Below are 144,179 nucleotides of genomic sequence, written 5' to 3'. Positions count from 1 at the left end.
GCATGATGACCACATATTCCTTCGTGTACATCCTTCAGAATTAGCCTTCCTTCTTCGGGTGTGACGCACCTTTGTAACACCCCCGAAATACTGCGCTTGTATAACTCCCCTTTGACCACAGTAAAGGCTTTAGATCGTCTAATAACTCGCCTTGCTTCAACTGGATCATCGGGTATTTCTTTCCTTAGGATGTATGATATGTACGCTTGCATCCATGGAATTTGCACCATCATTACCAAGTCCTGTTCCTCTTCTTCTTCCAGTGCTGCTTTTATAGCCCCCGAGGGTTTCTCATCCTTCTCCTTCTTCTTTGGTTTCTTCGGCTTTGTAGATCTCTCGGCTATTTCCTCCCAAAACACACCTGGTGGAATCACGAGACATTGCGATCCGATATTTGCAAGAACATCGGCTTCGTCATTGCTTAACCTGCTGATGTGATTTACTTCGCATCCATCAAACAACTTCTCTAGCTCATTGTACACTTCCTTGTATGCTATCATACTATCATTGACTGCATCACATTGATTCATGACTTGCTGAGCCACCAGTTGTGAGTCGCCAAATATTTTTAGTCGAGTTGCACCACAAGCCTTCGCCATCTTCATCCCGTGTATAAGAGCTTCGTATTCTGCCTCATTGTTAGACGCGTTTGGGAACGTCATCCGTAAGACATATTTTAATTTGTCGCCTTCAGGTGATATTAGTATCACGCCTGCTCCAGCTCCTTCCAATCTCTTGGACCCGTCGAAGTTCATAGTCCAGGTTCTCGATAAATCCGGGGGTCCCGTATTTTGTAGCTCCATCCACTCTGCGATGAAGTCTGGTAAAATTTGCGACTTTATTGCTTTTCTTTTTTCGTACGTGATGTCCCGAGGGGAAAGTTCTATTCCCCAAAGGGAGACACGACCCGTAGCTTCTGGATTGTTTAATATATTGGATAAAGGCGCCTCATTGACCACTATTATCGGATGCGCCGAAAAATAGTGCCGCAGTTTTCTTGCGGTTGTAAACACTCCGTATGCTAGCTTCTGGTACTGTGGGTACCGCTGTTTTGATGGCGATAAAACTTCACTGATGAAATATACCGGCCTCTGTACTCCATGGAGTTTTCCTTCTTCTTCTCTTTCGACTACAAGTCTTTGTCTTGACCACCTGAGGCGTAGCTGCGATGTACAACAATAAAGGTTCCTTCTCCTTAGGCGCCACCAGGATTGGTGGTGTCGAGATTGTGCGCTTGAGATCCTCGAAAGCTCTGTCTGCCTCTTTGTTCCATTGAAACTTCTCTCCTTGCTTGATCAAAGCGTAAAACGGCAACGCCTTTTCTCCCAGCCTGGCGACGAATCTGCTTAAAGCTGCGACTCGCCCAGTTAATTGTTGTATTTCTTTCAACTTTGTTGGCTTCCTCATTGTTACAATAGCTTGAATTTTCTCTGGATTGGCTTGATCCTCTTGCTGAAACTAAGAACCCGAGAAGTTCTCCCGCAGGAACGCCAAAGGAGCACTTTGTCGGGTTCAGCTTGAGGCAAAACTTGTCGAGGTTGTCGAAAGTTTCCTTTAAGTCCTCGATCAATGTTGATCCCTCTTTTGTTGTTATGACGACATCGTCGATGTACACTTGTACGTTTTTCCCAATCTGTGTTGCAAGACACTTCTGCATCATCCGCTGATATGTTGCTCCCGCGTTTTTCAAACCAAAGGGCATTGTTTTGTAGCAAAACACGCCATAAGGTGTTATGAACGCTGTCTTGACCTCATCCTCTTCTTTTAGTCTGATCTGGTTATAACCAGAATATGCGTCCAGGAAGGAAAGACGTTCACATCCTGCCGTGGAGTCGATAATTTGATCGATCCTTGGGAGGGAAAAGTGATCCTTTGGACAATGTTTATTGAGACACGTGAAGTCGACGCACATGCGAAGGACTTTCGTGTTTTTCTTCGGGACCAGCACTGGGTTAGCTACCCACGTGGCCTCTGTATGTAGCTCTCTGATGAATCCAGCTTCTCTAAGTCGATTAATCTCTGACAGCATGGCTTTGCGGTTTGGCTCCGAAAAACGCCGCAAAGGTTGTTTAATTGGTCTCGCTATTGGATCCAAGCTTAGGTGGTGCTCGGCGAGTTCCCTGGGTACTCCTGGCATGTCAGCTGGACACCATGCGAAGATTTTCTAGTGCTCACGGAGGAACTCGACGAGCGCGCTTTCCTATGCGAAGTCCATGTCTGTTGCAATGGATGTCGTTTTCTTTGGATCTGTCGGGTGAATATGCACCTCCTTAGAATTCTTGGTAGTGTTAAAGGTTGGCTCCCTGAGTGGCCTTCCTACATCTGGCAACACATCATAATCAGTTGTTAGCTTTGACGCCATATATTCTGCCTGCATCCCGAAGGTTTCTGATAGTCGATGAAAATCATTGTCGCATTTATCAACTAACGCAAAACTGCCCTTGACTGTAATTGGTCCCTTAGGTCCAGGTAGCCTCCATAACAGGTACGTGTAATGTGGTACCGCCATAAACCTGGCATATGCTGGTCGTCCCAACAAGGCGTGGTATTGCGACGGGAAATCCACAACTTCGAACTCCAGCCTTTCTATTCTGTAATTTTCTCGGGTTCCAAACTGAACATCGAGATTGATCTTCCCCAGCGGATAACTCGGCTTCTCTGGCGTGATACCATGGAAATGTGTGTCCGTGGGTTTTAAGTTTGCCAGGGATATGTTCATCTTCCTTAGTGTATCTGCATACATAAGGTTTAGACTGCTGCCTCCATCTATGAATACTCGAGATACGTCGAACCCTGCGATTACTGCTGGTAAGATAAGTGCCGATCGCCTGGTCGAGGAACTTGCTGCGGGTGATCCGCTATTGTGAAGCCAATGTCCTGTCCCGACCAATTTAGGTACTCAATCGTTGGTGGAGGCATCTTCTCTGCCATGAACACTTGTCGCGAGATTACTTTCTGAGCCCTGTTAGACGGCCTAGCTTTCTGAATCATCGAGACCGCACCGTTGGAGTTGGGGTCGACATATGGAGGTGGGTGTGGTGCTGCCGCTATTCTGAGCTGGTGCCGATTTTCGTCCGTAATTGCGGGAGGAGGTGGCAGGTGGATCTCACTCCTAGGCCCTTGGGGATTTCTACTTGTTGCTTGAGCATTGGCTTGCCCTGCAAACCTCAACATTGCTTGAAAGTTTCGACAGTCCTTCTGCAGATGTCCTGACTGCCTCCTCCCATTATTGTCGAGATAGAAATGCATCTGACATGGACCATTCATCATATCTTCGGGAGATACATATGGTCTCTGGAACCTTGGTCCACTATTTTGCCTGTTATTTCGGGAATCATCTCTATTGTCGCCTCGCTGCTCGCTGCTCCTTTGATATTCATCTCTATTGTTTCCTCCAGTATTTCCTCGAAAACCAGCCGATATTTGGCCAGGAGCATCATAACTCGAATACTGCCGAGGAAAACGTCGCCTATTTTGAAAATTTCGACTACGGTCCTCCTCCGGTGACCTGTGCCGTTTATTGTGAACAGCATCTTCACCATCTGCCCACCTGTTTGCTATCTCCATTAATGCTGATACTGTCCTCGGGTTGGTTCTCCCCAAGTCTTCTACAAAATCTCCTCGTCGAATTCCTGCCACGAACGCGTCTATTGCTCTCTCGTCAGATATGTTCTCTGCCGAGTTTTTAATGATGTTCCACCTCTAGATGTATTTTCTCATTGATTCATCATGCTTTTGTCTACACGCCCTCAGCTCTTCTAGCGACGCCGGTTTTTTGCAGGTCGATCGGAAATTCTTGACGAAAACATCCTCAAAGCTTTCCCAACTGTCGATGGAACCCGGAGGAAGCTTCTTTATCCAAGATCTTGCGGCTCCGCTCAGGTGTACTTGAATGCTCTGCATGGCTGTTGCTCTGGTTCCGCCTATCAGCTTCACCGTCTCGAGATAATCGACTAGCCAATCCTCGGGATCCTGCAGGCCATCGAATTTTTTGAAATTATCGGGTAACTTAAACCCTGAAGGAACCCGAGTTTTTCGGACCCTCCTTGTAAAGCACGGTAACCCGCACATATCCTCTTCATCTATTTCTGGGGAATGCCGATGTTCCCTTCTATTTTGTCATGCTCTGTCCACCCGTGCTTGTGTTGCTGTGTCTCTTGCCCCGCTTGTTCTTTCGGGACCTGGTGCTACTGCAGTAGGTCGTGGACTATTTTGCCTTGCTGATCCTTCGGGAGGCGAATTTATAAACGCCGTTCCCATGGCTCCAACTCCTGCCATAGCCATATTGTACAGTGCTTCTCTTGGATCTCCGGGAGGTGGTTTGGATGCGAGGATGAATGCTTGCGTCGCCATGTACCCAGCTTCTGGTGTCTTAGGGATAATATTACCCCTCGTGTCTATCGACATAAAGGACATGTCGAGATTTTGAACCAGATTCTCCCTATCTGCCTCAGGTATATTGTGGAGTCGAGATCTTGCCCTATTGCGAGCTTCCCGGTGATTGCTTCCCGAAGTACCTGATTGTCGACTCAGCTCCGCTCTTCGCCTGCTCGATGCTGAAGCTGCTTCCTGCCTCCTGTCTAACTCGATCTTCTGTTTTTCAAGCTCTCGCCTAGTACGTGCAAGCCTATACTGATACGCTTGTAACTCCTCAGGTGTCGCTGTTATGGTCATTGGCTCTGTACCATTGATAGCTCTTTCGACTCGATCCCATACTGCCTGCGGAAATCGTACCATCTCTCGTGTCCCCGTGCCAATATATTTTGTTCCTAGACCTCGCGTGAGATCTGCAGGATCGACATACGGATTTCCCGCATCGTCGAAGTTCTCTGATGTCTCCTGTTCGCGACTTGTTTCTCCAATGGCGTAGATCTGATGATATTTTGGACTCTGAACTTTGTCGGGTTTGGTGACACCATCATAGAGATTGGTGAAGACCTTTCCAACAATGGTGGATTTGTCGATGAAGTTGAAGCTGTCTATGTTGCTCGAGTCATCGCTTATATCGGAGTCCGCGGATGACTCAAAGGACATGTCGCTGAAGATCTTGGCGAGTTTTTCGCTTGCCATAGTGCTGATGAAGCGTGACGGCAAAATCTCCTCGTCGCCTGACTCGATTGACGATGTTGAGCTTGAAAAATCGGAATCGACCGCTGATAATCCAGACGAGATCGGAATTTCGAGACGATACGCTCCTTCCTTCTCGACGCGAAAGTGGAACTTTCCGAACGTCATCTCCATGGGCTCCTCCAGATACGCATATGCATCCAAACGGGAGGGCGGGTGAGGAATAAAATCGACTAGACCAGTTTCGATCTGTTTACCTCTGTCTATCGCGTTGCTTGCAGTTGACGAAGTCGACGATCTTGAACGTGCCATCGAGATCAGCTCCTTGACACCTCTAATTCCCACGGACGGCGCCAATTGACAAGGGATTAACTTATCAATGCCTACGGATTGTAGACTAGGGTTTAGTTGGAAGTAGAGGGCAAGTAGATCTCGAAGGTTTCAGCCGAAAAGTGCTCGACGATTATGAAAACTAGGGTTACGTGAAACAATGAATCGATCGATCTCTTTGTCCCTCGACTCCCCCTTATATAGGAGGCGGAGCCGAGGGATTCGTAATACACAAGTTACAGAGTCCGGGAAAGTTTCTAACTCATCCTGTAAGATTACAAGTATGTTTTTCATAATACAACTCTAGCTTTCCTTAATACTATCTTGGGCTTCTGATCTTTATATTCTTCGAGTCGTGGGCCTTCAGTAAACCCCGGGTACCATCTTCGGCAGGCCCATTGGGGATGCCTATGTCAGCAGCCCAAGAATTATCCTCTACTCAAGATGAGCCGGATTCCGAAGAACAAGAAGAGAACCCTCAACCTCATGAGCAAGACCAGGATATTGATCAAGAATCATCCTCAACCCATGGTCAAGCTCAAGATGCCCCTAATGATCGAGAACTAGCAAGAGAAGAATTTATTGATCATGAAGGAACCATTCAGAAGATCAAGGCTGCTACAAGGGCAAGTGACATGAAAGTAGATCAAGTCCTTGGTAGCATCTCAAGAGGAGTGGTAACTCGTAGACACCATGCATTACTTATCACTTATTTTCAACATCATGCCTTTGTGTCTACTTTTGAGCCACTCAAGGTACACGAAGCCTTGGTTGATCCGGATTGGGTAATTGCCATGCAAGAAGAATTGGAATGTTTCACCCGCAATAAAGTATGGTCTCTAGTTGAGAGACCCAAAGATCATCGCATCAATGTGATTGGGACCAAATGGGTGTTCAAGAACAAGCAAGATGAAAATGGCATTGTCATAAGGAATAAGACAAGGTTAGTGGCGCAAGGGTTTGCCCAAATAGAGGGTATGGACTATGAGGACACCTTTGCGCCAGTTGCCCGTCTTGAAGCTATTCGTCTTTTGCTTGCATTTGCATCTTTTCATAATTTCAAGTTATATCAAATGGATGTGAAAAGTGCATTTTTGAATGGTCCCCTAAAAGAAACTGCATATGTGGCTTAACCCCCGGGTTTCAAAGATCCATGCCGTCCCAACCATGTGTATTTACTCCATAAGGTGCTCTATGGTCTCAAGCAAGCTCCACGTGCTTGGTATGAGTACCTTAGGGATTTCTTACTCAAGGATGGGTTTAGCATGGGTACGGTCGATTCCACCCTTTTCACCAAGCGGGATAAAGGGGGTGGCCTATTCTTGTGTCAAATATATGTTGATGATATTATATTTGGTGGAACTAACCCTAATCATAACAAAGATTTTGAGCTATTGATGACTAGGAAATTTGAGATGTCCATGATGGGGGAGTTGAAGTTCTTTTTAGGCTTCCAAGTGAGGCAACTTGCACAAGGCACCTTCATCTCTCAAGAAAAATATGTGAAGGACATGCTCGAGAAGTTTAACATGACCAAAGCAAGCCCAATGAAGACACCCATGCCCATAAAGGGGCAACTTGGCTCATGTGATGGTGAGAAGGATGTGGATATAAAGGTATACCGTTCCATGATAGGATCCTTGCTCTACCTTTGTGCTTCTAGGCCGGATATCATGTTAAGTGTCGGGATGTGTGCTCGTTTTCAATCTGCTCCTAAGGAGAGCCACTTGGTGGCGGTCAAACGGATTTTAAGATATCTTGTTCTCACTCCTACTCTCGGGCTGTGGTATGCAAAGGGGTTAACCTTTGAACTCATAGGCTATTCGGATTCCGATTGGGCTGGTGATAAGGTTGACCGGAAGTCTACCTCCGGGGCTTGCCAATTTATTGGCCGGTCATTGATGAGTTGGTCATCCAAGAAACAAAACTCCACTGCCCTATCCACCACCGAAGCCGAATACATATCTGCGGCATCTTGTTGCACTCAGTTGTTATGGATGAAGCAAACCTTGAAAGACTATGGTGTGTCTCTTGGTACGGTGCCTCTTCTATGTGACAACGAAAGTGCAATAAAGATCGCCAATAACCCAGTTCAACACTGTCGCACAAAACATATTGACATTCGCCATCACTTCCTACGTGACCATGTTGCATATGGGGACATTGAACTCACTCATGTGGGAACAACATACCAATTGGCGGATATTTTCACTAAGCCTTTGGATGAAGCCCGGTTTGTGAACTTGAGAGGAGAACTTGGTATTCTTGATCCTAAAAACTTAGATTGAACTTCTTGCACTATATTCTTATATTTAACTTGCTATCTAGCTTAGTTGTGCAGCACATATGGGGATAGTCATCTTACCATGTCTTGGTATGATGCATACCTATGTGTGCAACATTAATAGAACCAATGTCATAATATGGACCCAAGCATGTCTCTTCGAGGTCTCATGACATTTGTGCTTTAACATAGGGGGAGTAATCCCCCGCCCCTCATTAGCCTCAATTACAAAGTGCTTTCATTCTATGAGGCTACTTGATCTTATTGCAAAAACCATTCTAAAAGGATTTATGATTCTTGATATATTTCGATTCATGCCCATTGTTGCTATTTACATCTTGTTTGGATTTCACTCCAATGGGTATGCCTAGAAAGACTTGTGTTCCTACCCCATGTCTATGCTCCCCTTATCATATATCTATCTATCTAGATTGTACATGTCATCTTTTGAAGCTACAAAAATCCTTCCCATAAAATGAAATGCAAAAGGGGGCTGCAAAGCTGTCATCCGGTGCCTGGCCCGGTGCCGCCGGCCCTGCTACCGGCTGGCCCGGTGCCCCGCCCGGTCTGCCGGCCCGTGCGCCGGTCGACAGATGTTTTAGTGGGGACTGAGGGGATACCCCTTGGGTCTTCTTCCTCATTCTCCCCCTCAACCACAGCTACCATTGGCGCCGCCCCTACCTCTCCTCCACTCCATACGGCGTTTCCACCACTAGATTCTCCCCAAACTCCACTCCACCATAGATCGGGCTCCTTGGAGGATCTTCACCAAGGGATTTGGTCCCTCTCAAGCCCAGTTTGGAGTTCTTGGGATTTTGCCCTTCAAAGCCTCCCCTTGAAGCTTTTATCGCTCCTTTGAGCAAGGGAAGCAATGTCTTCGGGTAATTTCCTTCTCCACTTCTTTATGCCTTGGATTCCCCTACACATTGCACTTTTGTTGAGGGATTTGAGAATCTAGGGTTAGGGTTAGGGTTTCACTTAGTACCTCATGCCATTAGAATGTCATACACCTCAATCCATGGTTTTCACTCTACATTGCTATAATATGTGTACAAGTATCGAGTTTTTGCATGAATTTGTGTCAAAAATCTGAGGATTTCATAGTATTCATCATTGCCCGGCCTACGGCCCGGCGGACCGGCTGCCTGACTGGCTCGTCCAGTCTACAGCCCGGTGCTGCCGGCCGATGCGCCGACTCGCCCAGATTTTTGCGCAATCTCATCAAAACACTTGTATATATGTTATAATTTTGGCCTCTTTATTCCTGATGACATGTACACTTATCCCACTGCTATCTTGCTCTATTTTTCTCATTCATAGGTGTTGGGGGGATGACCCCCGGTATGCCAAAGGCATGCCGAACCGGATGGTTTGAGCCATCAAGGTACCGGTTTAAAAGTTATTCCGGATAACAAGAGTTGAGTTTATGCAAAGTGAATCATGCCGGTATCCTAGGAGGGGTATACCGGAACCGGCTAAGAAGGTACCGGAATACCGGTACAGGATACACTGTAGCATGTCGGCAAGACTGGTCAAAGATCCTCTCGAGAGCTAGAGGACAAGGATGAGCGAAGCACTTCAGCTTTAAACGAAGCCCTGACGTCTAAAGCAGATGATGACGTAAAAGGTACCGGAGGATGTCACCGCTCCTAATTAAAGACATACCGGCGTCACCGGTAGCCAAAGTGGCTTTGTAAAGTAGTTTGTCTAGTCAAAGATGCCATTAGGGTTTCCTAGGGTTTCTTCCCCTATAGGCCACCCTCTCCCCTATATAAGGAGAGGGATCACCCCCTTTCGCGGGTAACGGATGAAGTGATCTTGTTTCCAGAAACCTGTAACCTCTTATGATCAATGAATAGAGAGATCTGAAGGGAAAATAGTTCTTGTGTTCTTCTTCTTCTACCTCTGGCCAAGGCCAAGTTCTTGAGGAAAGCATCCGGAATCCATCCCTACCTTACCAAAAACCCTCCCCCGAATCCTCTAGCGCACATTCGGCCCCAACTCAAGCCATCCCATGGCATCTGTCTGTTCACCACGACGACAGTTGGCGCCCACCGTGGGGCAAGCAGCTGCGCTTGCTGGAGTTCATATTCGGGCGGGCCTCCTCACCATCTCCGGCGAGCGTGTCGTCACAGCGCTCGTCGACCGCGTCCTCGTGATGGACTTCGTCAACGACAACACTGGCTGCTTCGCCAACGGCGGTAAGTTCCCCAAGAACGGCAGCGTCATCGAGTTCGGCAGCCTCCGCATCTACTACGGCACCGTCCCCGAGCGCCAGTGCCTCTCGCCGGTGCTGGTGGCTCCGGACCCGCCAAGGTCTGCAGTTCGCAGCGGCCACGCTGCCGGCAGCGTGGAGGTGCTGGTCGTTGGTGCGGCTGGCGCTGGCAAGGAAGCTCCGGCGGAAGGCGCTGGACAGACAAGGTCTACGCGCACGGCCAAGCCACCGACCGAGCGCGACCAGGAGGTTGCGGGTGCATCTGCTGCGCCACCGAAGACTCCTCTCCAAGCGGCCATGAGCATGCTGGCGACGCCCATCGCGCAGAACGTCGATCTGGTAGCGGCTCAGGCGGAGCTGGAGGCGCAACGACAGAAGCTACTCTCCGGGGGCGCAGACATCATCCGGGCGCAGCGCGAGCTGAACCTAATCCTACGTGAGTATAACGCTGCCCATGGCTTTGCTTCTGTTAGCGCTCAGCCTGCTAGAGTTCCGGAGAACCGGCTTAGAGCTCGCAATCTAGATCATGATCTGCGTAAGGAGATTCTTACCGGAAAAAGCACCTCTGCATCTTTGAGCATCGTAGAAAAGCCTAAGTACAGTAGTCCGGATAAAACCATAAAAGCTGCTAGGGCTGCAGTAGAACTGTGTGACTCGCTAACCGGAGATGCTTTAGCAAAACAGCAAGATCGTGTTAGGGAGTTGCTTGACATGATACAGGAACAAAATGCTGAGCAGCTTGCTAAAATGAACAAAGCTGCGGCATCAAGATCTGTGCGTTCGGCAAAGAATGCCGGAAGCAAGTCCCATGGGCAGGCATCGTCCCCCCATCCGGACAGGAGAAAAGAAAAAGATGTGAATGCACAGCAAATGACTATGTATGACCCGGTACTTGCCGGAAAACAACAAGCCGGGCAACACGAGGCCGGTAGAAAAAGCCAAGGGGTAGTTCGTGGCTATGCCGGAAATGATTATGCCGGTATAGGTGAAGCCGGGCAAAATTATCGTGCAGCGAGAGCAGCTTATGATGAGGAGGAAATGCCTCCGCCAAGGTACCGGCAGGCAAGAGCCGCGGTACCGGAACGTTACGATGAAGCTGATTCAGGAGCTGAAAGAGTTGCAGCCTACCGGAACCCACTGGGGGAACGCGTAGGAGAAAGATGCCTGCCAGGCCGGGATGCGAGGCACAGGCTGGACAGGGTGTATTTATCTGAGATGATCGAGGCAGAAGGTCCTCCGGGTCCAAAATGCTTTGGTCCACGAATCATGAAAGAGGAACCACCGGTTCGCAACTTCCAGTTGCCCCGTGACACAAAAACATATGATGGCACCACTAAGCCGGAAGACTGGCTCGCGGATTATGTAACCGCGGTTTACGTTGCTGGCGGCGGTGGAACCGTAAGAGGTGGAGGAAACCGGCGTTGGGTCGTGAGAATCGTACCATCCTTCCTGGTAGGACCAACACGCATTTGGCTTAACAACTTGCCGGCAGGAAGCATAAATGGCTGGTTGGACTTTGAGGAAGCTTTTGTAAGTAACTTCAGCAGTACGTACCGGAGGCCAAACAGGCCACAACAGCTCGCCCTGTGCGTGCAACGCTCAAATGAAACAGACCGGGATTACCTGACCCGGTGGAACTCCACAAGGAACTCCTGTGAAGGGGTGATCGAGGCACAGGCCATTGCTTGGTTTTGCAATGGGTGCAGAAGAGGTTCACCACTGTGGCAAAAGCTGCAGAGAAACATGCCGGCAACTTTGGCAAAAATGATACGTGTGGCAGATAGCTATGCATTGGGAGACCCAATGCAACCGGCAGTTCAAGCGGAACCGGCTCAAACGAGCCAACCGCGCCAAGATCAATACCGGGACAACCGGCACAACAAAAGAAGGGAAGATTTTCCGGATCGGAGGTATGGTCCGCAGCAGGTAGCCGCGGTGCAGGATAATTCCGGCGCCGGCGGAAGCCAGAGGCAAAAAACCGGATCGCAGCCATGGGCGGGTCCTAAAAAACAATGGGTTGAAAAGAAACCGTGGCAAAATGATGAAAGGTACACCATGGAATCCGCTATGGATCAGCCATGCCGGTGGCACACACCGAATCCGGCAAGACCTGCTAACCATTTGACAAAAGATTGCACTTGGACAAAAAGATTGATGGAAAGAGGCATGATGAAAGATGCAAGGGATCAGGGTACCGGAAGACTACCACCACCACCCCCGCTTACCGGAGCAAATGCTCTACCGGTACAGCCTCAGCCAAACCGGCAGCAGCCGCAACAAGTTCACCAGGTGGCACAAGGTTTTAACCAAGCATCACCACCGGCACCTTTAGGCCGGAATGTCTACCAGGACCCGGACATGTGCTGTGTTGTGTTCGTAACTGAACCAACTGACAAGCAAAGCATGCATCACCGTTCCATGGAAGTGAACGCGGTGATGCCGGCAGTTCCAAAGTACATGCTGTGGTCAGATCAGGAAATTACCTGGTCATTCAAGGATCACCCCAAGATAATGCCAAATCTGGGTGGCTATGCTCTCGTTGTGGACCCAATCATGCATGGGCCAACGACTCGTGTCAAGTTCAGCAAAGTACTGATAGACAATGGGAGCAGCATAAATATCATGTACCGGCACACCATGCATACGCTTGGGATAACAGAAAACATGCTTCAGCCAACTCACACAACATTCCACGGAATCGTTCCGGGGTTGTCCTGTTCGCCCATGGGAAAAGTCCGGGTGGATGTATCGTTTGGAGGACGTGATAATTGTCGGGTTGAAAATCTTCTGTTTGAGGTGGTGGACCTAGACAGTCCTTACCATGCACTGCTGGGGAGACCGGCATTGGCTGCGTTCATGGCCTCAACTCATACGGCGTATCTCAAGATGAAGATGTCGGCACCTTGTGGACCCTTGACTGTGGTGGGAAACTACAAGATCTCCCTGGAAACCGCTTCCGCCGGATCAAATCTGGCAGAATCGCTGGTGATTGCAGAGGAAAAAAGAAGGATGCAAACTGCAGTTGCGCTGGCTCAGTCTTCACAATTGAGCTTAGCGGCAATGAGTGGCAACTTGGGCACACCGGCATTTAAGCCAACCAAGGAGACAAAGGACATCGTGCTGGATCCGGCATACCCTGAGCGTACCGTCCGTCTCGGTGCTGGCTTGGGTGAGGCATAGGAAAGCGCGCTCGTCAACTTCCTCCGTGAGAATCGGAATATCTTTGCCTGGTCTACTGATGACTTGGTAGGTGTTCCGAGGGAGTTGGCTGAGCACTCTCTAAACGTCCGGAAGGATGCGAGGCCTGTGAGACAACCCTTACGCCGGTTCGCTGAAGACAGGAGGAAAATCATTGGAGAAGAGGTAACGAAGTTACTAGTTGCCGGTTTCATTGTGGAGGTACTGCATACTGAGTGGCTAGCTAATCCGGTGCTGGTCGAGAAGAAAAAAGAGGAAGACCCAAAAGCTCCAAAGGTGTGGCGCATGTGCATTGACTATACCAACCTGAACAAGGCTTGCCCGAAAGATCCTTTCCCTTTACCCCGGATTGATCAAGTGATCGATTCTACTGCTGGCTGTGAGCTGTTGTCTTTCCTGGATGCTTATTCCGGTTTCCATCAAATTCCCCTGAAAAAGGAAGATCAAATAAAAACTGCGTTCATTACCCCGCACGGGGCTTATTGCTATGTCACTATGCCATTCGGTTTGCGCAACGCTGGTGCAACGTACCAGCGCTGTATGCAAAAGTGTTTGTTTGATCAAATTGGAAAAAGTGTGCAAGTCTATGTGGACGATGTCGTGATAAAAACTAAGGTAAAAGAAACCCTGATCAGCGATCTGGGGCAAACGTTTGATAATCTGAGAAGGTTCCGGATGAAACTCAATCCGGCAAAATGCACTTTCGGTGTTCCTGCCGGAAAACTGCTTGGTTTTCTCGTGTCAAGCCGCGGGATAGAGGTTAATCCGGTAAAAATCCGGGCCATCGAAAGAATGACTATACCGCGAGATCTCAAAGATGTGCAAAAGTTTACCGGAAGCTTGGCATCGCTAAGCCGGTTTATAAGCCGGTTGGGCGAAAAGGCTTTGCCGCTATATGCTCTGATGAAAAAATCCGATACCTTCGTTTGGACCCCGCAGGCAGACGCTGCGTTCAAAGAACTAAAGCAAATGCTAGCAACTGCACCGGTATTGGCTTCGCCTTTGGAAAGGGAACCCATGCTGTTGTACATAGCAGCAACGAACCGGGTCGTAAGTGTTGTGGTTGTGGTAGAAAGAGAAGAGGAAGGAAAAACCGTGCAAAGGCCGGTATACTACCTGAGCGAGGTGCTCTCCCTCTCAAAACAAAACTACCCCCACTTCCAAAAAATGACCTACGGCGTGTTCATGGCCGCCACAAAGCTCAAGCACTACTTTGAAGAGCACCCCATGAAGGTGGTGAGCGAGGCACCCATTTCAGATATCATGTGCAACAAAGACGCTAGCGGCAGGATTGCCAAATGGGCAATTCAGCTATCGCCGTATGTACCGGTATACGAGAGGAGAGATGCCATAAAATCACAAGCCTTGGCTGATTTTCTGGTCGATTGGGCGGAAATGCAATACAAAACGCCGGAACACAAAATAGAATACTGGAAGATGCACTTTGATGGATCCAAGCTCAAAGAGGGTCTAGGTGCCGGTGTAGTTCTTACTTCACCTAAGGGAGATCACTCCGGTATGTTCTACAAGTGCATTTCAGGGCATCAAACAATGTCGCTGAGTATGAGGCTCTAATTCATGGGCTCAAGGTCGCAAAAGAAATCGGTGCACACCGGATCATTTGCTACGGCGATTCAGATCTTGTGGTGCAACAATGTTCCGGAGATTGGGACGCAAAAGATGCCAACATGGCCTCATACCGGTTTCATGTGCAAAAGATTGCCGGATTCTTCGAGGGATGTGAGTTTCACCATGTGCCGCGGGCGGAAAATGAAGCCGCGGATACGCTCTCTAAATTGGGCTCCTCCAGGCAGGAAATCCCTCCCGGAATAGCCTTGGCACACCTAAGGGCGCCATCGATCAAACAAAGTCCGGAGTCTGAGTCAATCTTTGTACCGGAGTCACACGTTGTGCCAATGGACATTGAAGAAGGAAACCCGGGGACTGTTCCGGCAAACCCGGGGACTGCGAAGTCTAAGCCGGAAGAAGCTATGCTGGTGGACAATATGGAAGTAGACGTACCGGTGTTTCTGGTTCGGGAAGCACCAACTTGGGTTGAACTATTAAGGAATTCCTGATCAACGGCACCCTGCCGGTTGACGAAAATGAGTCAAGAAGGATCCAGAGGAGGTCCAAGGCTTATACCATCATCAACGGAGAGGTATACAAAAGAAGTGTTACCGGTGTCCTCCAAAGATGTGTGGAACCGGAAGAGGGAAAAGAGATGCTGGTGGAAATTCACCAAGGAGAATGTGGGCATCATGCCTCATCAAGGGCGCTGGTGGCAAAGGTGTTCCGGCACGGATTCTACTGGCCCACTGCACTGGAAAATGCTGAGGATATGGTACGAAAATGCAACGGGTGCCAGCGGTACGCCAAGCAAAACCATACCCCAGCATCCGGTTTAAAAACTATACCGTTAACTTGGCCATTCGCTGTTTGGTGCCTTGACATGGTTGGCCCATTCAAAACTGCGAGGGGAAGCATGACCCACATCCTAGTGATGGTGGATAAGTTCACCAAGTGGCTTGAGGTGAAACCTATCGCAAAATGTGATGGGCACACGGCGGTGAAGTTCTTGAAAGATGTTATTCTGCGGTATGGCTACCCGCATAGCATTATCACTGATAATGGCACAAACTTTGCTCAAGGTGAGTTCAAAAGATTCTGTGAGGATAACAATATCCGGCTGGATTTGTGCTCAGTAGCACACCCGCAAGGCAATGGCCAAGTGGAAAGAACCAATGCTTTGGTGCTTTCCAGTATCAAACCAAGGCTCATTGAACCACTTGAAAAAACACCGGGGTATTGGCTCGATGAGCTACCATCAGTGCTGTGGAGCATAAGAACGACTCCGAACCAGTCTACCGGATACACTCCATTCTTCATGGTTTATGGGGCGGAAGCCGTGATACCAACCGATAACATACATGATTCACCAAGGGTTCAACTCTATACCGAAGAAGAGGTAAAAGAGGCCCGCGAAAATGATGTGGACTTGCTAGAAGAAGCAAGGGAGCTGTCTTTGGCAAGAACAGCCATCTACCAGCAGAACCTCAGATGCTATCATAGCCGGAAGGTTAAACCGAGAGTGTTCCGGGAAGGGGACCTGGTGCTACGCTTAGTGCAGCGCGCTGAGGGGCGCCACAAACTCTCACCTCCATGGGAAGGACCTTTTATTGTGAGCAAGGCTCTACACAATGATGCCTATTACTTGATCGATGCACAGGAATCAAAGGAGGGAAAGGCGGACAGGTCAGGAGAAGAAACCAAACGCCCATGGAACATAGCTTTGCTGCGTCCTTTCTATTCCTGAAGATGTGCTGTAAGGAGTTCTTTTTTGTACCTTATTTGCTATGAATAAAAGATGCCGGCACCTCGAATGAATCTCGGGGACTGCCTCTACCGAAATTGCATGCAATATGTTTATTTTTTCCGTATACTGGTTTGTTTGCTCAAGGTTCGCTTTTCCGGTTTAGTAGTGTGTCAAACTTACCGGAGTCTTCGACTTTGCTGCTGTCCGAAACCCGGCTTCATGGCAAGCAAGATAAACCGGAAGGTTCTAAGCACGTGAAAACGGAAAAGAAACCGAAAGCAAACAGTCCGGAAGAAAGTTTATCTAACCCCGGTTATACCGGTTTTTTGGCAAAAGAATTCGAGTTTTTTCTCTAAGTTCAAGAAGGTGCTTGCTTGGCAAAAGAATCAAGCGTGCATCAGATTGGATGCGGGAATGAATCCGGAGTCTTTACCACTCAACTAATGCAACATGTTTTTTCAGTATACCGGTTTGCTTGTTGGACATCTCCTTTTTCCGGTATAGTAGCGTGCTAAACCTACCGGAGTCTTCGACTTTGCTGCTGTCCGAAACCCGGCTTCATGGCAAGCAAGATAAACCGGAAGGATCCAAGCACGTGAAACACGCAAAGAGAGGGTCAGAACGAACAATCCGGAAAATTTAACTAACCCCGGTTATACCGGTTTTTTGTGCAAGATTTCGAGTTATTTCTAAGTTCAAGAAAGTTCTTGCTTGGCAAAAGAACTTTGTGACTCATACGCCAAAACACCCAAAAGAGGTAGGCAGAGCCAAAGTAAAAGAACCAAGTGTGCATCGGATTGGATGCCGAAACAATTCCGGAATCTTCACAGTGCAAGATAAAAGCAAACAATGAGCAAAATGCTAAGATAGCGTACAAACTTAAACTTGATAGATTACCGGTATAGCTTACCGGCATAAAATGTTATAGCATGGCCAAAAGAGCGGCAGAGTATTATCTTACATCATGAACCCCGGCATACCGGGGTAGAATTTAATGAGCATTGTTTTAAGGCAGCAGGTGTGGCAAATACATAGCGAGAGGTTTAGACAACAGGAGGCTGCGCGCCGGCTTCAGGAGCTTCCGGAGGAACATCGCCTTGTTCCGGAGGAGCTTCGCCTTCTGCCGTTTCCTCATCCTCCTCGTCCTCAACGTCTTCTTCGTCGTCAGAGATTTCGTCTCTGACGCCGGGAGGAGGAGGGATAAAGGTGTGCGTGGGGGCGAACTCCACGATCCGGTAGGCGCGGTCCTGGCACTTGGCGGTCAAGACCGGATCCTTGTCTGTGGGCGCCTCGCCGCGAAGGCTGTGGAAAGCGTCCAGATCCAAGTCTTCGTACCAAGAGCAGGCGGTGCGTAGCGCCGTATCCGCTCCGGCACGGGCCGCTGAGCACTTCCACTCCCGGAACCTTCTTCCGGCATCCCTCAGGCGATCAGAGAGGAGCGTCAAGGTTGCCGGAACGGCTTCCCCAGGCCACAGCACCTTGAAAATTTGAATGGCTCTCTCCGGCAGCTCACCCAGATGCCGGTCCACAGCTCTCATGTGGGAGATCCGGGCGGCCATCGCCACAAGATGGTCGTAGGGGTCCCAGGGCGCATCCGGATTGCTGAGAGATTGCTCAACCCTGCGCTCCATTACCCTCTTTTGTGCAAAGGGCTGGGAGTCCGGGAAGAGCTCTGCAAGGAAAGAAAAAGAAGAAAGAAGGAACCGGTATAAGGACATACCGCCAGAAAGTGTAAGCTTTAAAAAAAAAGACTTACGGAGGGCCAGGGTATCGGCCTGAATGACCAACCGGTCATATTCACCCTGATCTGTGGTGAGGGTGGCGATCCGGTCGTGCGCCTCCTTCCGCGCTCGGCTCTCCTCTTCCAGCTCCGCCCGCAGCACCGCGCTGGAGTGGGTGAACTCATTCAGAGACTCATTCAGCTTGGCCTCAGCAGCGGCCTGGGCCTCCTTGAGCTCCTGCGCGTGCCGGAGTTCAGCTTGCATAAGGTTATCCTTCAGCTCAGCGGAGATTTTCTCCTGAGCGTCCAAGGCCTTGCGGTGCTCAACGGCGAGCTGCTCCTTTTCAGCTGTAATCCGGAAGAAGAAATGTTTAACAGAAAGAAACCGGTAGACTCAAGAGAGGCAAGACAAACAAAAAACAAAACGGTACCTTTGAGCGTGGCGAGCTGGGCAGTAAGAGCCTCGACGGTGGCTTCCGGAACAGCTGGCGTGCAAAGAGTTTATAAGTACTTAAAGAAAGAAGGAACCGGTAAAAAGAGGCCGGGTGCCCAAAAAACTAACCTTGGCACTTGCTGTGGGCTTCAGAAAGCTCCCGGTGCTCCCACAGAAGCTCCTCGAAGAGATGTTTCTGGGTATCCAGCGTGCTCTGTTCAAGATAAAAAGGTTCCGGTCAGAAGATGCCGGTATTGACACAAAGTTTCGCGCTAAGAACTGCGATCTCAACCCGAAACTCGGGGACTGGCTATGCCGGTTTCTTGTGTTTCTAACAAAGTTTCGCGCTAAGAACTGCGATCTCAACCCGAAACTCGGGGACTGGCTATGCCGGTTTTTTGTGTTTCTAACAAAGTTTCGCGCTAAGAACTGCGATCTCAACCCGAAACTCGGGGACTGGCTATGCCGGTTTCTTGTGTTTCTAGCAAAGTTTCGCGCTGAGAGCTGCGCTCTTAACCCGAAACTCGGGGACTGGGAAGATATATATAATCTCGAAAGAGTAAGAACCGGCATAGATTTAAAGAATTATGAAGTTTGTGCAACTTACCATCACGTTGTTGTTGGCGTCGTGCCACGCGGTGTCAAATTCTTTGACCGCGCGCCGCAGCCGGCCAAAGTGCTGTCCAGTGCTCCGGGGGCCGGCAGGATCGATCATCGGCAGCTTGTCCTTCCCCAGGCCGCGCGTCGCTGGGGACAGATCCGCTTGATTCCACTTCTCGGCGTAATCAGCAAGATGGCCCAGGTCGGCTCCTCCGCGGGTGAGCTCGGTGATCCGGCCCAGCTGAGCTGAAGCCGCTTCCCCGGCCACAAGGGCGGCCCGGCCGGCATGCAGTACGAGGGACCGCGAGCCGGAGGAGGGAGAGCTGGCAGCGGTGACCACCGCGGCAGGATCTTGCGCGGAGGACTTAGCGCCCTCCGGAGATGTAGGCTTGCCGACAGGGGCAGCCGGTGGAGGCGTTGGTGCGTCATTGGTAGGCGCAGGAGCATCCGATGCATCCTTTGCCGGAGAAGAGCTTGCCGGCGCGGAAGGGTCCGGCACGGACTTTGAGGGGGAGGAAGCAGACGTCTTCTTCTTCTTCTTCTTCTTCGGGACGGGAGGAACCTGAGGTTCCGCCCTCCCGGCATCTTCTGTGCTGGCGCCGATGTTGCTGGCGCCGGTGTCTTGGGCTTCTGGAGGGGAGACAAGGTCCTCCTCCGCGCGCCCCGCACTTGTGTCGCCTCCCCGAGAGGAGGCAGGAGATTTGCCGGCACCAGATGGTACCGGACTTGGTTGAGGAGGAGGTGAGGCCCTGGCGGCATCCTCAGAGCCTTCCGGCCTCATGGCGGTGGCGCTCTTGGAAACCTTGAGCGCAGGGCTGAAAAGATAAAGAAAAAAGGAGGTTCAGGAAAAAACTTCCGGAAAAAGAGAATCATGAAACAAAAGAAAAGTGGAAACGAAAACTTACCCGGAAGCAATCGGCATCTCCCGCTTCCGGTAACGCTTGGCGGTGACCTGTTTCCCGCCAATAACTTCCTTCCGGGAGCGTTTGGCAGGAGGAGCATTGCTCGTACCGGCTTCGGGTGCCGGCGCTTTCTTCTTCTGGCCCCTGGAGGAAAGTTTCTCCAGGAATTCCTGGCCAACCTCTGCTTCCAGCGGAGTGGCGTGCTCCACAACCTGTGGGTTGGTGCTGGCTGAGGGGAGATCTACAGAAAAACAGTGTATAAGGAAGCGAAAGAATAAAATACCTCGAGAACAGTGATCTCATCATCGGAACCGGAAGCTCCGGCAGAAAAGTTACCGGGGCGTGAAGTATGGGTCGTGCCCATCTTGTGCTTGTTCCCAACCACGTAAGGATCCGGATCCTCCACGTCCAAGGCACGCTTGCGGATAGGGCCTTGTAGCTCCTCCGCGGCAATGCGAGGAAAGCGCTCACAGGCCTGAAAAAAGAGAAGAAAGATGGTTAGCAACTTGTTAAAAGCTGCCGGAACAACAATCCGGATTGCTCAGTTCTTACTTCAGCAGTTGGGGGATTCAGGGAGCAGAGGGGAAGGAAGCCCCACTCCCAGTCCATCGGCATGTCGGTTTGGCAAATTTGCCTAGCCTTGAGGACTACGTCCTCTTTGCTTAATCGGCAGCTGGTGATCTTGGTCGGATCATGGCGGCCGCACATCTGGCTCATCTTGTGAGCCCGACGCTGGAGAGGGAGCACCCGGCGTGAGATGAACGCGCGGATGATATCATCGGAACAGATGTCCGTGTCATTCTTGAGCTTCTCCAGGAATCGAACAATCCGGTTGGTTTCGATATGATTGGTCCCTGGGTTGAACTTCCAGTTGGCCTTCGATGGCGTCCCCGGGAGGTAAGCCGGCAGATTGATGAAATCAGCGGCGCCCTTGTTCTTCACATAAAAGAAGGTCTCTTGCCATGCCCGGCATGACTCCAGACCGGAGAATTTGAAAAAGGGGCTCCCCTGGCGCGCGCTGATGATGCAAGAGCCGCACTGAACCGGAGGTTTAGGATTGGGGATGTTTTTTCCTTGGACCGAGTTGATCCGAAGGCCGAAGAAGCGAGCGAAAGCTTCTTTTGTAGGACGGAGACCTATGTAGGCCTCCATGAAAGAAACAAAACAGGAAAGATAAAAAATGGCATTGCCAGGAAGGTGATGGGGTTGGAGTTTGTAGAAGTCAAGGAACTCGCGGAAAAAATCAGAGGCCGGAAGGCCAAAACCGCGCTCAAAGTGAGCAGAGAAAACTACATACTCTCCGGGTTCAGGCGCGGGTTCCACCTCGCCGCGCGGAATCCGGCAAGATACTTGTTCCGGTATCCTCCGGGAGCGGTACAGCCAGTCAATTTCCGGCTGCTTTACGTCGGAACCTTTCCAGGCTCCGCGGGTGATCGCACCGGAAGCTTGGCTGGAGCTGCTTGCCTCCTGACCCCTTCCGGTTCCGGCCTCGGGAGCAGAAGAGGAGGCGTTCATCCGGTCAATCTCTGCTTCGAGCCTGTCAGAGGCCCCGCTGTGGTGGCTGCTGCCGGCAGATTCGGAAAGATATGCTCCGGAAGACATACTGGTCAAAAGATGCCCAAATCTACCGAAAAACAGTTTTCCCAAGATTTAGCCTTGCGCGAAGATCTACGAGTAAGAGAAAAACCAAAAGAAAAGGGAAGGTAAATCCCCCACCGGCCCAAGAACTGGAAGGCAAAAGGAAGAGAACGTAGAGGCAGTGAGGCTAACCTAAGGCGGCGGTGGATGTTGAGGACGACGGTCGCAGGAGATGCGGTGGGGTTACCGGCGGTTGAGATGAATGGCGATGAAGAGGAGAAGAGGTCGCCGAGAGACGCGCGGCGCGGCGACAGCGAAGGTGCTGCAGAGACCCTCTGCGGAGCGGAAGACGGAGGAGTCGCTGCGGAGGTTCATCGGAAGAGAAGAACTCGAGCGGCGAACGGCGGCGAGAGCGCAGCGGACAAGAGCTCTGGGCGCGTGAGAAGTGGTGAGTGCGGAGAAGAAGAAGGGAAGGAACCGCTCCCCCCTTAAATAGAGAGAAGAGGTCGTGGGCCGGCAACCGCTGGGCCACGACGGTTCACCTCGTGGGCCGCCGCGTGGCGCGATGGTACACGCGCGGAAAACAGAAAGCCACAGGGAGGCCACACGGATCCGGAACGGCAGCGAGGATCCGGTGTGCCGCCATAAGTGCTGGTGCAGAAGTCGAAGGGAAATGACCCCTGACACTGTCGCGCCAGGCACAGTGCGCTTGTCACTGACAGGCACTGTACCCGGGATATTCTCGACTTCGTCGAGGAAGGTCATAATGACAAACATACCGGAAAGGTTTGGTGTTAACATAAGTTCGGCAAGAACGCCGGAAGATTTGAACTGGTTACTGGAAGGATTAAACCGGTATCTTGGATGTATGGGAACCTGGCATGGTCCATTGGATAGGATCCACCGGACTATACCAGCTTCGGGGACTAGTGTTGGGGGGATGACCCCTGGTATGCCAAAGGCATGCCGAACCGGATGGTTTGAGCCATCAAGGTACCGGTTTAAAAGTTATTCCGGATAACAAGAGTTGAGTTTATGCAAAGTGAATCATGCCGGTATCCTAGGAGGGGTATACCGGAACCGGCTAAGAAGGTACCGGAATACCGGTACAGGATACACTGTAGCATGTCGGCAAGACTGGTCAAAGATCCTCTCGAGAGCTAGAGGACAAGGATGAGCGAAGCACTTCAGCTTTAAACGAAGCCCTGACGTCTAAAGCAGATGATGACGTAAAAGGTACCGGAGGATGTCACCGCTCCTGATTAAAGACATACCGGCGTCACCGGTAGCCAAAGTGGCTTTGTAAAGTAGTTTGTCTAGTCAAAGATGCCATTAGGGTTTCCTAGGGTTTCTTCCCCTGTAGGCCACCCTCTCCCCTATATAAGGAGAGGGATCACCCCCTTTCGCGGGTAACGGATGAAGTGATCTTGTTTCCAGAAACCTGTAACCTCTTATGATCAATGAATAGAGAGATCTGAAGGGAAAATAGTTCTTGTGTTCTTCTTCTTCTACCTCTGGCCAAGGCCAAGTTCTTGAGGAAAGCATCCGGAATCCATCCCTACCTTACCAAAAACCCTCCCCCGAATCCTCTAGCGCACATTCGGCCCCAACTCAAGCCATCCCATGGCATCTGTCTGTTCACCACGACGACAATAGGTGATTCGAGTGATGGCACCCGTGCGGTTGCCAAGAGGGGCAAGCTTGAGAGGGCCCCGGGGTGCCAAACTAGCACTCGTATGCCTAGCAAAGCAACTCAGAGCAGTGGTCCTGGCAGTTCTGCAGGAGGTAGGACCAAGACAACAGGGAAGAAGAGGAAAGACAAGGAGTCAGTCCCAGTTGATGATCTTGTGGAGACACTGCCAGCATTCAATGCTGGTACTGTACATATTGCTAGTTGGAGAAGACTCAGAGAAGAAAATCCATATCGTTTTGAGGAGAGAACCTACACCGGTGGTGATAGGGAATTCTGGACCAATACTCAGGCTGCCATCTGGGATGAGTTCTATAACTGTCCAGAGCACATGAGGAATGGCACCTTTGTGCAGCCCAAGGCCATCCTCAAGGAAGAGCTCATCATGTTCAATGCCACTCAGTACCGCTTTGTGGTTGATACTTTGCAGAAGATGGGGCTTCTTGATCTTGTGTGCTTGAAGCCTGGCACCTCTAAGGCTATTGGGGACTATTGCCCAAGCCTTATCCGTCAGTTCCACTGCACAGTCTTCTTCCATGATGACCCTGCTCGCACTATGACTTGGATGACTGGGAAGGAGCAGTATTCTTGCAACTACCTTGATTTCTGTCAAGCAATGGGATTTGGTGCTGGCCGTGCTCATGGTTTTCAGATCCACACTTAGGATCCATTCACTCATGTGGCCATTGCTTTCTGCTACCCTCCAGAACCTACACATGCTCCTCCACTCATCTCCGGGATGTACTACTCTTACCAGGTGCTTGCCAAGATATTCCGTGAGAGTCTAGTCAGTAAGTCTGGGGATTCAAGTGACTGCCGATCTTACCATCTTAACCTCATGCACTATTGTTGTCCTGAGAATGTTAGGAGGATTGATGGCTGTGACTTCCTTTACAATGAACTGAGACGCTCTGTGCGCCAACGCATGACTCCGAACTTTGCTCAGTACATCCAGCAGCTTATCGATGCCATTGTGCCATCTCCTTACAACAGAAAAGATCAAGTGATAAGGATGGAACCTTTCAAGATTCCACAACGGGGAACTAAACCTGAAATTCCTGAGATGATACCTTCTGAGCGCAGGTCCAAGGAAATGCATGACCCTGCATCTAGTTCCAGCTCCTCTATGCGCCCCAAGCGGGGTGCCTCTCGCTTCTTGGCAAGTCTGTGGCAAATGTGCAAGAACACCAATGATGTGGCTCATCAAAGCCTTGTCCTGAATCAAGAGACTAGGAGGCGCCAAAATGAATTCATGGCTGCAAGAAACCACTCTGTTCCTCCTCCTGGTCCTGAACTAGAGCCAGTGGTTGCTCCAACTTGGGAGATGCCTCCCATTGATGATACCATGCTCCAGAACTTTTACCTCTCCCTGTTTGCACATGGTGGATCTTCACATGGTGTTCCTCTTCCCAGGACTAGGTCTAGGACTGCTCCTGCTTCAGATGCTGCTGGTTCTGATGATGATGATGATGATGAAGACAATGAAGATTCCGATGAGGAGGATGATGACGATGGGTCCCCACCTGCTATGACAGAGTTCTATTGATGGGGACGATAGCATTTCTGCTCCTTCCTTCGCCTTTTTGGTGTTCCGATGCCAAAGGGGGAGAAGTGAGTAGAGTCTAGGATAACGGGGTTTCCTTGGGTTCGGGTTCCTCGGTTGTTGATGCACAAGCCATTGCTACTTTATTTGCTTTTTATTGGGCTTGTGCTACTTGTTTGTTTTCACTTTCGGAACCATTTGCTACTTTTAATAATTCGTGTATGGACAAGTTATTGTACGCTTAATCTCTATGCTAGGATGATTATGCTTAATGCTTATATCTTGATATTTACTTGTCTATACCATGCTTGCTTCCTAAAGATATTGGGGGAGCTTCTCATATTCTACAAATGGTGCACTTTGCATTCAAACGCAATTTCTCCAAGTGCATACATTATGGGGGAGCTGTCTTAATATCTTATATGGAATCAAGGTTTGAGCTTATCATAATATTTTATATGTGACTCTAGCTCGGTTTTATCATCGTATACCAAAAAGGGGGAGATTGTAAGGGTATTTTACCCTTATCCATTATTTTGGTAACAATGACGCCGTAGCTAGAGTAATCGGACTAATGCATGCCTACAAGATTATTCTCAGGTATTAGTCTAACTGGCATAATGGTGTATCAATGGAACAAGAAGGTACAGGGAGACCCCCCACTTCGATGAAAATGGGGAAAGGTTTTTTTCCCTCAGGCCGGCTGGCCCGGCGCCGACCGGCCCTGGCACCGGTGCCAGCCGGGCACTATCCAGGGGAGATTCCACCTTCGCCCGGCCTATGGTCCGGCAGCGCCGGCCGTGGCGCCGGCTGGCCCGGCGCCGACCGGCCCTGCACCGGTGCCAGCCGGCACTATCCAGGGGGTTTCCACCCTCGCCCGGTGCCGGCCCGGCACACGGCCCGGTTTCCGCCGGACGGTCCGGCGTGTGGCCCGGTGGCGCTGGCTGCTGCACCGGACGGTCCGGTCCCTGGCCCGGCGCACCGGCCTCCTCGACAAAAATCTGAGCTAGACAAGTGTTGATCGCCAAAACCCACCGGCGGGCAGCGGCCTGTCAACACGGTAGAGCCGGGAAGAGCCTAGAGCTGCGGCTGGCTGAGACCCCTCCGAGCGACGGCCCGCAATGCTCTTCTGGTCACACGCGGCGATGCGAAGTGCAAGGGCGTGCCACCTGACCTATACCTGGTCAGGAAGGTGATGGGGATGCCTCGCTTAGTTCCTGCATGGCATACACGTAAACATTAAATACGAGCCTCGATCGGCTCTCAGGTTATCCTGTGAATCGGCTCAAAGAGCCGATCCACCCATGATTCGTACGGGGTGCACGAATACTTGGTGATCCTGCTTGATCAAGATAAAGCTAATGAGATCTACGATGATTTAGGGTTTTCACCGCATAATCGGATCATCCTACTCCAGGTTGGGCCTCGCGGCCACGCACGGTGCTCATAAGCCGATCCTAAACAAGGCCAAAGAACCAACAATGATGTTGATCCGCGGAACATCCTGTTTAGGACTTGCGAACGCCACCCTACGTGCCACTGGATCCTCCCCCCCTTTGTAAGGCCTAACTATTGCAGATATTAAACTAATCCTTGCATAACAAGGAGCAATCGTAACGGATCAGATCTACTAGATGATGAACAAGCAGGGTGCCGCCCCCACGCCTGAGATAGGCGTGAGGGCGGCTAGACATGCAAGGGTTGCACTACGTAAGCATGTTATACGAAGAACTATGCTAACCCTAACACATCTATGATAACTACGTTGCCCGCCATCAAAGACGCTTCGCACGGGCAACGCATGAACAACGTGGAGCTTGTGCTGCCTAGATCGCAAGATGCGATCTAGGCAGCATGTCGCTACCCGATTGAAACCCTCGAGACGAAGGAGTTGGCGATGCGCCGAGATTGGTTTGTTTTTGGGGTGAACGTTGTGTTGTTGTTTATTCCATAAACCCTAGATACATATTTATAGTCCAGCGGACTTTCTAACGTGGGAATATCCCACCGTGCACAGGTAAAACTCTAACTTCTAACTTTAAGATACGATCTAATAAATTACAGATAAATAGGCAATCTAGCCCAACTTTGCATATAAGGCCGATCTTCGTATTTTCTCCATATATAACCTTCAAGCTTGTCTTGATCGTGGCCCACCTCCGCCTTGGTCAAATTCTGGTGATAACACATGCAACCCTGGGTTTGCAAATGACCTTTCCAAAATCATTATGCTTTTCCCGTCGGGTCATGTCGTGGCGAGCAGAACCATTGCGGTATTTTTCGTCATGATACCACTGTCTTCTTGGCTGCTCCGCATGATTTGACCGTTGTCTATGGGCACTGCCTCCTCGAAAACTGCCGTGGCATTGAATTTCACCATAGCCCCCTTTTACTTAACCGCTCTGAGCAGTTCGCCACTTCACCATCCTGCTCTGTTCTGGCCATCGGCACCCAAAAACCCCAATCTCCCACAGCCATGTCTTCCTCTTCTTCCTCTTCCTCGTCGGTCTTCCACGACTCCTCCTCCGAGCTCTCCTACGGGTCCTCCTCCTCCCGCGAGACGCCGCCGGACATCCGTGCCCCAGAAGCATGGGATCTGGAAGACCATGCCTCCTCGGTTTGGTCCGAAGACGACCAGTCCCTGACCAGCGGGGACGAAGATCTTCAGTTCCTCGCCGTCGGGGAACTGGAGTCGGAGAGCGAGGACGATCAGTTCCCCTGGGACGGCTGCCCCACCTCTGAAGAAGAGGAAGAGGAAGACGACGATGACGACGACGACTCCCTCGAGGGCTACCCGCCAGCGAAGCGCCTCCGCATGTGGTGGGACGACGACAGCAGCGACGATGAAGACGAAGATGAAGCTCCCGTAGAGGGCTATGGGAGCAGCGACGAGGAACCCATCGGCAGCAGTGCCGATGAGAGTTCCGAGGATGACGACGAAGGAAGCAATGGCCCGTAGATTAGGATCTACTAGTGTAGGCCTAGCAGTAGTAGATTGGTCAATAGACCCTTCTTTTGTTCTTCCTTCTTAAGAAATCGGCTCTTTCTTTGTAAGAAATCCCCTTATCAATGAAGAAAATCCCTTAATTAATTTCGCTCCCTTGCCGATTGTCGAATGGAGTCGTCGCACGTGAGCCGATAGCGTAACATCGGCTCATATCGCTGCCCGAAGCCAAGCTGTTGTATAAACTTATTTCGCTAAAGTCGATATCAGCGTATCGGCTCTGTTTTCTGAAGTCGATGCCCACGCATCGGCTGTACTTTCATCCTGGTTACCTCCATATGTCTTCTCAAGTCGATGTCTGTACATCGGCTGTGATTTATCTTATTATATTTTTTCTTACTGGCCGATTCTGAAATCGGCCCCCACATCTTACTGTCCATCATCCCACATGCTTGGGAAATATTTCTTGAGGTGCTGACCATTTACGCCCACCGGGGAATTTTTCGCCGCTCAACTCCTCCAGCATGTATGCATTACCCTTTAAGGCCTGGACAACTTTGTACGGACCGTGCCAATTAGGAGACCATTTGCCATACGCCTTATCCCTGGTTCCCAATGGCAACACAGCTTCCCACACAAGATCACCAACTTGGAACTCCTTTGGCCTAACCTTTTTGTTGTAAGCACGAGCCACCCTGGCTTTGTTCTCCTTAATCTTCTCCAACGACCAAAGCCTGAGTTCTGTTGCGTCCTCAATAGTGTCGCTCATCAAAGCTGCATATTCTTCAGCTGTCAGATCATTCTGAAACGTGACACGTCTTGATCCAGCCGTAATTTCCCAAGGCAATACGGCTTCCTGTCCATAGACAAGTTGGTACGGCGAAGTCTTTATGGCTCCATGGCATGACATGCGGTAGGCCCATAATGCTTCTGATAACTTCTCATGCCAATCCCGAGGGTTCTCGTCGATTTTTCTCTTGATCAACTTGATCAGACTCTGATTGGACGCCTCAGCCTGCCCGTTAGCTTGAGCATAGTACGGGGATGATCGGATCAATTTAATCCCTAAGTCATCACAGAACTTCCTGAATTCTTTAGAAGTAAAGACCGAACCTCCATCGGTCGTGATAGTTTGGGGAATCCCAAATCTATGAATGACGTGTTCTTTCACAAATTTGATCACATCTTCGATTTCACCTTTTTCATAGGGACGGCTTCCACCCACTTAGTGAAGTAATCTGTGATAACCAATATCCATTCATGTTTTTTACCTGACGCCGGATGGATTTTACCGATCATATCCATTCCCCACCCCCGAAACGGCCAAGGTTTGATGATTGGGTTCATCGCTGATGCTGGCACCATCTGAATCTTTCCAAACATCTGACACGCTTGGCACCCCTTATAATAATTGAAGCAATCTTCAAGCATAGTGGGCCAATAAAACCACGATCGCCCGATCAACCACTTCATCTTATGAGCCGATCGATGCGTTCCACAGCACCTTCATGTACCTCATGTAAAAGCCGATTAGATTCATCGGTCCTAGGCACTTGAGTAGCAACCCTTCCAATGTCCTGTAAAACATGTCGTCTCCTATAAGGACATACTTCATGGCTTTGTATCTTATCCGTTTGGGTGCCCCCCGAGCCGAATCTTTTAAATAATCGAAGATCTCGGCTCTCCAATCATTCTGTTCCAGAATTGTATCTGAACTTCCGATCCGTCGGCTATATCTCTGTAGCCCGATGCCATCCGTGCGAGATTGTTGGCATCGGTATTCCGGGATCTTGGGATCCAATTAAAGTTGATGTACCGAACCGTGTCAGCAACTCACGGCATTCCATCCAATAGGGCAAAAGCGATTCACTTTCGCAATTATAGTCATCCGTGAGCTGGTTAATCACCAACTTTGAGTCTCCAAAAAGCTCCACAGCGTCCGCTCCAGCCTTCCAACGGCAATTCCATTCCCTTGCGTATTGCCTCATATTCTGCTACGTTGTTGGTGCAAGGGGTAGATAATCTGATGGAGAAGGAGTATTACGCCCCCGAGGCGACACAACCAGAATGCCGCAGCCACAACCCCCGTCACAAACCGATCCATCAAAGAACATAGCCCATGCTCGTATAGATAGTGCTGCTATATTGGTACCGATCCGTTCAGCGATGAGATCGGCCAACGCTTGGCCCTTGATCGCCTTCGCCGGCTGGTACCGGAGATCAAATTCGACAGCGCCAACATCCACTTACCGAGTCGGCCTTTCAAAACAGGAGCCGACAACATGTGCTTGACAACGTCTGATTTGCGGATGACGGTGATTTCTGCCGTCGAAGGATGTGATGAAGCTTGGTGCAGGTAAAGAACAGGCAGAGGCAAAGTTTCTCGACCTCGGGATATCTTGTCTCCGCGTCCAAAGCATCCTTCTCGCTGAGGTAGAAAACGACTCTCTCAACGCCCTCGTAGAGTTGCACCACTACCGCAGCAATGGACGTGTCAGCCATCGACAGGTAGATGTAGAATGGCCCGTCTTGTCGGGCGGAACTAATACAGCGGTGTCGTCGGATATCGCTTAATTTCATCAAACGCCCGTTGCTGTTCTGCCCCAGTGAAACTCGTCGTCGATTTAGTCTTCACCAACGCCATGAACGGCTCGATTCGTCCCGATAAATTAGAGATGAACCGCCGGACGAAATTGATCTTGCCGATGAGGCGTTGGAGCTCCTTTTTCGTGGTGGGCGGCTGCATGGTACGCACCGCCTCCGACTTTTCAGGCCGATCTCAATTCCCCGCTCATGAACCAGAAAACCTAGGAATTGACCAGCCGTCACGCCAAAGGCGCACTTCTTCGGATTCATTCTCAGCCCGAATTTCCGAGTTCGGTCTAGGACGCGCCGTAAATCGTCCAAATGCCCCTCCATGGAGACCGATTTGACCACCACGTCGTCGATATAGACCTCCACCAACTTGCCGATCAGATCATGAAATATATAATTCATGGCTCGTTGGTATGTTGCACCAGCATTCTTCGGTCCAAAGGTCATGACCACGTACTCAAACAAGCCTACCGCCCCTGGTACTCTGAATGCGGTCTTGTGTATATCTTCCTGAGCCATGAAAATCTGGTTATAACCGGCGTTGCCATCCATGAAGCTCAACACCTTGTGGCCAGCAGCAGCGTTTATCAATGTTTACGCCACAGTGCATTGGATATTCGTCCTTTGGGGTGGCTCTGTTAAGATCTCGGAAATCGATGGCCACGCGCCATCGGCCATCCTTCTTCTCCACCGGAACGATATCGGAGATCCACTCAAAGATACCCGCATGGCTCCGATGAATCCAGCGGCCAACATTTTCTCGATCTCCTTCTTGACTTCTTCCAGGATCTCGGCCCTCATCCGACGTGCTCGCCGTTGGAACGGCCGAAATCCTTTCTTAAGGGGGAGCCGATGCTCAATGATGCTCTGTCCAACCCAGGCATCTCCGTGTAATCCCATGCAAAGCAATCTGGGTATTCCTTCAACAGGGCTATCATCTCGTCCCCTGAGCTGTGGATCTAACTTCTTGCTGATAAAAGTGGGTCGAGGCTTGTCCCCAGGACCGATGTCGACTTCTTCTAGCTCATCAGCTGATGTAAACCCGTACCCTAGCTTTCCGTCACCTGTGAGGTCGACGCCACATACCGGGAGAGCATGTGATACGGATACTACGGGCCGATCGCTAGCATCGGCTTCTACCTTGATCATCACCAAGATGTTTTGGCGGTGTCGGGGCCGATCGCATGGAGCAGCCTCCTCCTTATCTTTGCCACGAGAGCGGTTGCCCTCGCCTTTTTCTCCATCCAGGGGGTGTCCCAGTCCTATCATGTTGATGTTGAACGAGTGTCCTGGTTGGCACCTCCCAAGGCAAGTACCGTTAATCCTGTCAACGGTGCGTGACGGTGAATGAGGTACTCCTGGTGCCGCCGATGTGCACGACAACGGCAGACGGGGCTGGAGTGGCACTTCTCCTCGGTAGGTCCTGAGAGTTGGCTCTAATAGAGAGTGCTGATTCTTCATGACCTCCTTGACCAACCGAACGGCGACGTGCTCCAAAGTATTCACCAGGCTCTCGGAATGGAGACGCAACGAGTGAGCCACCATGCCACCAATCTCCCGGCGCACGGCCCGGTACGTTCCTCAGACGGGACAGATAGATCCACTTCATCGAGTGCGCCTTCTGGTGAGAACCCCTTCCGCCTGACGCCATGTGAACGAGTTCTGTGATATGAGCCGATGAGGTCGGCTTCGAGGGTGGCCTTGATCTCGTCATGTTTCTTCTTGAGCTCGGCAGCAGCTCCTCGTAGGTGACCGGCGTGCCGTCCGTCGCCATCTCGGATGTAGATGGCGATGTGGTTGATGTAGACGATTGTCCCACCGGCGTGCCGTAATGTGTTGATCGCCAAAACCCACCGGCGGGCAGCGGCTGTCAACACGGTAGAGCCGGGAAGAGCCTAGAGCTGCGGCTGGCCGAGACCCCTCCGAGCGACGGCCCGCAATGCTCTTCTCGGTCACACGCGGCGATGCGAAGTGCAAGGGCGTGCCACCTGACCTATACCTGGTCGGGAAGGTGATGGGGATGCCTCGCTTAGTTCCTCGCATGGCATACACGTAAACATTAAATACGAGCCTCGATCGGCTCTCAGGTTATCCTGTGAATCGGCTCAAAGAGCCGATCCACCCATGATTCGTACGGGGTTCACGAATACTTGGTGATCCTGCTTGATCAAGATAAAGCTAATGAGATCTACGACGATTTAGGGTTTTCACCGCATAATCGGATCATCCTACTCCAGGTTGGGCCTCGCGGCCACGCACGGTGCTCATAAGCCGATCCTAAACAAGGCCAAAGAACCAACAATGATGTTGATCCGCGGAACATCCTGTTTAGGACTTGCGAACGCCACCCTACGTGCCACTGGATCCTCCCCCCCTTTGTAAGGCCTAACTATTGCAGATATTAAACTAATCCTTGCATAACAAGGAGCAATCGTAACGGATCAGATCTACTAGATGATGAACAAGCGGTGCCGCCCCACGCCTGAGATAGGCGTGAGGGCGGCTAGACATGCAAGGGTTGCACTACGTAAGCATGTTATACGAAGAACTATGCTAACCCTAACACATCTATGATAACTACGTTGCCCGCCATCAAAGACGCTTCAGTACGGGCAACGCATGAACAACGTGGAGCTTGTGCTGCCTAGATCGCAAGATGCGATCTAGGCAGCATGTCGCTTACCTGATTGAAACCCTCGAGACGAAGGAGTTGGCGATGCGCCGAGATTGGTTTGTTTTTGGGGTGAACGTTGTGTTGTTGTTTATTCCATAAACCCTAGATACATATTTATAGTCCAGCGGACTTTCTAACGTGGGAATATCCCACCGTGCACAGGTAAAACTCTAACTTCTAACTTTAAGATACGATCTAATAAATTACAGATAAATAGGCAATCTAGCCCAACTTTGCATATAAGGCCGATCTTCGTATTTTCTCCATATATAACCTTCAAGCTTGTCTTGATCGTGGCCCACCTCCGCCTTGGTCAAATTCTGGTGATAACAACAAGTCACAACGGCTGGATTTCAAGTGGTCATATAAATACCCCTTCACCTAGCTCAGAACACTTAGGCACTACACTACAAACTGTTCTTGAGCTCTCTCTCTCATACTCCATTGTTAGAAACACCAAAAGACTCAGATCTCCCTCCTCCTCCACCCAAACTCGAATCCCCCCGGGGAAAAGCTAGACGAGGTCTTGATCTACAACTCCACCGAGCCAAATCTTGTTCCCATCTGTATTCTTCGAGATACTCGCTCTCTAGGGTTTCTTGGTGGGCAAAAGGGTCCGGAAGCATCCGGGCTGTGGATTTGCTCCTGACAAGATTGTGAAGGTTTGGAGGCTACCTTAAAGTCTACCACAAGTGAGTGAGCTATTCCTTCGTGGGATAGGCTCCAGAGAAGAAGGTGAGCCTTCGTGGCGTTGGGAACTCCTTCGTGGGACCCCACCTCTCCAAACGTGACGTACCTTCTTGCAAAGGAAGGGAACACGGGAATACATCTTCGTCTCCGCGTGCTTTCGGTTATTCCTAACCGAACTCTTTACTTGTGCTATCTTGCCTGTGAGAGCCTTCGTGCTTGAGTTACTTGTTTTATCATCTAGGTTGCCTCACCTAGTTTGCATTAGGCTCACACTTATATTCCGCAAAGCCTAATATTGCAAAGAAAGAATTAAAACTTGTAGAAACCTATTCACCCCCCTCTAGGTTTACCATCTCTGAACTTACAAGTGTTTCTTTAAAAATCTACGAAAAATAAGGTAGTTTTTTGCTTCCGAAATATAAAGTCGTACCAAAATTGACATTTAGCCAAAAACAATGTGGTGGTTTTATGCTAAGAGCATCTCAATCAGCGGCCCCAAATAGGCGCCGGCAGGTGCGCCGACACGTGTTTATGGGGGACGCCGGCATGGCTTCCTCCATTTGGGGAAGGCTTCCCCACACCGGCGACCCCAATACGGCGGCCCCAATAGACATTTTTGAACAAAAAAAATAAAACACACAAAATACGGCGAATTTCATTCGATTTCTAGAAAATACAGCGAATTTGTACAAAAGACGGCCCGTCGTCAGGCTCGGCAGACCGTGCGACCTTGTCATCGTGCTCCTGCTGGAAGACGCGGCGCCACTCGGGGCTCCTCGGATCCCACTCCGGGAGGCGGCGTTGCTCTGGCGTCATCTGCGCTCGCCGCTCCTCGATGAGTGAGCGCAACTCTGGTCCGTCCGGAGGAGGCGACAGCACCGCGTAGCCAGCGGGGGACATATGGCAGTCGTGCGGGAGACGGTACTCCATCCGCACAGGGACGTGGTGCCAGAGCACCTCTACCTCGTCCAGCGTGAACTGGTGCGAGCGCTCGCCGCTAGCGCCGCTGCCGCCGGCCTCGTACTTGTGCGACATGGATCGGAGACGGCGGTGGCGGTGGCTAGGGTTGGATTGTATTAGAGTCGGTGGTGGCTAGGGTTGTGGCGGAGGAGGGCGAGGCGACGGGGGTTTTAAAGTGGCCGCACCGGCCAGCATTGATGCCATGCGGGGAGTTGGGAACCGCCGCACCCATTGAACCATCGCATCGCCGTCTCGTCGATGCCTCGGGAACCGTTGCGCCATTGAAGACGACGACCAGAATTCTCCGCGCGGGTAGTTACTCCGGGATATTGAGTCGCTGACATGGCTGGCCCGCGGGCGTTTTCTTACGTGGCGCGAGGCAACGTCGCTCCCGTTCGGCACCGCTCACAAAGGGACCGGCACGGGGTTGCCGGCGGTTTTATTGGGCTCAAAACGGCGCCGACGCTTTATTGAACACGTCGATGCGAGCCCAATTTTACCGTCAGCCCCCAAATCGTCATCGGGAACTTCCCGGTGGAGATGCTCTAACAATTCTTCAGTTCGAGGTTCAACATGTGCATGGAAGGCTTACCATTACCAGCTAGCTCCGCAAATGCTATACACCGACTAGGTCCAGTTCGGGTGTTAGGTTGTTTTTTTTGAATTGTTTTACCTGTTCTTTTTTTTTCTGTTTCTTTTTCTTTTTTTAGAAATTGTTCAAATCTGAAAAGTTTTTGAATTTGAAAATCATTCAAATCTGAAAAATGTTGGAATTTGAAAATTGCTCAAATCTTAAAAATGTTCAGATTAAAAAAAATGAATTCTTTTTAAATTGTTCAAATCTAAGAATTGTTCAAATTTGTGATTTTTTCAAATCTAAGAAAAAGTTCAGATTTTCTTAAAATGATTTATTTTTTAAAAGTATTCAAATTTGAAGATTGTTCAAATCTGAAAATTATTCAAATTTGAAATTTGTTCAAATCTAAAAAATGGTCAAATTTAAAAATTATTCAAATCTGAAAAATGTTCAGATTTTTGAAAAATGATTTCTTTTTAAAAAATGTTCAAATCTGAAAATATTAAGATTTTTAAAAATTATTTCGTGTTAAAAACTGTTTTTTAGAAAAAGAAAAGAAACAAGAGAAAAAAAAAAGAAACGAAAAAGATAAAGTCTTACCAGATGTTGGGCCGCGCGCCCGCGCCCATCTAGTAACCCAGGGTGTGTGGCAACTCGCACGTACACTCACGGTCGCATGTACAGAAACAAACGGGCCAGGTTCAAAAGTATGCGGAAAGGTGCGCGTGGGCAGGACTGAAAAAAGAGCGACCTTTCTAAAGGGAAGTGGGCTTCCCATTGTTCGACGCGTGCACGAGATCAACACACATCCTAACCGAAGTACAGCACGCAACCACCACGCGCATGCGGCACGGCTGCATCCCAATCGATCGAGTGCCCCTTCGCGCGCGTACGGGCGCCTCCGCGCGAGTACGATCGAGTGACGTCCATAAATCTAGCGTGACAAAAATATCACGTACGCCCCTGCACCTGCAGCTTTTTTGTGTATAATAACGAGCGTAACATACGAGTACAGTTTCATATAAAATCCAACTACACCGAAGTACGGGTACAGTTAAATACAACACACGAGTACTGTTTCGTACAACACACGAGTACAATTCTATACAGAGGACGAGTACAGTTAAATAAAACACACGAGTACTGTTGCGTGCAACACGCGAGTACAGTCACATACGAGACACGAGTACAGAAGGACGAGTACAACTCAGTGAACACCCGAGTACAGTTCCGTATAAAGCACAAGTACAGTTACATACAGAGCACGAGTACAAGTACAACTGCACGAGTACAAGTATCAGCATAGTCACGCACACGAGCAAGTACAGGTACAGAATTATAATCGCGCACACGAGCAAGTACTGGTACAGAAGTACAGTCGCGCACACGAGCAAGTACAAGTACAGAAGTACATGTACAGTAGCGCGCACAAGTAAGTACAGTTACCGAGTAAAGGGAAAAGCTGCGTCAAACACACTAAAAACAGAAGTACTTATCAGTTGAAGCACGAGTACAGTTAGGTATACACCACGAGTACAATCATACTAGTATTGGAAGTACAAAAAAAAAGTATCCTAAAGCCTATCTATCAACATGGGATCTCGTTTTGAAGATCTCCACGCGAGGATCTCAAAAGTGAAAACGGATCGTAATTTGGACTTACGGTTCTCAAGATATTTCATTTTTAAAAAACGAATCTAGAAAATAAAGGGAAAAGCTGACCAACCTAGTCCCCCTCTGTCTTCTCTCTCCTCCCTCATCCTCACCATGCTTCCTCTTGCGACACGTGGCGAGTAGGGAGACCACTTCCAAGGGATTTTCTGGCACCACAGCGCGCCACTTGTCTGTCCACCGCCGAGGAGCTCGAGCGGGACCGTCAGGCCTCCGACGCCGCCCGCATCCGCGACTCCTACCGCTACCTCCACCATGGCCTCAAGTCGCCACGCGCATTTGAGCGGTGGGAATCGTGTTTCTACCGCGATCTGCAGGCGTCGAGATCCCGCAATCCGCTGCCCCACCTACAGCGAGGCGTCGTGTTCCACCGGTTCGCCGCCGAGCCGCCTCACCTACAACAAGGCGTGGAGCTCGAGCGCATCGCCCCCGATTCCGCGGTTCGACCCGGGCGACTACACGGAGGATGAGGACATTCCGATGCTCGCTGGCAAGCTCGAGCACGCCGCCCCCGCGCTGATGGCCAGCGATTTCGTCTCGACTCCATCCTGGGCACCGTCACGAAGCTGGTGGAGGAGCAAAGCCGCCACGACGCCGACAAGAAGGCGGAATGGCTCCGCGAACATGTCAACACCCGGATTTTTAAGTCCAGATGCCTATTATGTCATTCATCGCAATCCCAGGAATATTGTTGTTGCGAGGCATAATAGTCGAATATCATAGTCATCATTCATTACAAACCATATTGTCTTACAAATTCAGATCACATGATCCATATTACACAAATAGTTGATCTATTGATCAATGCACAAACCCAAGTTCATAGCGGAAGCGTAAATAGAAATGGACTCGCTAGTCCACAGGTCAACGTCTGACGTCAGAAGATTCCCTAGTTGTCGTAGACATCCTGGTTGCCGTCATCTTGGTAGTTCTGCTCCTCTTCATAGTCTGGCCATTTGAATAGCCAGGGACACAGCCGTGAGTACTTTAAAGTACTCGCAAACTAATACTAACATAAGTACTAACAGTTGTAGTAATGGGGTGCTAAGCTCTAGGTTTATTTGCATAAAGCCAGTTTTATTTCAGAAACACTTAGTAACCCAAAAACTCTTCACTTGCCTAATCCTGACTCAAGTGGGAACATTAGTGTCATTCCCACAATTCCCGTGGTGATTTCAATTCAATTCACCACTTCACCCACATTTTTCAAGATCTGATACCGGAAACTGTATGGCCCTTCCAACCGTCCGTAACCGTGGACGCGGCTATTTGAATAGGTTTACACTCTGCAGAGGTTGCACACTTGTGCCACAACATTTGATTACATCCGTCAGGAATAACCCTGAATCATCGTAACTCAGTACGCGGATCATCAACCATAACCTTTCACTTACATACCCTAGTATAGGCACCTCTCCCCATGAGCTTGGCCTCCCAGTGAAGACACACCGTCAGCCTGGGAACTGCACAGGGCTTGGGCCGGACATTCACCTCGTTTCACATCAATTTACTCGTGACGGAGGCAGCCTTGGCATAACCCCTATGATGCTTGTTCAGAGGGAACCCATACTAAAATACATAAACTTCCAGTTACGCCCTACCCATAATCAGGTATTGTGGGGGTACTCAAAAATTGGAAAGGTATCGCATTCAAACCACTATCAGTTTTTATCAAAAATCACCATCTTCTCTTGGTCATATTCACCTTCAAATATCTTTCAATAGAATGACTCATCATTCCAAGGTTTTTAAAATCCTTTGTCTCACAAAATCCCACCTAGCGTAGCCCGTTGCGGCTTTAGCACTAGCATCTAATCCTGAGGGATGCTAAATAACTCTTTAACTTAGTTAGGCTAAGTTTGATACTCTGGTACCATTCTAAACTTAGACCAAAGTTAACTATAAAAGTAAGCTTTAAAATTTAAAGTAAAAGATTTCAAGACTAAAACTTGGGATGAGATCCTTAAACATAACGTAAAGTGGAGTGATGCCTTGCTCATGAGAGCTTTGCACTTGCAAGAATATTAGCTTGCCTTGGTAGTGGTCAAAGTTCTCCTCTTCCTCCTCTTGGTAGCAATCTTCTTCCTCCGGGTATTCTCCAGTGTTTGCGTCTAAATTTGAATACGAGGTATAATCACTCAACTAGTTCAATGGCTATTCCAAACATCACATATATTCACACAAACTATTCTAAGCACACAATTAATACCATTAGGGTGCATTGGGGGTGTTGTTCGAGGAAAAATAATTTCCTCGCATTACATATGTAAACGATAGTTTCCATATAGTTTTTGAGAAATAATTTCCTCTCATTGAATTTTCTTTAAGATTTAAATTCTCAAATGATCACTCATGAAATCATGTTGACCTAAGTCAACCCTTCATCATCATCATTTGAAAAAATGATTTAAATGAGGTAGACCACCTCATACTATTTAATAATTCTCCAAATGATTTAATATCACCAAGTATTTCATTTGAGGTTAATTGACCAGTGGTCCAACCATCATATGAAATCACTTGGGACAAGATTTCAATGAAGTAAAAATACTCCATATGATTTACCTAATAGTTTTGGACAATATTACCTAAGTAAACTAGCCATATTGTCCACTAACTAAACTAGGGCATGATCACTCAAAGTGACCACCCCATATTTTTGCAGAAACAATTAGTGTAAGTGAAATGTGAGCTATGAGAGTTGGAATTAACTAAATATCATTTTTGGTTGATTTTTAAGATTTATTTGAATAGGAAAAAGTCCCTGCCTTCATCTTTTTGTCCAATTAATTCTACAACAGAACTTGAGGTGGGACCAGTGGCATATTGTAGAACTTTTCACTAGCTTTTCAAAAATATAAAATTGGCTAAATTTGGCCCAGCCAAACAGATTCTATTAATTTTCAAAGTCAGGGCCAGTATTGAAAATGAATTGAAATGATTTAAAACAGATTTGAATTAACGGGCTGGCGGGAAAATAAATGGGCCGGCCCAGCATAGCGTCCAGCGCGGCGGGCCGCCTGACGGGTGGGCTCCACCAGTCAGGGCCACTTCCCGCACCGAAACGGTACGCGCGAGGTGAGCCGTTGGATTAGAGGATGATCGTGCGGCGCACGATCATCGTCTTCTCCGGCGAGAACCCGCGCCTCTGGCGGCGGACCTAGGGGGTCGTGGGGCTAACCGTGGGTCCGGCGAGCGGCGGCGGTGTTCCGTTCGAGGTTGTCGATGAAGGGGAAGCAGATGGTAGCAGTGGCGTCGCTCGAGGAGGCTCTAGTCGACGGCGATTGCACCAGGGCTCCGCGGCTCCGATCGAGGTAGCTAAAGGGGTGAGGAGAGGCAGTGGAGGATGGGGAGCGAGGTGGTGTGCTCAATGGCGTCCAGGGAACGCTCTATTTATAGAGGCGAGGAGGTGCTACGGGGCAGGGTGAGGGTTGACATGCTCGCGGCGATTCCGGCGAGCGGTTGGGCTAGGCGAGGGTGTGGTCGTGTTCTCCTCGTCCAGGCGAAGCTAACGGTGGTGACAGCTGGGTCGGGTGGTGTCTGGAGAGCTCGCCTTGCTTCCATGTCTGGCGGCGGCCGTGGCGGGGTTTCGTCTCCGTCCCCGGCGGCGGCGAGCACGGGTCTGTGCTGCGCGCGTGTCTGGCGGCGTCGTGGTGTCACGCAGGTGCCCAACTTGTCGAGAGGTGGTCCAGGGCGTGCTCGAGGTGGTGGCGAGGCGCGTGGCCAGTGGCGCCCACGGCATGCACACGCGCGACGCGAGCGGCATCCTGGCGAGTTTTGGGCGCGCGTTCTCCGGCGAGTGGCAGCGTTTTCCTCGACCATGGCCGTTGCTAGGTGGTGTAGTAGAGCAAGGTGGTGTGTTTTGGCACCAGGGCCAGTGGTGGAGGGGAAGGAGAGGAGGGGAGGCTCGTCATGGCCGGCATGGGCCGGCATGGCCATGCCATGCAAGCTATGCTTGCCCTCCTAGGGTTTCTATGCAGGGGTGAGGTTGAGAGGGGACCAGGGGACCAAGTAGAGTAGGTTGGGGCAGGTTAGGGTAGTGTAGGACACTATTTGAAATAGTGTCAAATAGTTCCATATTTGAAATTTGCCAAATTTTGCCCAAATTTTGTTGAGCTCATATGGGTTCAAAATTTGAAAGTGGTTGATTTGGTTAAGTTGAAAATGACCAGAGAGAATGAGGTGTGGTGGTGGAATTTTTAAAAATCAAAGAATTGCAAAATTTGTTAAGTGGAGATTGTTCCCCATAACAAAAAGTTGCAACTTTGCATGAGCATAGCATTTTATCCAAAGTGAATTTGGCATGGTGGTCTTTACCAAAGTTGCTCACCTTGATGTGCTCTTGGATGACAAGCAAAGAATTGGGAAAGTTTAGTTTGAAAAACTGGAAATCCAGGGGCCCAAAGTGGTGATCAGATTGCAAATGGCAGAAATGGCCATCATCACATGTGATCCCATTTTGAGTTTGAAATTCATTTGATTTGTGTTTCTTTGCTTCCAAAAGTTGGAATAAGTGTTTAGTAACATAAGGCAACTAATGGTGAAAACCAAAAATGGTCTAGGGTAAAGATTTTCAAAAATGGCATAAGCCATAAGTGAGGGTTTTAGGGTTTTATTCCTATTTGATTTCTTTCTCTTTTTAATTTATTTGGTTTGTGATCTTCCCTTGATCACTTTAGGGTTTTAGGGTTTATCACACTAACACTCATCATGGCATAACACTCAAATGCACAAGTCCTATGCATGGCACTATATGCTATATAAAAAGTTTTTGTTGGTTTGAAATTTTGATCTCTGAAATCTTCTTCTCTCTTTTATTGAAATTTGGGATGTTACAGAACAGGCGGCACAAGACGGCTGCTACATCGAGCTCGACGACAGCGAGTGGTGAGCTGCGCGCAGCTTGCTCCGCCGCAGCAGCACGAAGCTCCTCCGTTGTTCATCTTCTGGTCTGTCGAAATGTAGCGAACAATGTGGCGCGCGAATGTTTGTTTTAAATTATGCAGTTCGGTTTGCAGGTTTCTGGTCAATGCCTTCGTTTTTAAATCCGTAATTCTGCTTTGGGTGACCTGGCTTTTGGGGTTTGGGGCTCGAGTGTGTCAGCGCAATTGATGCAGGCTCGCGGATGCGTGGAGCGTCGTGGTCTCGTTCCTGGCAGCGCAAGGCGGGAAGTGGGCCAGCTTGGGTGGGGGCGGAAGCACAGTGATGCTGGCGGCTGGCGTGCGGGGCGCGGCTGGTTGTGCTGCGGGAGTACATCAGCCGCGCGCCGGTTGTGCTGGAGAAGAACCTATACCGGTTCTGCAATCCGTACATGAGCGGCCGAGAACATATCTAGTGATACCACACCTTATTTGATACCATGATACCACTCTTTAAAATTTAAATTGTAAATGTCAAAAAATTCGAAACTAAAATTTTGGATGTTCACAACATGTGTGTTTACATACCTTGTAACTTTCATAACCAAATTCGAAATATCCTTAGAGAAACAAAAAAGAGAAATCTAGCATGAATAGTGTCACATAAAGACAAAAACTCAAAATGCCGCTATTCACACAACATTTGTCTTTTTTGTTTCTCTTTGTGTATTTTAAATTTGGATCTGAAAATTTTAGACAATGTAAACACACATCTTGTGAACAGCCACAAATTTATTATAAATTTTTTTGTCACTTACAAATTTAAATTTTCTGAAGTGGTATCATGGTATCATGTAAGGTGTGGTATCACTAGATATTTTCCCCGGCCTGATGGTGCTTGGAGTCTTCTTGAGATCGATGGACAATCCCCACCATCGGCCTGGTGGTGCTAGCTTGCTAGGGGGCAAGCAAACCTTGTATATCCCTTTACCCTACAAGTGAAGGATCGGTCCGAACATTGGACCTGGAATTTTCTAACAGGTTTGGAGGTCCAACACTAGGGCCAAACCGGACCGGACCGACTGCATCTTGAGAGATTGTGATGCCCCGGAACCGATATCATGAGGATCCCAGCGAACCCGCCGAAATCCGCACGATATCGATTCTGAGACGCCCTCCGACACGACGTGCGCGACGAATCACACACGTGATGCCAGAGGAATTAACACGAGCGGTAACAATACAACAGGATTACAATAGAGCCCACAAGAAACATATATTATAACAACGACTCCAAGAGTTAAGATACAAATATACAATACAAAGATCCGAATCATACAGGAGATCAAATACGTCCGAGTACGGACAAGATACAAATTGGACTAAGAGTCCTGAAGATAACCAGCGGCGTCCATAACCCTGCCCAGGCCAAGCCGGAAGGGTAACCTTGCTAACGTCGTCATTTCGTACCTGTCGAAGTCGGGCCATCGGTTGCCGACAAAAGTGGGAGGAGACAAAAAGAAAGAAAGGCAAGGGTAAGTACCATCGCACGTACTTGCGAGACAAGACCGGCTGTGCTCACCGGTGGGCGGTATAAACATCGCCCAGCTATATGTGGAGTTTAGCGGCAGCAAAACAACTAACTAATAGAGACACGCTACAACATGCGTCTAAACAGAGAAGGTGAGAGAGCGCATAAGCTAACAGTTCTATACTCTGCAGACATAACCCATCCGATGCATTCCCCCTCCGCAAAGGAAGAAGTACTAACAAGGGCACTCACACGGTTCACAAGTTTTATTAGGTATCGGTTGTAGTAGTGCTAAATTACTACGCAAGTTATTAACAAATTATTAGCAGCAACATAAATGTGTAAGTTGTTCTATGATCAAGCTATACAGCTCCAAATCGTCCATAACCGCGGACATGGCTTATCGATAAGATGTACACCCTGCAGGGGTTGCCCAAATGTAACCATACGCATGCTCGACCCGCTTACGACAGGCGATGTCTCACAACAAGACCGTTCCCAATTCAACAAGAAAGTCTAGGGGGGCCACCCAACTAAGCTACCCGGAACGAAGTTCAGCCGTACTCCGAGGCGGACTCAGGGTTTGCGCCGGCGGCTAGGCATGCAAACCACACGCTTCGCTAAACGTCCCGCAAGGTACAGTACAGAATATAAAACACCCGAAGGCAACAGTAAGTAAAGCATGACATACATGGCATAGGCAAATAAAACCAAGGTTGTGGCCCCCTTTTCAACAGACTTGAGAAAAGGTAATGGGTGAGGGGGGGTCCCGATAATCGTCCCCACACATGGGTAGAGCGCTCAATCTCGGAACAGATAACAAGAACTCGGGTCCTAGGGGACATTAGCGAGACAAAGATCCGATGCTTTCGCAAAGAGGCTCACAGATGCCACTGCTTAACAATTTTAGTTGTTAACAATTAAGTAGGGCATGATTATCTCCAACAACTGATGTAGCATGTGATAACCTCCCAACAACCCAACAGATAAAGAGATAACAACAGATCCCTAAATATGCGCTACAACTCGCAAAGGCTCAACCAACAAACAACGGCGATAAGTAGCGGATATTTAACACGGCTCATTTGGGTAACAGTGGAATAGGACACGTGACACAACAGAATCGCGACATATGGATAGCATGAGATCAACGAGACAGAAACTGTAAAATAGGTGAAGAGGTGGGCTCGCCTGTGAAGAGCTGTAGAAGAACTTGTCGGAGAACTCATCGTATCTCACATTAACACTTCGTGATACTATCCGAGAAGAAGCAAATGCTGGAACACACACAACGGATGCAAGTCTTACTACTACGGATAGAGAAGATCCAGCATGATCAAGATGGTATGCATGACATGGCAGATATGGTGCAATGCAATTATCCAAATTAAGCGGGATCAGAATCCCGGACAAACAATGTTAGGTTCGAGTTGCATTTCTACCGACAAAGTTAATGGTTGATTAGCATGGCACAACATGGCAGGGGTGCGCTACATCAAAATTAAACGGAGCGGGGAAACCTTAGTCATTGTCCGAAATACTCTGGTGTCATTTAGGGTAAGAACATGCACAACTATCAACGCGCGACATGATGCGAGATGCAAACATGCATATAGATGGCATATTCATGTTCAGTGCATTTTTCTAAGCAATTTTCATATATAACACTTTTTATTTGGAGTAACCAATTAAAAGTTATTCACATATTATGTTTTGTTAGTAATTAAAATAGAAAACATGTTTTATTTTAAATGGAAAGGGCTCAGATTTAATTTTCGAAAGGGGGAAGGACCCCGGGTTTGTTTGTAAAACATGCAGGGGGTTATCGTGGAAAACAACAGAGCTAGGGACTGCGGGTTAAAACGGAAAGAATTCCAGGGGCCTCGGTGCAAACTGGTTTTTAGATCTGGATCTGAGGTTGTTTCTCACCGAGATGAAGTTGAGCTGGAGTCTATGACGGGTGGGGCCAGGGCGCTGACGTGGCGACCAAGCGTGCGCGCGCGGAAGGTGTTCGACAGAAGGCGCCGCGCGCGTTCCAGGCGGCGGTGACCACAGGCGGCCGGCATGGTGGCGCGCGGGCGTTCCCGTGGGTTCCAGGAAGAGATCCTGGGGCATTCGATGCGCCTTGTCGTCGCTGACTAGAAGGAGGCGGCGACGTCGTCAGAAGCTCGCCGGAGAAGCGCTGCCGTCAATGTCCTGCGGCGGAGGAGGCAGATCAACACGGGCATGTCGAAACAGGGGGTGAGGGATAAGGGAGGAAGGCCTGGGAGGAAGGGGAGGTCACCAGGAACCCAAAGGAGGGGCCGAAGAAGGCAGGGGAGGCCGAGCGGCGACACCACCGTTGACGAGATGCACGCGGCCGGAGGTGGAGGAGATGACCTTGGCGACGATGTAGAGCACCCCCGGCTCGATTGAGGGTACCAGGAGAACGACGCAGACGAGGCGGTGCTGGCGGTGGCCTTAGTTTGGCGCGGGGCGGCCGGAATCGACGGGTCGTCGATGAACTGCGCGCGGTGGCTCACGGTGGTGTGCTGGGGTTTCTCCTCCGCTTCCTTTCGTGGAGAAGGGGAAAGGGAAAGGGAAGAGGGCGGAGTGGTTGGGAGGATAGGAGGAGCAGGTGGGTGCTGTGGTCCAGAAGGAGAAAGGCAAGGGAGGAAGCAGGTGAGGAGGAGCACACACGTGGTGCCGTCTCTCCCTGCGGTCGCTGTCGAGGAAGGAAAGGGGAAGAGAAGAAGGCCGAAGCGAAGGGGTATCAGGGCTGCACCGGGGGGAGATAGAAGAGAGCTGCGGCTGGATGCTGATGGGCCAGGAGAAAAGAGGAGGCCCAGGAAAAGAGGGGTTAGGGTTTTGGTTTTTCTCTTTTTCTGTTTTTTTTAAACATTTGAAAATAGTTTTATTTGTTTGGTAGTTTTGGAAGTTAGGGTTTTGGTTAAAAGAAAGAGAAGAGGAGGTTTTATTAATAAACCCATTGAGAGAGAAAAACAAAATAGCTAGGGTTTGTAAAAATAATTTTATTTAGTATAACATGGATGATATGATGCATGATGTCATGATGATGCACAAAATAAAAAGAACAAGCAAATCTATTAGGGGTCCTACCCTGGGCCGTTACAGAGATGGAGGCACTTGACCCGTAAAAGTTCAGCACGAGGAACATACGGTATTAGTTGAGCATAGATCACCTAATTGGTAGTCCTCTTTCACAAAATACAATCGGTGTAGAAAATATAATACGAAGTACCAAAATATAGTACAAGAGCATGTTTGGATTTTGGAATTTCTGATTTCCATTTTCTTCACGGTGAACAGCAGAAGCTCTCCTTATAGTAGTAGAAACAAACTGCAGGGATGCTTGAGAAACTAGAAAGAATCTGGGAGGATCAAAGAAACACGGATCTAAACAGCTAATAGGTTAGTTGACGAGGAGATCAATGCCAAGAAAGCCAACCTGAAGAGGGCTGCAGCAAGAAGCAATGGCTTTGGTCAACGTCCTAGCTTGGGAGCAGAATGAGCAGCTCGGTGTTCGATCCGTCTTAGGCAAAGAAGGAATCGAGCCATGCGACCCAGTTGTGGAGTTGCAGCCTGCAGGTCAATGAGCCATCTTACAAAACCAGATTAATTAACACATAGTTGACTGAAGCAAAGTTTATTTGCACCGCGTACTGCGAAGCATACAGCGACACAGCGTGTACAGCGTCCTTGGACGTCTTCTGATCCATCCAGCAGTGCCGTGCCACTTGAAGTTGTTTTCTTGTGATAGATGTTGAAAAACGCTTTCTTTACATCTGCACTCTTTGCTCTCTTGCGGACGAAACAGCCAACCAGAACATTGTCAACTGTCCATTCTTTACTTTTGCATTGTCAAATTCCATATTGCAATCATACCATATCATAGCATTCAATAAGATCCAACCGGCAATGCATACCGGTCAGTCATTTTGTGGAGGTCTGCAGTGAATTGGAAATATTTAAGGGGTACTTACCCGGTTTTCCAATTGTGAAGGGTTGAGGGCTACACACACTCACTCACACGTTTTTGCCCTCTTCGACTTTCAGAAAGAGATCGTCCATCTGGCAAAGAGAAAACTACATTCAGACCTCAAACTTGAAAGGTGAATAGATCACAACTTGTAATCTTGTGGTTCTTTTTGTTAGGTGTACATACTTTCATTTTATTATAATAAAATCTCATTACTTTCCTAGACTGTTTTCCTTATAAATATCAGGGGAAGCTGCCGTCCTATCACAGTGAAGTTTGATGAACTTGTTGTTACTGGTGTTCGATTCGAAGTAAGGTTTGAATGGAAATATTCAACCGCACGCATTTAAATGGATTATGAGTCGACAGAGGGCATCATGTTGTGTTAGACTGTATATTTCCTGTATATGTAACCTATATGTACCCTTTGGTACTCATATATAATGAGATAGGCCACGCCCAGAGCGTTGAGCCAGTTCCACCCAAACATCATGTGTCCCTCATTTAACATGGTATCAGACTAGGTTAAAAGTTCCTACCCTAGTCGCCGTCCCACCCCTCTCTGGCCGCCGCCGCTGCTTCCTTCGGCCGCCGCCATGACTGCGCCGGGTGCTGCCTCGGCCTCCTCCTCTGCACTACCCGCCACCACCACCCCCGCCTCGACGCCCCCCTTCGTCCCACCGTCCCTGGCGTTGCTGCTCGCCTCGGGTGCCATGAGTCAGATAGCGCCGTCCGCTGTGTCGTCGCGCCCTCTGCACCTCGGGTCGACGGCGTTCTCCGATGGGTTCTTTCCGCCTCCGCTGCCCACGTTCGCGCCCTTGGCCCCCCTGGTGACGTTCGCTGCGTCCTCGCCATCTGCGCCGCCGGCCCCGCCGACCAACATCTCTGGTCCGCCGATCCCCTCGCTGGCCGGGTTCACCGCGGCGCCTTACGAAGCCCCGGTCCTGCCGTTCCCCCAGTCCGTCTCCGACGTCCCGGCGCCCACCGATGGTGCTGCCGTCCCGGGCTCGTACCAGCTAGCGGACCTCATCACCGTGCGCCTCACACAGGACAACTACCTGTACTCGCGCGCCCAGATCCTGCCGCTCCTCCGCAGCCGACACCTAGATGGTTTCGTTGATGGGAGCTTCCCCTGCCCGCCGCGCTTGGTCGCGGCGTTCACTGCTGATGGTACGAGGGTGGCTGCGCCGAACCCCCTCTACCGCGCATAGGTTGCCCAGGACCAGGCCATCGTCTCCGCGCTACAGTCTTCTCTCACGGAGAGTGTTGCCGGCCTGATATTGTTTGCTGTGTCCTCCTTCGACATCTGGAGCACGTTCGAGCATAGCTACTCGCAGCAGTCAACTGCTCGCGGTACGGCCCTTCGTCGTCAACTTGGCGACTGCAAAAAGCTCAACACCTCTGCGCACGACTTCTTCCACAAGGTCAAGACGCTCTCGGACACGCTGACGTCCATAGGGCAGCCGCTCCGTGATGAGGAGTTCATGGAGTATGTCCTCCACGGCCTTGACAGTGAGTATGACAACCTGGTGGAGCACGTGAACGGTCGTGATACCCCGATCGCGCCCCGCGACCTCTACTCCCGCCTCATGTACACGGAGGCACGCGTCGAGGAGCGCCGCACGACTCACCACGTCCACGACCCCGCTGCCAACGCGGCCTACCGCGGCGCCCCTGGCGGCGGCCGTGCACACGCGCCCTTCCCGTCCCCTGGTCCGCCCCCTGGCCCGGCTGCTGGAGGCGGCGGCCAGTGGTAGCCGCATCCGTCGCCACCGCCGGCCACCAGCGGCCGTCCGCGTCCCACCTGCCAGCTGTGCGGCATTCTCGGTCACGTCGCTTCCAGGTGCCACCGTCGCTTCAAACGCCACTTCCTCGGCATCGGCAACGACGGGCGTGGCAACGAGAAGCAGGCCGCTATCGCTGACAGCTACCCCGGCCACACCCCCTCCTACTCAGTTGATCCCACCTGGTACTTCGACACCGGTGCGACGGATCAGCTGACTAGCGAGATGGGCAAGCTCAACTCGCAGGAGCCCTACCGTGGGCATGACAAAGTCCGCACCGCTGATGGTTCAGGTATGCCCATCACTCACGTTGGCCAGGCATCTCTCCTCTCTAGCTCCTTCTGTAGACTCCACCTTCGTAATGTCCTCTGTGTCCCATCAGTTACTCGCAATTTACTATATGTTCGTAAGTTTACTTATGATAACAATGTTTTTTGTGAGTTTCATCCGTTTTATCTTCTCATTAAGGACCGAGTTACGCGGGAGGTTCTGCTTAGAGGTCGGGTCCACCAGGGCATGTATGCGCTGGAAGCGCCGCCGGCCCCGGAGGTCTTCAGTGGTGTGCGCGTGTCGTCTGCTCATTGGCATGCGCTCCTTGGTCATCTTGCATCCCCTATAGTGAGCCATGTTCTTCGTCATCATGAGCTCACTACGTCATCTAGTAATAAAAATCTAGCAGTATGTGATGCTTGTCAGCAGGGAAAAAGTCATCAGCAACCTTTTGTTTCGTCCACTCGTGTAGTCAATAATCCGCTTGAACTTGTTTATTCGGATGTATGGGGCCCTGCCCAAACCTCTGTCAGTGGTCATAATCATTATGTCAGTTTCATCGATGCTTACAGTCGCTTTACGTGGCTCTATTTACTTAAGAGTAAAGCTGATGTGTTTAATGTTTTCTTGCAATTTCAACTGCATGTCGAGCGTCTTCTCAAGCATAAGATTATTTATGTTCAGTCGGATTGGGCGGCGAATATCTCAATCTCAACACCTTCTTTAATAAACTTGGGATCTCGCATCGTGTCTCCTGTCCACATACACATCAGCAAAACGGTGTTGTTGAGCGCAAACACTGTCATATCGTTGAAACTGGTCTCACATTACTTGCTCATGCCACTGTGCCTTTTCGTTTTTGGAGCGATGCTTTTTCCACTTCCTGTTTCTTGATTAATAGAACACCCACTAGAGTTCTAAACATGAAGACACCTCTTGAACTTTTGTTTAAGAAAATTCCCGACTACACGTTCTTCAAAGTTTTTGGTTGTGCTTGTTGGCCTCATCTAAGGCCCTACAATAACCGTAAGCTTGAGTTTCGTTTTAAAAAATGTGTCTTCCTTGGGTATAGTGCTCTCCACAAAGGCTACAAGTGCCTACACGTTCCTAGTAATCGTGTCTATATTTCTCGCGACGTTGTTTTTATGAGAATCTATTTCCTTTTTCGAATATGCATTCGTCTCCCTCTGTGCCACCCACAAATTCCACTCATGTTCGTCCTGGCCAATTTGATGATGCTGCATATTCGCCTGTGTTATTGCCTAACCACGGTGCAGGTACCGGTCGTGGCGCTCGTCTACAGCTCTTGGATGCTCCTGTCGACGCCGACGTCGAGTGCCCAACTTCACCACCCGCTCTTAGATTCAAGAATTCGTGGCCTGAGCTTCATTCATTGATTTATTCGGGTGCATTCCTTTCGCACCCCGGTTATGAAATTCCGTACTCATTAAGTGCTGGCCCCCTTCATCGTCAGATTTAGGTTCACCGCTAGCATAGCATTCTCAAATGCAGATTGCTCCCCGCTTGAGCTACCATACTTTGTTGGATTTACGATAGACCCCCCCTATCATAGTTGTCATTTGGCATCTCATCTACTTAATTTAATGACATTCCATATCTCAGGAAGGAAAAAAAGCGAATTGAATTTCAGTAAAGTCTTTTTTTCTGCTTTATCCTTCTCTCAATCAAAGAAAGGGAATGCAGATGTTCTGTCGCCCCAGCCTCAGTCTTTAGTAGGGTATTTATTCTTAGTTGGAGCCCCTTGATAGGGGTTGGGGTGTTATTTATCCATTTTTACTTTTTTTATGCTAATGTTGGTGACTGGAGATAACTTTCTTCAATTATTCCTGGGATGGGAGGGAGTAGCGGCTTCCGTTGTCTCCTTTTCGATTCCCGACTCTTAACATTTTATCAAATTCGACGTGCACTAGCCGTTTCCAGTCCAGTAAGAGTTCTCTTAACGCCCTTGTGGTTAGTAGATTCCCGCGGATGGTAGGTCATGTGTGCCACTTACCGCTTCAATTCTGGGCAAATTATCTATGTTACAGTCTATTAAAAAAAGGACTTCTAATAAGAAATTATTCTGCTGGCTCGCCTATAAATAGAAGCTTCGGCGCACTCTCTATTTTGCGGGACAAGACCAACACCTCCTCTTCTGTGTCTACTTCTCCATTCTAATTTCTGACTGGTTCACGCCGCGCCCCGAGACATCCACCTCGATGCCACCGGCCACCAGGCCGTCCTCGCCTCCGCCTGCTGGGCCGCCCTGTGCATCTCCCGCGCGGTCTCCATCGCCCGCGGATGGGCCGCCCGAGCCTGAATCGCCGCTCGCCTCCTCTCCTGCTGGGCCGGAGCCGCCCTGTGCGTCGCCCTGGGTGTCGCCTGCGCGCTCCCCCACCGCTGGGTCGCCCTCGCCTGAGCCGACATCCGCGTCGCCCGCGAGCTCCGCCGCTAGTGAGCCGCCCGAGTCTGGGCCGCCGTCTCCGTATGTGTCTTCGCCGCCGTCTGCTTTGAACGATGCGCCTGCACCGCCACCTCCTGCCACCTTTGCTGTAGGGATTCGTAGCATAGAAAACAAAAAATTTCCTACCGCAAGAACGAATAACAAGCCAAGATCTAATCTAGTAGATGGTAGCAACGAGGTGAAGATCAACATACCCTCGAAGATCGCTAAGTGTTAACGAGATAAATCTCGTGGTGGATGTAGTCGATCACTTGCCGCTTTCAAAAGCGCGTAGAAGATCTTGACGGTGCCACAATCGGGCAGCACCTCCGCACTCGGTCACACATACGGTGTTGATGATGACGTCCTTCTCCCCGTTCCAGCGGGCAGCGGATGTAGTAGATCCTCCTCGGAATCCTGCCAGCACGACGGCGTGGTGGCGGTGGTGGTGGAGATCTCCGGCAGGGCTTCGCCGTAAGCGCTGCGGGAGAAGAAGGAGGAGGGAGTAGCTAGGGTTTGGGAGAGGGGGGTGCTTGGGCGCCGGCCTTGGTGCCCTTTGGTGGTGCGGCTCAATAGGTGTACAGCCCCCTCCCTCTCCCCCTCTTTATATAGGTGGAACCCCCTAGGGTTTGCCCAAAATCCGAATAAGAGTCCAACTCAAAACCTTCCATATGGGTGAAACCTAGGGGAAGTGGGATTGCTCCCTTTCCTTCCCCTATGGCCGGCCAAGGTGGTGGAGTCCACCATGGACTCCACCTTCCCCTTTGGTCGGCTGGCTAGGGTTGGTGGAGTCCATCCGGGACTCCACCTTCCATGGTGATTTCTCCCGGAAGGTTCTAGAATATTCTAGCGCCTTCCATAAATGCACCGGATCATTTCCAAACTTGGAAAGTGACTTCCTATATATGAATCTTATTCTCCGGACCATTCCGGAACTCCTCGTGATGTCCTGGATCCCATCCAAGACTCCGAACAACATTCGAACTCCATTCCATATTCCATATCTACTTATAACGACATCAAAACTTAAGTGTGTCACCCTACGGTTCGAGAACTATGCGGACATGATCGAGACTCCTCTCCGATCAATAACTAATAGCGGGACCTGGAGATCCATAATAGCTCCCACATATTCAACGATGACTTCGTGATCGAAAGAACCATTCACATAAAATAACAATTTCCTTTGTCTCGCGATATTTTACTTATCCGAAGTTTGATCGTCGGTATCTACATACCTAGTTCAACCTCGTTACCGATAAGTACTCTTTACTCGTGCCGTGATATGATATCCATTGTGAACCAGTCACATGCTTGCAAGCTAATTGGATGTCATTCCACCGAGAGGGCCCAGAGTATATCTATCCGTCATTTGGATGGACAAATCCCACTATTGATCCATGTGCCTCAACCCTATACTTTCCGAACACTTAATGCCACCTTTATAACAACCCATTTACGTAGTAGTGTTTGGTGTCATCAAAGCATCCATCCGGTGTAGGTGATTAACATGATCTCATGGTCGAAGGATTAAGTTACTATGCATATTAAAACTAGAAGCATAAAGAACTAAATGACTTGATCATATGCTACGCTTACTATGGGTGTATGTCCATCACATCATTCACCTAATGATATGACCTTGTTATTAATAACATCCAATGTTCATGATCATGAAACTATGATCATCTATTAATCAACAAGCTAGTTTAACAAGAGGCTTACTAGGGACTCTTTTATGTTTACATAACACACATGTATTAATGTTTCCGGTCAATACAATTATAGCATGGGATGCAAACATTTATCATAAATACAAAGATATAATAATAACCACTTTATTATTGCCTCTTGGGCATATCTCCAACAGTCTCCCACTTGCACTAGAGTCAATAATCTAGTTTACATTTGTAAAGATATAACACCTTGGCCTTCTGGTGCTTATCATGTTTGCTTATGGAAGAGGTTTCAGTCAACGAATCTGACATTCTCAGAAACGTATGTATTTTGCAATTCATTTGCGTCTCTACGCATTACTCAGTTTTTCAAAATGAGTCGGCATCAATCGTATATGTTTGATCTTCTGGTGGAACCTTAATTCTGCGGTCTGAAATATGTTATCAATATTGTCACATACAATATAGCTTCATAGTTCTGACACTACCGGAACTACACCAAGTTCTCAAAGAACTCCTCGACTCAAACACCCTTGGTCATTGTCAAAACAATGATATACTCGGCCTTCGTTTGTAGAATCCGTCACAAAATTTAGAACTTATCTAAATCTAGCATAGACTTCGTCTAGCCCATTGTGCTACCTTTTAATGAATACTTAGCCTAATTGAGATTGAAATTTATTTTTATATGTGACCAAACTAATATCGGTGCAACACCTTACAACGATTTGTTTGTCATTACCCCATATAAAACTATATATTTATATCCTTGGCTCTGACAAAGCACTCAGGGATATTCTTTCTGTTGTCCAATGATCATCATATAAATCATTCTGATATATGCTCGTAACACTTTAGAGCATAGGACATCTGATTGTGTACATATTATTCACGATCTAAAATCACTCATGTGTTTTTACTCATTAAGTGTCAAATACACTCAAGTCTTGTTAAACTTCCACATGGAAAAGAACACCTTCTTGACGTTTTCATATTGAACTACTTCAATATTCATTCTATGTACTTTGACTTAAACTTATTATGCGCTTCAATCTATCTTCATAGATCTTGACGCTAAATATGTTTTTAGTCCATATCCTTTCATTGAAGTTGATTTTCAATGAAACCTTCTAATCATATCAAGTACATGATTACATTATTTATAATCAATGATATGTCATCTACATAAAGTATTATAAATATGTCTCAGCGCTCCCACTTAATTTCTTGCAAATGCAAGCATCTTCATCGTTTCTGATGAAATCAAAAACTCTTTGATTATTTCATCCGGTGAAGATTCCAACTCCGTGATACTTACTTCATCTAGTGAAGTTTGTATACCTTTCTAGTATTCTACGGACTAGCAAAACTCTCAGCTGTATCTTGTATACACCTTTAATACACACTTCTGTTAAGGAATGTATTTTTCCATCCTACTAACATATCTCATAAAAGAAATATGTAGCGATTACTAGAACAATCCGTATAGACTATAAGCATCGCTGCTGAAGATCTAATCTTATCGCAGTCAACTCTTTGAACTTTGTCGTAAACAATCTTTTGACAAGTCGACCTTCTTCAAGGATATTATATCCAAGTCTATTAATTTTATAGATCTATTTACTTTCAAAAATTATTTATTCCTTCAAAAGGTTTACCAAGCTCCAAGCTTGATTTTAGATACTATCTTGGATTTCATGGCTCCTAGCCATTTTAACGGAGTCAGGGCCCATCATAGCTTCTTTGTATGCAGTTGGTTTATCATTGTTCAAAATCAATCCTTTGTTCACAAATCATTTATTTGATCACAAAGTAAACCATACCTACAAGGTTCAATAGGTACTTCGATCTTCATGACTATAATACTTTGTAGACATGGGAGCCATGATCGTCGTGGCCGCTTCCGGAATCACTTCCGATGCTGCGCTACTCTGATCATCATGCTAAGGTTTATCAACCTTATCAAGTTCCATTCTCCTCCCACTCAAATACTTCGCTAGAAACAATTTCTTGGAAATAAGCAAGTAACATCGACAAACACTTTTGTCTTTGACTTCATAGTGGAAAGAATTCCCAAATTGTTCTCTGGGATAACCAACAAAGACATTCATCCGATTTTGGTTATAAACTCATTTACTTATGCTATGCATACCAAAATTTAAGAAAGGACTATTAGGGTTTATACCCATGCCATAACTCATATGGTGTTATTTCAACGGATTATGATGGCGCTCTATTTAGTGTAAACAGCGGTAGTCTCTAAAGCATAATCTACAAAAATATAATGGCATCATTTTATTTTATATCATCATTAATCCAACAAGGTTTGGATACGTCTCTCGAATACTCCATTATAACTATGGTGTTCCAAGAAACGTGAGTTGTGGAACAATTTCGTAACTCTCTTAGATGTTCGCTAAAACTCGTAATTCAAATATTTCCACCATGATCCAATCATAGATATTTGACTTTTCTATTACGATGATTTCCACTTCATGCTGAAATTTATTTGAATCTATTCAAATGTTTCAAACTTCTTCCTTATCGAATAAGTATATCCATATATATACACTCAATTCATTGTTGGAAGTTTTCATGAAGTAGAAGAATGTTCCGCACACAACTATGCCCAATGAAGCACATACATCATCATGTATGTTTCCACTAAGTTAGTTGCCCGTTCAACTCTTGGCCGATGAACGGTATTTCAGTCATTTTCTTTAGAAAAGATTTGCAAGTGCCAAACGATTCAAAAATCAAATGACTTCAAAAATCCATTTGCATGGAGTTTCTTCATGCGTTCCTTTCTAACATGACCTAAATGGCGGTTCCACAAATAAGTGGAATTCAAATCATTTGCCTTATGGCATTTTAGCTTTAGTGTTATGCATGTGTGTTTCACCATTAAGATTTATAATAACTTATCCATCGTACATGGAGTAAGGTCATAATTTGAACAACTCATTGTTTTCATTTGACTAGAGCAAAATAACAATTATTAAGTTCTTTATTATAAATCTGAAGGGCTAGGTAGAATGCCAACGACGAACATAATAACACTATATTTTGTTTCAGACGTGCATTATTACCACATTCCTTATCAGTCACTTAGGCCATTGTATTCTTGTATTGCGTTGTGTTGTATGACATCTCATACCAACCAATATGGTACAAATACCCAAGAACTTCATTGTGTGACCAATCAAAGAATACATTCATAACATGTATATCATCTATATACACCTAAACTAGACTTTCTAGTCTTTTCTTTCTTTCTGCCAAAATACTTTTTGTAGTTTCTCTTTCGTCTTTTCTCATATTTTAGAAAACACTTCAACATCAATAACTTCTAGGCTTGTTGGTCAAATACCAGTAACCTTGAGGTTCGCACTTTGAAGTCAATCATCACATGACAAGTGTTCCGGATTTCACTATTAGTAACTTTTTAATGTGATGAATAATTTCACTCATAATTTTACCCATCAAATCATGACAACTTCATGATGAAGCTACTATGGCTTACATCGATATGCGAATAATGTTAGTGCCCAACTAGTTGGAGGATCGGGACGCCTAGCGTCTTCAACCTTCGTACATTCCCATAAAACTTATGAGTTTATGTAGTCTCACTAAATAATATTCTATTATCTCGTAATAAGGTCTTAGATATCACATATATCTCACACCTTGCTTATTTCTGAAAACAAACTTTTCAGCTCCTTACTTTTCAAACGGATTTGAACATCAAGTTTTATGGAGACAAGATAATTTTAGATACTAATTAAAACCATTGCTTTTCGAATCAGCAATTTGAGGATTACCAAAAGTTTGCAATAGGACTTAATCATTTCTTGATTCTTTAACGATACGGTACCAGTCCGTAAAGTTACTTGTCAGATTTAATAGTATTTCTATCTCAATTACAAGACTAGCGCAAAGTAGAAAACGGATGCCAATTCTACAAAAAATTAATTCAAATACAATTTAGACTTTGTTCATGATAAATTTAAGTTTACTATTAATTCTTAAATAAATTAAGTGAACTCCCACTCAAAACAATATCCCTCGCATTGTCTTAGTGATTACACGAACCAAATCCACTACACCAAGTCCGATCATCACGTGAGATGATGTAGTTTCAATGGCGAACATCAACATGTTCATCATATCATCTATATGATTCATGCTTAACCTTTCGGTCTTCTGTGTTCCGAGGCCATGTCTGTACATGCTAGGCTCGTCAAGTCAAACCCTAGTTTTCGCATGTGCAAATCTGGCTTGCACCCGTTGTATGCACACGTTGAGTCTATCACACCCGATCATCACGTGATGCTTCGAAACAACGAGTCTTAGCAACAGTGCTAACTAAGGATGAACACTTTATTATCTTGATTTTTAGTGAGAGGGGTCACCTTATAATGCTACCGTCGCGATCTAAGCAATATAAGATGCATAAAAGGATTAACATCACATGCAATTCATAATGTGATATGATATGGCCCTTTTGTCTTTGCGCCTTTGATCTTCATCTTCAAAGCACGGGCATGATCTCCATCATCAACGGCGGGGCGTCAAGGTCCATGGCGCCGTCTTCATGGTTGTTCACCACGTGTAGCAACTATTACAACTACTTTGAAATAATACTACAACATGAAATATAAAGACAACCATAAGGCTCCTGCCGGTTGCCACAATACAATAATGATCATCTCATACATATTCATCATCACATCATGGCCATATCACATCACCAAACCCTGCAAAAACAAGTTAGACGCCTCTAATTTGGTTTGCATATTTTACGTGGTTTAGGGTTTTCGAGTAAGATCCAATCTACCTACGAACATGAACCACAACGCTGATACTAGTGTTGTCAATTGAAATAGTAAATTGAATCTTAACTATGGTGAGAGAGACAGACACCCGCAAAGCCACTTATGCAATACAAGTTGCATGTCGAGCGTGGAGCAAGTCTCATGAATGCGGTCATATAAAGTTAGCCCGGGCCGCTTCATCCCACCATCCCGCAAGATGCAAAGTACACATAATAAAAGACAACAAAAGCATCAACGCCCACAAAACCAGTGTGTTCTACTCGTGCAACCAATCTATGCATAGACACGGCTCTGATACCACTGTAGGGATTCGTAGCATAGAAAACAAAAAATTTCCTACCGCAAGAACGAATAACAAGCCAAGATCTAATCAAGTAGATGGTAGCAACGAGGTGAAGATCAACATACCCTCGAAGATCGCTAAGCGTTAACGAGATAAATCTCGTGGTGGATGTAGTCGATCACTTGCCGCTTTCAAAAGCGCGTAGAAGATCTTGACGGTGCCACAATCGGGCAGCACCTCCGCACTCGGTCACACGTACGGTGTTGATGATGACATCCTTCTCCCCATTCCAGCGGGCAGCGGATGTAGTAGATCCTCCTCGGAATCCTGCCATCACGACGGCGTGGTGGCGGTGGTGGTGGAGATCTCCGGCAGGGCTTCGCCGTAAGCGCTGCGGGAGAAGAAGGAGGAGGGAGTAGCTAGGGTTTGGGAGAGGGGGGTGCTTGGGCGCCGGCCTTGGTGCCCTTTGGTGGTGCGGCTCAAGAGGTGTACAGCCCCCTCCCTCTCCCCCTCTTTGCCCAAAATCCGAATAAGAGTCCAACTCAAAACCTTCCATATGGGTGAAACCTAGGGAAAGTAGGATTGCTCCCTTTCCTTTCCCTATGGGCGGCCAAGGTGGTGGAGTCCACCATGGACTCCATCTTCCCCTTTGGTCGGCTGGCTAGGGTTGGTGGAGTCCATCCGGGACTCCACCTTCCATGGTGATTTCTCCCGGAAGGTTCTAGAATATTCTAGCGCCTTCCATAAATGCACCGGATCATTTCCAAACTTGGAAAGTGACTTCCTATATATGAATCTTATTCTCCAGACCATTCCGGAACTCCTCGTGATGTCCTGGATCCCATCCGAGACTCCGAACAACATTCGAACTCCATTCCATATTCCATATCTACTTATAACGACATCAAACCTTAAGTGTGTCACCCTACGGTTCGAGAACTATGCGGACATGATCGAGACTCCTCTCCGATCAATAACTAATAGCGGGACCTGGAGATCCATAATAGCTCCCACATATTCAACGATGACTTCGTGATCGAAAGAACCATTCACATAAAATAACAATTCCCTTTGTCTCGCGATATTTTACTTATCCAAAGTTTGATCGTCGGTATCTACATACCTAGTTCAACCTCGTTACCGATAAGTACTCTTTACTCGTGCCGTGATATGATATCCCTTGTGAACCAGTCACATGCTTGCAAGCTAATTGGATGTCATTCCACCGAGAGGGCCCAGAGTATATCTATCCGTCATTTGGATGGACAAATCCCACTATTGATCCATGTGCCTCAACCCTATACTTTTCGAACACTTAATGCCACCTTTATAACAACCCATTTACGCAGTAGTGTTTGGTGTCATCAAAGCATCCATCCGGTATAGGTGATTAACATGATCTCATGGTCGAAGGATTAAGTTACTATGCATATTAAAGCTAGAAGCATAAAGAACTAAATGACTTGATCATATGCTACGCTTACTATGGGTGTATGTCCATCACATCATTCACCTAATGATATGACCTTGTTATTAATAACATCCAATGTTCATGATCATGAAACTATGATCATCTATTAATCAACAAGCTAGTTTAACAAGAGGCTTACTAGGGACTCTTTTATGTTTACATAACACACATGTATTAATGTTTCCGGTTAATACAATTATAGCATGGGATGCAAACATTTATCATAAACATAAAGATATAATAATAACCACTTTATTATTGCCTCTTGGGCATATCTCCAACAGTTGCGCTGCGTCCTCACACTTGCAGCCGCAGCGGTGTTCACCGGCCAAAGGAACGCACCGATGGCACTGTTGCCTGGATCGCTGCCTGCTTAGCTCAAGCGCAGTCTGATCCCTCTGCTAAGCCCCGTCACTACCAGGCTGCGATGAGTATTCCGCACTGGCGCGCTGCTATGGACCTTGAGTTTCAGGCTCTCCGTCATAATGGTACCTGCCAGTTGGTTCCTCCCCGTCCTGGTGTCAATGTCATTGAGTCCAAGTGAATTTTCAAAGTAAAGAAGCATGCTGATGGCTCTATTGAGCGATACTAGGCTAGGTTGGTTGCTAAAGGTTTCAAGCAAAGGTATGTGCTCGACTATGAGGATACTTTCAGTCTTGTGGTCAAACCCACCACTATTCGGTTGCTTCTTTCATTTGCTGTTACTCAGGGTTGGGATCTTCGTCAGTTGGATGTTCAGAATGCTTTTCTCCATGGTGTATTGGAGGAAGAGGTTTACATGCGCCAACCTCCTGGTTTTGTTGACCCTGCTCATCCTCATCATCTCTGTCGCTTGGTGAAAGCGCTCTATGGTCTAAAACAGGCTCCTCGTGCCTGGCATGCATGGCTTGGCGCTGCTCTTCGCACGCATGGTTTCGTGCCCTCTACAACTGACACTTCAATGTTTCTTCTTCAACGTCCAGCAGTCACTATGTATCTTCTGGTTTATGTTGATGATATTATTCTGGTTAGCTCTTCTGCTGTAGCTACGGATCGTCTCATTGTGGCTCTGGGCTCTGATTTTGCTATCAAGGATCTGGGAAAGCTACACTATTTCCTTGGGCTGGAGGTCACGTATCCCGGTAATGGTCTTGCTCTCTCTCAGCATAAATACTCTCAGGACTTGTTGGGGCGTTCCGGTATGCTTGAGTGCAAGGCTGCCACTATGCCTATGTCTTCCACTGAGACTATGTCTGCTACTGATGGTACTCTACTGTCTGCTGATGATGCTACTGAGTACCGGAGTGTTGTTGGGGGTCTTCAGTATCTCACCATCACTCGACCTGATGTTTCCTATGCAGTTAACCGTGTCTGCCAGTATCTTCATGCACCACGGGATACTCATTGGTCTGCTGTTAAGCGCATCCTGCGCTATGTTCGTTTCACTCTCACATATGGTCTTCACCTTCGGCCGGCACCCTCTGGCATGCTCTCGGCCTTTAGTGATGTGGATTGGGCTGGTAACCCAGATGAGAGACGATCAACGGGGCGCCATGCAGTTTTCTTTGGTCCTAATTTGATCGCCTGGAGTGCACGTAAGCAAGCTACAGTTTCTCGCAGTAGTACTGAAGCTGAATACAAGGCTGTTGCCAATGCCACCGCGGAGCTTATTTGGGTTCAATCTTTGCTTCGTGAGTTGAAGATTCCCCAAGACCAGCCACCCGTCCTTTGGTGTGACATCGGTGTCACATACATGTCCTCAAACCCGGTATTTCATAGCTGAACAAAACACATCGAAGTTGACTATCATTTTGTGAGAGAACGAGCTGCAGATCAAGTTTATCTCCTCCAAAGATCAACTTGTTGATATCTTCACCAAACCGTTGTCGCTTCCGCTGTTCACAGGATGTAGACGCAATCTTAACTTACTGAATACTTCAGGCCACAGTTAAGATTGAGGGAGGGTGTTCGACTGTATATTTCCTGTATATGTAACCTGTAACCTCTACGTACCCTTTGGTACTCATATATAATGAGATAGGTCACGCCCCAGACCGTTGAGCCAGTTCCATCCAAACATCATGTGTCTCTCATTTAACATGTTGAGAGGGCCAGCCAGAAATATTTTGATAGTGATGGCAGTGGATTTGTTTTCGGTAGAAACTGACTAACAAGTTCAGAAGCAAACCGAAAAATAACATACCCAAATACTCAACACCGAACCCCATGTCCTGGACTGAAGAACACTACTTGGACGACGCTTGGTTCTGACGACCGCTTAGGCTGTGTTTGTTTGAGCTTCCACTTCTGCTTTTAGAGCTTCTGGGGTCCAAAATCACAAGCTGAAACAAACAGCAAGAAATTGAAAATCGCTTCTACAAAGTGCTGTGAAGAAATGAACGTGACTCCCGAAAGCTGGGCGAGAGGTGCTTCCCGAGCTTTCCCCTGCTTCCCGAGCGGCAGTGTTCAAAAATACCCCTACCTTTTCAAGAAAACTATGAAAAAACTGCCCTCCTATATAAACAGGCCCGCCCCTTGCAATTTTGCCCAGCCCGACAGCCCCCTGGGCGTTTTCCCCTTCTCCCCGTCCCGTTCACTGGACAGAGATAGGAGATAGGGTTAGGGTTCCCCGCCGCCGCCGCCGTTCCCGGCCGCCGTCGTCGCCAGTGTCCGCCGCCTCCATCCCAGTTGTCCAGCCCCGCTCCATTCCCGTCCTCCTCAAGGTCGCCGTCCGTCATCGCGCTGTTTCCGTCGGCTGCCGGCGACAGTAGGTCGAGGCACCGCCGTCCCCATCGTCCTCAAGCTCGCGTCGTCCTCGTCCTCCACAAGGTCGCGCCGTCCCCGTCTGCAGCTTCCTTGAGCGCGTCGTCGGGGGATCTCGTCACCGTCGGCCACCGAACACAGCCACACACGCGCCGCCGCCTCGCCGTCCCTTGTCTGCCCCTGTTCCCGTGTGCTTCTCCGGCAGTTACTGCTCCGACCCCGCTGGAAGAAGAGCTCATTTTCCTCGTCCCTGTGTCGAGCAGCGCGCACCTCCTCGTCCCTGTCGTCCTCCCGTCCAGCTGTGTCCATCCGTTCCTGAGCATGTATGCCCAGTTCATGTTGTACACATGTGTAATGTGTAATTGCTGGATATATTGTTCTTGAATGTACACATGGATAGTTATTATTAGCGAGACTATTTCGGTGGATCTGTTGGTGCTCGCATGTCTGGATGTATGTAGTATATTACTGTGGTAAAATATCAACAATATTTGGCAATAGATAATTCTAACCAAACTCTAAATTATTCCAATACAAAGCATGTTTTAAAAATATTAGCAAAGAGAAGGCAAATTAAGATAAACTGGTTATTAAACTTGCTAATTGTGTAATAAAATAGTTAGAAATGGCTAATTAGTTTCTAATCAGCATCTATACCACATCTTTAGTACTCAGGGACATTCTAGACATTTCACTCATAAAGCCAACAGTAGCAGCTATAAAATCACTCCTACCAAACATCAAATCTCTATTTTCAACAGCTGCTTCATACAACTGCTTTTCCACAGTTCACCAGCTACAGCTGTTTCTCAAAAGCTGCAGCCCAAACAAACAGACCCTTAGATAGATGGCCAGCTTTCCCATCGGCCCCGACCGGGAGCCTGATGATGAGTTGATCCACCTCCTGCAAGAGGAACAGCAAATTTATTCACACCGAATTCGAAATGTCGCATAAAGCCAGGGCACGGAGAAGAGAAGCGATAGAAAAAACAGAATTTGTAATTTCGCACATACATTTGTACCTGCAGCTTCTGCCCCGGCAGCTTCAGAACCTGGCAGAGCACACCTTCAAATCGCAAATCACCCAAATAAATTAAAAGTGCAGGGCGCGGCCGGCGAGAAGGCAGAGTTGGGCGATGCCCCGGTCTCCAGCGACACCGTCGCCACAGGTTTCATAGTTGCCATGGAGGTCCTCGGCGGCATCCTCTACCAGGTCGTGCACATGGGTAGACGATCTCCCGATGCAGGACCAGAAGCAGAATCCCTTCCCCACATAGGGCGCGTTTGTTAGCCTGTGAGCCCCTTGGCTCGCATCGGCCTAACAATTTTTGGTCCGTTTGGTTGCCTAGGCTCACTCGTGTTTTTGCATGAACCGGTTCTCCCCTGGGACAGGCCCTGGAGGAACCCCCAGTTCGGACGTTCCTAGCGGACGTGTCCCGTTCTCACGCCTCCTTGGCTCCACCGATGCAATGATTGCACGTACTCTTGGTTACGCTCACTCTCCCTTACACTACTCCACCCACCTTCTCTTCAAATCAACACAAACATATTCCGAATCAAAATAAGCTGTACACGAAAAAGATGCGTGTCGATTATACGAATCAATTCCCACAATCGGTTTCGAGTTTCGTCGGTTGTAAATCATCAATTTCGTGTATGAAGTTTTAAGCGAATTTTGCCAAATTCATAGCACACGCTCAACCGTTTGAAATTTCCTTTGAGGAGTAGGTTCACCTCACCATTCCGAATGACTTTCATGTTGACGGGTTTTTATTTCGGTCTACATACACAGATAGATAAATGACTCGCTAGTATACTGTTAATGTGTACGCATGTGTGAGTATAGTTTGGAGCACTCTTGCTCAACTTCTCGATTGCCATCTTCATGGACGGCGACGTGGTGATGATGTGTGAGAAGTGAGATGTGATAATCCATGGTGGTGTTCGTCTTCGTGGTCGACGACATGGTGATGCTTGTAACGGGCGTGAACAATAGTGTCATGGTGGTGTTCGTCTTCATGGTCGGCGATGTGGTGATGCTTGTGACCGGCGTGACCGACGGTGCCATGGTGGTCTTGATCTTCGTGGTCGGCGACGTGGTGATGCTTGTGACCGGCGTGACCGGCGGTGCCATGGTGGTCTTCATCTTCGTGGTCGGCGGCGTGATGATGCTTGTGACCGGCGTGAACGACGGTGCCATGGTGGTCTTGATCTTCGTGGTCGGCGACGTGCCCATGCTTGTGACCGGTGTGACCGACGGTGTCATGGTGCTCTTCGTCTTCGTGGTCGGCGATGTGCCCATGCTTGTGACCGGTGTGACCGACGGTGTCATGGTGCTCTTCGCCTTCGTGGTCGGCGATGTGCCCATGCTTGTGACCGGCGTGACCGACGGTGTCATGGTGCTCTTCGCCTTCGTGGTCGGCCACGTGGTGATGGTTTTGACCGGCGTGACCGGCGGTGCCATGGTGGTGTCTGCCTTCGTGATCGCCGACGTGCCGAAGCATTTAAACGGCGGCGTGAGGCTTTGTAATAGGTGAGGAGGTGATAGGTAAGGTCACCATATGGATAAGTGGTGAGGCTAAAACTAGGCTCGTATGAAACCAAACAAACTGAGCCTCACGTTTCTGCTGGCCAAAAGCTTGGCCCAAGCTGCCAAACAACAGCCCAAACCTACACCGTGGCCCGTCCGGAACGAGATGGGGCTCCCGTCTCACTGCGCCAGTGGTGCAGGAATCCGGCTTAGGTAACCAAACGCGCCCATAGTGGATCGACCTTGCCGGCTCTTCTTCTTAGCTGCCATGCGGATGCGGCGAGAGAGAATTTCTGCTTAGCCAATTGTTAACGAAGTCGAGATCAGATATCAGCAGATATTGTTCAGTTATGCCAGCGAATTGTTTCGAGCCACTATGAATAATTGACTGTCAAGGATGATCCAGAGAAGCAAATGGCTGTGACGCCCCGTAACCGGTACCCTGAGGATCCCAGCGAACCCGCTGAAATCCGCAGGATATCGATTCCGAGACGCCCTCCGACACGACGTGCGCGACGAATCACACACGTGATGCCAGAGGAATTAACACGAGCGGTAACATTACAACAGATTTACAATAGAGCCCACAAGAAACTTATATATTACAACAACGACTCCAACGAGTCAAGATACAAATACACAACATAAGTATCCTAATCATACAGAAGATCGAATACGTCCGAGTACGGACACGATACAAATTGGACTAAGAGTCCTAAAGATAACCAGTGGCGTCCATAACCCTGCCCAGGCCAAGCCGGAAGGGTAACCTTGCTACCGTCGTCATCTCGTACCTGTCGAAGTCGGGCCATCGGTTGCCGACAAAAGGGGGACGAGAAAAAAAAAGGCGAGGGTAAGTACCATGGCACGTACTTGCGAGACAAGACCGGCTGTGCTCACCGGTGGGCGGTATAAACATCGCCCGGCTATATGTGGAGTTTAGCGGCAGCAAATACTACTGGAAAATGGGTCTTCTATGGCGCACGAAAAAAGACTTCTGTGGCGCATATCTCTCTCGCCACAGTTGTCACGCGACTAGTATTGAAATTATGTGGCTCATATCTACATGCGCCACAGAAATTTCAAAACTTCTGTGGCGCACCAGGTTGTCATGCGCCACAGAAAACTTCTGTGGCACACCTAGCTGTGGTGCGCCACAAATTTTTTTTTTGAATTTTAAAAAAATGGCGGCCAGATCTAGATCTGGATCTGGGGCCGCCGGAGTTTTTCGCCGATTTTTTTTTTGAAATTTCGTCGGAGGTCGGGTGGGTGGGTGGGGTGGGTGGGGTGGGTGGAGGAGGAGGCCAGCCGGAGGAGGTGGTGGAGTAGGAGGAGGAGGTGGTGGTGGTGGAGGTGGTGGTGGTGGTGGAGGAGGAGGAGGAGGTGAAGGAGGAGGTGGTGGTTGTCGCCGGAGGAGGAGGAGAAGGTGGTGGTGGTGGGTGGAGGAGGAGGAGGTGGTGGTGGTGGTGGTGGTCGTGGTCGCCGGAGGAGGTCGCCGGAGGAGGAGGAGTAGGTCACCGGAGGAGGAGGTGGTCGCCGGAGTAGGAGGTGGTGGTCGCCGGAGTAGGAGGAGGTGGTGGTGGGTGGAAGAGGAGGAGGAGGAGGAGGGAGAAGAAGGGAGGAGAAAGAGGAGTAGGAGGAGGAGGAGGAGGGAGACAAAGGGAGAAGTGGAGGAGTAGGAGGAGGAGAAGGGAGAATAAGGAGAAGTGGAGGAGGAGGAGGCCACCGAAATTCAAAATTCGGCTCAAAATTTCTATGGCGCATGGGGCATATGGTGCGCCACAGAATTTTTTTTCTTCAAATTTTCTATTTTTGCAGGAAAAAATCTTGACTTCGCCGTATCTTTTTACTCTTTTCGAATTTGGCGATTCTAAAAATTTGCTAACTGGGTAAACCCGGGTGAATTTGGATGTACAATTTTCGTGGGAACATTTTGATATATTGTGCGTTTTTTTTCGAGTTCGTATGCAACCAGAAATCTAGTTTGATGATTTTGCCACGCAATTTTGCAAAAAAAGTCGAAATTCATGTTTGTTAACTCTCAATGGTACTAGATGACATAACATATGTGCATCTCGAAGGATTTTATTTTTTGAATTTTCTATCTACTTCTTTTGTATTTTACAAGACTAAAAAGGCGATCCATAGGGGGGGTGTGGAGTTGCATGGAGAGCAGAAAACCCAGAAAAAATCTGTGGCACATGTGGGCATATGCGCCACAGAATTTTGACTTTCTGTGGCGCATGTGGCAGATGCGCCACAGAATTCCCTTCGCCCATGTGCAGTGCGGGACCCCGCGTGGGCCCCATGGAGATTCTGTGGCGCATCCATCCACATGCGCCACAGAAAGTCAAAATTCTGTGGCGCATATTTTTTGGTGCGCCACAGAAATAATTTTTGTGGAGCATATTTTTTTCGTGCGCCACGGAATACATTTCTACCTATAATGGTTTTCCTAGTAGTGAAAGCAACTAACCAATAGAGACACGCTAAAACATTCGTCTAAATATAGAAGGTGAGAGAGCGCATAAAACTAACAGGTCTATACTCTGCAAACATAACCCATCCGATGCATTCCCCCTTCGCAAAGGAAGAAGTACTAACAAGGGCACTCACACGGTTGACAAGTTTTATTAGGTATCGGTTGTAGTAGTGCTAAATTACTACGCAAGTTATTAACAAATTATTAGCAGCAACATAAAAGTGTAAGTTGTTATGTGATCAAGCTATACAGCTCCAAGTCGTCCATAACCGCGGACACGGCTTATCGATAAGATGTACACCCTGCAGGGGTTGCCCAAATGTAACCATTCGCATGCTCGACCCGCTTATGACAGGCGATGTCTCACAGCAAGACCGTTCCCAGTTCAACAAGAAAATCTAGGGGGGCCACCCGACTAAGCTACCCATATCGAAGTTCGGCCGTACTCCGAAGCGGACTCAGGGTTTGCGTTAACGGCTAGGCGTGCAAACCACACGCTTCGCTAAACGTTTCGCGGGGTACAGTACAGAATATAAACCACCCGAAGGCAACAGAAAGTAAACACCCGAAGGCAACAGAATATAAACATGCATGCGCCAAATAAAACCAAGGTTGTGGCCCCCTTTGCAACTGACTTGAGAAAAGGTAATGGGTGAGGGGGGTCCCAGTGAATCCCCACGCACGGGTAGAGCGCTCAATCTCGGAACAGATAACAAGAACTCGGGTCCTAGGGGACATTAGCGAGACAAAGATCCGATGCTTTCACAAAGGGGCTCACAGATGCCACTGCTAACAATTTTAGTTGTTAACAATTAAGTAAGGCATGAGTATCTCCAACAACTAATGTAGCATGTGATAACCTCCCAACAACCCAACAGATATAGAGATAACAACAGGTCCCTAAACATGGGCTACGACTCGCAAGGCTCAACCATTAAACAACGGCGATAGGTAGCGGATATTTAACACGGCTTATATGGGTAACAGTGGAATAGGACACGTGACACAACAGAATCGCAACATATGGATAGCAAGTGAACAACGAGCAGGAAACTGTAAAATAGGTGAAGAGGTGGGCTCGCCTGTGAAAAGCTGCAGAAGAACTGCCGGAGAACTCGTCGTATCTCACAACACCACTTCGTGATCCTATCCGGGAAGAAGCGAATGCTGGAACAACATCGGATGCAAATCTTAATACTACGGATAAAGAACCAGCATGATGGAGATGATACGCATGACATGGCAGATATGGTGCAATGCAACTTATCCAATTTAATCGGAGTCAGAACCCCGGACAAACAAATTAGGTTGGAATTGCATTTTCTACTGACAAAGTTAAATGGTTGTTTAGCATGGCATAACATGGTAGTGGTGCGCTACATCAAAATTAATCGGAGCGGGGAAACCTTAGTCGGTATCCGAAAAACTACGGGGTTTCGATTAGGTGGACATACACGAATATCAACGCGCGACATGATGCGAGATGCACACAGGTATATGGATGGCATATTCATGTTCAGCACATTTTTCTGATCAATTTTCATGTATAACACTTTTTATTTTGAATTACCAATTAAAAGTTATTAACAGAACAGTTTTTATTAATTTAAAATAGATTTACATGATTTATTTTAATATAAAAAGGACCTGAACGAAAGTTCAGACAGGGAAAGGGACTGCGGGTTAGTTAACAGGAGTATCAGGGGTTATGCTGAAAAGAACAGGAGCCAGGGACCGCGGGTTAGGTTTTAAAACAAGCAGGGGCCTTTTGTGCAAAAAGGTATAGATCTGGATCTCGATGGCTTTCTCACCGAACGAAGGGGTAGCCGCAGTGACTGATGACGAGGGCCCACGGCCACGTAGGATGACAGCGTGGCAGAGCTTCGACATGGTCAACGGACTCCGGCCGGCGGCAAATCGATCGCAGCGCGGCCGTTTTTGCGCGTTCCAGGAAGCAGGGGTTGGCGCATCGGGGGCGCTTCGTCGTGGCAAACCAGGAAGTGGCGGCGCGAGGACCTGGGAGCCACCGGAGAACGCGGCCGGCGACGACCTGCAAGAGGCGAAGGTGGTCACCATCGGGGGGGGGGGGGGGGAACGAGCCAGAGAGCGAGGGAGATGGATGAGGGGTCCAGGGGACGCGGAAGAATACCAGGAACACAGAGATGGCCGCAGAAGAGCCGGACGAGGTCCGACGGCGCCGGAGACTTCAATTTTACTCGCCGGAGTCGGAGAAGAACGTCGGTGCTGACGACGGTTGCAGGCGCCCCTGGCTGGTTTGAGGGCACCAGGAGAACGAGGGCGGCAAGGCGGTCCTCCAGAGTTCAACGGCGAGGCGCGGGGTGATGTCTACACACGCTTCTGTTCTTGTAGACAGTGTTGGGCCTCCAAGTGCAGAGGTTTGTAGAACAGCAGCAAGTTTCCTTTAAGTGGATCACCCAAGGTTTATCGAACTCAGGGAGGTAGAGGTCAAAGTTATCCCTCTCAAGCAACCCTGCAATTACGATACAAGAAGTCTCTTGTGTCCCCAACACACCCAATACACTTGTCAGATGTATAGGTGCACTAGTTCGGCGAAGAGATAGTAAAATGCAAGTGATATGGATGAATATGAGTGGTAATAACAATCTGAAATAAATATGGCAGCGAGTAAACATGTAGTAAAATAGTAAATAAACGGTGATTCGATGTTTGGAAACAAGGCCTAGGGATCATACTTTCACTAGTGGTCACTCTCAACAATGATATCATAAAGGAATATAAATATAAGCACTTCACTATGCTATTCTGAACTACTCTCTGGCTGGATAACGAACACTAATTCACCGTGTAGGGCTGCAAAAGCAAACCTTAAAGATATATTCCCAAGTACTAATAAACACCCTGCGCTGTACTTTGAGCATTCATAGGCGGTACTAACACACCAAAATTTCATAGAGATATCCAACTCAAATCATAATTCAGTGAACAAGTATTCTGTGAAATATAGCCTAAGAGACCCACATGGCGCACACACTCCACCTTTACACACGTGGGACAAGGAGTCTCCGGAGATCACATAAGTAAAATCCACTTGAATAGCATAACGACATCTAGATTACAAAGCTCATCATATGGATCTCAATCATGTAAGGCAGCTCACGAGATCATTGTATTGAAGTACATGGGAGAGAGAGATAAACCACATAGCTACCGGTAGAACCCTCAGCTCCGAGGGAGAACTACTCCCTCCTCATCATGGGAGCCAGCAACGACGATGGAGATGGCGGTGGAGTCGATGGAGATGGCTCCGGGGGCAATTCCCCGTCCCGACAGCGTGCCGGAACAGAGACTTCTGTCCCCCGAATCTTCTCTGGACGATGGCGGCCGCGACGAAACTTTTCTAGAACGGAGGCTTGTATTTTTAGGGCTTTTGCATCGGGAGCTTTATATAGGCGGAGGAGATAGGTCGGTGGGGTGCCCGAGGGCCCCACACCATGCCTAGGTGCGGGCCAGGCTAGGCCGCACCTAGGGGTGGTCTAGGCACCCTGGTGCCCCCCTTCGTCTCTCCTTCGGACTTCGTCTTCGTCACGGTAAAATAGGCACTTTGGCTTTTGTTTCGTCCAATTCCGAGAATATGTCCTGAACAGCTTTTCTGAGACCAAAAATAGCAGAAAACAAGGAACTGGCACTGTGACATCTTGTCAACAGGTTAGTGCCGGAAAATGTATAAAAGTGTAACGAAGTGCAAGTAAAACATAGTAGAATTGGTGTAAAACAAGCATGGAGCATCAAAAATTATAGATACGTTTGAGACGTATCAAGCATCCCCAAGCTTAACTCCTGCTCGTCCTCGAGTAGGTAAGTGATAACAAAAATAATTTTTGAGGTGACATGCAGCCAACACAATCTTGATCTAGTTATTGTAAAAGCATTGTGAGCTGGGATCAAAGTACTCTAAACATAGGCATGATAGATATAATTCTAACAATAGAACTTAGCAACTATGTTATAACATGAGAAGTAACTCAAACAAAGGATCATGAATAATTGTGCATTGAAAGCAACTGTTTGTTTTTGAGCATAGAGAAAACATAGCAAAGTGGTACTCAGCTTGTCCTTATGGAATAGCAAAACATAAATGCTAGGACACCTTTAAAGTTCAGAGGGTGACTAGATAAAAGTAATTTGAGAACAAGCAATAGCATAATCATGAATCAATCAATAAGTCTTGGGACTATGCACATTATACTAAGAATGACAACTATGCTATCTTAATTGGTGCATAAAGCAAGAAGATGAAGACTCAACATAAAAGTAAAAGAAAGGCCCTTCGCAGAGGGAAGTAAGAATCAACAATTTTTATAGAGCTTTCAAAAAGGTATGGTACTTATTAGCTTTGAGCTCTCATTGCCCCTATCATAAGCATCTTGAATGGTTAAAGTTAATGTGAGGGCAAAAATGAGTTATATGCTTGACAAATCATAAGTTGAAAATCTCATGCCCCTTGAATACGAGTACCTACACCTCATGCTACTCAACTTAGGTCCCAAATAAGTTCTTGTCATTGTAAGTATATATGTATTATTAAGAACGCAGCAGGGGTACCTCTTGCCCCATGATATGGAAGTACTCTTTCATATAAGTGCAATCCCACACCAAAATGACAAGACAAACAGACAATGAGCATCTTAGCAATCCTTTTATTTACTATGGGTATAGCTTTTTATTGAAGATGCTTCATAGAATACTCACTATGGAATGTTGTAAACTTCCACCATGAATGATGCATGGCTTAGGTTAGCGGCCTAGCATTTTTCTAACACATATACAAACTCCATGGACTTACAAGTTTCCATTTTATTTCACATCGATAGGCATCCATAAGAAAAGATCACGATATCAACTAAATAGTAAATGCAATGTTGAAAGCGTGCCCCATGAAAGCATGGTTGTGCTAACCCCCAACTTACAACTTGTAAGCATATAATCAACATAAGATAGTCACAATGGTTCAAGTTTATTAAGTGCAAGAAAGCAAATGTACCATCAAGTTCGTGAGAGCTTTACTGACTATTTTTCTCATAATCAATTCGAAAGATAGATAAAAACATGATGAATATACTTGGAATAGCAATAATGCTAATAGGTAGATATGGTGGACACAATTGGCAAACTTTGGTTATTAGGAGTTGGATGCACGAGTAGAGCTCATACTCAGTACAGGCGAAGGCTAGCAAAAGACTGGGAGCGACCAACTAAGAGAGCAATAATGGCCATAATCATGCATAGCGACAAAACAATATTAATCAAAGCATAAAGTGATATTACATGTCAAAAACTAAATGATCATAAATGATTTAGTTGACTGGTTATTAGTCATAACATGGTGTAAGCATGTGCCAAGTCAACCCAATAAAGCATCAAAGGAGAATACCAGAATATTATGCTTTTTATGATAGAAACAACACATGATTCTTTCAATGGCGCATTAAGCACTCTCAGCTATTTGAGACAAGTCATGATACAACAATAACTACTAAGCATATAATAAGAATAACATCCAACATGACATGCCAAAGTCTATGCCACAGTCTAGACAAGCTTCCTTTTGCATCACTATACGCATGAAACATTTTACTCGTCTCCAACACCAATCAATTTATTTGAAACAACTCTCATAGCTAATAATCAATATGGACCAGAGAGCTAATCATACATAAGTAAAGAAAACTAACAAGCTCTGAACAAAATAAAAGTGGAGAATCCAGAGCTAAACGAAGTACTAGCAAAATAGAACACTCGCAGAACAGTAAAAGTGAAAACTAGAGTGTTCTATGCAATTAAAACGGAGTGTGCCTCTCTCCCACACAAGAATGCTAGAATCCAACCATGTGCTACAGCAAACAAAACAAAAGAAAACTAAAAACAAAAATAAAGATGCTCCAAGAATAACATATAGCATATGAAGCAATAAAAATATAGCGCACAGAAAGATGACCTGTTGCTTTGTTCATGAAGAAGGGGATGCCTTGGGCATCCCCAAGCTTTGACGCTTGTACCTCTTGGATATTTCTTGGGGTGACATGGGCATCCCCAAGCTTGAGCTTTTGTCCATTCTTCATCTCATCACATCATTCTTCTCTCCCTACACTTGAAAACTTCCTTCATACAAAACTTCACACAATTCTCATTAGCAGCATTAGTGCAATCAAAATAACAAATCCACTTGGGTTCAGTTTTAACATATATCAAACATCCATTAAAACATTAGATACTGTAGCAACTTATTCAAAAAGCTCTTTCTCTCAAAAGAGCTAAAAAAGAAAGAGATTAAGAGGCAAATGCAAATAGTGGCAGAAATCTGTCAAAACAGAACAGCAGGTAAAGATCGATTTTTTAGAAAATCCTCTGTTGCTCAAATCGAAAAGTGCAAAACTAACGAAAGTTAGATAATAACCCAGGGCATATGCTCAGAAATTGGCAGCTCAAAATTACGTACTGGCTGGGAGTACGAATTTTTATGGTAACAGCACAGAATCTGTTTCTGGACAGCAACTTCCCCAAATCTTACTTTCTTCCTATTAGAGGCTACTCTTGGCACAAAAACGAAATAAAAAATGATAAGGAGAGGTTGTTACAGAGGCATCAACTTCCAAGACTCAACAAAAAGAAAAATTACAGAAAATAAACATGGGTTGTCTCCCATAAGTGCTTTCTTTAACGCCTTTCAGCTAGGCTCAGTAATTTGAGAAGATGCTCACATAAGAAATATGAATTGAAGTAAAAGAGAGCATCAAGGAGCAAATATGAAACACATTTAAGTCTAACCCACTTCCTATGCATAGGAATCTTGTAAGAAAATAAATCAAAGAGGCACATAGTAACAAGCATAGGAAAGCAAAACAAGTGCAACTTCAAAAATTTCAACATAAAGAGGTGAAACTTTATATTTATTGAGATACATAGAACCATGTTTCCCTCTCTCATAATGACTTTTAGTAGCATCATGAATAAAATTAACAATATAACAATCACCTAAAACATTCTTATCATGAGTCGCATGCATAAAATTATTACTCTCCACATAAGCATAGTCATTCTTATTAATTGTAGTGGGAGCAAATTCAATGAAATAGCTGTTATTATTATTCTCATCACCATAATCATCAAATATAGGAGGCATATTGTAATCATAATTACTTTTCTCCTCAATAGTAGGTGGACTGAAAATAACATAATCATCATTGTAATCATCATATATTGGAGGCATAGTATCATCATAGCAAATTTCCTCCTCTAAAGCTGGGGAACTAAAAGATCATTTTCATAAAAACTAGCTTCCCCAAGCTTAGACTTTTCCATAGCATTAGCAATAATGGTGTTCAAAGAATTCATACTAATAACATTGCTACTAGCATGCAAGTAAAGTTCCATAGGTTTTTTAATTTTCTCTTCAAACACCTCATGTCCTAACTCAAGATAAATACTATAAAGCTCTCTAATTTTGTTGTTGTTTTCCATTAAACCTAACTAGTGAAAATAAAAACAAGAAACAAAAAGATGTAATTGCAGAATCTAAAGGAAATAACTTCAAGCACTCACCAGCAACTAAAAGACTTAGTAGCCAGAGGATGTGAGTACCTTTTACGTTACCTCCCCGGCAACGACGCCAGAAAAGATCTTGATGTCTACACACGCTTCTGTTCTTGTAGACAGTGTTGGACCTCCAAGTGCAGAGGTTTGTAGAACAGCAACAAGTTTCCCTTAAGTGGATCACCCAAGGTTTATCGAACTCAGGGAGGTAGAGGTCAAAGTTATCCCTCTCAAGCAATCCTGCAATTACGATACAAGAAGTCTCTTGTGTCTCCAACACACCCAATACACTTGTCAGATGTATAGGTGCACTAGTTCGGCAAAGAGATAGTAAAATGCAAGTGATATGGATGAATATGAGTGGTAATAACAATCTGAAATAAATATGGCAGCGAGTAAACATGTAGTAAAACAGTAAATAAACGGTGATTCGATGTTTGGAAACAAGGCCTAGGGATCATACTTTCACTAGTGGTCACTCTCAACAATGATATCATAAAGGAATATAAATATAAGCACTTCACTATGCTATTCTGAACTACTCTCTGGCTGGATAACGAACACTAATTCACCGTGTAGGGCTGCAAAAGCAAACCTTAAAGATGTATTCCCAAGTACTAATAAACACCCCGCGCTGTACTTGAGCATTCATAGGCGGTACTAACATACCACAATTTCATAGAGACATCCAACTCAAATCATAATTCAGTGAACAAGTATTCTGTGAAATATAGCCTAAGAGACCCACACGGTGCACACACTCCACCTTTACACACGTGGGACAAGGAGTCTCCGGAGATCACATAAGTAAAATCCACTTGAATAGCATAACGAAATCTAGATTACAAAGCTCATCATATGGATCTCAATCATGTAAGGCAGCTCATGAGATCATTGTATTGAAGTACATGGGAGAGAGAGATAAACCACATAGCTACCAGTAGAACCCTCAGCCCCGAGGGAGAACTACTCCCTCCTCATCATGGGAGTCAGCAACGGCGATGGAGATGGCGGTGGAGTCGATGGAGATGGCTCCGGGGGTAATTCCCCGTCCCGGCAGCGTGCCGGAACAGAGACTTCTGTCCCCCGGATCTTCTCTGGACGATGGCGGCCGCGACGAAACTTTTCTGGAACGGAGGATTGTATTTTTAGGGCTTTCGCATCGGGAGCTTTATATAGGCGGAGGAGATAGGTCGGTGGGGTGCCCGAGGGCCCCACACCATGCGTAGGCGCGGGCCAGGCCAGGCCGCACCTAGGGGTGGTCTGGGCACCCTGGTGCCCCCCTTCGTCTCTCCTTCGGACTTCGTCTTCGTCACGGTAAAATAGGCATTTTGGCTTTTGTTTCGTCCAATTCCGAGAATATGTCCTGAACAGCTTTTCTGAGATCAAAAATAGCAGAAAACAGGGAACTGGCACTGTGGCATCTTGTCAATAGGTTAGTGCCGGAAAATGTATAAAAGTGTAACGAAGTGGAAGTAAAACATAGTAGAATTGGTGTAAAACAAGCATGGAGCATCAAAAATTATAGATACGTTTGAGACGTATCACGGGGTGCTCCGTAGCGGCGGGGCGACGACGGCCGGTGGCGTTGGTTCTCTTCGGTGGTTCACAGAGGAGAAAAAGAGAAAGGAGGGAGAAGAGGGTGGCGGCGCGAGGAGGGAGAGGGGCTAGGGTTTCTCCTCGGAAGATAAGGAGGAAGGGGATGTGCGTGGGGGGAGCACGTAGGCTTGGGAGAGGGAGGGTGAGGACCACGGGAGCAGGTGGGGTGGAGCTCGCGCTCCCGTCGCTGTCGCGGCGCGTGACGAGGACGAGGGAGACATCTCTCCTGGCTGAAGAGGTATTGGGCCAGGGAGGAGAGAAACAAGGATGGCCCGCCGGGGTGGTTAGCTAGGTGGGCTGCTGGGCTGCTCTGGGTAGGTTAGCTTAGTTAGGTTTTTCTCCTGTTTTTATTTTCTTTCTTTTTCCATAAACCTTTGATTTTAAAACTGGTTGAAATATTTGTAACATCAAAACAAACAAACATTTTATTTTGAAATTGAAATATTTGAAATAACTTTATTTATTATATGGTTTTGGTTTTAGGGTTTGTGGAAAAGAAAAGATAAAGGGAGGTTTCAATATAAAAACCATATGAGAGGAAAACCAAAATAGTTTTTATTTAAAAATAACTTTTATTTGATAAAAATATTGTGGATGACATGATGCATGGTGCTGATGAACTTGGAACGACACGGAAAAATAGGTGGTGAAGAAAAACAAATCTATAGGGTTTTTCCGGGGCGTTACAATGGCCTAGATGAAACATAACGAAGATTTGTTCTAATTATTGTTCACTTTCCAGCAAACTGCCTTTATCTTAACTAACAGGAAGGCCCTCACAGATGGGAGGACATCATCTTTAGTATCGTGATCTATGGAAAAAATTGTTAAGATATAGTTCACCGAAACAAACATTCCCATGGGAACAACCTGATAATTGAAATTCCCCAATGTGGTTGTAATTCTTTTCATGAAAAAATTATTAAGGTGTGTTGAAAAAATTATTAACCTGTAAAAATTTCGACATCAAATTCGTTTCCGTGTCTGTTTTAGAGAATCAATATCTGGTTTGAATGAACCAAGCTAATAGAGCATATGTTTTTTTTTTGAGAAACACAGTACAAACGCAGACGCGCACATACACACACATACACTCATCTCTATGAACGCACACACGCACACCCTACTCCTATGAGCACCTCCGGAAGATTGGGTCGGCAGATTGCATCTTGAAACTGACGAAGTCACCGCAGGCACCTCGCTGTCGACGGGAACGTCGCCTCCCACTGAATGAATATTCCGCCTTTACGAGACACACATATGTCAAATCTGGGATTTGAACTCTAATGGGCTAGGGTACAACCACCCTCCTAACCACCCAACCTCAGGTTGGTTCTCCTAATAGAGCATATGTAGTAGTTAGTGAGTGACCAACTTGGCACCAAATACCGTATCCATATCCGAAAGGTCATTAGGATTATCAAATGGTTTTTATCCGAATAATCACATTTTGATCTGGAACGTCAAAGCTACTAGAGCATATGTAGTAGTTAGCACTATTCAAAAACTAGACTGAGCCATCGATTAATAGGCCGATTAATCGCTACTAGGGGCCTGACCGTCTCGATTAACTCTAATCGCTTATGTTAATTCTTTAACCCGATTAATTGCTTTGGTAGCCCGATTACTAGGAATTTTCCCGATTAATTATTCCACTTTGGTCAATAAATTTGCAAAATTTTCAATGCAGATTGCCTGTCCAGCCGCTTCGCCGTCCAAATCAAGTAGGTTTTGGAAGCTTCAACCCGTTTCTTGCCTCTAGGAGCTCGATTCCTGCCGTCGCTAAACAATTGCTCATCGTTGCCTACCAAACCTTGGATACAAGATCTTGACCTTCTTGAGGAGCTTGTCGAAGAGCTCCATGACACCTTCAAATAGAGTAAGTTGTTGAGATGCAAGAGGGACAATACCCTGGGTAGGTGGCGGGAGAAAATAAATTTCAGAGGGCAAAGTAGGAGAAGCGAAAGGAAGGAACATGGTGGCGGTTGGTGGCTCCTTTGTCACTCGTGACTTAGAAGATTACGTCACAGAGGAGAAGCGTACATGTTTTAATGAGATTTTGGGCTCTAAAAAGTAGGCCAGACATATAGAGAACCATATAGTATTTGTTTCTTTCTTATATAGACGTGTTTTGGGTGCTAATTTGTGCAGGTTGCATCGATTAATAGCCTACCGATTAAATCAGTTAATCGTCCGAATTCCGATTATTCACTACTCCCAAATCGACCGAGCAGTGAACGATTACCGATTTTCTTACCATTGGCAGTTAGTGAGTTGCCCAGCTCATCCATTAAACAATAGCTTATGTATATAGTCACTCAATCCTTTATGAGTGTTTTTTAACACATTTTATCATTTTTTTTGAGAAACACATTACATCCGCAGACGCTCACATACAGACGTATACACTAACCCATATGAACGCACACACGCACACCCTACCCCTATGAGCACCTTCGAAAGACTGAGTCAGCGGATTGAATCTTAAAATTGATGAAATCATCACAGGCGCCTCGTTGTCGACGGAAACGTCGCCTCCCACTGAATGAATATTTCGTCTTTATGAGACACACAGATGTTAAACCTGGGGTTTGAACTCTGGTGGACTAGGGGTACAACCACCCTCCTAAGCACCCAACTTCAGGTTGGTTCTCATTTTATCAATTATTTTGGGTAGTATGGTTTGCAGATCTACTTATGCCCATACATATCCTATTAATTCGGATCCGTAACCGCTGATTCGCTACGAATTTGTTGTGAAAACATGGTATAGGATGTGGTAACAGTAAAATCTGGTCCCATGTGATCCGTTTACATCCCTACTGTTGAGGATACATAACAAAATATATTATTGATCAATTATGTCACGAGGCATGCTGGAAATATGAGGTGAAGGGAGAAACTTGCGACATTGAGATTACATAGTGAAGCGCGTCTACTGGTGTTCCATGAAGATAAACCCTCAAGCCCCTGCGTTGTTTTCTTCAATATATATAACATGCCCAAATACTGAACAGTGAACCTCTGTACCGGACATAACACCGAAGAATACCACATTCTGTACTCTAGTTGCAAGCCGGAAACGCATACCACGCACCTGAACGGCGAGCCTTCCGACGACTCACGGCACATGTCGGCCGAGACAAGCCAATGGAACAAAGATTTTGTTCACCCATCTTGAATACTCAAATCACCAGACGAGGCGATATTAGATTCCGAGTGCAAGGGCCCGTACAATGAGGCGACATTAGAGTCCGACCTGAACGCCGTGGTGCACGGAGTCAGTCAGCGAAGAACTTGGAACGGATGGCTCCAATCCCGGGAATTCAGTTGAAGATGCATGGGTCGTATCGTGGGCAGTGTTTACATTCGCCTTTTGTGACCGTCACACCAGCCACCGGGGTAGGAACGGTCTCTGTTTCCTCTGCTACTACAACGGAGACGCATATTCTCTTCTCTCTCTCTATATATCTGTTTCACGACGCGCTGCACCAATTTATTGGTAACATTTGCTGTTTCCGTTATTACGAAGATGATTGTATCCACTAAAATTACAATGCGCAATGCAAAAATGTACATGATGACTGATACAAAACGGTCCACAAGGACAGCCAAGATTTTCATCATACAGTGTGCTGTACCGAGTAAACTTCGAAAGCCATCGTTGTCACATTCGCTAGAAACTAGATCTTTGTAGAAGATCAATCGATTTCCATTATTGCAATTCCGTTCCGACATAAGATGGCGACGCTACACACATATGAGCTCCGGTTACAGAGAGATATACTACAATCTAGAAAATTAAACGATGCGGGAAATAACTACAAGATTTAGTGGGAGATTTGTTTACCTTTTTGTCATTTTAATGTATGCGAAGCCCCGGACATCTTGCAAATTAAAGTTAACCCTGTTCTCATACCTTCAAAATTGTAAAGCAAGGTATTCATCCACCGCTGCCACTTATTTTTACCTTTGATGCGTGGCGTCATTATGAAGGAATGGGAAACGCAGTTGCAATGTTTGCCGAAGTGAAAGATGTTGGCTAGCGTAGGGGAATAAAAATGGTACCTGTGAGTTGTTGAATCACAAAAAGCAACAGTGTGGTCCTCTGACACTGTAAGCAGAATCGGACGACTTGAGGGTCCTTCAACCACAGCAGAATTGCAGAAAGTACTTTGGAGTCCGTGGATAATTTTAATACATGTCTTTGTCTGCAAATCCCAGATCTGGCAAAAACATGGAGCTTGAGGCGGCACAGCAAAATAATTTACACATGCATCATTAATAGTACTATATTTTGCTTCTTTTTTCGTGAGCTCTTCATGTGTTGCTATAAAACAATATATTGAAGATGCCATACCTGTGCACTCCCTCTAAACTCAGTGTGTGCAACCAAATACTGCAAAGCCCCGCCCGGGCAGAAATAATCAAGAGCGAAAGCAAATCCTTGATCGCACACGAATGAGGCGACGGGAGTAGGAGAATCCATGTTCCATATCTGAATCTCAAGCATCAGTATGACATTATTAGGGAAATTGATATGGAAACTGCTCTTATACTAAAAAAAATCTACACCAACTAATTAATAAACCTTTATCGTGGAGTCTCCTGAGCAACTAGCAAAAGTGTTTCCCGCAGTCTGCGGGTTGAACTTGACTTGATACACAGGGCGCGAGTGTCCTTCGAATGTTCTTATGCACTGCCAATCAGCCTCCCAGTTCCAAAGTTTGATCAGCTTGTCACCAGATGCCGAGAGCACTAATGGCTCACTGGGGTGAACCGCCAGTGAGGTGACGGTTTTCGTGTGAGCTCTAAACTTCCGCAGCCTCTCCACTTTTTCGTAAGAATAAACATGGATAAATCCTACTATATCACCAGCCACAAATACTTGCAGCGGCTCGACGAATTTAGCTCCCCCAAGATAGAACCGTCCTGCAAACTCCCCATCACTGTTGAGCTGGATTTCCATCACTCTTATCTACACAAAAACGAAAAATGCTTAATCAGTTCTGTACATGTCCTCTTCCACTGTTCTAAAAGCAACATGGACATTTCTCACTTGCCCAGCTTCTCATAATCATCTAATATGCAAAAAAAAGGGTTTGCCCATCCCTAGCCTGAACTCGCGTATCCTTAGGCTGGCCATAGTGCTAGTATCTTAGCTAGTATCATGCATTCTAGCCCCACCAAAAGTGCTGATGTGGCAGGCAATTATTAATGAGAGAGGAGATTAGAGTATCATAGGTAGATACTGTATTATAGCGCACATCACGAGAAAAGTTAGTATCAAACAAATATTATACACAAATTTGTATTGAGATTCTACAAATCAATTAATATAGCAAAACTATGATACTAGTCTATGATACTATACATTATGGATCTATAATCATACAAAAATATCATCTACATAGGAGAACCAACCTGAGGTTGGGTGGTTAGGAGGGTGGTTGTACCCCCAGCCCACCAGAGTTCAAACCCCAGGTTTGACATCTGTGTGTTTCATAAAGGCGGAATATTCATTCAGTGGGAGGCGACGTTCCCGTCGACAGCGAGGCGCCTGTGGTGACTTCGTCAATTTCAAGATCCAATCCGCCGACTCAGTCTTCTGGAGGTGCTCATAGGGGTAGGGTGTGCGTGTGTACGTTCATAGGGGTGAGTGTATGCGCGTGTATGTGAGCGCCTGCGTTTGTACTGTGTTTCTCAAAAAAAAAAAAAAAAATATCATCTACGTAATACTACTATATGATACTACCCACTATGGCCAGCCTTAGGTCACCTCGAGTTTTCCCGACTACGGCAAGCGTTTTCCCATGGCGTGTGTGTTCCGCATTTCCCGATAGCAGCATCGCGTCGCTCCTCGCCTCCTGCCTCCAACTGCTCCCCTAAGCTGCAGCACGATGAACCAACGAAGCCCTCGACCATAGATCGCGGCAGCGGAGCAGGATGCTGCACCGGCGCCGGCGCTACATCCGACACCGGCGCAGCGCCCCCCGACATGACACCGTGAGGCTTCTTTGTGCCTTCTTGGGTCTCGGCTCCTCTCCCTATGGCCTATCCAGCTGCTCTCCGTGGATCCGCCGCTTTAGCATCTCGCGCTCGCTGTTTGGGGGCCACCAGCGTCGCGCCGCCTGGTCCGTCTCCCTCCCATGGCTCCCCTGGTCCCTGCTTGGACGCCCCTTGGGACTTCCAGGTTCCAAAACGTTCCAATTGTTGAGGTACAATAGAAATGTATAACACCTGTAATTCCGAATTCAGTTGCTCCGAAATTTAGAATGACCTTATTGTTGTTTATGTTTTGATTTTTCAGATACATAGATGCATTTGGCCTCTGTAGCTGCAAGTTGCAAACAACCTCTTGAGGTACATCCGTTCAGCTCTGATTTTGCTTTTCCAGTGCATCATGTCCAATTTCTCCCCCCCCCCCCCCGCCCCCGCCCCCACAGGACTGCTACCCTCTGAATTGTTGGTTGATTTCCTTATGACATTTTCAACTGCTTGATTTCATCCAGTTCTTCTTCATATGCATAGTCTACTGATCTGCTCTTAATTAAACAGTACTCTGACCATTTGTGGATAGACAGGTCATGCAACAATACAAGTGATGGCAAAATTGGTAGGCTAGAGTAGTGACGATTTAATAATACGGTCTTCTTTATGCTACAACCAAACATTTGACGTTATTTGTACTTTTCTCAGATCTGCTACATACATGGCTACATAGGAAACAGATCAAGTAGCTAAGTATTTAATAAAGAGGTCGGAGCTGGATATTTCTTCCAAACTTTCGACTGAATCGTCAGAAAATCTTTATTTGTTTCTGTGAAAAGATAAGGTTTTGTTCATTGATGGCGACGAGTTTTAGTGATTCAGGCTTCTTGGGGTACTCGTATGGTCCATTTTATTACTAGAGGATCTCCTTGGAAATTAGTGGCGACACTCTTGGTACATGATAATCTGTCTGACAACCAATTTGGTTATTCTGAACTGTCTTACTACTAATAGAATAGTCAGTGATTCTGTTTTTTGGTAAAGAAATTTGTGGTTTATGTATTCAACATTATTATGGGAGGTTGCACAAGCTAGCTGTCCTAATAAAGCAGAGTATTTGTCACTCCCTTCAAAAGGTGACATGCATTCTTTATTTTTAAAATAATATCCCTCTGTTGTTGTCAGATAGGTTTATGCTCAATCAACCCATCAAATGAATCTAGAATTCTGGAACCTCAAATTGAAATTTCTCAAGATGGGAAGACACGAAGATTTCTATGAACAACGCTAAAATAGGTAATGTCTTGATTTCTTGTCTGGAACTGTATTGAGCTGTCTATGTTGGCCTAACAACTACAGTGGAGCTTAATTGTATTTTTGAATCTTGAGTTCATGTAGAAATCTGATTTGGCCAAATTAAAATCATGTTAACTAGGCGGTGCAGGTTTGTTTGGTGTACTCATAAGCATTATTTGATTTTAAGTGCCCAATGGCAATCACATGTTGTCAATTAAAATTCCAGTTATTTTTAACATACACTCATTACTGACTTCCTTTAATTGTTGGGTTTTAGCTGTGTTTTAGGAAACAGAAATAATTTAACAAGTGTACAACATTGGCAGCCCTTGAAGATGATAGGAGGAAACATAAGCAAACAGGGAGCGGCTGCAAAATACAGAGCTTAATGGAGAGATAGTTGAAGCAAGAGGATAGCAATGCTGAACTGACAAGGTGAGTATTTTCTTCCAATCTTACAGAATCCATATGCTCTGTTTCTGCACCAATGAACCTATACATATTTTTAGTCTTTGCCAAGAGCAGTTGTGGTGTCGCTGCCAATAGGTGCCACAAGTATCAGTACACACTTCTAAAATTTGCCATTTTCTCCATCTGCATAGATGATTTCCCCTGACTGTACTGATGTTTAAGCAATAGTAATGTGTATTCGTTTTTCTACCAGATTGTACCTAACAAGCTCTTTATAAGCATAAAGATAGTCTTCCTGCCGTAAAGATATTGGTTGAATCCCCATGACACTACATTGTATTGGAAACATAGCTTGTCGGATTTTGTTTGATTACTTTAAATTTTCTCAGGTTATTGCTTGCAGCATAAGCTGGGAAGAGGAAGCCATGACAAGGTGCAGCAGTTCATGGCCATAACTGGCGCAAGGTATAATTATCTTGAATATGTGGACTGGGATGTGGTGGTCACATAGCTATGCAGTTAGTTGGTAACTAGCAAAGAACTTTGCAATACGATACAATAATATCAGTGTTGAACTCATTAAATCTATCGTTTGGGCTCATATACTGCAAAACAACTGAGAACTGGAAGTCTTGAAGTGCATCTGAGTTACTGTTTTTAAGGACCTAGGAGTAAAAAATACTGCCCAGGAATATGAAATTAACTTGTTCCACCAAATTCCTAGACAACATTTGCTAATACATCGTTGGATGTCAACATAAAAGAGTACTTAGGAGCCCTACCAAATTCTAGAAGGATTCCAGTTGTCACAATTTTATTTTTTTCCTTAGAACAGCAAGTGATTGTGTTATCTAATGAGATGCAGCGAGACGGTTGTGCCTTCAGGCTAGCGATTGGCACTTGGAAGAAGCCTAAAGAATTAAAATATATGCCACAATTCAACATTGAATCCAATGTTTTTAGTATTATATTTTTTGCTAGCATTTGTTTTTACATGTTTGGGAAATCTTCTTTCCTTCAAATTTATGCTTCTTTTTTATTTTATCTTCTTTCATTGAACAATAAATTTTTAATTATTTTTACTTTTTAAATATATTTTAAATTTTAATTTGTTTTTGCAAAATCTAAAACCTGAAAATTTGTAAATCTAAAAATTTACTAACCTTTATGGTTAAGTAATAGTAATCTTTATGCAGGAAGGAATTATTAATTTAAATTTTGAAAAAAACAAAAAATATATAAAATCCTGAATTTCTGGCGAAAACTAAAATACTCCTGCTTCCATATTTCCATTTGGAATTTTGAGAATCTAAAAATTCGCTAACCGGGTCGTCCTTGAGCGTTTTGAAGGACTCGATTAACGTCCTCTGCTCCACCGCCTTCTCCTCCGGGGTAGGCGCATCAGGGTCATCGGAAGATCATGAGATGTCGGAGTCGGAGTCCTCTGCGGCTGCGGCGGCCGCCACCCTGCGGCGTTCCATCTCGACGTCGAACGCTCCGGCGTCTTCTGATCAACTTGACCAAACCCCAATAGCACTAACTGAGAGTTCTTGGTTCGAGAGAACCGGAAGCTCCGCCACCGCCAGAACCAGCGGCCAACCGTTGGTCAAGGAGGTCGACGCCACCAGAACCGCCGCCTCCACCACCACCACTCTCGCCAGAACCGTCGTCTCCACCACCGCCAGAACAGTCGCCTCCACCGCCACTCTCGCCAGATCCATCGCCTCCACCACCATATAGGAATTCAAATTTGCTAATTTTTTCCAATAGTAGGTTGCGTAACATATAGGAATCTCCAAACATTTTATTTTTTAATTTTTTAATCATTTTCTTTTATAATTTGCAGAGCTAAAAAGGTGATCGGGGGTGGGGGGTGGAGGTGTGTGGGGAGCAGGAAAACCTTTAGTACCGGTTCGTGACACAAACCTTTACTAAAGGACCTTTAGTACCGGTTCGTGTCACGAACCGGTACTAAAGGTTTCGAGGAAATCTCGAGTAAGGTGGCCTATAAGGAGGATCCTATCATCATGGGGGGTGATTTCAACCTGCTTAGGGCTGCGCGGGATAAGAACAACGACATAATTAACTGGTCCTGGTTGGAACTTTTTAATGACCACATTGCGCGCTGGGGTCTGAGGGAAATTCCTCGCACAGGGGCGAGGTACACCTGGACAAATAAATAGCTTAACTCGGTTCGGTGTGTGTTGGACAGGGTGTTCATGCCCCCGGTGCTGGAACCACGGTACCCGTTTTGTTCCCTGGATGCCGAAACTAGCCTTTGCTCGGACCATACTCCTTTGATTTTCGATTCTGGAGAAGGGGCCCTCCTAGAAGCAATAGATTCTTTTTCAAGTCAGGTTGGATGGAGTTGGAGTAGTTCCAAGATACTTTACATAGGTTCTGGCTATCCCTCTCCTCTAGGGTTGGAGGCAGGGATATAGTGGATTGGTGCAGCAACTTAGAGGATGGATTGCTAATAAAGGTAGGGAATCTAGGATTCACAAAGAAACCATCTTGTCTCAGATTCAATCTCTGGATTCTAGGGCGGATTCGGAGGGGCTAGATAGCGAGGAGTGGGCCTTCTGCTATCACCTGGAAGAACAACTTCTTGCAGTGTATCGGGTGGAGGAGGAATATTGGCGACTAAGAGGCAGAGTAAAATGGACTCTTCAGGGGGACACCAATACTGCCTACTTCCATGTCGTGGCTAATGGAAGATGCAGAAAATGTAATATTTTGGTTCTGCGGTCAGAGTCAGGTCCAATCACTGATAAGAAGAAGATTTAGGAGCACGTGTATGACTTTTATCGCCAGCTTCTCGGGACAGAGGCCACAAGGGTGTGTGGGCTAGCCCCAGACTATTGGGGAGTCGAGGCCAGGGTGTTCGAGGCAGAGAATTCTAATCTGCTGCGCACCTTTTCTGAGTAGGAGCTTGAGAACATTGTGATGGACATGAAATAGGATATGGCCCTAGGCACGGATGGGTTCCCGGTGATATTCTTCAAGAGATTCTGGCTGTTGGTCAAGCATGGGGTGCTTCACATTCTTAACGACTTCATCTTGGGGCGCATTGATATCTCGAGATTGAACTTTGTGGTTCTCTCTCTTATTCTAATAGTCCCGGGGGCTGATTTGATCTCTCAGTTCAGACCTATTGCTCTGATCAATGTGATCTTTAAAATTGTCTCAAAAGCAATGGCGTCGAAACTGGACCCAATTGCCCACCGGATAATCAGACCCAACCAAACTGCTTTCATCAAAGGCAGATTTATCCTTGATGGAGTGTTAGCTCTGCATGACATCATTCACGAGGTGAAAAGCAAGAAATCGAGTTGCGTTCTTCTGAAGTTAGATTTTGAACGGGTGAATTGGGATGTTTTTGATTGAGGTGCTCAGATGTAAAGGCTTTAATCCAGGGGTGGTTCATCGCATTCCTCAACTCGTGGAGGGAGGATAGACGGCCATCTCTATTAATGGTGAGCTTTGCCTGTTTTTTCGCAACAAGCCTGGGGTGTGGGGTGCGACAGGGAGACCAGCTTTCTCCGCTCTTATTCAATTTCATGGCTGAGGCTTTGTCGATCATTCTGACGAAAACCTGTGCGACGGGACACATCGGGGGTGTGGTGCCCCATCTGATTCTGTAACACCCCAAAATTTCAAAACAAAGAAAAACTAAATTTCCCTTTTTCCAAAAATTGGAACCAACAAAAACTTTATTTGAGTTCTATAATGTGGATAGTGCTCATGCCTACATGTTGTGAGTTTTGCCATGATGCTTGTGTGAAGTATTTTGAAATGTTCCTAAACCCTTAAACCTTGCTCTTTTTCACCATCAAAGAGAAACAAATGAAAAGAAAAGAAAATAAGAATAACACTACATATGAGGCTATGGCCATTTTCGAAAATCCTTAACCTAGGCCATATTGATTTGCGCCAATGGTTTGAAAACATTTTTAAACTCAAAAGAATCCATTTTGCATCAAAGAAACCCAAATCAAATCAAAGAAAAATTCAAAACCTTGCCACATGTGATAATGGTCATTTTTGACTTTCACATCAGGGTACCCACTTTGAGCCCCTGGATTAAGAAATTCTTAAACCAAACTCTCCCAATTCTTTGCACCTCATCCAAGACCTCATCAAGGTGAACAACTTTGGTGTTGACCACCTTGACTAAATCCTTTTTAAATTCTTAATATAAGCAGGCAAAGTAGCAACTTTGAAACAGAAACTAGATCAACCCAAATTTGATTTCTCCCAAATCTCTTCCAATTTTCAAACCAACACCATCAGGAGGTTCCAAGCATTATTTGAGACATACCCATAAAATTTTGTGCCAAAATTCAAAAGTAAGTTTCTTGCGGCCATTGTGTCGAGCACCTTGTGTGCACCAATCTGCCAACTCCACACACCTCAATATCCAGCAGGTTTTAGCCTAAACCATCAAGCCCTATGTCATCCTCAGCCTCCCCTTGCACCCAGTGAGCAATGCCAAGCACCAGAGACCATGATCATGCATGATCATGGCCAGTACCAAACCATGCCGTGGCACTCATGCCACCCCCATGTCAACCCTTCTCTCCTCTCACTTCCAGCTGATCTCACCATGTCTCTGAGCTCACCCTCACTCCCCTACGTACGCCTGTACTCGCCATCGATCGAGGAGACACGTGCAATGACCAGCACACGACGCGCCCAGGACGCCCACGACACGCCAGAGCACGCCAGGACACGCCCTGGACGCGCCAGTACGTGACGTCGCCCCGCTGACTCCGTCCTCCTCTCACCTTCAGCGCTCGCCAGCAGACGCGCCACGCCACCAGCTAGCCGCCAGACAACTCCTCCCTCGCTCCCCTGCCCTGTCGCCGACGCCATCACCACCGTCCTCCGCCACGGTACTGGTCGCTCCCGTCATGCTCCTGCTCGCCACCGACCCTCGTTCGCGATGCCATCACACCCGTACTCGTCGTGACGCCAGGAACCTCGCTTCGCCAGCGCCCACGCCCCTCCGCTGCTGTAGCACCGTCGACGACGATGACCTGCCCGCACCCCCTCGGCCACCCCTCGCCGCTATAAAAAGAGCCCCTCCCCGAGCCTTCTGAGCACACCACTCGCCTGCCCTCTGCTTCTTGAGCCTCCTCGAACCCTCTCCACTCCACATTGTCGCCGGTAGCTAGCCAATTGCTCGCCGGAGTCCGCGGATCCGCCGCAGACGGGGACGACGTTGGAAGCCGCCCCAGGAGTCGCCGTTTGCACCAGGAGATCGTCGTCGTCCACAACGTCGCTGCGCACCCTCGCCGACGATCGCCGGAGCTCCGGTGAGCCTCCGACCCCCTGCCCTCGCCGCGCCAGTGAGCTGCGCTCGTCGCCGACGACGACGCACGCTAGCCGTTAGATCTTGTTCTAATCGTGCGCCTCGCGTTAGTCCATACCGATTCGGTGGTTACACGTCGCTGACGCGTGGACCCCGCTGTCAGGCGGCCTGCTCGTGCTGGACGCGAAGTGGGCCGGCCCGTTTCTTTTTCTCCCCCTAGCCCATCTAGTTTTCCCGCGCGAGCCCAGTAATTCAAACTGGATTTAATCTTTTCAGTTTGAATTCAAATCACATGCCAACTTCAAATTTAAAAATAGGAAGATCTACTGAGCCAAATTTTATGAATTTGGTATTGTTGGAAAGCTTAGGAAATCCTCTAAACAAATACACCGGTTTCAACCCTAGATGTACTGTAGAAATAATGTAGTAGAAATAACAAGGCAGAGCCTTTTCCAAATTCAAACATTTATTAAAAATCAACCCTAAGTGATTTTGAGTTGATTCCAACTCTCATAAATCACATTTCCCATACTCTACATGAATATGTAAAAACATCACATAGTTGTTTGCATGATCATGGGCTAGAGCAAAATAATGGCTATGTGGCTATTTCTAGCCCATTTAAATTACTCAAAGTTATTTCTTAAATAGTATGAGAGGTAGTCTCTCATTTAAATCATTGTCTCAAGTAATTCAATATGAGGAAAAACTTTGGTATAAAGAACCTCATATTTAATTACTTGGTGATATTAAATTGTTCCATAGTAGTGTTTAAATTGCATGAGGTGTAATACCTCATTTAAATCATGTTTTCCCAAATGATAAATGTGAAGTGTTGACCTTGGTCAACATAAGTTCATACTTTATTATTTGAGGAGAGTAAATCTTAACAAAATTAAATGAGAGGAAATTATTTTCCAAACACTAAAGAAGAAAACCCTAGTGTTATGTGAGGGATATTTGGGATGATGCTAGATCATCTAGAGTGGGCCATTAGGGCTAACTAGTCTACTTAAGTATTGATTGGTGTTTGTTACCTCGTATCCGTTTATAGACGCTAGTACCGAATACTACAAGGAGGAGGAGGTCTTCTACGAAGAAGAAGAAAACTTTGATCACTGTACCAATCAAGGCAAGCTATACTCTTGCAAGTTACCCTAATGCAAAGCTCTACTAGAGCAAGGCACCATTGCACTATTACTTTGTGTTTAATGATCCAATCCCAAGTTTTTATCCTTCCAAGCTTTTATTTTGATTATCAAAGCTTACTTTTATAGTTAACTTTGGTCTAAGTATAGAGTACTACAAGAGTATCAAAATTAGCCTAGAGAGCTACAAGTAGTTAGCACCCCTCATGATTAGTTGCTAGTGCTAGAACTGAAATTGACTACTCTAGATGGGAACTTTGTGAATCAAATGACTTTGAAAACCTTGGAATGATGAGTCATTCTATTGAAAGCTTTTGAAGGTGAATATGACTTAAATGACATGGTGAATTTGACAAAAACTGATGGTTGGGTTCGGATGCGATACCTTTCCAATTTTTAAGTACCCCCACAATACCTGAATCTGGGTAGGGCTTAACTGGAAACTTATGTATTTTAGTATGGGTTCCCTCTGAACAAGCGTCATAGGGGTTATACCGAGGCTGCCTCCGTTGAAAGTGAAATGACGTGAAACGAGGTGAATGTCCGACCCAAGCCCTGTGCAGTTCCCAGGTTGGCGGTTTGCCCTCACTGGGAGGCCAAGCTCATGGGGAGAGGTGCCTATACTAGGGTATGTAAATGAAAGGTTATGATTGGTAGTCCGCGCACCGAGTGTGATAAATCAGGGCCGATTACTCGACGGATTACATCGCAATTATCGTGGCACAAGTGTACGACCTCTGCAGAGTGTAAAACTATTCGAATAGCCGTGTCCACAGTTATGGACGATTGGAAAGGCCATACTGTTCCGACATCAGACCATTTTTCAAAATGTGACATATGACTGGTGACTGGTGACTTGAAAGGTGAATTTGACTTGATCACAACAGAGTTATGGGAACGACACTAATGTTCCCACTTGAGTTAGTTAGGAAAATGAAGAGTCTTTTATACTAAGTGTTTATGAAATAAAACTGGCTTTATGCAAATGAACCTAGAGCTTAGAACCCCCTTACTATATTTGATAGTGCTTACACTAGTATTAGTTTGCGAGTACTTTAAAGTACTCATGGCTTTGTCCCTGGCTATTCAAATGGCCAGACTGTGAAGAGGAGAACCAGTACCAAGAGGATGGACAGCAGGACGTCTATGATAACTAGGACTACTCCTGACGTCAAGCGTTGCCTGTGGAACAGATGGACCGCTACTACGTTTTTTCCGCTGTGTGTTTTGTAATTGATCATTAGATCAACTGTTATTGTAAGACTGGATCATGTGATCCTTTGATGTAAGACAATTATGGTTTGTAATGAATGATGTTCTGTGATATCAATCTATTATGTCTCGCAAAAACAATATTCCTGGGATTGCGATGTATGGCATAATAGGCATCTGGACTTAAAAATTCCAGGTGTTGACAGATTCTAGGGGGAATCTCTCACCTACAGTACGTGAATGATACACTCATTATGATTCAAGATGATGATGACCAGATTGCCTACCTCAAATTCCTTCTGATGTGTTTCGAGGATATGTCAGGCCTAAAGATCAACTATCACAAGTCTAAGGTCATAGTGATGGGCCGTTCTCAGACAAGACAACAAAGGGTTACTGATCACCTAAACTGCAAACTTGGAACGTTCCCTTTTATCTACCTTGGTCTCCCGATCACGGATAGGAAACTCACTATGGAGCAATGGATGTTCTTAGTTCAAAAGCTGGCTGCCCGGATTGAGCCTTGGTGGGGTAAATTTCTCTCGTCAGGGGGATGGTTGATTTTAGCCAACTCTTGTCTGGCTAGCCTCCCCATGTTTTCTATGCGGCTTTTCCTCCTCTAGGACGAGGTGCACACTAAATTTGACTCTCATAGAGCGCGATTCTTTTGGGAAGAATCGGGCCCCAAGCGTAAGCTCCACCTTCTCAACTGGCCTGCTATTTGCCGGCCCAAGGAGTGTGGTGGTCTTGGCATCATTAACTCCAGAAAGATGAATGTCGCTCTTTTGCTTAAGTGTGTGCGGAAATTATATCAAAATGATATTCCTATATGGAAGCAGATCCTTCAAGTTAGGTACAATTCAGTGGATGACATTTTCGCAGACACGAGCCGAGGGGGCTCTCTGTTCTGGCGCAGCCTACATAAAATCAAACACATGTTTAAGCTTGAGGCTAAACATGTTATTAAAAATGGCCAGCGCACTGAGTTTTGGATGGATAAATGGTAATGGGATGTTGCACTTAAGGATAGATTCCTAGCTCTGTTCAATATCTGCCTTGCTCAAATGGCCTCTGTGGCCCAGGTTTGCGGGGAGGCAGGATAGATAGGCTTTTGTCGGCCTCTTGATCAAGCGGGCTTGGAAGATTGGTACCAATTAAGAGAGATTATTGATACCACAAGTCTTGTGGACGGTCAGGATGAGGTGATTGGAACCTGATGGATCATACTCGGTCAGCTCAATGTATGCCAAACTGTCTCAGGGTGCTTCTTTGGCACATTCTAAGGAGGTCTGGGCGGCTCGTTTTCCTCTCAAAACCCGAGTGTTCTCCTGGCAACTTATTCTTGATCGTTTGCCGTCCAACGCCAATGTCGCAGCTCGCCACGACACATGGATGGGTCGCTGTGTGCTTTGTGGTGCGGTGGAGGATGCTAAGAATATCTTCTTTGAGTGCTCACCGGCGAAGTTTGCGTGGAGTGTGCTTCGCCAGTTGCTCGGGTACAGCTGGTGCCCGGCCAACTTCCCCCAATTCTTCGCAATTCTGTCTAGCTTTTCGGGCAGATTCCGTAGAGTCGTTTGGATCATTTTTGTGGCCCAATCTTGGGCCCTTTTGCTTATTAGGAATAAAATGACCATCCAATCTAAAGTTATTAACCATCCAGCTGATACTATCTTCAAACTTTGCTATTTGTACAGCTTTGGTCCCTTCTGGCATAACCTCTGGACCGCCCTTGTCTTCGAGGGGTGGTAAGCGTGCTCAAGCGCCTCCACGCAGCGGTCATGGCAAGTGATGGATGAGCCCCGGATGATGGTCTGTCTCTACCTGCTATCATTAGTATGTGCTGGGTTCGGTCTGTTTAGGAGAGGCCGACCCCTGGTGGCGTTATTTTTATTTTGGCTAAGCTGTATGCCGCAGCATGTATCGTACTCTGTTGAACCTTGAGGGCTTTATTAATTTAAATTCGGGCATGTCATGCCTTTTATCTAAAAAAAGATGAGTAATAATATAATCTCTGGAATAACTGGTGATGTTTTTGCTCAATATAGTAAACCTAGTAATGAAGTGAATTCCCACGCCTTGAATCCCAGTGCCAGATGCAATTCTGCATAAATCCCTTACACTGTATAATACAATAACTAAGATGGATCAGCAGGTTTTAGAGATGCAGCGGCTGGTCCGTAGTACTGATTGTGTGGGGTGACAATCGCGTTGGTGTTTAGGGGTGATGGAGCTGCTGGAGAACGGCGGTTGTGAGAAATGGACCCCTATAGTTATACCACGTTGCGTTGGAATGAAATATAGACTGCGCGGTGAAGTGCACTTATTCACCTAGTACATCATATTGCTCCATAAGATGTCATGCTTTCAATGGTATGCATCTTTGACAGCCTTTTGAATGTAGAAGTTTCTTGTCAACAATATTGTCAGAATCACGATTCTGAATTGGATCGAAACCTCTATGATATAATCGCAAACTTTAGGATCTTAACTTTTAGAATTGTAAATCGTTCCTCCCAATTTGTGTCGTAAAGTCGTAAAATCACATAATAGAATCATGATTCTGACAAGTATGCTCGTCAAGTTTACAGCACTGCAACATCGTCCTCCACAAGGACAGGATCAAGACGGATGACCACACTATTGTCTTCCTGCGCCCTTGGGTCCGCTAGATCGTGTGTTGGCCGCGGTCTCGTTGTTCCCGGTGCACCTGAAACTTGAGAACCTCCCCGCCTGTAAAAATGCCATTGTTGACCGCATTATCGCTTGGCTATGTTGACTCGATCACATCGACGACGAGCCCACGCCGTTGACCATCACCTCCTCGCTGGCTTCTGTGCCTAGACGGCTAACCCGAGCGCGGTCGCCAAGATCACATGGGTCACCTTCACATACTGATCCCTGGACGGTCTCATCAACGTCTCAGAGTTGCACCCAGAACACTGCAAGCATCGCGCCACTAACCGTACCTGGTACACCTCGAATAGGTGGAGAACTACAATGCCACCCCACCCAAGCCGCTTCGCCACCCCTATATCCCCTACTTACCACCAAATGATACCTTCTCTAGGTATTAGGCACGTTTGTCGACCCCCTTGCTGCTCTGGCTGCCAGAGCAATATCCCGAAGGAGTTTGACTCCCGCGGTGACGGCCAAGCCGCGCCTAGGGTGTCGGGGTTTTGATTCTCAACAAGATATTTGTAGGTGTAAGGGCTTGTGATGACGAACCTGTTAGAAATAAGCACTTGCATTGGTACATCACATAGCCGTATACGTGTAGTATACGTATGTGTGTCTGATGTAGTAGTCCGGATAGGATAGTAGAGTTCTAATCCTAGTCGGTTAGCATCAGCTCATTGCCTAGCATATATATATATGCGTATATGCCCCTTGTAAGCACCACCGTGAGTTGAGCAATAAACAAAGCAAAGACCGATACGGCCCTTTTGGCTATGAATCGCCTTATTGCGTGCGTGTGTATGTGCTGATTGGAATTTTATTTTGTTGAAAAAACCCTAGCTCTCGGTCGCTCCCGCGGGCGACGCGAGGGCTCCCGGCGGCGCCTGCTCGTCCCTCCTCCTCTCCTCCCCCTCCCCTTGCCGCCGCCACAGGGCGTCGCCGGGCAAAACCCGTGCGGCGCCGGCGCCGGCGGGGCCCTCTACCCCCTCGCGCGGTGGCCGTGGTGTGGGCCGTGGCGGCCGATGAGGGCGTCGCGCCGGGCGGCGGGCGCGGCGGCGCGGAGCTCCGACCTCGGCGTGGTGAAGGCGCATCCATGGCGCGCTCGTGGCGGCGGCAGCTCCCTGGAGCGGCTCCGGCGCGGGCGGGGCGAGTGGGTTCCGGTCCGGCGAGCGGCTCGGCCGGCTGCTGCGGCGCCCGTCCACTCCGGCGTGGAGGGGTCCTGGGAAGAAGGTGTTGCGTGCCAGATCTGGCCGCCTCGAGTTCGGGCCGGGGCAGGGGGCCCGGGTCCCTTTCGACCCCTTTTTCGCCCCAGATCCGTGAGCGCCGGCAGCCATGGGGGCTGCTGGAGGCTGATCTGGCTATGTTCCCCTCCTTGTGGCGGCGGCGCAAGGTGCGGTGGTTGGCCGGCTCCTCGGTTGGAGTCCAGTGTCCTCACCTGCAGTGGTCAGGTGCGGTGTGCTGCCTTGGTAGCAAGCTTGGCCGGCGGCGGTGGCCTGCCGGTGTTGGTGAGGGTGCTGGGAGCGTGTTGGCTTGCCTACGGGCCAGGCAGGGGCCTGGTGCCATGCGAAGCCATCGTCTTTCGTCCCGCGATCTGGTGTTGCTGGCAGCCACGAGGGCTGTTGGTCTACCGATCATCGGGAGGTGCTCTCTCCAGTCAGGTTCGATGCTTCCAGGCAGGGGGTCCGGGGTACTCGTTGCGAAGGTCTACTCGTTCTCATCCTTTTCTCCATTGTGCTCTGAGCTGGGACGCCGAGGCGGCGGCCCTGGAAGGTGGGAGTCATGTTGGTTGGCGGGCGAGCCAATGACTCTAGTGCTGGCTGGTGACCACGGCCGCGAGGGCGGCGTGGTGGTCGGCGAGTCGAGTGTTGTGGGGTGTAGATGGTGGTGATGTTGCCAAAGGGAAAACTTTGCCCCTCGGGCCACGGTGGCGGCGTCCGCGGACGGCATTCCCTTGTTGAAGGCGCCGTGAGGCCAATCTCCATTCCTCTACTTCGTCCGGGTGAAAACCCAAGATCCTCGGATCGGGCGGTGGCGGCACTCCGGTGTCATGCTCTTCTTGAAGACACCGTCTTGGAGCCCACATCGCGAGGTTCACCATTGGTTTTGACAGAGGTGATTCTTCGGCGATCTTCGGCAAGGCTTGCTTCGTGCCCTCCCCTTGTCGAGCTTCCTTGGCGCTGCTGTTCGGTTTGTGAGCAACGAGGGTTGGCCCCCGGTGGTGGTCGGCTTCCGTTGGCGTTTCTGCGACGGAGGAGTTCTGTTGAGGCGCGCGTGAAAATGGCTCGCTCTCGAGTGAGCTCCGGCCCGACACTGTAGACTCCAGCTCTACTCCGAGTCTCGTAGGCGCTTTGCTTGAGCTTGTTGATCGCGCTTCCGGTTGTAGCTTCTTCGGTAGTTCGTGTGGGTGTGTGGTGTCATTCAGTAAGCTGGATTCAGCACTTTGTATCGTTCTCACCGTTGGTGGCTTTGTTAATTCAAAGTTGGGCACTTGAGTGCCTTTTATCTAAAAAAAAGTAGCTCTGCAAGAATCGATCAGGCTAGCTTTGGTTAGCTACGTACGTGCATCGCGGCTTGTCATTGGTACGTGCGCGTCTCGCCAGAAACTCATCGTCACGCGTCGTCGGAAAGCACCCGGCGGCAGGGGCTGTGTTTGGTATCAGATTGGCAAGAGTACTGTCGGGTCTGGGCCAACAATTGATATCAGAGCGGTGAGAGTACTAAACCGATGGTCTAACAACATCAAGGCACACAAAATTTATACATGTTCATGCCCGGATGATGATTCGGTAACAACCCTACGTCTTGTGTTACAAATGGTGGTCTTCCGGCTAGGGTGGCTGACGGCTAGTATTGTAGCCGGGGTGTCGAGTCTATTTCGGCTAGGATACAACTCCGGATAGAATGAAACTGGTGGGTATGCTCCAAGAGCCTAAAGATGAACTACCTATCAACTACTATTACTGCAGTGAGCTCTCTAGAGTATTTTGGCTTCTGGTTGGTGGATGTGTGAATGGGATGGAAATGTGGTGTCTTGCATGATGAATGGATTGAACTGGGTGCTAGACGGAGTGTTGAACGAAGTCCCTTCCACCTTGCGCCGCTCCTTTTATACCCTCGGCCATAGACATAGGGGCATGTCCTAGAGGTTACTGCAGTATTTGAGGTGACATGGCGGTGCCGAGCTTCCTGACCGCTACTCTTGACCATCTTGGCCATTACTCCCCATGTCCTTGCATGCTACTCCGTCCTCTTATCATCGTCCTGTCAGGAGCCGCTCTAGTGTAGCGGAGGTCATCGTGGACTTCCAAGCCCTCGGAGATGACTCCGCCGGCTGGAGCGCTAGGATGTGACCGGGCGAGGGGTCATGCCTCGCTAGGCTGACTAGGGACGTGCCTGGGTGGTAGGCTGTCTGGTCCCATAATCCAAAAGTGTGTCAAGCCTGATGAGACCAGTGCTAACTTCTATGGTGTGGTCCCCTGTTGGTCCATTAGCCGGATGGATTGGCTAACCAGCTGTTTTGAGGATGGTCTGGTGTTATGACTGACAAGGTATCGACTTGTCAATGCCTACAAGTTGTAGACTAGGGTTTCGTGGAAAATGAAGGGCAAGTAGATCTCGAAGGTTTCAGCCGGAAAAGGTACTCGGCTACTAGAAAACTAGGGTTGTGTTGACAATGAAATCGATCCTTTCTTGCTCCCTCGGCTCCCCTTTATATAGGAGATGGAGCCGAGGTTTTCGTATCGTACCAGTTACAAAGTCCGGGATACTGTTTGAGTCCTTCCCATATAATTACAAGTCTCTATTCCTAATACATCTCCAACTTCCATATCGACACTTGATTGGACTTGTGGGCTTCGTAATCTTCGGGTCGTGGGCCTTCAGTAAACCTCGGGTACCTTCTTCGGCAGGCCCATTGGGGATGCCTATGTCAGTAGCCCCCGAGATTTTGCTTGAATCGTAGAATCGAGTAAAATCTCCATCATTATAATTAACACATCATTTCTTCGAGGTACTAGACAATCTTTATAATTATATATTGTACAGGGATAATGGTAAATGGGGCTGGTTCATCTGACGGATCAGGTACCAGTTAACTGCTCTCGTGGCAATCCCGCAAGAACCTACTTCAAGGTCAAGTCCCTGGACTCGACCCTGGTATACTGGCGTAATTTGACATGTGCCGCTTAAGGTCTTACCATGATCCGAATTCCAGTTATGTTTTATCGGGTACCTAACGCGTCCGTTAGGATTTTTCTTCGCATCTGTTGATACGGAAAAAAGTAGCAGAGCGTATTCATGTGCGATACCACGCCACATAGGATGGATCCCGGGGTCTTATTACGACATTCAGAGATTTATTCGCGACGGACTCGCTCTGAGAATATATTGTCAAGCGCCTTTTTCGGCTGCTGGAATGGCATATTTACTCGAGTCATATGATGACTTGCTATCTTGACTTCCCGATAGGAGTATGTGAAGAGTTATGCTTTAACTCGAATATGCTCAATATGACTCCTTAAATTTCATCGGGTACGCGACCAGCGTTCCCGATGGGAGTAGCCCCCGAGGCTACAGCCAAGTGCTTGTACTTGGTTGTAGGCTCACCTTTTTGCTGTCTTGTCGCTATATTGTCAGCTTCACATTTCTATCGGGTGCGCGAACAGCGCTCCCGATGAAAGTAGCCCCCGAGGCTGCAGTCGAGTATTTATACTTGGTTGTAGGCTCAAATTTTGTCTTCTTTGAACAACTCTATATACCTGTTCTTCACATTATCCTCTTATCAAAAGTAAAACTTCCGATAAGAGTAGCCCCTGAGCATTTGAACAAATACTTGTATTTGATCAAAGGCTCCCGAACTTATTTTATTTGAACCATCGACATTTCCCTGTCGCTATTTTGAGAAAAACCAGTCGCTATTTTCCCATGGCGACGTCAATGCTGACGATGGCCACGAACTTTGCATTGGAAAGGCGCGAACCCTGTCACTTCTCTGATCTATGGTTCCAAAATCCTGCACCATTGACACGTCACGCAAGTGGGAGACACACGTCCTCCGTAATCACCGGCACGCGCGCTGTAGCAGTTGTCCAGTAACTTCGTAGTGAAAAGACGATTATACCCCTGACGACACGTGTAAGGCATCAGATCCATTTCCTTTTTATCGAACAGTGCGACGGATCAATTACTTGGTATAAATTCTCCCCTTCGTCCTCAATCTTCCCCTTCGCTGGGCCGCTCAACTTTCCCTTCTCTCTCCAAAATCGCCATTGCTGTCCCCCGAGCTCTGCACGCTTCCGCTCATCTCCATTCTCCCCCAACGCTTGCCCTAATGCCACCGCGCACAAAGCTCACCAAGCACACCGCTCTAGGGATCAACTCACCGGCAGAGGAGATGGAGATTTCTGGATGGGAGAGATCTAAGATCTCAAACCAAGATCAAGGCACCCTCAAGAAGCTCGGGCTGCTGAAGAAGAAGGACGCGCTGATCTTTCCTGGCGACAAAAGTTTCCCAACGCCGCGGATCGGATACCGGGTAACTTTCATCGACCACCTCATTCGCGGCCTTTCCACCCCCATCCACGAGTTCCTCCGCGGACTTCTCTTTGTCTATGGGATTCAGCTACATCAGCTGACCCCTAATTCCATCCTCCACATCTCAATCTTCATCACCTTGTGTGAGTGCTTCCTCGGGACCCATCCTCATTGGGGCCTGTGGAAGCGCATTTTCTATCTTCGCTGCAACAGCTCCCGCAATGTCGCCTACAATGTGGGCGGCGTTGTCATCTGCGTCCGTCCCGAAGTTGATTACTTCGACGTCAAATTCCCTGACTCCGTCCAAGGGTGGCGCAAGAGGTGGCTGTACGTCCAGGAGGAGTACAACAACTCGCAAGAGTATAACATTGCTCCTTTTGATGGGGCCGCAAAAATCCTCAGGCACCGATCCTGGGACGCTGAAGCTACTGCCGAAGAAAAGACAGCTACAGATGCTTTAATGAAGCGCATCCACGAGCTGCAGAACACCCGCGGTAAAGAACTGTCGGGTGTCCAGATTACCGCCTACTTCCTTAGGATTAGGCTGCAGCCTCTGCAAGCTCACAAAAATCCACTTTCGATGTATGCTAGCGAGAAAGATGTTGACCGCCTATCCAAGGACCTTTCTGCGAAAGACTTGGAGAAGCTCTTTCGGCGTTTCTCCTCGCTAAGTAAGAAAAATGAAGTTCCAACCTCCTGTCGCGTGGAACCGTATAGCGGCAGCCACCCTCTTCCCGAAGTAAGTAATTTTTTCCATCGAGTTGTACTTTTATTTGTCGACTGCTTCCTCGCTTACTTTTTATATTTTACCTTAACCTTGACCTTGCTTTTCCTTCTTGCAGAACTACCAAATTCTATCTTGTCTTCCTCCCCTTCCCGAAGGTGGAGAAGTGGATGAGCGAGCTGTTGTCACTGACGACTCGCAAGGCCCTTCTCGTCCGCGACTTCCTCTGAAAAATCTGAATCGGAGCCTTCTGAATCAGGTCACTCTCCTCTTTCCGCTGCATCTCCAAAGAGCAAGCGGAAAAGGGATGAAGTCGAAGATTCTAGCTCCTCGAAGCCCACGGAACCTGCTGTCGAAGAAACGTCACCCGAAGAAGAGGGTGCCTTTAACCCTTATGACGACGCAGGCTCCGTTAGCTCGTAAGCTTCTTTACTAACATTACTTGTGCCACTTCTTTTTTATTGGCACTCATTTTTCTATATTGATAGTGGCGACGAAGAAGAAGAAACTGAGGTTCCTGGTGCGGCTCTTACGAGTACCTCCCAAACCTTGGTTCTCTCTGAAGATCGCCGTGCTGCCGAAGAATTCTCGCCTCCCCCTCAACAGGACATGGAAACCTCGCCTCCTACAGCCAGCCCCCGAGCCCCTTCGCCAAAGAGAGCAAGGATTGAGGCTGGCGGTAGTCATGCAATTGTTACGGGGGATTCCTCGACTTTTGCTTTGAACGATGTAAGTTCTCTTTCTTGATTTACTATTTTGCTTTGCTAGTTTATCTTTGATCCTCTGTCGAGTTTTCTCCCTCCTGAATTTGTTTTCTGATGCTCTTTGTAGCCTGTGATGAAGCATCTCATCCAGCTTGGGACCCAATTTATTGGATTCCGTGATGCAGCCGAAGATATGAGAGGTAAGACCCTCTTTGTTTTGTATAGCCCACTTTCTTGGACAAACTTCCTTTTGTTTTCGACGACAAATTTTGACCTTTGCAACTTTTTAGAAAACCTCGACCGAGCCGAAAAACGCGCTGAAGAGCTCAAGCTTGAGCAAAGCGAAAAGGCTCGCGAGAAAGCTGAACGGGAAGCCGCCACTGTTGAAGATCTTCGTCAGAGGCTTCACAGAGCTGAAAATGCTTTAAGTGACAAGGTCTCTCAACAGATAGCGCGCGAAAACGCCATCGCAGCTCGTTTGGAGAGGCAGAACCGACGGTTTGTTAGTAAGTACCTTCCTTCGCCAGACTTTGTTTCTATCTTCCCTTTGCTTCTCTGAATATTGATGAACTTCTGCTTTGCTCCAACATGTAAGATGGGTGAAGATTTTACCTTGCATGAAGCTGAGGATGATCATCTTCTCGACACCCTTTCAATCCTCGAGCTGCACGGGGATCTGGCGCGCACCAATATTTCCGATGCGCGGGCTGCGTTCACGCGCCTCTTCCCCCATTTCTTCCCCAAGCAGACACAGCCGCAAACTTTCTCCGAGCTTGCCAGGCGCATCCTTCCTCAGGAAGACCTTGCGTTGGCTTATCGACAGGAGAATTTGAAGGTTGGAGTCGAAGGAACCATTGCCCTGGTTGCCGACAGCCGCCAGAACATCGACTGGGCGAAAGTTGGCGACCCCAAAGGAATGAACAAGGACAAATGGAAAACTCTGGTGAAGGCTGCAAAGCCTCACTCGAAGAAGATCCTCACCTTCCTGGGGCACAAACCTTCTTCATCTGCTAGTACTGCTAAACCGGAGGTTAAGTAGACCATCCTGTCCTTTTGTATTTTCTTTTACCTTTTGTAGTTTGTCGCTATCCTTATGATTTGCGACTATCCTAGAAGTTAGCTTTTGTAATGGAACCAAATGTTGTAAATATCTCAACTATCAATGAACAAGGGTAATTCCTGCAGAATGATTGATGTCGATTTTTCCTTCTTCCAGTTCGTATTCAATGAATATTCTGAGGCTGCTTCTCCTGCTGTGTCTCACTCTCAACGAATTCCTGGCGACATTTTACTGGATGATTCTTCATGTGCTGACTCAACTCAACAAGAACTAGCTGAACTTCGAAAACAACTTCAAGCCATGAAAAAACAAGCCATCACAGTCATGGACCAATCCCGCAAATCATCTGAACGCGAAAAAATCGCTCTTCGCCAAGCTTACGAAGCTCTGGAGCTGAAAGAAACTGCAGTTGCCGAAACTTCGCAGGCTGCTGCCCGTGAAAATTATATGCTTGAGCTGATGACTGACGCAAGTCTAGATATGGCGGGTATGTTGCGCTTCATTACTCCTTCTACTATCCGTATGTGCCCTTTTTTCATACCTCATTGTTCCCTTTAACGTGGTATAGGCTCTTTTTTGGACGCTGCTGCCGAAGATCAACGTGTTGATGCAAGATCCGAAGTCCTTGTTTGACTTGCTCTGCAGAACAATGCTAGCTTTTGGTCTAGTCCAGACCGTACCCGACGAATTGTACAATTTCAAGACCGCGCAGCTCAAGTTCGGGAGTATCTTGAATTCTGCACGAAGACACTGGCCATGGTTTACAATGCCATGTTTCCTCGGAATCTTCAGCCCAAAACTCTTCCTGATTTGATGGACAAATTCAAGAGTGTTCATCGAATCCAAGGATTTGTTAAGCCCCAATTAATGGCTGGTGCTAGATTTTCTTTGATCATGTTGCAAATCTGCTACCCGAAATTGGATATGACCAACGTTGTTGACCTCTACCACGCCAAACTGAGAAAAAGGAGAAGGAACGTCGACAAGATCAATGAAGTGGTAACACCCGTAGCTGAGAAAATGATTGATGATCTTCTTCGGATGGACGCTGCTTTCTTCACGGAGTACCATTATGCTGACACCATGGGTGATTCTACGGAGGATGAAAGAGTGAACATAGATGATCTGATTTGAGTTCTTTCTTTTTCTTGCTGTCGAGTTTTATCTGAAATAAAGGAGAAATCTTGTATATTGCGAGAACCATGTATAGCCAAAGCAAATTTGTTTGTTTTTCCTTTTCCTCTAACCCTCCGAGTGTTTCAGTGGGTATATGTATGTTCATTATTTGCGAGGTATATAAACCAAGGCAAATAGTTTTGAACTGTATTTTGCGGGAATCGAGGCAAACACTATTTGCGAGACTTATGTATAGTCAAGGCAAGTTAATTTGTTTTTTGTTTTCCTCTAGCCCTCGAATATTTTCGGCAGCCATATGTATGTTTACTTATTCGCGAGGTATGTGAACCAAGGCAAATATTTTGAACTGTATTTTGCGATAGCCAAGTATATTTGTTGATCTTTACGGGTTTAAACCCCCGAGCCAAACGAAGAAAAAGATATGTATCACCAATATTTTTACTATATTGCAGCATCGCGAGCCCGCCTCATTAAAAACCTTTTAGCCCCACTCGGTGCCCTGAAAGGAAAAGAGTGCGTCTGAAAACTCGCGACCTTTTTAGTACATTGTATGCTTACATATGTAACTCTATTTTGATTTCTACGCGTAAAAACCCCGAAGTTGCGCCACGTTCCAGGGGTTTGGTTCTGCGACCCCTGTCTTCTTGTCCTTCAATCTGTATGCTCCTCCTGCGATCACCTCGGTGACAATATATGGTCCTATCCATGGTGACTCGAATTTCTCATGACTGTCCTGCGTAAGCCGAAGAACTAGGTCGCCAACTTGAAAGGACCTCGGTCGCAAACGTCGACTATGGTAATTTTTCAGGTCCTGCTGATACTTGGTGACTCTTGACAAGACCTCATCTCTGGCTTCGTCGAGTGCATCAACATCATCCTCCAGCGCCTTTCTCGAAGTTTTTTCATCATATTCCGCCACCCTTGGAGAATTGTGTTCTATTTCTATCGGGAGCACCGCTTCAGCTCCATGGACCAAAAAGAACGGAGTTTCTTGCGTTGCTGTATTGGGTGTTGTCCGTATGCTCCATAGCACGCTAGGCAACTCCTCTGGCCAAGTGTGTCGAGCTTTCTCCAATGGTGTTAACAGCCGTTTTTTATACCGTTGCAGATGATGCCGTTTGCTTTTTCGACTTGGCCATTGGTTTGAGGGCGCGCCACCGATGCGAAGTGTAATTTGATGCCTACCTCTGCACAGTATGCCTTGAATTTCTTGGAGGTAAAATTACTGCCGTTGTCCGTAACTATGCTGTGAGGGACACCAAATCGAAAAACTATGCCCTTGATGAAGCTCACCACCGATGCTGCATCTGCCGAAGTTACTGGTACTGCTTCGATCCATTTAGTGAACTTGTCGACAGCCACGAGCATATATTCGTATCCTCCTGGCCAAGCCTTATGTAGTTTTCCCAACATATCGAGACCCCATTGGGCGAAAGTCCAAGCCAATGGTACTGGCATCAGCTCTGCTGCCGGAGAATGAGGCTTTGCCGCAAATCTTTGACACGCATCGCAGGTGCGCACTATATTTTTTGCGTCTTCCACCGTGTTTAACCAGTAGAAACCTGCCCTGAAAACCTTGGCTGCTATCGCTCGGCTGCTTGCGTGGTGGCCACATATTCCCTCGTGTACATCCTTCAGTTTGACTCTTCCTTCTTCGGGTGTAACGCACCTTTGCAATACTCCTGATATACTCCGTTTATACAGCTCTCCCTTGACCACAGTGAAGGCTTTAGATCGTCGGATAACTCGTCTTGCTTCTACCGGATCTTCGGGTATTTCTTTCCATACGATATATGCTATGTAAACTTGCATCCAAGGAACTTGCACCATCATAACCTCGTGTGGTTCCTCTTCATCTTCCGATGTGTTTGCTTCTGGGACTACTGCAGCCCCCGAGTCTTTCTTAGGCTTCTCTTTCTTCTTCGGCTGCTTCGGTGTTTTCTTCGCCTTAGTTGATCTCTCACTTATCTCCTCCCAAAATACGCCAGGTGGTATTGTTAAACACTGTGACCCGATATTTGCCAAAACATCGGCTTCATCGTTGCTGAGTCTGCTGATATGGTTTACTTCGCATCCATCAAAGAGTTTTTTGAGTTCGTTGTATACCTGCTTGTATGCTATCATGCTGTCGTTGACTGCATCGCACTGGTTCATCACCTGTTGAGCCACCAATTGGGAGTCGCCAAATTTTTTTCAGTCGAGTTGCGCCACATGCCTTCGCCATCTTCATCCCATGTATGAGTACTTCATATTCTGCCTCATTATTGGATGCATTGGGGAACGTCATCCGCAATACATATTTCATTTTGTCTCCTTGGGGTGACACTAATATCACCCCCGCTCCAGCTCCTTCTACTCTCTTGGACCCGTCAAAGTTCATGGTCCAGGTACTCGACAAATCAGGGGGTCCCGTATTTTGCAGCTCCATCCACTCTGCGACGAAGTCTGGCAGACTTTGCGACTTTATTGCTTTTCTTTTTTCATACGTGATGTCCCGAGGGGAAAGCTCTATTCCACAAAGGGAGACACGGCATGTAGCTTCTGGATTGTTTAAGATGTTTGATAGAGGCGCCTCATTGACCACTATTATCGGATGTGCCGAAAAATAGTGTCGCAACTTTCTTGCAGTCGTAAGCACTCCATATGACAACTTCTGATAATGCGGGTAACGCTGTTTTGAAGGCGATAAAACTTCACTGATGAAGTATACCGGCCTCTGAACTCCATGGATTTTCCCTTCTTCTTCCCTTTCTACCACAAGGACTATGCTGACCACCTGAGGTGTGGCCGCGATATACAGCAGGAGAGGTTCTCTTTCCTTAGGAGCCACCAGTATTGGGGGTGTCGAGATTGTGCACTTAAGGTGCTCGAAAGCCCTGTCTGCTTCTTCGTTCCACTCGAACTTTTCTCCTTGCTTGATGAGAGCGTAAAAGGGTAACGCTTTTTCTCCTAGCATTGTGACAAATCTGCTTAAAGCTGCGACACGTCCTGTCAGCTGTTGTATCTCCTTAAGTTTCGTCGGCTTCCTCATTGTCACAATGGCTTGTATTTTCTCAGGGTTTGCCTCAATTCCTCTGGCTGACACCAAGTATCCAAGGAGTTCTCCCGCAGGAACGCCGAAGGAACACTTCGTCGGGTTTAGCTTGAGGTGAAACTTGTCAAGGTTGTCGAAGGTTCCTTTAAGATCATCGATCAAAGATAACCCCTGCTTTGTTGTAATGACGACATCGTCGATATACACTTGAACGTTCTTGCCAATCTGCGTGGCGAGACATTTTTGCATCATCCTCTGATAGGTAGCTCCCTCGTTTTTTAACCCGAAGGGCATTGTCCTGTAGCAGAACACACCATAAGGGGTTATAAAAGCTGTTTTAACCTCATCCTCTTCTTTTAGGCAGATCTAGTTGTAACCAGAATACGCATCCAGGAAGGAAAGACGTTCACATCCCGCTGTGGAGTCGATAATTTGATCGATCCTCGGGAGGGGAAAGTGATCCTTTGGACAATGTTTATTGAGACACGTGAAGTCGACGCACATGCGAAGGATATCAGTGTTTTTCTTCGGGACCAGAACTGGGTTAGCGACCCATGTGGCCTCTGTATGTAGCTCCTTGATGAAACTTGCTTCTCGAAGTCGATTTATTTCTGATAGCATAGCTTTGCGGTTTGGCTCCGAAAACGCCGCAAAGGTTGTCGAATTGGTCTAGCTCTTGGATCCACATTAAGGGAGTGCTCGGCAAGTTCCCTGGGTACTCCTGGCATGTCAGCTGGACACCATGCGAAGATTTCCCAGCGCTCACGGAGGAACTTGATGAGCGCGCTTTCCTATGCGCTATCCATGTTTGTTGCGATAGCTGTCGTCTTTTTCGGATCCGTCGGGTGAATCTGTACTTCCTTTGAATTCTTGGAGGTACCGAAGGTTTGCTCCTTCAGCGGCCTCCCTCCGTCAGGCAACACATCATAATCAGTTGTTAATTTTGATGCCATGTATTCTGCCTGCATCCCGAAAGTTTCTGACAACTGATGGAAATCCTTGTCGCACTTATCTGCCAGAGCAAAACTCCCCTTTACTGTAATTGGGCCCTTGGGTCCAGGGAGCCTCCACAACAAGTATGTGTAATGTGGTACCGCCATAAATCTGGCATAAGCGGGTCGTCCTAGTAGAGCATGATACTGCGACGGAAAATCCACAACTTTGAACTCCAGCTTCTCTCTTCTGTAATTCTCTCGGGTTCCAAACTGAACGTCGAGATTGATCTTTCCCAATGGATAACTTGGCTTTTCGGGCGTAATGCCGTGGAAACGCGTGTCAGTTTGTGCTAAATTTGCCAAGGATATGTTCATCTTCCTCAATGTATCTGCGTACATAAGGTTTAAACTGCTCCCTCCATCTATGAACACATGTGAAACGTCGAATCCTGCAATCACCGCTGGTAGGATCAGAGCTGACTGCCCTGGTCATGGAACTTGCTGCGGGTGGTCTGCTATGGTGAAGCCGATGTCCTGTGCCGACCAATTCAGGTACTCAATTGTTGTTGAGGCATCTTTTCTGCCATGTAAACTTGTCGCGAAATCACTTTTTGGGTCCTATTCGAAGGTCTGCCCTTCTGAATCATCGAAACTGCTCCAGTTTTCTCGATATAGGGACCGTTGGTTGGAGCTGCCGCCAATTGCAACTGATGTCGATTTTCATCGGTAATTGCGGGTGGAGGTGGAAGGTGAATTTCACTCCATGGCCCCTGGGGGTTCCTGCTTGCTGCTTGTGCATTAGTATTCCCTGTGTATCTATGCAATGCTAGGAAAGTTCGGCAATCCTTCTGCAGGTGACCCGACTGTATTTTCCCAGTATTATCGAGAAAGAAGTGCATCTGGCATGGTCCGTTCAAAAGATCCTCGGGTGACACATATGGCCTTTGGAACCTTGGTCCACTATATTTCCTGTTAGATCAAGGAGCATCTCTGTAGTCACTGCGCTGCTCGTTACTCCTTTGATAATCATCTTGATTATTTCCTCCATTATTTTCCTCAGAAACCAGCTGCTACTTGGCCAGGGCCATCGTAGTCTGAAAACTGTCGAGAAAAACGTCGTCTATTTTGATTATTTCTGTTGCGGTCATCGTCAGATGACCTGTGCCGTTTGTTTTGAACAACATCTTCTCCACCAGCCCAGCGATTCGCTATTTCCATGAGTGCTGCTATTGTTTTCTGGTTGGTCCTTCCTAAATCCTCGATTAGATCTTTTCTTCGGATCCCAGCAACAAACGCATCTATTGCTCTTTCGTCGGATATGTTTTCTGCCGAGTTTTTGATAATGTTCCACCTCTGGATGTATGTCCTCATTGGCTCATCAAACTTCTGCCTGCAGGCCCTCATATGCTCTATTGATGCGGGTTTCTTGCATGTGGATAGAAAGTTCTTCACAAACATGTCCTCGAAAGTTTCCCAGCTGTCGATGGATCCAGCTGGTAGTTTTTTTATCCATGATCTTGCGGCTCCGCTTAGGTGGACCTGGATGCTCTGCATTGCAGTTGCTTTGGTTCCTCCTGTCAACTTCACTGTCTCCAGATAGTCAGCTAACCAATCCTCAGGATCTTGCAAACCATCGAATTTTTTGTAGTTATCAGGTAATTTAAATCCAGATGGGACCCGAGTTTTACGAACTCGTCGAGTAAAACAAGGGAGCCCACACATATCTTCCTCATCTACTTCTGGTGAATCCCGACGTTCTCTCCTTTCTTGGCATGCTCTATCGACTCGTGCTTGCATCACAGTATCTCTTGCATCAACTGTCCTTGGAGTATCTTGCACTACCACAGCGGGTCAAGGACTATTTTGCCTTGCAGCACCTTCAGGTGGTGTGCTTGTACTTGCGAACGCTGTTCCCATGGCTCCAACTCCTGCCATAGCCATGTTGTACAACGCCTCTCTTGGATCTCCAGGAGGTGGCCTGGATGCCAGTATGTAAGCCTGTGTCACCATGTATCCAGCTTCCGGTGTTTTGGGAATAATGTTTCCTCTTGTATCTATCGACATAAAAGACATGTCGAGGTTTTGGATCAGATGCTCCCTCTCGCCTTCAGGTATATGCTGCAGCCGAGATCTTCCTCTATCACGAGCTGCTCTATGGTTATCTCCCGAAGTTCCTGATTGTCGACTCTGCTCAGCTCTTCGCCTGCTTGACGCAGAAGCTGCAGCTTTTCTTTGCTGGAGTATCACCCTCTCCTTTTCTAACTCTCGGCTAGCACGCGCCAGTCTATATTGATGTGCTTGCAATTCCTCCACCGTAGCCGTGGTGGTCATCGGATCTGTGCCGTTCAAGGCTCTTGATGCTCTGTCCCAAGCTGCTTGCGAAAGTTGCAACCTCTGGCGAGGTGTAGGCCCGACATATTTGCTTCCCAAACCTCGCGTAAGATCAGCGGATCGATGTATGGATTTCCCAACTCATCGAAAGCCTCTGATGTTTCATCCTCTTGACGACTTGACTCACCAATCACGCAAACTTGATGGTATGTTGGCATTGTATGTTCATCTTTAGGGTCGGTGACACCGTCGTATCGATCTGTGAAAACCTCCCGAATAAAGGTAGATCTGTCGATGAAGTTGAAGTTGTCGACGCTTTCCGAGTCGCTGTCCAAATCGGAGTCCGTGAACGACCCGAAGGACATCCCGCCGAACAGATTGGCGAGGTCTCCGCCGGTGGCGGGCTTGACGTAGCTTGCCGACGAACTTTCATCGTCGCTTGACTTGGTTGTTGATGATGATCCCGAGAAATCAGAAACAACAGCTAACGGTCCCGAACGAATCGGTGCCGCTAGGCGATGTGATCCTTCTTTCCCGACGCAGAAGTGGAAACTTTCGAACGCCATCTCCATGGGCTCCTCCAGATAGGCATATGCATCCAAACGGGCGGGAGGGTGAGGAACAAAATCAACGAGACCAATTTTGATTTGTTTACCTCTGTCCATCGCGTTGCTTGCCACAGAAGATGTCGACGATGTTGAACGTGCCATCGAGATCAGCTCCTTGTCGCCTCTAATCCCCACAGACGGTGCCAATTGATAAGGTATCGACTTGTCAATGCCTACAAGTTGTAGACTAGGGTTTCGTGGAAAATAAAGGGCAAGTAGATCTCGAAGGTTTCAGATGGAAAAGGTACTCGACTGCTAGAAAACTAGGGTTGTGTTGACAATGAAATCGATCCTTTCTTGCTCCCTCGGCTCCCCTTTATATAGGAGATGGAGCCGAGGTTTTCGTATCGTACAAGTTACAAAGTCCAGGAGACTGCTTGAGTCCTTCCCGTATAATTACAAGTCTCTATTCCTAATACATCTCCAACTTCCATATCGACACTTGATTGGACTTGTGGGCTTCGAAATCTTCGGGTCGTGGGCCTTCAGTAAACCCCGGGTACCTTCTTCGGCAGGCCCATTGGGGATGCCTATGTCACGGACAAGTATCGGTTTGGTACTCTGCTGCTTAAGTCTACTTCAGCCCTAGCTGGTCGATTGATGTTTACCTATCTCTGGGTACCATGTTACCCATGACCCTGTTACCTATCTTCTTGCGCGCGCCTATAACATGCCCCCGCCAATGGATCTTACCAACGCGTTGACAATGACGGTGACAAATGGGAGGGCTTGGGCCAAGATTGGACGCGCATGTGCATTCTCGCACCCCGCATCACAGAGATGAAGATGGTCACACTAGTGGGTGCGGTCATGAAACTTTCCACCGTTCTCTTGCTTTGTCCGCCTGATCAACATCGTGGCCATGGCGTAAGATCGGTTGTGGGTCACCTCGGCTCTCGTAGGGCCGTGCAACACGCAGAAGAGCGCTAGACAATTAATGTTGGCCCAAACTCTGTAGTTGAAAAATCTCATTGCGCAACCGTCGAGCAGCAAAGAATGGAGCCTGGAATGTTGATGTTGTCACTGACGTCACGAATCACACGTGATCTCTATATTGTGGACCTAGACCATGTCTCGATGCGCTAAGCGTGCTCGTCTCAGCTCCGCAGGAGTCGCCATCAACCCTTTTGCCAGAAGTTTGGAACATGTTTACCGCTCCATCCGTTCATCCATTGCCGGCTCTTCCTTCTCTGCCCACCTCACCGGTCATCTCTGACGATATTACCCCTCCACCACCCAGCCCGGTAGTGATTTTGTCGTTGATCCCCGAGGAGCCTTCTCATATCTAAGTCTACATGCAGATGGATGCTTTGTCCCACCATGCTCTGCAATGATAAGTAACGAGCTGGATAAGCTGGTGCTTGTGTAGGTGCTCGATGGCGTGGCCTCCTCCTTCTCAACGCTATGGGAGAGTTCCTGGACCAATTCACTGCTCAGGTGTGGGCACAACTGCTTGTGAAGCCTGCACCTGTGGCAAGTGAGAAAAGGACGGAAAAGTATCTAATGTTCTTTATGACCACTCGCCAGGGTGCGCGCCTGCCTATACAACACCAACCTGGCGGTGGTACATTAGCATGTAGGGTTTATGTCCTCATAGACCACCTTCAACGAGGCTTTCTCCTTGCTTTATAAATAAAGCCACACACGGCCGAACCGGTACAAGGTGATGAGAGGACTCTCTTACACAACATATCAAAAATAAAAACGAAAAGTATGAGAAGTAGAAAGACTTGCCATCAAAGACTCCGCAACGAAACTAAGGTAAATCAGACCTCCAAGCTGACGCCTGAAGAGGGTAATTAGACACTCACCTCCATTCGATGAGATCGTGATGGTCAAGGGTTTTCACCCGGAGCGCTACAGCAACAAAGGTACCCACAACGGCGCACCAAAGAAGGTTACGACGTCGTAGGCATCGTTGCTGTTGGCATCAAAATGCCGAGCTTTCGCCCAGAAAAACCTTGGCACAACACCGATATTTTGGACCAACCACTGTCCCAAAGCCCAGGCTACAGATCCGTAGAGTAGATATTTGGCGAAGAAGATGTTGATCGAGTATCCAAGGACCTTTCCGTCAAGGACTTGGAGAAACTTGTTCGACGCTTCTCATCGTTGAGCAAGAAAGATGGGGTTCCAAGCTCTTGCCGCGTGGAGCCGTACCACAGCAACAACGCCCTCCCCCAAGTAAGTAACTTATACCTTGAATTCATTTTTTGTCGACTGCTATATTGCTTTAATTTCCTTTGTTTTTTGCTTTTCTTTTACAGGACCATCAAGTCCTGTTTTCCCTGCCTCCCCTACCTGAAGGTGGAGATGTCGACGAACGAATCATCGTTACCGATGATTCGCAGGGAACTTCTCGTCTTGAGAGTGAAATCGCGGGTTCTCACAGATCCGCGGTATCCTCCGAGAAAGGAACTGATTTAGAAGCTACCGAATCAGTACGCTCTCCTCCTTCCGCTGCTTCTCCACAGAACAACAAAAGGAAAAGAGACGAAACCGAAGATTCCGGCACCTCAAAACCCGTTGGGTCACCTGCTGAGGAAACTACTCCCGAGGAAGAGGGTGCCTTCTGCCCTTACGAGGATGCCATCACTAGCTCGTAAGTGTCGCTGTTTCTTTTCTTTTTCTTGTTCTCTCTCTTTTTACGTTTTTCTCGCAAACATCTTCATGTTTCTTTCTTGATAGCGGCGAAGAAGAAGAAAGAAGAACCCACTGCCAACGTGACGGCTCCAACGAGCACGTCGAATACTTTGGTTCTTTCGGAAGCACGTCATGCTGCTGAAGAACCTTCGCCTTCTCGCCACGAAGAGATGGAAACGTCGACTCCTGCCGCCAGCCCCCGTGCGCCTTCACCAAAAAGGCCAAGGGTTGATTTTGACAAGAACTTCGACTTGGCGGCCGGAAGTTCAACGACTCCTTCCTTGGATGACGTAAGTTTCCCTTTTACTATTTTGATTTTATCAACCTCGAATTGCCCCATTTGTTTGAGTTTTTCACCTCTGACCCTGCTTCTCAAATCTCTTTGTAGCCTTTGATGAAACACTTCATCAGTCTTGTTACCTAATTTATTGGATATCGTGATACTGTCGAAGAATTAAAAGGTAAACCTTCCCTTCTAAGAACATGATATCTTGTTTTTCCTCGACTAGATGATGCTGCGTTTTGACTTTGAACTCTTGCTTAAATTTTCCTTCCTCCAGAGGCTCTCGAAAAATCCAATAAACGCGCTGAAAATCTTGCTCTTGAGCTTAAACGAAAAGAGAAGGCTCTCGAAAAAGCTGAGCGAGATGCTGTCTGTGTTGAAGATCTTCGCGAAAGGCTACACGCTGCTGAAAATGCTTTAAGCGAGAAGACAACTCAGCAGATTGCGCGTGAGGAGGCCATCATAGGTCGCCTAGAATCTCAGAACCGACGTTTTGTTAGTAAGTTCCTTTGATCTTATATTGTAAGCATATTTGATGATTGCCTCTCTGCATATATTGATGGACCCGACATTTGCTTCAGCAGGAAAAATGGGTGAAGATTTCAGACTTCACGAGGCTGAAGAGGATCGTCTTCTCGACACCCTCTCCATCCTTGAGCTTCATGGTGATTTGGCGCGCAGCAGCATTGTTAGCGCACGGGCCGCCTTCACGCGCCTCTTCCCATACTTCTTCCCTAAACAACAACAACCAGATACTTTTTCTGAGCTTGCCAGGCGCTTCCTTCCTGAGGATGATCTTGCATTGGCGTTTCGGCAAGAAAATTTGAAGGTTGGAGTTGAAGGGACCATAGCCCTAGTCGCCAAAAGCCAGCAAAACGTCGACTGGGCGAAAGCTGGTGAAACGAAGGGGATCAACAAGGAAAAATGGAAGTCTCTGGTGAAGGCCGCGAAGCCGCACTCCAAGAAGATCATCTTCTTCCTCGGATACAGACCCGCTGCTTCCTCCAGTACCGCCAAGCCGGAGGTCAAGTAGATCAACTTACTCCTCCACCTTCTCTATTTTTAGTAGCTGTCGACATATTGACAATGTAGTACTGCCACTGTCGACTCAATAGGAGTCGAACTTTTGTAATGGATCTCCAACTGATGTAAATTTTTTTACTTATGAATGAAAAAAGGATGAATCCTGATTTGGTAATTGATGTCGACTGTTCATTTTCTTCCAGTTGGTGTTTGATAATTACTCTAAGACTCCTAGACCATCATCTGCTTCCCCTGCTACGTCTCATTCTAGACGTATATCTGCCGACGTTTTATTGGACAATTCTTCATGTGCTCCCACGGAACAATTAGAATTATCTGAACTTCGACAACAACTCCAAGCTATGAAGAAAGAAACCCTAACTGTCATGGATCAATCCCGCAAATCTTCCGAGCGGGAAAAGGTAGCTCTTCAATAGGCTCATAAATCATCAGAGTTGAAAGAAATTGCGGTTACGGAGGCGCAAGAAGCCACTTCACGAGAAAATTATTTGCTTGAACTGCTAACTGATGCTAGTCTGGATATGGCGGGTAAGTTTCTCCCTTTGTGTTGTCCTTGTTCTTCTCCCTTTGAATTTTCCCTATCCTTATTATACTTGCTGAAATGATTAGGCTCCTTTTTGGATGCTACTGCCGAAGATCAACGTGTTGATGCGAGGTCCGAAGTTCTTGTTCGCCTTGCTCAACAAAATAACTCCAGCTTTTGGTCTTCTCCGGGCCGCACTCGACGAATTGTACGATTCTAAGATCGTACAGCTCAGGTTCGTGAGTATCTTGAGTTCTGCACCAATACTCTCGCCATGGTTTACAACGCTATGTTTCCTCGGAATCTGCAACCCAAGACTCTACCTGAATTGATGAACAAGTTTAAAAGTGTTCATCGAGTCCATGGATTTGTGAAAGCCCAATTAATGGCTGGTGCCAGATTCTCTTTAATTATGTTGTGAATTTGCTACCCGAAGCTGGACGTATCCAATATTGTTGATCTTTGTCACTCCCGATTACGAAAAAGGAGAAGAAATGTCGACAAGATCAATGAAGCAATAACACCTGTGGCTGAACAAATGATTGAAGACCTTCTTCGGATGGATGCAGATTTCTTTACAGATTGTCGCTATGCTGATTCCGTGGGTGCTCCTGCAGAAGACGAAAGGGTGACCATAGATGATCTTATAGGAGATGATTGAAACTCTTTTCATTTTTTCTTGTACCGAATAAATATCTTGTATATTGCGAGAACTGTGTATTTTTATTTTCCTTTCTTCTCTAGCCCCCGAGTATTTTCGAGGGATGCATGTATGTTCAATATTCGCGAGGTATATAAACCAAGGAAAATAGTATTTGAACCATATTTTGCAAGATTGTATGAGTTTGTGTTGACTAATGTTGCTGTTCTTCAGCCCCCGAGTATTTTCGGTGGCCATATGTATATTTGTTTTGCGAGGTATTGAAACCAAGGCATATATTTTGGATTCTTCGGGTACGAGCCCCCGAGCCTGTCGAAAAAGATATTCATCACCACTATTTTTATTATATTGCAGCATCGCGAGCCCGCCTCATTAAAAACCTTTCAGCCCCACTCGGTGCCCTGAAAGGAAAAGAGTGCGTCTGAAAACTCGCGAGCTTTTCAGTACATTGTATGTGTACATGTAGCTATTCTGACTTCTATGCGTAGAAACACCGTAGTTGCGCCACGTTTCAGGGGTTAGGCTCCATAACCCCTGACTTCTTGTCCTTCAATCTATATGCTCCTCCTGGAATCACCTCGGTGACAATATATGGTCCACGCCATGGTGACTCGAATTTCTCATGACTGTCTTGCGTGAGCAGAAGAACTAAGTCGCCAACTTGAAAGGATCTTGGTCGCAAACGTCGACTGTGATAATTTTTCAAGTCCTGCTGATATTTGGTAACTCTTGATAATACCTCATCTCTGGCTTCATCGAGTGCGTCCGTATCATCTTCCAATGCCTTTTTCAAAGTTTCTTCATCATACTCTGCCACCCTTGGAGAATTGTGTTCTATTTCTATCGGGAGCACCGCTTCAGCTCCATGGACTAAAAAGAACGGTGTTTCTTGTGTTGCTGTATTTGGCGTTGTCCGTATACTCCATAAGACACTAGGCAACTCCTCTGGCCACGTGCTTCGAGCTTTTTCCAATGGTGTTAATAGTCGCTTTTTTATACCGTTGCAGATGACGCCGTTTGCTTTTTCGACTTGACCATTTGTTTGCGGGTGTGCTACCGACGCAAAGTGCAATTGGATTCCCACTTCTGTACAATATACCTTGAATTCCTTGGAAGTAAAATTACTGCCGTTATCTGTGACTATGCTGTGAGGAACGCCAAACCGAAAAACTATGCCCTTGATGAATTTCACCGCCGATGCTGCATCTGGCGAATTTATTGGTACTGTTTCAACCCACTTAGAGCATGTCTAATGGAACCCTTAAATCCGTATACAACCGTTTTTTTACGGATTTAAGGGTCCAAATGCTATATAGTGGAACCCCTAAATCCCTAAATCCCTAAAAAAATTTAGAGCTCGAGGCTCCAATCCGTGCCCCGACCTGTACAGGTAAGGGTTGGAGGCCCCGACCCGTGCTCCGACCCCTACACGTTCACAACGGACGCGGGAACGAGTTCAGCTCCTCCTTCCTCCCCGAGCTCGCCTCCACACCGCGCCGCTGGCCGCCGCCGCCCCAGCCCCTCCCCTCGCCGGCCGCCGACGCCACCGGATCGAGCACCCCCGCCTCCTCCTCCCCCCCCCGGACCTTTTCCCGGCCTCCGCCGCCTCCTCCCTCCTCCGCATCGAGCACCCCCGCCTCCTCCGCCCCCCCGCCACCCCCAGCCTCCCCGCCGCCGCCGCTCCGCCCCCAGCCTCCCCGAGCTCCTCCTCCCCCGAGCTCCTCCTCCTCCCGAGCTCCTCCTCCTCCCAGAGCTCCTCCTCCTCCCGAGCTCCTCCTCCTCCCCGAGCTCCTCCTCCCCCCGAGCTCCTCCTCCTCCCTCCCCCGCCGCGCGGCCCGCCCCCGGCCTTCTCCCCCGATCCTCCTCCCCCCGAGCTCCTCCTCCTCCCTCCACCGCCGCTCGGCCCGCCCCCGGCCTTCTCCCCCGACGCCGCTCGACGCCGCTCGGTCCGACCCCATCGAAGGTATTTTCTTCCCCCTTTTTTTGTAAATTTTGTTAATAGTATTGATGACAAAAATAGGCACAAAATTTATATTTTGATGCAAATATGCTCATTTGTTGTAGATGGAGATGAACTCCGACGACTCCATGTCGTTGTCCTCCGAGTCCGGTTGGTCTTCGTCGGACGTTTCGGACATTGAGGAGTTGCTTCAAGATGATGACGTGGAGATGATGAGCCTCCTCGTCGACATCCAAGAGATCGAAGACCGCGCAAAGCTGTTGGATCATAGGAGAGGATCGGTGATGGGGCGAGAGTACATTTACCGCAACCGTGGTCTCGGGCACGAGCAACTGATGCGAGACTACTTCGTGAAGGAGCATCCTACATACCCACCTCGCCTCTTCCGAAGAAGGTACCGAATGCGCCGTAGTTTGTTTGTGAAGATTGTTAATGATTGTGAGGCCACCTCGGATTACTTCAAGCGTCGTAGGTCCGCCTCCGGTCAATGGGGGTTTAGTGCTTATCAAAAGATATCGGCAGCAATGCGTGTGCTCGCCTATGGCGTACCCGCGGACTATACCGACGAGTATCTTCGCATTGGTGTACAAACAACCACGGATTCCGTCCGTAGGTTTGCAAAGTTGGTCATCCGGTTGTATGGTGATTTGTATCTTCGGGCACCCAACGAGAAAGATACAAAGAGGTTGATGGAGATGAACGAAAAAAGGGGATGGCCGGGGATGCTTGGTAGTTTTGATTGCATGCATTGGACATGGAAAAATTGCCCAAATCATGGCATGGAATGTATTGTGGAAAAAACAAGGATGCAACCATTGTGATTGAGGCCGTGGCATCGGAGGACACATGGATTTGGCATGCATTTTTCGGTTTGCCAGGTACACTCAATGATATCAACGTGCTCAATAGATCTCCTTTGTTTGCAAGATTAGTTTCCGGAGATGCTCCAACTTGCAACTACAAGGTCATGAACCATGAGTACTCAATGGGATACTATCTCACCGATGGCATTTATCCCGAGTGGGCAACTCTTGTGAAGTCCATCAAGGAGAAAAATGGTGTGCCCCTAACAAAAAAACAAGCTCATTTCACAAGGGCACAAGAGGCAGCCCGCAGAGATATTGAGAGAGCTTTCGGTATTTTGCAAGCAAGGTTTGCCATAGTCCGGGGTCCAGCTCGTTTTTGGGACAAGAAGACCTTGCAGGACATCATGACATGTTGTGTGATTCTACACAACATGATCCTAGAGGATGAGAGAGGGTTAAACCTCCCTTGCTTCTATGACAATGTTGGCACCCGTGTGCAACCGGAAAGGAACCCCAATCGCGTAGAAGCTTTTCTTGAAGCACATCGTGCGATTGAGAATGCAAACACTCATTGTCAACTCTGGGATGATCTTGTAGAGCACCATTGGCAGTTGGATGGGCGGCGCCAAGGCTCATGATGTGTCTTTGTTTCACTTTGCTATGTCCTATTTGCTTCGAACAATTTTTTTAATTTGCCAAAAACATTGTTGTAATATTTGGAATGATTATCTTGTGCTTGAGAGTACTATTTGATGTTGTAATAATAACTAGAATGATTATTGTTTGATTGATATGGTGATATTTGTGATATTTGTGATATGAAACTGTGATGAGGGTTTGAGGGTTTGAGGGTTGAGTCAAATAGTGGAACCCTCAAACCCTTAAAATTTAAGGGTTTGAGGGTTCCACTATTTGACTCAACCCTTAAAATTTAAGGGTTTAAGGGTTCCACTAAATGCCTCCTGTTTTTCACACCTCCAACCTCTCCAATTTTGCCAATTCTCGACCCTTATAGCTATAAGGGTTTAAGGGTTCCATTAGACATGCTCTTAGTGAACTTGTCGACAGCTACGAGCATATACTCGTATCCTCTTGGCCAAGCTTTGTGTAATTTTCCCACCATATCGAGAGCCCATTGTGCGAAAGGCCAAGACAAGGGTATCGGCATCAGTTCTGCTGCTGGAGAGTGAGGTTTTGCCGCGAATCTCTGGCACGCGTCACAAGTGCGGACTATGTGTTTTGCGTCTTCTATCGTGTTTAGCCAGTAAAAACCTGCCCTGAAAACCTTGGCTGCTATTGCTCTGCTACTTGCGTGGTGACCGCATACTCCCTCGTGCACATCGTTCAATATGACTCTTCCTTCCTTGGGTGTTACGCACCTTTGCAATACTCCCGATATACTCCGTTTGTATAACTCTCCTTTGATTACTGTGAAAGCCTTAGATCATCGGATGACTCGTCTTGCTTCTACCGGATCTTCAGGTATTTCTTTCCATAGAATATATGCTATGTAGGCCTGCATCCAAGGAACTTGCACCGTCATAACCTCGTGTTGCTCCTCCTCATCATCTGATGCGTTTGCTTCTGAATCTACTGGGGCCCCCGTGCCTTTCTCGAGCTTCTTTTTCAGTTGCTTCTGTACTTTCTTGGCCTTTGTTGATCTCTCGCTTATCTCTTCCCAAAATACACCAGGTGGTATTGGTAGACACTGTGACCCGATATTTGCCAAAACGTCGGCTTCATCGTTGCTGAGTCTGCTGATATGATTCACTTCGCATCCATCGAAGAGTTTCTCGAGTTTGTTGTATACCTCTTTATACGCAATCTTACTGTCATTGACTGCGTCGCACTGGTTCATGACCTGTTGAGCTACCAACTGGGAGTCGCCAAATATTTTCAGGCCTGTTGCACCACATGCTTTTGCCATCTTCATCCCGTGTATAAGTGCTTCATATTCGGCCTCATTATTGGATGCATTGGGGAACGTCATCCGTAATATGTACTTCATCTTATCTCCTTGGGGTGACACTAATATCACCCCTGCTCCAGCTCCTTCAACTCTCTTGGACCCATCGAAATTCATGGTCCAGGTACTCGATAAATCCGGAGGTCCCGTATTTTGCAACTCCATCCACTCTGCGACGAAGTCCGGCAGGATTTGCGACTTTATTGCTTTTCTTTTTTCATACGTGATGTCCCGAGGGGAAAGTTCTATTCCCCAAAGGGAGACACGGCCTGTAGCTTCTGGATTGTTTAAGATGTTCGACAGAGGTGCCTCATTGACCACTATTATCGGATGTGCCGAAAAATAGTGTCGCAACTTTCTTGCAGTTGTAAACACTCCATATGCTAGCTTCTGATAATGCGGGTAATGCTGTTTTGAAGGCGATAAAACTTCGCTGATGAAGTATACTGGCCTTTGGACTCCATGTATTTTTCCTTCTTCTTCCCTTTCTACCACCAGAACAGTACTGACCACCTGAGGTGTGGCCGCGATATATAGCAAGAGGGGTTCCTTTTCCTTAGGTGCCACTAAAATTGGGGGCGTCGAGATTGTGCGCTTCAAATGCTCGAAAGCTCTATCTGCTTCCTCGTTCCACTCGAACTTTTCACCTTGTTTGATGAGCGCGTAGAAGGGTAACGCTTTTTCTCCTAGTCTGGCGACAAATCTGCTCAAGGCTGCGACACGTCCTGTCAGCTGTTGTATTTCCTTGAGCTCCGTCGGCTTCCTCATCATCACAATGGCTTGTATCTTTTTAGGATTAAATTCGATTCCTCTAGCTGAGACCAAGTATCCGAGGAGTTCCCCCGCAGGAACACCAAAGGAGCACTTTGTCGGGTTTAGCTTGAGGCAAAACTTGTCGAGATTGTCGAAGGTCTCCTTGAGATCATCGATCAAGGATGGCCCCTATTTTGTTGTAATGACGACGTCGTCTATGTATACTTGAATGTTTTTGCCAATCTGCGTGGCTAAGTACTTCTGCATCATCCTCTGATAAGTAGCTCCCGCGTTTTTCAACCCGAAGGGCATTGTTTTGTAGCAAAACATGCCATAAGGGGTTATAAAAGCTGTTTTGACCTCATATTCTTCTTTCAAGCGGATCTGATTGTAACCAGAATATGCGTCCAAGAAGGAAAGACGTTCGCATCCCGCTGTGGAGTCGATAATTTGATCGATCCTTGGGAGGGGAAAGTGATCCTTTGGACAATGTTTATTGAGACACGTGAAGTCGACGCACATGCGAAGGACTTCCGTGTTTTTCTTCGGGACCAGGACTGGATTGGCGAGCCATGTGGCTTCTGTGTGTAGCTCCTTGATGAAATTTGCTTCTCGAAGTCGATTTATTTCAGATAGCATAGCTTTGCGGTTTGGTTCCGAAAAACGCCGCAAAGGTTGTCGAATTGGCCTAGCTCTTGGATCCACATTAAGAGGATGCTCGGCAAGTTCCTTGGGTACTCCTGGCATGTCAGCTGGACACCATGCGAAGATTTCCCAGCGCTCACGGAGGAACTTGACGAGCGCGCTTTCCTATACGCTATCCATATTTGTTGCGATAGCTGTCGTCTTCTTGGGATCTGTCGGGTGAATCTGTACTTCTTTTGAATTTTTAGAGGCGTCGAAAGTTTGCTCCTTCAAAGGCCTTCCTCCGTCAGGTAACACATCATAATCAGTTGTCAACCTTGACGACATGTACTCTGCCTGCATCCCGAAAGTTTCTGACAGCTGATGGAAATCTTTGTCGCATTTATCCGCCAGAGCAAAGCTTCCCTTTACTGTTATCGGGCCCTCAGATCTAGGTAACCTCCACAACAAGTATGTGTAGTGTTGTACCGCCATAAACCTGGCATACGCAGATCGTCCTAGCAAAGCGTGATACTACGATGGAAAATCCACAACTTCGAATTCGAGCTTCTCTCTTCTGTAATTTTCTCGGGTTCCGAACTGTACGTCGAGATTGATCTTTCCCAGTGGATAACTTGGTTTCTCAGGTGTGATGCCGTGAAAACGCGTGTCGGTTGGTGTTAAATTTGCCAAAGATATGTTCATCTTCCTTAATGTATCTGCATACATAAGGTTTAAGCTGCTCCCTCCATCTATGAACACGCGTGAAACGTCGAATCCTGCGATCACCGCTGGCAAGATCAAGGCTAACTGCCCTGGTCGAGGAACTTGCTGCGGATGATCCGCAATAGTAAAGCCGATGTCCTGTGCTGACCAATTCAAGTACTCTATTGTTGGTGGAGGCATTTTCTCTACCATGTAGACTTGTCGCGAAATCAACTTTTGGGTCCTATTCGAGGGTCTGCCCTTCTGAATCATCGAAACTGCGCCAGTTGTATCTATATAAGGGCCGTTGGTTGGAGCTGCCGCCAATTGCAACTGATGTCGATTTTCATTGGTGATTGCAGGTGGAGGTGGAAGGTGAATCTCACTCCTTGGCCCCTGAGGATTCCTATTTGCTGCCTGTGCGTTGGCATTTCCGGCATATCTTTGTAGTGCTAGGAAAGTTCGACAATCCTTTTGCAAGTGACCCGACTGTCTTTTCCCAGTGTTATCGAGAAAGAAGTGCATCTGGCATGGTCCGTTCAAGAGATCTTCGGGTGATACGTATGGTCTTTGAAACCTCGACCCACTATTTTGCTTGTTGGAACGGGGAGAACCCCTATAGTCGCTGCGCTGCTCATTGCTCCTCTGATAATCATCCCGATTATTTCCTTCATTATTTCCTCGGAAACCAGCCGCTACATGGCCAGGTCCATCATAGTCTGAGAACTGTCGAGGAAAACGTCGTCTATTTTGATTATTTCTATTGCGGTCATCTTCCGACGACCTATGTCGCTTATTTTGAACGGCATCTTCTCCATCTGCCCAGCGATTCGCTATTTCCATGAGCGCCGCTATTGTTTTCAGGTTGGTTCTTCCTAAATCCTCGATTAGGTCCTTCCTCCAGATCCCAGCGACAAACGCATCTATCGCTCTCTCGTCAGATATGTTTTCTGCCGAGTTTTTGATAATATTCCACCTCTGGATGTATGTCCTCATTGGCTCATCATATTTCTGCCTGCAGGCCCTCAGCTGTTCTATTGATGCAGGTTTCTTGCATGTAGACAAGAAATTCTTCACGAACATGTCTTCGAAAGTTTCCCAGCTGTCGATAGATCCATCTGGTAGCTTTTTTATCCATGATCTCGCCGCTCCGCTCAGATAAACCTGGATGCTCTGCATCGCGGTTGCTTTGGTTTCTCCTGTCAACTTTACTGTCTCGAGATAATCAATCAACCAATCTTCAGGATCCTGGAGTCCATCGAATTTCTTGTAATTATCGGGTAGTTTAAACCCAGATGGAACTCGAGTTTTACGAACTCGTCGAGTGAAGCAAGGGAGGCCGCACATATCTTCCTCGTCTACCTCCGGTGAGTGCCGACGTTCTCTCCTTTCTTGGCGTGCTCTGTCGACTCGTGCTTGCACCACGGTATCTCTTGCATCAACTGTCCTTGGAGATTCCTGTACTCTCGCAGCAGGTCGAGGACTATTTTGTCTTGCAGTACCTTCGGGTGGTGTGCTTGTACTTGCGAAAGCTGTTCCCATGGCTCCCACTACTGCCATGTCCATGTTGTACAACGCCTCTCTTGGATCTCCAGGAGGTGGTCTGGACGCTAGTATGTAAGCCTGAGTCGCCATGTAACCAGCTTTCGGTGTTTTGGGAATAATGTTCCCTCTTGTATCTATCGACATAAAGGACATGTCGAGATTTTGGATTAGATGCTCCCTCTCGCCTTCAGGTATATTTTGCAGCCTAGATCTTCATCTATCGCGAGCTGCTCTATGACTATCTCCCGAAGTTCCTGATTGTCGACTCTGCTCAGCTCGTCGCCTGCTTGAAGCGGATGCTGCTTCTTTTCTCTGCTGGAGTATCACCCTCTCTTTTTCCAACTCTCGGCTAGCGCGTGCGAGTCTATATTGATATGCTTGTAATTCTTCCACCGTAGCTGTGGTGGTCATCGGATCTGTGCCGTTCAAAGCTCTTGTCGCTCTATCCCAAGCTGCTTGCGAAAGTTGTAGCTTCTGGCGAGGTGTAGGCCCGATGTACTTGCGGCCCAGACCTCGGGTAAGATCAGCGGGATCGATGTATGGATTTCCCAAATCATCGAAAGCCTCCGATGTTTCCTCCTCTGGGTGACTTGACTCGCCAATCACATAGACTTGATGGTATGCTGGCCTTGGATGCTCATCTTCGGAATCGGTGACACTGTCGTAACGATCGGTGAAGACCTCCCGAATAGAAGTAGATCTGTCGATGAAGCTGTTGACGCTTTCCAAGTCGCTATCGAGATCAGAGTCCGTGAACGACCCGAAAGACATGTCGCCGAACAAGTTGGCGAGGTTTCTGCCGGCAGCAGGCTTGACGTAGCTTGCCGACGAGATTTCATCATTACTTGACTTGATTGTTGACGATGATGTCGAGAAATTAGAAGCAACCGCTAATGGTCCCGAACGAATCGGTGCCGCTAGGCGATATGATCCTTCTTTCCCGACACGAAAGTTGAAACTTCCGAACGCCATCTCCATTGGCTCCTCCAGATAGGCATATGCATCCAAACGGGCGGGAGGGTGAGGAATAAAATCAACGAGACCAGTAGCGATCCGTTTACCTCTGTCCATCGCGTTGCTTGCCACAGACGATGTCGACGATGTTGAACGTGCCATCGAGATCAGCTCCTTGTCGCCTCTAGTCCCCACAGACGGCGCCAATTGACAAGGTATCGACTTGTCAATGCCTACACGTTGTAGACTAGGGTTTTAGCGGAAAGTAGAGGGCAAGTAGATCTCGAAGGTTCAGCCGGAAAAATGCTCGACTGTTAGAAAACTAGGGTTGTGTTGACAATGAAATCGATGCTATCTTTCTCCCTCGACTCCCCCTTATAAAGGAGGTGGAGCCGAGGGTTTCGTGATGTACAAGTTACAAACAACGAGAGACTTTTTTGAGTCCGTCCCGTACTCTGATTACAAGTCTTTTATTCCTAATACAATTCTATCTTTCCATACCAACACTTAAAATGGGCTTCCGAGCTTCGTATCTTGCGGGTCGTGGGCCTTCAGTAAACCCCGGGTACCTTCTTCGGCAGGCCCATTGGGGATGCCTATGTCAGTAGATATTGTCGACACGCCGTCCGACCCTCAAATCCCGCTCCATCTACTGACCGGTGGAAAGTCCGTTTCCAGAGGGATTTGCTGCTGCATCAATACCGAGTGAAACCAGACCGGGTTCAGCCCCTCCTTGACTGGATTGTGCTCACTTTTACTTAATGCCCTTATTGCTCTTCTTGTTCCACCTCTACCCCGCTTGATTATTCATTGTTGGATTTCCTCGTTGGTTTTTGCGTTGGTACACTTATACCTTACTGTACTACTTCTTGCAAAGCTCCATGTACTTTTGTACCGCTGGTTTATAAATAAATAGAAAAATCTACACCGTGAGGATTTTCCCCTATGGTAACATTGTCAAAAAAAAAGAGAATGGCCACCACGACAGCCACGTCGTTCACCCTAAATACGCCCAGCAGTCAACCTTAGGAGTTCACCGCCCGAAATCGAGCACCCATCGCGCGAATGATATTACACCATAAGGGTGATCGATCGAAAAGGAAGGGTGGCTATCTCTCCAAGCTTGGATACAGGTAACAAGTAGTCAGCAAAGGTGTAATGTATCCCGCAGCCATCGCCGGAGTAGCAAGCGGGAGAGGATCAACCACCCTCTACCGCTAGGTCAGGCACCTGTCAGGTCCGGATCAGGACAAGTAGCACCGTCGCCACACTACAGTGCTATAGACACCACTATTCACCTACAAGCCGTCAGGACCCATAGCAACACCCAACACCATGCCCTTCCCCTGACCACCAAGCTCTAGTCTCTTAGGTTGCATCACGTCTCCATGGACGTCCCCTGTAGCAACATGCATCTATCGGTGCCTGCCACCACCCGTGTAGGGTCGAAGGACCACCAGATATGCCCATCCACTCAGGCAAGGCCTTAGAGCCGAGCATACCACCGGGGAGCCACACCGTCGCTCACCCGCAACATGTCGTGTTGCTACCATAGGAACCACATGTCTACCAAGCGAGAGGAACGAAGGGATCAGCTCTAGCCCTATGGGATGGATGGGCTACAAAGCCAATGGCAGAAGGGGCGACACGTCTCGTTGTCGGTGTTTGCAGCGGGAAATGGGTCGTCCTCGACACAAGAGAGATTTTAGGGTTGGGGCATGGTGTCCCCTTGGTCGCTCTCGATCGCCCGCTTGGAACAACATGAGCAGAAAGGGGTAACCACATGGAAATGCACACTTCTTGGACTCATGGTTCTGGGTGCAAAATTTAATGACTCTAACCTCTCCACGTACCTCGAGATGTTCTGCGGACCACTTGCACTACCCGTGATCCCCCGACTTATTCTTACAATATTTCGATGGTTCAGCTAGTCTGTGGGTGTCAGTTTCCTACAATCCCGTCACCTAGATCGGGGGTGTTGCACACTAGTGTGGTGTCTAGTGTGGGTAATATTTTGAGTAATCTGCATGTGGGACCTGGGTTGGTGTGTTATAGCCGCTATGTACCTGTTTTTTTCCTTCTATCTTAATGAAAAGCAGGGCTCCAGCCACATTGCGCAATCTTTTTTTTAAATATCTTGCATTAATAGGATTCCGCTTATTTTTATTTATTTTGAGCATTCCAAGTAGAATATTGTATGTGAGTTCACATAGTTTTTTCCTCTAGAAAGAGGAATGCCCCGCCCACTGATCTCCACAAGCATTTTCATTATTAAAAAATTCATGTGGCGATGCCAAACAAGTGGGCAAAAAAACTTACGGTCATGCGAATCATGACGGTAACTCCACGAACCTACCTCAAAACATATGACCAGTGACCGAAACAAAGAAAATAAATACAACTCTTAGTTAAATCCTTCAAGAAGGGTTCACCGGCCACATGTGCGGTGGCGATGATGAGTCCAACTGGTAGCCGATCCATGATTTTGATTATGAAAGATGAGCTTTGAGTCACCGCCTTGAACAAGGGCATGACACAAACACACGTCAACATTTCCTGGTTAAAGATGTTGTATTTCCACAAGAGTGTGTTCATTTTTGTCATCGAAGCTCTCACTTCCATTAATCCTTCTACCGGTTTCCAATATCTCGCTAGCCCAATATTCCTGGAAGTTATTCTAGAAGCAGGAAGAATCCCATACTGCCCCACTTCCAATCAGTGTCGCACCGTATTCGACCCACCTCATGTAGAAATAAATGGTCGTCTTCACATTCATGCCAACAACATGCATGGCATGATGACTCCACATGATATGCCTTGCATAACACCTAACGACCCGAATCGACCCAGTCTAGAGGTGGAGGGGGCATATCCCATACCGTAACCGACCTCGGAAACTCTAGTTAGGTAATAATGACACGTTTCACTTAGGTCATTAGTCCCATTCTATATTTCTTTGAGTAATTTAATTTAGAATGAAGGATATACATTATATAATAGTTTTGACATTGCACATTGTGCTGGGAGTGACAGAAGGATGGTATTACATACCTGGTTCTGGTGGTTCCAAATAGAGACTTCGCCACGATCATGACATACCAATATCCTGTGCGACACATACGGATACTCAAATGTAGAAGTATATATAGCACAAGAGTGTTTACAGAATTATTCCACAATTAACCTGTTTAGTCATTCCATAACTATATAACAATTTATCAACCGTCGTGCTCGTCATCAACTAGAATAACACATAAATGTAAGAAAATAGAATAATTCTATGTATGTTAAATATAGACAAAATTTTCAAACCTCGTAATAGAAATCTAAAAGGTTGTTGTTCAGTATACAAAAATAGTTTGTGTTGCATATCCCATGGGAAAAAGGACTCCCCCGAGTTTTATAAAGGTATTTCTTTTGGACATAGAAAATTTTAGCCTTTCGGAAGATCGTTGCCTTTCAAATATTTGGAATAAATATTCGATGTATATATATGGTTTTGTTGGGCTTATAAATATACACGTGGTGAAACTAGTGCTCAGAGTTGAGTTTTAGAGGTTCTCGCGATGTCCAAATCATCAACACATAGGAATCCGAAGGGAGTATACCCATGAGTTATTGTTGATTATAAGGTTTAAGGGTATGTATAGTTTTCATGATTCTATGTAGCTGTAGTTCCATTTTCGACTATGCTGATGTTTGCTGACTTTACTGGCAGATGTTTTTTGTGAAGTGCATATTGCATTTGTTAAATACCAATTTTTGGTTTACTAGATAATTATGCCAATGAATTTTGTTGTAATTAGTTGGAGATTTAATATATTAGCCACTGGATTCATATATAATTAATTGGGCATGTGGCATCGATTTTGAGTAAGCATTTATGCTCTGCATATGAAGGCTTCAAAGATCCAACATTTGAATCCGAGTCCAGTGTGACCCGTTTGGAAGACAATTCCTTCAATGGATTAATCTTGTTGACAAATAGCTCACTTATTTTGGGCACCTATAAGCCATTGTTGAATCAAATCCTAGTGTGACCAGATTGGACTTTGACTTATTTATTCTACACTCTACAATTCATTTGAAGTCGTCTCATTTTCTCAAGTCCAAAATAAAGAGAGGAAACATTTCTGAATGTGATTGAACATTAGTTGAGAATCAAGCAAGAAATAAATAGATGTTTGGATGTAAATAATTGTGTCCGGAATGAGAGAATCTGGAACTAGGCCAAATCCACCTACCCCTTTGACCTCCGTCTTTATTTTCCAAGATCTAGCACCAAATCTGTTAAATTTCTTCTCCTCTTTCCTTATCCTAGATCTGAATTTTTTTTGTCAATTCATTCCTCAAAATCCCCTCCAAATTTCCAATCGGTTTATCGGCCCCGACGTGTCTTTGGTCCTCTCCGATCTGCCGCCGGCATGCTCCTTCTCTTGTTCTTGACGAGCTGCGCGCAGGTCGAATGCGCTCCATTTCTTATGTTTCGCCGGTCGTGACCGACCGCGTCTTCCCATTTCGTCGTGGCAGCAACAGAAGCGAGCTGCAGCTTCACCGTTACCTCCGGTCCCTGCTTGTTTGGTCTTCAGCAGCACCACATGGTCAGATCCCTGCCGCAGCCTTTGCTCGCGCCGTGCCGCTTTACCGCCCGCGTACGAGCAAATCGTTCACCGCCTTCGTTTTCATTCACTGCCTTCGTTTGTTCTTTCCGGCGACCGTGTCCGATAGTCCTACAATTTTTTTTTGGCGCGAGCACTACTTTGTTGTCGGCAACTACTTCTCCCCTGACATCGGCGATCCACCGTGTGGCCACTAAAATCTACCTCTTGACGTCGCCACATGGACTACTTCCGCAACATCAGTTAAGCAGTTAATTAGGGAGGTGATTGGTTTGCTCGGGAGCTCGTTTCCTATATTACATGGAGGAAAATGTTTCCTGCACAACACACTTGTTCTTAAAGTAGGCCAGAAACATTTAAAACATAGCCCGTTAGTCACGCTCGATTGTACCATTCCTCGGCGTGCAATCTCGGGCGAGCGAAAAAAGTGGTGGCAGCACACATAATCTAGATCATTTTAGTCTTTCTTCGATCTACAAAACAGTGGTTTGATTTGACATGAGCTCTACACAAAAAGATGCGTCTTGATGTTGGGAATCCATTCCCGCGACCGTTTTTTAGTTTCGCGAGCTTTTGAATGTCTATTCCGTGCTCCTTCTGAAGCTATTTTCGAATATTTTTTGTAAAATTCATCGCATACGTTCAACCATTTGAATTTTCCTTCGAGGAGTAGCTACATCTCACCATTTCACATAACTTTCGTGTTGGTAGTTTTCCGTTTTGACATTGCTAAACGAGTACATCTACATCTTCCTAGTACTCTGTACGAAGTTGTAGATAAGGCCGGACACGAGCCAGCTCGGGCTGGGCTCGTTTTGCTAACGAGCCGGAAAAGTAGGCTCGGCACGAGCTTAGCTAAAACTCGGTCCAGCTCGAGCTGGCTCGCGAGCCGACCAACTGATAACATAGCGGACACAATAGAGACGAAGGAGAATGGGCGCGTTTGGTAGACTGGGCTCGCCTTGGCTCGCATCGGCCCCGCAGTTTTTGGGCCGTTTGGTTTCCTGGGCTCCTCCGCGTTGTCGCACCGCACGAGTCTTAAAGCACCTCTGGGGCAGGCCCGGGAGGAACGCCCAATTTGACAGTTTCTCCAGGAACATGCCCTGGGGAGAAGAAAATCGACATCGCCGTTCGCGCGGGCGCTCCACCTCGGCATGGCGGGAGAAGGCGAAATCCGTGCGGCGTTGCACGGCAAAGGTAGGGGTAACCTCCCTCTTCGGTTACCCTCTCCATTAGCCCCCTCCCAAAATTTTCCTTTCCCCAATTTTCGGACCGGCGGCGGCTGCGGCGACCTAGATCTGGCAGCGCACATCTCCCTTTGATCTCCGACGCCGGATCAGGGTCGTCATTTCCAGCCGCGGCAGAGCCTGCGCACATCTGCGACGGCTTTCGGCCGTGTCCATCGTCTGCCATGTCGGAGGTAAGGGGAAACTCCTCTGCTCTACTATAGTGTTAGATTCATGTTGGTAGAACTAGTTGGGTTAGATAAGACCGTTCGTAATGCATAGATCTTGTTTGAGTAGATCAACCAGCTTCAGCTTGTGCATCACGCCACATCACACATTATTTGCATACAAATCTGGATTCTGATGGTGCACAAGAGAGCAGTTAGGATGCTGCTTTTCCTCGTGTCAGTTACGGTCCTATGTTTCAACGAGATCAGGAGAGGATTGCCAACCTAAACTACATCTACAAATGTAGCGATGTAGAGGCTATCCAGATACTTCGGATGAGAAGAGCCCCTTTCTATGCACTTGTGAAAACATTATAGCATCCACACCTCTGTCGAAGAACAAGTCGCAATGTTTCTTCATGTCGTGGTTCATAAACAGAGGTTTAGAGTCATCCATACCACATTCAGGCGATCTACGGAGACTATCTCTCGGTACTTCCAACAGGTGTTGTACGCAATTGGGGAGATCAGATGTGACATGATCAAGCCAGCATCATCGAACACACCACCCAAGATCAAGAACAGCTACAGGTGGTTCCCGTATTTCAGGGTGAGTACAAAATCATGTTCGTTCTACTTATTAGATGTGTGGTACTGTCAGAAACATAACTGTGTGCTAATTTTTTGACAGGATTGCATTGCGGCTATTGATGGTACTCATGTGACTACAAAGGTACCGAGATCAATGTTTGCAGCATTCCGCAGGAGGAAGCACTACACCAGCCAGAACGTGCTAGCAGCTGTGGATTTTGATATGAGGCCCACATACGTGCTTGCTGGGTGGGAGGGTTCAGCTCATGATGCGAACATCCTGGCCGACAGCTTGTCAAGGCCTGATGGGTTGCAAATCCATGAGGGTAAGTTCTACCTTGGAGATGCTGGATATGCATGCCGATCTGGTATTCTACCTCCCTTCAGAAAAACAAGGTACCACCTCAACGAGTTCTCTCCCAGGCACCGACCTCAGAATGCGAGAAAGTTGTTCAATCTGAGACACTCAAGCCTTAGAGTGACCATTGAGAGGGCCTTTGTTGCATTGAAGAACAGGTTCAAGGTCCTTGACCAGAAACCGTTCCACACTTTTGACACTCAAGTAAAGCTGATCCTTGCTTGCTGCATTTTTCACAACTGTATCCTAGGTTGGAGCGAGGATGACTTCTTCCAAGAGGTTGTCACTTTTGATAAAGTAGAGACCGGTCATGGTGTGGACGCATGCGACAATGAAGCCTGGAATGAGAAGATGGAAGAGTGGGATGACGCAATGTGCGAAGCCAGAGGCAACACCACCATCTGAGAAGAAGAAGTGAAGAGGTGAAAAAGTGAAGAAGAAGAAGAACCCCCCTTTCATCCCCTGTTTCTCAAACCCCAATTTAATCCCCGTATGTTGAACTACCCCGTGATGATAAACTGCTATTCGTAGTAGCTAGGTAGCATCGTTGTGAACTAACATTCGTACTAGCTAGGGCTGATTTAGTGAACTGCTAGCTTTGTTAGTCTGCAACTGTCATGAACTAATTTCTGTGTGATGGGAGGTGATAGCATGGTAAGGCTACCGGTTGTAGAGAAGAGGTGACCTTAGGCATGCCTGGATTGTACCAAACACCCGTAATCACATCTCCATCGAGATTTGGAGTTGGCTGCAGCCAAACAAACAAAAAGGCTTTTTTGGCGCAAATCATGGAGCCTGGCCTGCCAAACAACATGCCAATTCCAGTCCGTGGCTCGTTCCGAACGCGCACTTGCCCTTGCACCACGGCGCCAGTGAGCCACGATTCGAACCCAGGCTACCGAACACGCCCTATATGTACTAGTAGTTCATGGTCCATTATTTTTGCAAGATTTGGACAATTTCTACATCAAAATGAGCATGCATGGATTTAAATTTCCCCATGAGACTGAGCAATGTATCTACTCGTATACCGAACAATCAATTTTGCTTTAAAGATTCAACAATTAAGAGCATCTCCACCGGCGGCCCCCAAATAGGCGCCGGCAGGGGCTCCGACACTGCCGTATGGGGGGCGCCGGCAGAGCATCCTCTATTCGGGGATGCTGCTCCCACACCGGCGCCCCCATACGTCAGCCCGATAGAAATTTAAATTTAAAATGACATTTAAAAACCGAAATTCATACGAAATTTATACAAAAGTAACTCGAATTTAAACCTAAATAAAACTTGAACTTCATCCTAATCTAATGGCTGCTGGTTGGGGCGCGCGACGGGCCTGCCTCGTCGTCGTTCTTCGCCTTTGCCGCCTGCGTCCGTGCCCGCTTCTCGTCCCTTGCTTTGCGCATCTCGCGGTTGAGCATGGCGGCCAGCGTCGCAGGAGCTTGCCGGCGGCGCTGTCCCCGCGCTTTCAGCCTTTGCCGAGAAGCCTCGTTCTCGGCGCGCCTCGCTTGCTCGCGAACGAACGCCTCATAGTAGCGATGAGCGTTGAGCTCGTAGAGCTTCTGTCCATGGAGGCGTCCCGCCTCCTCCGTTGCCGCTCGCTGGCGCGAGATCTCGAGGGCGTGCTCGAGGTTAGCATCGTTGACGAACTTCCGCTCCTCCTCCTTCAACCTCTGAAAGCGTTGCGCGTTCAGCGACGCCAGGATCGCCGCCTGCTCCGGGTCGTCGGGGGCCTGCGGCTGCTCGCCCCACTACAAATCGCGTTTTTCTCGGCCTGCATCTGCGGTTTGCGGGTTGGCGTATCTGCTAGAGATGCTCTAACAACAGACACGAGGCGTTGCTGATTGCCTGGACGAGGACGGCTTGTCACGGCCCACCGCGCGACCGGCATCGGCGATGTGGGCAGAGAGCCAGCTCTTCAGGGGCGCGATGCTGGGGTTCTCCTCCGAGCTAGACTGGGCGCTGGCCTTCTTCTTCACCGCCGGCATCGGGTCCTCATACAGCGAGGAAAGGGGCTTTTGCTTCTTCGTTTCCATGGCTTGGTGGATAGTGGAGCGCGGACACGGAGAGGCCGCGTGGCACTATAGGCAGCCGGCCAGCCGGCCGGCGGTGTCGACACCAGAGCGGTGGCGCGCGTGGGGGCTCTGTGGGATGCGATGGGAGAAACGAAGGGATAGAATGAGCAGCGTCGCGTGTGACCTACCCCCTGCCTCCTTCTCCTTACAGGCCCAGAAATCAGCCCAGTATCCCACTTTGGCCTTCTCTGATTTCTTAAAAAAAAACCGATACGAGCTAACGGGCTGGCCCGAGCCGAGCCTGGCGAGCCGAAAGCTCGCAGCGGTCCAGAAAAATAAAGTTTGAAACACTGGACGAAACTACGAACCAATCACGAAAATGGAATCACAATGTCGAGGAGCAGTGGCGGAGCTACAACATCTCGAACCAGGTGCCTAGAGGGTGCACCATCAGAGTTTAAATTTTTTAGGGGATGCATGTGTGGTGGAAAAATGCTATTTTGCAAAGGAATTTTTTTTTCTAGAGGGTGTCATGTGCACACCTTAAGCTACATGTAGATCCGCCAGTCTCGAGGAGCATCTTTTTCATGTAGACTTTATCTCGAATCAATGAATAGTTAGGCAAATTAAAAAGGATTAAGATTGAAGAACTAGTTTAGTTAGCCACAACACTCCTCAACGTTAAACCTACCAATCGCATGCCCTTTCGTTTCTCTCACCAAGCTCAAAGAGAATTGTTAGCAACTAATCATAGTGCAAAAACTGGCCCAAACCAAGGGCACGTTTGGTAGGTCGCAGGCCCTGGAGAGCAGATTTCAGCGCTAAACACCCCCACGTAGCGGCCAGTGCGCGTCAAAGCAGCCCGGATCCATGCCGAGTGGGAACGCCTAAATCGGCGGTTTCCCTAGAGCAAGCCCCAGAGAGCAAAAAAATAGCCTTGTTTTGTGCACCCGTGGCACACGTGGAGAAACGCGGCTTAACTCCCCTCGCTCCAGTAACCGCTACACTGCCACCCCCTCTTCTCTCCTCATGTCCCATCAACCGCTTTGTCCATGGACGCTCCGCCTCCACCACCTCCGGCGACGAAGATGAGTCCCTGGCTGGCAACGTCGAGCGTCGGTGCCATCCGCGACCGCGAGGCGCGCCACCTCCGAAGCGCGACGGCGCCAATTGGAGCAGGCGAGGTGTCGGCTATCAGTCGACCTCACCTATCGCAACGATGCGCTCTCGCGCGCCGACGTGGGCGTCGACGGCCGCCATGGCTCTAGCGGGAGCTCAACTGGCGAATCTGCCGACGGACAGATTCGATCCCCTCCCGGGCATCGATCCTCGCCGTTGGGTAGAGATAAATACGGGGGTTTTGGGCAGAGATCCACCGGGGTTTGACCCCGTGTCAAGGCACCTCTCCCGCTTCGCCCCCTACCCGTTGTCGTCCTACGGTGCACAGATGGCACCCTGAGCATGTTTATGCATGCTAGTTGATTATCTTCACGATTCTTAGTCTCATTTGTACTCTTCTATGTGGTTGAATGTATTTGGCTTTATATATAATTTATATCTTTGTATTGTATCTATTTGTATTTGTGGTTCGTTGGAGTTGTTGTTATAATATATGTTTCTTGTGGGCTTTGTTGTGATCTTGTTGTAATGCTACCATTTGTTTTAATTCCACCTGCATCACATGTATGTTTCTACGTGCACGTTGTGTAGGTGGGCGTCTCCAAATAAATATCGTACTGATTTTGCCAGAACCACGGAAATATGTATGGCACCGATTTTAGGTCATTACAGATATTTGCTATGATGGCACGGAAATAGTAAAATAAATTGGTACAACCATAAACCTACCAAGGCTTTGTTGAATGCGCATCCATGCTAAGCGCGTGGCTCAGATCCTCTCTGTAGTCTATGATCTGAACAAATAATGTGTTGTAAAGTAACGCACGAGAGAACATACAAGAGTTAATAGAAGAGAGAAATAAATCTGTATTACCTTGATTCTCGGTCTGACCGGCTGCCGGATAATGAACAACCCATACAAGTAGGTAAAAAAACAATAGCGCGAACCAAAGAAGAAATATTAGACAATATCGTGATGCACGGATAATTAAGACATATACCATGTGAACTTACTTGATTTGCAAAACGGACCTCGGATTTTGACGTACCAACTTCCAGATCACAAGCGGTTGTTATTGTTACTAAGTGCGCCGTACTTCTGTTGTCAGTTATGGAGAGTTGGTAAGAGATCATTTTCTCTCTCAGGACATCCAGCATATCATCGATGGTAATGCAAGGGCACAGCTACAAGAATAATCCAAATTAGCCGTTAATTTACTTAACACTCACACACAAAAAACAAACTTATATCTAATCTTAACCTGCTTATAAAGTCACAAACTTGGCAGGAACATTAGATCCTAGCCCATGTTTGATACCGTCTCTCTAGTGACATCGCACTTCCTTCCATATTTATTACTACTTCCGCTAATTACGTGTAGGGTACCAACTACGCACGGTTTTTTCCCCTAATATGTTCCACTTCCCGTTAATCCTGCATCCAATCTCTCACGCATACGCCACATGTCCCCTCGCAGTCTCGCACGATCATCTGCGCCTCCTCGAAGCCACAACTCACCTGGCCACTGCTATCCATCGCCGGACATGCCGGCGGTAAGCAGCTCTGGCATCGCCTCCCAAGCTCTCATGCAGTCGATCTGCTCTTCCCTCCATGTGTTTCGGTGGCCTGTGAGAAACGAGTGAACGGTCCGGATCGGAGATGGCAGCGGTGGCAATGTTTGCGTACAAGGGGAGCTTCCTGCTGCGACTATGCCAGATTCTTACTATGTGGTGGATATGACTACAATTGTGGTCACGGTTTTGTAAACACGTGATTAAAAGGTACTGATTTTTTAAGAGCATAAGAAAGTAATGTTATGACAGAGTATCACACATAACTCACACGACATAAAGCAACAGTAAAAATGCAAATACTGCATGCAGGTTGGTGACAATATGGTCTATTAAATCATCGCGTATACGTTTATCCGATATCGCACAAAAAGATAAATCTTGTCATTAGCGGTCGCACCTGGACACAAGATTCCGTCTCATTAAGAGCACTGACGATTAACCCAATACTTGGCCTTTTGTGTCGATCAGCCTCCACACAACTTAAACCTATTTCGATGCATCTCCTTACTTGTACAGAATATATGTGCACTGGTAGCACTTGTAGCCTATTCATCCAGTCCATATGTACCTAACAATTTAAAACAACATTTATTTCATAAATGTGACAGATAAGTATCGATAAAAGGCAGCACTTTGTCTTACGAGCCGAATGAATTGTTGAGAAGGCATTTCAGCAATTCTGAAGTAGCCCTCTCGTCCGGTCATTATCTTTATGATCACGACACCCAGACTGAATATATCAAACTTAGTTGAGATCAGACCTTCATTTATGTACTCTGGCGGTATGTACCCACTGGACGAGAAATCATATATGTTAATGTGTGATACTATTCTGACAACGCAAATTTAATCGTACATAATATGTAGGTTCGCATGAAAATATCGGCTTACCGTGTTCCTAGAACAGTTTCTGTCTTTCTTGTTTTTTCTTCTAAGAACAACCTTGACACGCCGAAATCTGCGATTTTTGCTGACATGTTCTCGTCCAGTAATATATTGGCTGGTTTTAAATCTAAATGATACATAGGAGGTTTTAATTTCTCATGAAGGTATTCCAAGCCCTCGCATATTCCCTTAATTATTGCATAGCGTGTACACCAATTACGGTCATTAAATTCATCTGCAACAATAAACAAAGATCAACCTCAAAGTATACGTCAAATTATTTCTTAACTTACTATGTCATGTACAGGTGAAGCACCACACATCATACCATAAATAAAACTATCAAGGCTTCCATTGTGCATATAATCGAAGCAAAGCATCCTTTTTATCTTATAAGCAAAAACCATCCCATCCTTGTACGGTACAAAATCTCCCTTAGTTTCATCGCAATATCCAACTAACCGGACAACATTTTTGTGGTGAAGATTTGCAAGGTTTTGATACTCCTTCTGAAATTCCTCATCGTCAAGGTCCAGACCTTCTTTAAGCACCTTCACGGCAATCTTTTCTCCATTTTTATGCTCTCCCTATAGAACATCTCACATGCACTGTCAATTTACTAATTTTGTAGCATATTCCACATATATATATAGGAGACAATGGTACATATATAATCATGCTTGAATATGCACCAACCAACATCTTAATTTTTTTTTGTTTGATACGTGACATAAAATGTTCAGCAGGAAATGTATGCAAGGTGCCATTAACAATACCATTAGAGAACTTAGATCGTACCAGGTAAACATCTCCATACGTGCCGCCACCAAGTTTCCGGTCCGGAGAGAAATAATTTGTAAGTTCTTCTAATAAATGAAGCGGCATAGGCTTTGGCGCGACGGGTGCGGTGTTCATGTTACTACCTTAATTTTCTTGTAGAAAATGAAAAAGGAAGCTGTTACCTGAAAATAAATGTTTACATTTCATATGTAGAATATGGTTCACCCCAATGATCGTGTTTTGAAAAAACAATTATAACCAAAGATCTAGCAATGGCCAAAGAAAAGTATACACAAGCAGGTGGAAGCACTAGATCGATCAAAAGTTGAGCAGGAAGAACAGGCGGTATTAGTTAGCATAGCTTACCTAATTGGTAGACCAAAGTATAATAGATGCGGAAAATACAGTATAAGTGCATGTTTGGAATGTCCGATTTCCTACGGTGGACAGTAGAACTTCTCTTTAGAGTATCTCCACGAGCGATCACAATAGCACCCTCAATTGCACTATGGAGGTCTGACACTGTTTTTGGACCACGCCGGCACACCCCAAAAGTGTCCGGTCGATTTTGAAGCCCAATAGAATAGTTGGCATTCCTGTGTCGCCCCCTACGGTTGAGGTCGGAAGCGGATGCGCCGGTGCTCCACTTTACATCGGATTTCGCCCGTGAGTCCCGTCACGCACATCAAACCCCTACAGATATTCCCCCAAATTCCCCCTCCTGCGCACCGCGTCATTCTCCCGCCCGCCGATCAAGTTCCCGCCCGCCTCTCTAGTTGACCCCTAGAGCACACCCTCAACCTTGACACCGCCTCTTTCGACATGCCTTCGTAAAAGAAGACGCCGACACCGGCGATGCCACGCAAGGTCCCGCTATAGGGAAAGTCGGCAACCATGTCAGAGGAGGCAACCGGTGCAACATCATCATGGCGGAGAGATTTAGACGTCGCTGTCTGGCGAGGCCACCGCCACCGCGGCGGCCGTTGTGGATGCGGCGCTGCGGCGGTACAAGTCTGCCTCTGCCTTAGGCTTGGAGGCGCGCAAACCAACTGAGCTCAACAATCCCGTTTTTCCCCTCTGCTGTTTTAGGCGTGTTTGCATTGATTACTGGCAGTTAATTAGGGAGTGTAAGATTATGAACAAGATACGGGTTCCAGAACAGGGAGTGATGCAGTCATGGAAAGGCATCCAGATCAAGCAAAAACGAGAGACTTTGAGGTGTCACACACACGTACGATACTAATCAAAGGCCAGATCTAAAATCTGGGCACCGTCAGCTTGGTTCCCCCAGAATTCATGAAAAAATAAACTCCGTATTTGCTTGAGAAACTAGAAAGAATCTGGTAAGATGAAAGAAGCATGGATCTAAACAGCTTGTAGGCAGGAGATGGATAGCAAGAAAGCGAACCTGAAGATGGCTGCAGGAAGAAGCAATGGTTCGTCAACGCCCTTGGGAGTTGGGAGTCGAATGAGCCGAACGGTCTTGGGCTAAGAAGGAGTCACACCGCGTTCTGCTCCTCCTACTCCCTGTACAACGTCCTTGGGCGTGTTCCGATCCATCCAGCAGTACGCCAGTACGGGTTCGGTTATGAGTTCCTTTCAGCTACTGACTTGTCACCCTCCCACTTGATGTTGCTGGACCCTTCTCCCATGGGATCACGAGCAACAATGATTGACCAATCAATCAGTTCTTCGAATAGGAAGGGTAGACGGCTAAAAGAACAACAATGCCAAACCACGCACTTGTTTTTGTTAATTCTGCTTAATTGGGCAACTTGTTTGGCATTTTGTTTTTTCGATAAAGGACACTTTATTACTTTTGAAGCAAAGAACCCGGTCTCTCCACAGCTAGGATGCACACAGCCGTAGCAGTACAGTTATTACAACCACGAACTAGTAAATGTTCATCTACCACATTGTTGGCGCTGAGTCGGCATGGTGCTGCAGGGTATCGACGACAGTTGCGGGATGATGTATACGTGCAGGATGGTGGAGCCGTCTGACGTCATGGTGGCATCGACGGCAGGTCTTGTAAGGTTAATGCGATGATCTCTCTTGAAGATGGAGTCGAGGAATATGGCGGGAGCAACTCCTGTGGCGTGTGCGTTGGCGTGCTCTGAGAGTCTGCTTAACTGGATGTGCTTCTCACCTGCTATTGGGCGGTTTGGGAAGGCATTTAGTTTTGGATGATGTGAGTTGGTGTATTGTCACCCTCTTCATCCTACTGTAGGTATAGTAAGGTTGCTTCGAGATTGATCTTTTGTATTGTTTCTTGTAAGGTTTCGTGAATAATCTAATAAAAAAAACCGTGTGTATCCTTTGGATGCAGAAGATGGGGCGATATTTCCCCCATTTCGAAAAAAAAACGAACTAGTAAATGTATATGAAAGTAAAACACTGTGAGAATACAAAATGGACATAAAGTCTAAGCCGAAGGACCTAGACGGGCGTCACGCTGCCACCCATGTTAGGAAAAAATGTCCCTCGCCGTATCCTCCAATCGTGGAGACACCTCCATAAAAATGTCGCGATGTTCCACCCGTTGAAGAGGCAACCATGAATGTAGAGTAACCGTACACCGGTATATGACCTGCATGAGATTAGAAGATACATTGTTAAAAACATTGTCATTTCTACATAGCAATAACGACTAAATGACGACAATCGCTCTCATCCTAATAAGACGCTTAAACCCATTGAGCCAGTTGCTGAAAATATTCGTAACACTACGTGGTGGGTATAAGGTAGAACCTATCTGGATGGCTGACCATATAGATCTAGCTAATTTACACTGAAAGAATAAGTGTTTTATAGTCTTATCATGATGACAAAAGACACACTTCTTACTTCCGTGCCAATTGCGTTTAGCAATGTTATCTTTGGTGAGAATGACTCCTCGACAAAGATACCACGTAAACACTTTTGTTTTGAGTGGTATCTTCATCTTCCAAATATTTGAATTATTATCAATAGGAATATTTGGCTGAATTAGCGCATTGTACATAGAAGCCACCGAGAATGAATCACTCCCAGTAAGATTCCAGTGAAACTCATCCGACCCATGCGATAGATGTACCGAATCTAGTCGATGTAGCAAGTGATTCCATGAATCCTACTTGGGTCCAATGAGGCATCTTCTGAACGCCACATTCGGTGGGAAAGTTTCCAACACCTTAGCGATAGTATCACCCTTGTGACGCACAATACTGTACAATGCTGGATATTGTTCTCGAAGTGTGGCATTACCTAGCTATTTATCCTCCCAGAAACGAATTCTGACCCATCCCTAATAGAGAAAGTTCTGTATGGAAAGAAGAATCTCTTCGTTGCCATAAGGCCAGCCCAGAAATGTGAATCCCCGGGCTTCCAATAGACCCGGGATAACGCCTTTGAACCAATATACTTCCTCCTTAGGAGTGATTGCCAAATATCATCTTCGGTTAATAGCTTGAACAACCATTTACCAAGAAGGGTCCTATTCTTAATTTGGAGGTCCTGAATACCAAAACCACCATGCTCTTTAGGGCAAAGCACATTCCATCTAGCCAGACGGTATTTACGCTTTTCACTATCCCCTTGCCAGAAGAATCTTGATCGGAAATAATCTAATCGTTTTAAGACTCCTTTAGGTAGCTGAAAGAAAGATATCATATACAGTACCATATTACTTATTGCTGCATATATTGATAAGAACTAATCTTCCGCCTAAGGATAGTAATTTGCCTTTCCAACTATATAACATAATTTGTAACCTTTCCTCCATCAATTTCCATTCCGCATTGGTAAGTCTCCGATAATGTATCGGTATTCCCAAGTAGTTGATAGGAAATTGGCCTTGTCCGCACCCAAATAAATCAGCATACAAAGCAACATGATCTTGGGCCTCGCCAAAACAAAACAACTCGCTCTTATGGAAATTAATTTTCAGACCCGACAATTGCTCGAACGCTGAAAGAATTAACTTCAGGTTTCTCGCATTTTCGGTGTCATGTTCCATGAAAAGAATAGTGTCATCAACATATTGAAGAATGGACAATCCGCCATCCACTAGATGGGGAACAACCCCTTCAATTTGGCCTTTAGACTTTGCGCGTTCAATCATGATAGCGAGCATATCCGCCACTATATTAAATAGCATTGGTGATAATGGGTCACCTTGTCTTAGTCACTTCTTGGTTTGAAAGTATTTAACAACATCATCATTGACTTTAATGGCAACACTTCCCCCCGAGACAAAACTATGAATTAGAGCGTGGCACTCTTCAGAAAAACCTTTCATTCTGAGAGTTTGTTGCAAGAAAGACCACTTCACCTTATCATAGGCTTTTTCGAAGTCAATTTTTAATAAAACCCCATTCAACTTTTTCCGATGTAGTTCGTGAACTGTTTCATGAAGGACAACCACCCCATCCAGGATGTTACACCCTTGCATAAAAACAGTTTGTGAAGATCGAACTACATGGCTAGCCACCGTGTTCAGCCTAATTGTGGCAACCTTAGTGAAAATTTTAAAGCTAACATTAAGGAGGCAGATAGGACGATATTGTTGAATCCTTTCTGCTTCATTAACCTTAGGCAGTAAAACGACCTCACCAAAGTTTAGGTGAAACAACTCTAGTTGTCCAGCATGAAGATCAGCGAACAAATCTAGAAGATCGGACTTGATAACATCCCAAAAAGACTGATAAAACTCAGCTGGGATGCCATCAGTGCCCGGGGCTTTGTTGTGTTCCATTTGGAAAACCGTATTTCTTATTTCATCCTTAGAATAAGGCGTAGTAAGAAAGTTATTTTCCTCATTAGAAACTTGGAGAATATCATTTGTTCTAGCCTCATCCAGAGAGAAGTTTCCTTCCACTGGTGCGCCAAACAAACATTTATAATAATTAGTAATATACGACTTAAGCTGATCATGGCCTTCAATCATGCCCTCTTCTTGTACCAGAGAACCGAATGAGTTTCTTCCTATGCCTGCCATTGGCAGCAAATGGAAGTATATTGTATTCGAATCTCCTTCAAGAATAAATTGAGCTTTAGATCGTTGGTACCATTTAAGCTCCTCTTCTCGCAGAAGTTTTGCTATATCCGTATTGGATTGGCTTTTTAGCTCAATCTCCTCTGCGGATAAAAGACATACTTCTGCAATAGACTCGAGGTCATCTATGATAGATATAAGTAGTTGCTTTCCTTTCTTAAGTAAACATGTTGTATGATGAGCCCA

At 47.2% G+C, this 144,179-nt stretch overlaps 1 protein-coding gene and 1 long non-coding RNA gene across 2 annotated transcripts; one reads left to right on the top strand and one right to left on the bottom strand.

The window, feature by feature from the left end:
* Window positions 1-79,868: 79,868 nt before the first annotated feature.
* On the bottom strand, window positions 79,869-140,569 carry LOC127319769 (uncharacterized). The gene is made up of 15 exons (XM_051349746.2): window positions 140,367-140,569; window positions 138,977-139,140; window positions 138,507-138,765; window positions 138,185-138,413; window positions 137,936-138,086; window positions 137,691-137,861; window positions 136,733-136,903; window positions 136,593-136,613; window positions 136,448-136,512; window positions 128,675-128,729; window positions 81,635-82,021; window positions 81,404-81,541; window positions 81,112-81,269; window positions 80,894-80,962; window positions 79,869-80,793 (listed from the first exon to the last, which is right to left on the bottom strand). The coding sequence occupies exons 2-15, from the start codon at window positions 139,091-139,093 to the stop codon at window positions 80,745-80,747; spliced, it is 2,040 nt and encodes a 679-aa protein (XP_051205706.1). The 5' UTR covers window positions 139,094-139,140; window positions 140,367-140,569; the 3' UTR covers window positions 79,869-80,744.
* On the top strand, window positions 84,202-85,245 carry LOC127319770 (uncharacterized). Its single transcript, XR_007862670.2, has 3 exons — window positions 84,202-84,330; window positions 84,657-84,765; window positions 85,131-85,245. It is a non-coding gene; the product is annotated as an uncharacterized lncRNA (long non-coding RNA).
* Window positions 140,570-144,179: the final 3,610 nt, after the last annotated feature.

Source organism: Lolium perenne, chromosome 5 (genome assembly GCF_019359855.2).
Source record: "Lolium perenne isolate Kyuss_39 chromosome 5, Kyuss_2.0, whole genome shotgun sequence".
NCBI lineage: Eukaryota > Viridiplantae > Streptophyta > Magnoliopsida > Poales > Poaceae > Lolium > Lolium perenne.
The sequence above is the reverse complement of the archived record's forward strand: the minus strand, read 5'-3'. Positions and strand labels throughout refer to the sequence as shown.

Excerpts from the sequence above, each read along its gene's own strand:
- LOC127319769 (XM_051349746.2), bottom strand. The coding sequence starts at position 139,093 with ATGAACACCGCACCCGTCGCGCCAAAGCCTATGCCGCTTCATTTATTA. Across the intron at positions 136,614-136,732 it reads AGGTCCGTTTTGCAAATCAA|CCGGTCAGACCGAGAATCAA; the intron begins GTAAGTTCACAT and ends ATTATCCGGCAG. Across the intron at positions 128,730-136,447 it reads GCGCATTCAACAAAGCCTTG|GATATTGGTATGTCATGATC; the intron begins GTAGGTTTATGG and ends TGTGTCGCACAG.